Here is a 144,179-nt window from a genome sequence, read left to right as displayed (position 1 = left end):
TTGTACAGTTCCTGCTTCCTAGCAAAGTACATGAAAGCAGATATGTACTAAAGAAAGAAACAATAAAACTATAGTTTGGTACATGAGCCCTAGATTGTAGCAGTGGATGTTTAGCATAAAGGCAAATATCACTAAAATATTTTAGAGAACTTCAGTATATTACACTAGACAGTATTTCTAAAGAGGATCATGCTTAGATTTGAAGCACAAGAAGGACTGGGCATATCATTGTTGGCTTCAAGGAGAGGGCTAAGTATTAAAGAACGTGGGTATTGTCAAGTAGCTGAGTGTGACCACTGGCTTACAATGAGCAAAAAGCAGAAACTGTAGTTTACAACTACATGGAATTAAATTCTTCAAGCAATAATGAATAATTTTTCAAGCATGAAAAAGCAGTATATCCTCAGAACCTCAGACAACAATTCAGAACAGTAACATGTTGATTTTGATAGATACCCTGTATAAACACCTTTTAACACCCTAAGCAGGGAACCTAGCCAGGCCATGCCAGACTTCTGACCTACGGAACTGTGAGCTAAGAAATGGATGTTGTTTTAAGCGACTGTGTTTATAGTAATTTGTGAAGTAGCAATAGAGAACGAATACAACGCTGCTTTACGTTTCCATGTGAGTTTTTTAACTGGCTTGTCAATTTCTAAAAAAAAAATCTGCTAAATTTTTGAACGAAATTGTGAATAATCAAAAGATATATTTGGAGAATCACCATCTCAACAATACTGAATCTTCTGACTTATCGACAGAATATAGCTCTTCGTTTATGTCAGTCTTCGTTACTTCCTCTCAATAATATTTTGTAGTTTCAAGTAAACTTAGCAGTCCTTGACATCTTTTGTCAGATTTGTCCAAAGTATTTTATATTTAGATGTAATTTTAAATGGTATTTTAAAATTCCATTTTCAAATTACTCATTGCTAGGATATAAAAATACACGGATTCTGTATATTGATCTTATATTCCATAGCCTTGATAAACTCACTTAATTCTACAAGCATTTTTGTAGATTCTGTCAGATTTATTACATAGACAATTATGTCAACTGAAAATGACAGGTATACTTCTGCCATTTAAGTCTGAAGGCCTTGTCTTGTTTGTTTTGTTTTGCTGGAATGTACTGCATATCACCTCTAGTACAGCTGAATAGAAGTGGTAAGAACAGACCCTTCTTTTTGTTTCTTATTTTAGGCAAAAAGGATGCTGTATTTCACCATTAAGTATAATGTTAGCTGTAGGTTTTTCGAAAATTATCTTTTCAGATTAAAGTAGTTTACGTGAATCCCAAGTTTTTCAGTGTTTTATGAGGAATGAATGTTGAACTTTGTCAAATGCTTTTTCTGCATCTTTTGACATGATTTTTTTTTCTCTTTTAGCTTGTTAATGTGGTGAGTTATTTTATCACAAATTAATCAAAACCTCGGGGTTGTTCTCAAACTGCATTATTATTTTAGAGTCTTCAAAACTAAGAGTGGTATAAACTTGGATTAGAATCTCCTTTCCAGTTACAATTTCCTTGGGGAATTTTAAAGACATTCTCACAAGCTATTCTTTAGGCTCCATTAAGACCTTCTGAGTGTTTTCCACTCTGGCAAAGTGGCAATGGTGGGTAGTGAGGATATAGAAGTAACCAGTGGAGATTATGGAGAATGGTACTATTTTGAGTGTCATCTTCCTTAAGTTTTAAAGCACTATTATTGAATAAAACCAAACATATAATGCTAATAAGATTCACAATGAAGTTAGTGAAATAAGCAAAATAACTGAAGTAGTTTAACACATAATTTGTTTAATATCATCAACATGGTGCAGAATCATGTGCTGAGGTTTGGTTTCTCTGAAATGGATAAATGTTTTGATGCTGAATATAAGAGATTTTTAAAAGGAATGATCAGAGTGTGCAAGCTGCTTTATGATTGAGCTCGTTTTTCTGATGTGGTCTTGAGTAGTAAACTAACTATATATTGAAAATGTGAAACAAATAATCTTCCAGCATGGAAAATCACACACAGCAGTTATCATTGGTAAAGAAATGAATAAAAGATAAAATTAATTCAATGATATATTTTAACAGCCTCTCCCTCTCCAAATCAACAAATACAATGTGGTTTAAAAACTGAAATTAAAATTGACATCATAGAATTTCGGGGTTTTTTTTGTTGTTGTTGTTGTTGTTTTTTTGAGATGGAGTCTTGCTCTGTCACCCAGGCTGGAGTGCAGTGGCACAATCCCGGCTCACTACAACCTCTGCCTCCCAAGCTAAGTAATTCTCATGCTTCAGTGTCTCAAGCAGCTAGAATTACAGGCACGCACCACCAAGCCAGGCTAATTTTTGTTTTTTTTAGTAGAGATGGGGTTTCATCATATTGCCTAGATTGGTCTCGAACTTCTGGCCTCAAGTGATCTGCCCACCTTGGCCTCTCAAAGTGCTGGGATTACAGGTGTTAGCCACCCTGCCTGGCTATAATTTGGGTAGTTTTTATTCTAGTATCAATAAATAATTTTCATTTAAACAGTACATATCTAAGTCCACCCTAGAATCCATTTGATTACGTTTGCCTTTGTTGTTGTGTGTTTGAAAGAGTTCCAATGTTGTCTTAGTAGACTGATCATACCTTGTCTGTTCTCTTCAATCATAACAGACTGAATTTTCATTTCACGTGAAACTGCCAATCTGTTCTATCTGAAATGCATCTGTATTAGTTAGGGTTCTCTAAATGGACAGAACAAATAGGAAACATGTACACATGAAGGGGAGTTTGTTAGGAAAATTGACTCACATGACCACAGGGTGAAGTCCCCAATAGGCCATCTGCAAGCTGAGGAGCAAGGAAGCCAGTCCGAGTCCCAAAACCTCAAAGTAGGGAAGCTGACAGTGCAGCCTTCAATTTGTGGCCGAAGGCCTGAGAACCACTGGCAAACCACTCATGTAAGTCTAAGAGTCCAAAAGTTGAAGAACTTGGAGTCTGATGTTTGAGGGCAGGAAGCAGCCAGCACAAGAGAAAGATTAAGGCTGGAAGACTCAGCAAATCAAGTGTTATTCCACTTTCTTCTGCCTGCTTTATTCTAGTTGTGCTGGCTGTTGATTAGATGGGGTCCACCCAGACTGAGGGTGGGTCTGCCTCTCCCAGTCCACTGACTCAAATGTTAATCTTTTTTGGCAACACCCTCACAGACACACCCAGGAACAATACTTTGCATCCTTCAGTCCAATCAAGATGACACTCAGTATTAACCATCACAGCATCTAACTTACTATTATCCTACTCAGATTTTTTCAGTAAGCTCCTATTGGCCACAGAAGGAAGGCCAAATCAACTAGTTTTATACCCAAGGTTCTTTAGAAGCCGCTACTGAACTACCTTTCCTATTTTACTTTCCAAGTTTTTTTCATAAATAACCCAAAATGCAAGCCAGATTGGAAAACTTAATACATCTTTTAAGAACTTCACATTTTTCACAGCTTTGATTCTGTTCTCTTTTCCTGGATTTTATCTATTGTCCATCATTTTATGCTAAAAATATCCCTAGATTGCAGATAGTAGCTCAAATGAAACATCCTTCAAACTCTCCCTGATGATTTTTGAAGAGATTTATCAAAATGTTCTTTTGAACCACCTTGTCTTTGACCATTACAGGTGAAGTATCCGTTATCCAAAATGCTTGAAACCAGAAGTGTTTCAGATTTCCTTTTTTTTTTTTTTTTTTTTGGATTTTGCATATACTTACCTAAGTCTAAACATGAAATTCATTTATGTTTTATATACACCTTATAACCATGCTAAGATATTTTTATATGTTTTAAATAATTTTTTGCATGAAACAGAGTTTGTACACATTGAACCATCAGAAACCACAGGTGTCACCATCTCAGCCACACGTGTGGACAATCTGTGGTTGTCTGGCATCACAGTCTGTAGTTGTTTATATCAGCTCTTAAACAAAAGCAACAACAATCCACAGCAGACTTTCAATCTCTGTGTATAATGCTGTGTTTGATTAAAACTTTATATTTTATTTTTTAGAGAAGAATAAATACCAGAAACAGTTCAGGAACCAAGAAGTCCTGTAGGGATGAAGAAGCATTCTGCTGAATGGCTCTTTAAAATATTTCCCACAGTCATCTGCCTCATTAACAATGGTCTTTATCTTAGAAGTGTCTCTTTGATTTTACAAACTGACATGATTTCTTGTTATGTTATAATATATTGTATTCGTCTATTCTCATGCTGCTAATAAAGACATACTGGAAACTGGGTAATTTATAAAGGAAAAAAAGGTTTAATGGACTCACAGTTCCACATAGCTGGTGAGGACTCACAATCATAACAAAAGGCAAATGAGGAGCAAAGTCACATCTTACATGGTGGCCCGCAAGAGCATGTGCAGGGGAACTCTCATTTATAAAACCATTAGATTTCATGAGACTTATTCACTATCACAAGAATAGTATTGGGAAAACCACCCCATGATTCAACTATTATAATCTGGCCCCACCCTTGACATGTGGGGATTATTACAATTCAAGGTGAGATTTGGGTGGGGACACAGCCAAACCATATTGTATACGCTGCTTCTGTCCTTCAATAAGTCAAGCACATATTTTCACTATGTCATCTATAGGCATTTTTTTTCTGCAGTGTTAACATCATCTTTGTCATCACTATTATCACGATTACCTTTATTCAGAATCATTTCTCCACTTTCACTGTCAGTAAATGAAAACCTGGAGCCTTATCATCAATATTAAAAACTTCTTTAATATATACTTCTTCCATCTTACAGACAGGCTATGCAGGTCAGACGGCATTTTTTTTCTCACTTGACATATGGAGTCCTTGAAAGTCACCACTTGTTCATCATGCATCTCTGAACATCGTCACAGGCCAGAGGATGTGCCAGGCATGCACAGCTGTGTCTTTAGCCATGTGTTCCAAGCACTGACAACAGCATCTTTTATGCTAAACTCCTCTTGAAAACATTCACACCCATGCCTCTGTTCATACTCCTAATACAAGTTCAAAAAAGTTACTTTTTAGTATTTGCTCTTTATTTATCTAAGAATACCCTTGTCACATGTTTGAATTAATGAAGTCTTATATAGGAAAAAGTACATGGCATAAACATTTTTGATGAAAACTTCAGCTACAGGATGAACAGAACTGTTGTGAAGGACTAACAAAGTCTTGCAGTTGTCATATAGTCCAGCTTCCCTGCAGTAAGCATGAGTCACTGGTACAAAATCTTTGTTAAACCAATCAGAAAAAAATGTCCCCGGTTATTTATGCCTTTCTGGTACTGTAACAGTGAACTTGTATGAAATTTGCTGCTTGAAAACAGCAAGGGCCCCAACTTTTGTCCATCATGAAAAGTTTATACTAACGCATGCCTGCTACCTAGCACATCTCAGCACAGTTATTCTGTCCTTGGCATCCTTAATTCCTATAGGGGCTGTCTTACCAGTTGTAGTCAATATCTTTCTGGGACAATAATGTCAAAACAGTTATGTTTTGTCAGCATTATAGAGTTGGTCTGGTATCAGATTTTCATCAGCAATGACCTTTGCAAACTCCTCAGTGATTTTCTCCACTACTTCATGATCAACAGATGTTTTATAAATAGAAATCTTGAAAAATGTAATGCCACATCTTTTCTGAAATTTCTGCAACCACATACACACACACACATACACACGCACAAAGGAAGTGACTAGACTAACCATGCAAACATATATTATGTTTATATCTAAAATTAAAAATTTACTAAAATATATTTCAGTATCAACACTTCTAGATCAAATTTTTTCTGTCAAACATGATGATAAAGATTGAATATAGATGCAAATCTTTATCATGCTTTCTCATTTTTCACTATTTCTCTAATTTCCACTTAATTGTATTTAGTTTCTTATTTTTATCATCCATTGTTTACTCCAGTGTCTCTAATACTTAGTAGTCTTTCTAATTTCATCACTGCCAATTACCTCCTTTATTCTTTAGTTCAAGTATTTCCTATATAATATCCTTCTAGTGCTCTGGCTTCTCTTTCCTAAGGGTTTTGTTGTTGTTGTTGTTGTTGCTGTTGTTGTTGTTGTTGTTTTCATTTCTTCTTTATACCTTTCCAACATGGAATTTATTAACTCATTCATTTTATTATTTTCATTCATGTAGTTGATCATGCTTTTCAACTACTCCATGGTGTCCCTATTCTGGTATTTTTCATCTATTGGCATGTTATAATGCTCATTTTCTTCTTTTTTCTTATGGTATCTTTGTATGAATTCTATTTTTTCTTTTTAAAAATTTATTATTTTTGAATTAGTTGGATTTTCCGGATCAATTATTTGCAAGAGTTTCCATTGAAGGCAAGGATAGGATGGGCCTGGTTATATTGTGTGTGTGTGTGTGTGTGTGTGTGTTTGTGTGTGTGTGTGTGTGTGTATGTATGTGTGTGGATGTGTGTATGTGTTTACTGTAATCATACCTCTCCATCTCCCCTTTCCCAGATAAACAAAGCCTCCTTCCATCAACCTTAATCTTATTAGTTCCCATGCTTATTGTAAAAAAGTGACTAGCCAGGGTTATATTTAAGGTATTTAACAAATAGTATAGAAAGGAAGGGAGCAGAGAAAGCCAAAGCACCTGAAAGGTGGTTGGTGAATGTACTCAGGGTGCATGAAACACCAACTATTTACAAATCTACTCTGAATTATTGCAGGATTTTAATAATTAACACTATTATGTGCACTGAATAATATCAATGCTGAATGTGGTTTTTGCATTTTATGGCACTCCCCTAAGCTTCACAAGAACAATTTTGCTGGGATTTTTTTTTTTTTTTTTTTTTTTTTTTTTTTTTTTGAGGCACTCTGTTGCCCAGGCTGGAGTGCAGTGGCGTGATCTTGGCTCACTGAAATCTCCATCTCCCAGGTTCAAGTGATTCTTCTGCCTTTCTGCCTCAGCACCTCCAGTAGCTGGGATTAAAGACATGCACCACCAAACCCAGCTAATTACTGTATTTTTAGTAGAGACAGGGTTTCGCCATGTTGGCCAGGCTTGTCTAAATCTTAACCTCAGGTGATCGGCCCGCCTCAGCCTCCCAAAGTGCTGGGATTACAGGAGTGAGCCACCATACCCAGCCTTTGCTGGGGCTCTCTGACTGCTAGTGGGACCTTCTTGGTCTTCTGCTCTTAATCTCAAATATATATTCATAATATAATTTTCTCCTATATTCGTCAAGATGAAGTTTATACAGGCATTTTTTTTCTTGTTGCTTTTTAAGTGTGCCTGGAAGAAGAGGAAAAATACTCTGACTTACATTTTTCCAAGAGGAAAAATACTCTAATTCATATTTTTCCATTTATACCAAAAGTCTTGATATAGAAGTTCACTGTTAAATGTTTTGATACAAGACACTGTTATTGGTCATTTTGTTATTTATTTCCAATTTTGTCACTGAATAATAAAAAATGTAACCTAAATTAAAAAGTATTGTTTTATATACCATATACACCTGTTATATACCTTAATAATCCTTTTAAAATAATATGTGGTCACATGCACTCTCTAATTTAAGGGCGCATTATATACGTGCCCAAATTAGCAAGCTTTTTTATGTGTTGTTCAAATTTTCAAAATCAATATTATTTTTAATCTCCCTGCCTTATCAAATATTAAAAGAATGGGGCTATGCATCATGATTGTGTATTGGTCAATTTCTTCTTGAAATTGTTTCAATTTTTCTTATGCATAAGAAGACTGTTTTGATAGTTGTGCACATGTTCAGAATTGTTACATCTTTCTGATTACTATTTTTATATATGCTTAGCAAAGTTTTCTCTCTGTAATATATTTTGCCTCAAAGTCTATTCTGTTCAATAATTATAAAGCTGCACAAATTTCCTCTTAGGATGTATTTACCAAGTGTGTTTTTCCCATTTTTGTTTTTAATTTTTCTGTTCCACCAGAGATGCAATGTAGTGCAGTGAGTAAGACAGCAAGTCTGGAGCAAGACTCCTGGGTTTAAGTCCCTGCTCTGTCACTTTATAACAGTATTATCCAGGGGAAGTTTTCTAACATCTCCATGCCCCTATGTTCTCATTTTTAAAACAGAGATATTAATGTAGTATATATCTGCCTTAATGTTATATTAATTATCATGCAAATTTTCCAATAAATATGTATAATTCCAATAAATGTAAATGGATGTACAATAAATGTAAGTGTATGTTTGCTGAAAGGACTCAAATAGTGTATGCTCACAAAATAACTTTATTATGGGTAAAGGATACAATGTAACAATGACAAAACAAAGGTATTCATTGAAAGGGGTCTGGAAATATCGGATACAGGCTTGTCTTCTTACTATGGATTGCACTGGATGGACTTGTTCTCCTAGTTTTGAATCACTATCAAAATGTATGCAAAGCACCTTGGTACCAAGAAGCTCAGTGTCTGCTCATGATGGGTGCCGTTATAGAGAGGTGGTCACAGAGCCACATTTCAGCTATATGATCATCATTAACCATAAAATTACCTAGGTTCCACCAAAAACAGGTGCTAATCATCAATTACAAAACAGTGTTGACAAATTGGTGCATCCTTCCCTAGACAGGATGTACAGCTTATGAACCCATGGTTATAGAACATAATATATCACTGATTAAAATATATCATAACATTGGCCAAGGGTGACTACTCCAGATAATTCTGGATGTAAGCATGAGGTCAATCCAACTGAATACTATGTCAAAAAGGCTTTTGTGAGGTTTCAAGATGTTATCATTCTAAGTAAAGCACTATGAAATGTACTTATTCCTAGGTAAATACTAGCTATTTTTTGTTATACTTAAGGTGTGATTCTCATAAATATAATTGGATTTATTCTTGGTGTTGTAACTGAGATTATTTACCTTTAAATAAAGTGCTCTTGGCTGGGCATGTTGGCTCATACTTGTATTCCCAGCACTTTAGGAGGCCAAGGAGGGCAGAAGTGTTTGAGACCAGCTTGGCCAGCATGGTGAAACCTCATCTCTATTAAAAATACAAATACTAGTTGGGCATGATGGCATGTGCTTGTAATCCCTGCTACTTGGGCAGCTGAGGAAGGAGAATTGTTTGAACCCAGGAGGCAGAGGTTGCAGCGAGCCAAGATTGCACCAGGGTGACAGTGCAAGACTTCATCTCAAGAAATAAAAGAGTTTACTCCATTTACATTTATTGGAATTTTTTTTTAATTTGGTTTACTTTTAGCATGGTTATCTTCTTTATTTGCTAGTTATCTTATCCAACCTAATATTGCTCATACTAGCTATACGTTTTTGTTTCACGTTTATGCTTAAAAAAATTCTTCTAGTGGCTACATTTAATTTTTAATATAAACAAATTTGCTTTAACAATGTCTGTTATTAATAACTGTACTGTAGACATAGAAAATTGTAAATCTAAATTTTGTGATTCAGCTTTAGTTGAGATTGTAGTTGTAACCCAGTCCCAAACCACATTGAGATTTACTGCAAAAATAACAGAATTTTGGAGAATATTTACATACCATTTCTCATAAAAGTGATAAACTAAAAAGCATTTGCCAAGTGATACAAAGATTGTACTTTCATGAAATCATTGCATGTTCTGTAACTTAACATCATAATTTTACATTTCTGAGTACTTTGTTAAATGAGAAGAGCAAGAAAACTTACTGTGTTATTTGTTATTAACTGCAAAGATTTTATCATTTTTATAGAATTAAGCCATGATTATAAAAGATTTGCTTTACTTATTTACTGAAGGAAATGTATATATCACAATGTTATTTTTACAGTTGTATTTGTTAGAATATACTTATTTTAAGAAACCAAATTTGCTCATTTGTTACAAACACACCAGCATTAATTATCTATTCCCTTGCTAATTTTCTTTTCTCAACCCATCACTACATAAACTAGGAAGTATTAAAAACATTTATTTGTCTTTCTTCCTGTCAGTGAGTTTGATGAATAAAAAAATAAATCTTCTTATAACATATTCCTCCCAAACAATATAAGAATTTTGTTGTGCTTTAATTTTAATTATTTTTTTTCTAAACTTACATGATATTTTTATTTTACATTTATTATATCTTTCCTTGGCACCTTTCTTTGGTATCTGTAAAATTACTCATTAGAATTTTTATTTTAATGAACTAATGATTGCTTAAATTTATCTCTAGATTCAAAAATCCAATTGCATATCATGCCTTCTTGCACTGAATTTATTCCAAGTTCAATTTTCTTCTTCCTAAGATACATTTTTAAAGAAATTTTAATGAAAATCTCTGAATGGAGAAAGTCATTCTTATTTATTTGAAAATTATCTTTGTGTTGTCATTATATATAAATGATAGCTGGGCATGTAATTTCAAGTGAAAAGTTAACTTTCCTCAGTATTCTGAAGCTGTAATATGTTCCATTGTTGTCTGTTGTTATCAATTTGCTAGGACTGCTACAGCAATCCACCACAAATAAGGTGGCTTAAAAAAACAGAAATTTGTCATTATACAGTTTTCAAAGTTAGAAGTCCAAAATCAAAGTGTCAGCAGGGTTGATTCCTTTGGAGAAATATGAGGGAAGAATTTGTTCCAGGCTTCTTTCCTCGACTTGTAAAAAATAACCACTTTCTCGCTCTCTCTCTTCAAGTCACCTTTCCTTTGTGCTCATCTGTCTCCCGATTTTCCTTTTTATAGGAACACTAGTAATGTTGGATTAGGGGAACATGCAATTCTAGGGTTACTTCATCTTAACTAATTATGTCTTTAATTATCCTATATCAAATAAAGTCATATTCTGAAGAACTGAGAGTTAGGACTTCAACATATAAATTTGGGGGAGACACAATTTTATCTGTAACTTATGGTCTTTCCCTGCTTTGAGAAATTTAGTTGTTTTATAGGTAATATATTTTTTATCTTTAGTTGCCTTGAAGAATTCTTTTAATCTTTCGTGATTCTGCAGTTCATTACAGTTTTCATAGGTGCAGATTTTTCTTTGTGTGTGTACGTGTGAGACGGAGTCTTGCTCTGTCACCAGGCTGGAGTATAGCGTGGTCTCGGCTCACTGCAACCCCCGCCTTACAGGTTTAAGCGATTCCTCTGCCTCAGCCTCCTGAGTAGCTGGACTGCAGATGCGTGCCGCTACACCCAACTAATTTTTGTATTTTCAGTAAAGATGGGATTCACCATGTTGGCCAGGATGGTCTCCAGCTCTTGACCTTGGATTCACCTGCTTCGGCCTCTCAAAGTGCTGGGATTACAGGCATGAAGATTTAGTCTTATATGTCCTGCTTGAAACTCAATGAGTTATTATTATTGTTTTAATATAAGTGATCCTGTCTTTCATCACTTCTGAGAAATCCTCTTTGTACATTGGGTCTACCACACTGTTTAACAAATGCTGGATCTCCTCACTCTCACTCTAGTACCTATGTGTCTAGTCTGTACTTCATGTTTTTAGTGTTTTTCTGTTTATGTGCTGCGTTCTGGGTAGTTCCTCAGATCTATATTCCAGTTCAGAGATTCTCTTTAGCAGCACCTAATCTGCTTTCAAGTGGTCTTTAAAAAACGATTGCATTGTTTTCTCTGGAAATTATATTTGGTTATTTTTTAAAGATGCCTATTATGTTTTCATAACACATTGTACTTTTCAATTTATTTAGTGTTGATATGATCAATTTAAACATTTTTCTTTGTAATCCATAACTTCTTATTCTGTATCCTAAAGTTCTGTGTGCCTAATTTTTCTTTGTTATATCTTTACATACTAGATTTTTTTCCTCATCTCACTGGTAACTTTTTATTGTGAGCTCATCTTATTGGAAGTCATTTTCTCTATTGGTAATTGCATGTGGCCAGTAGTATGAACGTGTTCTCTCAGTTACTTCTACCAGATAAATTAAAAGTATTACTGATTCAAGATCATTTATTTCATTAATTTTATAGCTGGGAGCACTTCTGAAACTTATAGATAATGCAAAGTAGCATCATAAATCAATGCAGTTGTCTTTGTTTTTCAGAGTCTAGCCTGGAAAGAAAACTGTACATTATCCTTGGGCAAAGAGGTGTTTTAGTCTACATTTTCATTTAGGTATACTTCTAATTATCTCCTGAAGTTTTTTTTCTGCAACTGTTGACCCAGTAATTTTTTTCAAAACACCATGCACACAAGAAAAAGCATTGTTTTATAATTTTTACAATTAGGCAGGAATAGTAGAGAAGTAAATGTAGTGATGATAATATAACAGCACAGTAGGTGACATAAATTAGACATTTTAAAAAGTATTCAGTCTCTACCCATTGCAGCCTCCTTAAGAAATAGAAAAGTCTAATTTATTTAGACTCTTTCTTTCTATTCATTTATTTATTCATTTATTGTGCCGACAAAAATGTAAAATTCTTTCATTTTTATTATGCAAATTGCTTATATCCTTCCATCTTCTCCACTAATTAAATTCTGGGTCTACCTTGGCACAATCAAAACCTCACTGAGTTGCTCAATGAGCCAGCTCTGCTAGCTTTGAAATTGCAGGCTTTTTTTCTTTATCATGAATAAATACAACTTGTTGAATCAAAGTCTGATTTGAGAAATAAATTACTTCACCTTAAGAGCAGTAGGTTAATTTTCATGTACATTAGTAGATATTTAATCATTCTGTGTTGTTGCTATTTTTTTGAGATTTTGCTTTTGCTACAGCATGCTTTGTAGTGAGAGATACTGAACTTTTTTCAAGAAGTTTCCAGACATATTTTCAAATACAATGATAGAGGTAGAATGAAAATTTAAATTTTCTTATTTAAGTAGATCACTTAATAATTAAGAAAAATTTCTAGTTTCCTTGACCTACATGACTTTACATGATATTCAATTGCCTATTTTTAAAAATACTATTCAGTTTCATTCTTTTACAGTATTTACATGGGAATGCCCATGTCTGGTTTTCTACTATAAATACTCTGACTGTCATGTGTATAGGTGAGTGGTCTAGATATTCTTGAACTCAACATTAGAGATTTCAAGCAACAGGAAAGGGCAAATCTCACTCTAACTACTCCCAGTGGGCCTCTGGCAAGTGGGTTAACCATGCATGGATGTTCTCCAATGCTACTGGGTTCAGAGCCCAACTCAGGATTCTGCTTTCTCATGTTGGCCAATATGGGTGGTAATATCAACCCTGGTATTTTTCTTAGCCACAAGCATGAAACAGATCTTAACATTAATTGGCATAATAAGTACAAAAACTGTATCTGACCTCAGAAAATTCAGCTTCCCAAATGTAGGCTTTCAAAAAACACAAAAATGACAAGTTGAGAAAAATCAAGTTTATTCAAGCTTGAAATTCAAAATCTTTTGTTGTTGATATCTTTGGCTAACAGACACACACACACACACACACACATGCACACACACGTATATACACAAAACAAAGACTATCAGTCCATTTTTATTTATATAACATATAGTTTGCTTCATTCTATTTATTACTAAACAGTTATAATAACAGTAGTTATATCCGCTGACCAGAACCTCTAATTAGAAGATTGATGTCTTTTGTTTGTATAAGTATAGAATTGATCATTATTTTAAAATAATAAGTGCATAAAATCTCCAAATATATACAGTTCCAGAGTGACAGTGATCAGATATAACCAATTATAATTTGAGTCATTGCCATTAAAAGTAAAGGAACTATACACAATTCATACTCTGATAGTATAATTATCTTTGATAGAGCCCTGTTTTGTTCTATAAATGCTGCTGCATCCTGTTGCATAGTGGCAAAATCTTTATTCTAGATCTTGGTCTCTTCATTCCTGAACTTCCTGTAATCTTTCTTTGACTATACATGTAGATGTGCACATACAAACACCTCATTTTGCAGTATTTCTCTTCAATGTTACGTCTGGCATAGGTGTCTATTTAGCCAATCACCATACTGATATATAACCCTGGTTAGGTGATTATATCTCTCCCCCTACTCTGTTCCTTATCTTTATGTTTCCAGCGTCTATCCCAGTGTCTGGAGCACAATGGACACTCAATAAGTACGTTAAGAATGAGAAAATCTGTCCCTTCAACATTAATTTTTCTTTTTAAAAATAATTAGCTATTTCACCACTATACAAAAAGAGTACCTAGTTTGACCACCGAAAACTGCAAACATTTTATCCTTTTCTACCCTGTCCATATAGAGAAACACTCATGAGTTGATAGTATTAACCACCACCTAGTGGCTAGGATGGGAACTATATGATTTGATATATGCTACTTGCAACCTTCAAGGGACCTAGAAGATTGAAACCATTAGAAATAAGGTTTATCAATGACAGCAGGAGCAATAAATAAACTCCAGCAGAATCTAATCTTAGCTCTAATAGTCACACACCTGAACTGTCTTATTTTGGGTTTGGACCATTTAATGCTCCTTTAGGATACCTGCATACAGCAGTGAGGACCCCAATATCTGACTTCTTAAGTCCAAATCTCTCATCTCCGACTTAGTATCTGAATGACTCTATACAAATTATTTAACATTTCTCTATCACAGAGTTTTCTCATCTCTAAAATTGGAATGCACTATATGGCCATTAATCATCATAATATCCACATTGAGGTTCTCGTGAAGAATAGATACAATAACCCACATGAAGACTGTCGCAATATCTGTTCTTAATAAGAACTCAGTTACTGAGTATTGTTTCTGCATTGATCTAGTCTGTCTAGCTTAGTAGTCTAGCTTCCTGGATAGTCTGTCTTCCTTTGTATTCAAGGTTGTGAAATGATCCCTGATTATACCCCTTACTCATGCAGTTTTTCCCAGGTCGAATCTTCATTTTCATTTTCTTCTTTTGTCTGAACTAGTGTCTGCTCTGGCCTTTCTGGCCCTGTCCTCTTTAAGTCCAATGCCTGGTTCAGCATCTCTTCTCCACAACCTACTTCTTTTCCTGCAAAGGTTTGTGTCTGCCATAATCTTCTTACATTTTGTATTTCTAGCACAACAGAGATAATTTAATCTTGGGTACTAACCCTTGTCTATAAATATACCACTCTGACCACTTACTCCTTCTCATGTATCTCCTATTGCATGTTAGATTTATTCAGAAACACTTACCATACCTTCGGCATACACATTCCTTCTGTTCTAAGGTATGGCTGACAACACAGGTGTAGGTCTGTGGAACATTGCCTGTATAAGAAAAGAGAAAGGTTAAACACTTAAGGTTAGCCACAAATTCTATGAATGCTATCAGTCTTTGAAGACCTTGAAAATGCCAATGTAACGCCTTAAAAACCCACACAAACTTGCCATTTTTGAACTCCCTAATTAAAGTGTACTTTTACTTCAAGCACCAATCTATGGGGAACTATTATTCAATCTTTCTCATATAATTCAACTGTGAAAAACAAAACATGTTCTGTACACATTTATACTGCAGGCGTGTTTTCTTGAATAAAGTAGATATTTGTATCAATCTTGGAAAGCTAACCACCACCTAAAATATTGTTATTATAGGACAGTGTTGGCCAAGTGAACTTATAGAGGACAACTTTCTTTTAAGTAAAGAACTGGATATAAGATGAAGAATATGATACGATATTTGAGCTGAATTATTTGGGCCTAGTTCTGTCAGGTATGTCTTCTTGTTTTCCAAGTTAGAGAGTAATTCACTCTTACTCTGGTTTAGTTTAGTTGTCTCCTCCATGGTGAAATGACAATGCTTTGAAACGTACAATGATCAGAACAGCACAATCAGATACTTTTTACTCAGATTCAATTAATCATATTCTAAACATATTACTTTAGTGATGACAGTCTTTGGTTCATTGTGATATTCATGTGTTTTGGGCACTTGAAACATCACTTGTGGAGGTATTACATATCTCAATAACAGATCAGACTACAGAATTTCTTAGTTTTCTGCCCTCAATCAGTAAGATAATTTGTTCTTATACATTTGGATGAAGGTGAAGTCACGCTCACTGATAACTGCAGCTGTACCAACACAAGGTTTCATTCCACTGATTTCGTTATCAAGACGGACATTCTTCTATTCATCATGAACCAAAGTCTAAAACTGTGAGAGGATAGAAATTAGTTACATTTCCTTCTGAGTTTGTTCTGCTGTGGCTTGCTGGTCTTCCCTTGGTCTTCTTAGAATGCACCGGCAGAGGCTCCAGAACCAGGCCTAAAGCAACCAGCCAGAGATCCGCACAGATCATAACAGATACTATTCCAGAATTTACAGCAGGAACTTCTTGGCTTGCAGCTTCTGCTTTGAAATAAATATGAAGTTTAGGAAGAGGTTTATTTTGTGATTCTAGATAAATGATTAAAATCATAAAAGGAAAGAAATCATCAATGGTGGAAATAGAATCTTTGTGCTACATATGAGATTATTTGAAATGAATTTAGTCATAAGGTTTTGTAGTCTTAAACTCTAAGTATCTGAATTTTGCACCCAAGATTTCGTAATGCAGACATGAAAGAAGGAAACTGGAAAAAAACCTTTCATGATACTTTCATTACTATTCCTGGCCAGAGGCCTCTTCTGAGGTACTTGTACTTGGTCCTTCAGGTCCTATTAGTCCACTGCCTACAATTTGAAGACTTTTTAAAAATGACTCTCCTAAAATCACACAATGGGTACATTTACCTGGAGACCTCTCATTATTTGGGGCAAAAGTAATCCCTTAAATTAAACCTACTTTAAAATGTTCAAATTTATGCACTCATGACATATATATTCCAAATGTTGGGCAAACAATGCATGTTTAAAAAGTAACCTGAATTTTACTCTCAAGAAGGGAGATAATACACAAACATGTGATAGAACCAGAAAACAATTATAAATCCTTGCAGACATAAGAATAAGATAATATGGTAGGGTAGATCAGTAATCTGAATATTCATTTTCAGAAAACAAACTGTAGAATGACAGTTAAGTGGTATCCATGTCAATATTAGAATTTATGAGAATTTAAGCACTGTAGAAAAGGGACACTATGTCCTGTACGTCAGTGCAACCAGGGGATAAAATTCAGAGCAAGATGTTACATTCAAGGAAAGAGTGAAAAAGTGCTTAAGATAAATATTCCATCAGTTGATATGAAATTCCCCCCCCCATCGTTTTTAAACAAGGAAAATTACCGTTAGTTTCACCAGTTACCATTAGTAACTAGAGATAATTTCATTATAAATCAAGAGAGAAAATATTTCACATTGCTGTGTTGTAGGCTACTCAATACAATGTGATATATAAAGAAATTTTAATCTAATGAATGTTCTTAAAGATTTAGGTAGGTTGGCGTTCTTGGCTATGTTAAAATCTAATACTAGAAATAACTTAGATGTGAATATTTAATCTTGGAAGTTATGTATTAAAAGACATTAAAGATAAGGGAAATATGCCAGGACATTTTGAAAGTTAGACAAGCAATTGAATTTTTTGGCCAATGATGAGCAATATTAATCAAATAAACAGAATCTCTACTAAGATAAATCACAGCTGCTATCACTTCTGTTAGCATAGCAATGGAGAATGATTAACCTAGCAACAAAGTTCTAAATAGCAAAGAAGGAGATATTGACTGATAAAAAAAAATTACTTGGTATTCAAAGAGTTTACTGGAAGGCAGCAAGTAAAATCTCCATTTCAATAGAGAGAGAGATAAAGATCTGGAGGAGACATCTCACTAGAGCTCAGGGAAAGGCAATGTATCATAGAAAAGTTCACTAGTTCTGATTTTGACTCATTCTGTTTAAGGTGCTAATATTTAAAACATTGACTTCTCAAATCCTACAAAAATTATTGCTCCCACATTCCTCTTAGTAGGAGGCTTCTTTGAGGGCTCTCTACCCCAATCCCCATCACCAACACTCAAAAAATGACTGCTTTATCTTTGCTTCACCTTAAATCCATCTCTGTCATAACAGTATTGCACATTATTATATATTAACAATGAATACATGATTCTTGTAATACATTGGGAATAATTTCCTGGGGCCAATGTTTATTATATTTTCATTGCCTTAAGCAGTGCCTGGCATCCACTAGGGTAGGAAAGAGAAAGTTTAAAGTTGCTCTTGAACTGGTATTAGCAGTTAGATGTGGTTTAGTATATACCTTCATACATCTTGGGTTTTTTCTTCTTACCCCTTAACTTTTTTTATTAAATAATTGTCATTGTAAATATTTAATGATAATGAGTGTCTTCCCCACATATCAAGATGAATGAGAGCAGGAATGCTCTGTCCTGCTCACCTGTGTGAATCTACAGTTTCTAGGACAACTTAATAGAAGCTCAATAAACAATTGAGTGGACAAATGAATAAATAAATGAATTGATAACTTGAATTCCTATGATCCTTTTTATATACCTCTGGTTTTTCTTTCTTGACATATTTCATATATATATGTGTATACACATAGGTATATATAGAGAGAAAGAGAGTAAATTTTGCAGCTTAGGCCAACTAAATATATTATGGGGCTCAGTGCAAAATGAAGATACAAAGTCCCTTGTTCATAAAGCAGAAAAAAGTAGTATTAAAAGTTATCAAAATATATAACTTTTTCTTTTATTTTGTGCTTTCTCTCTTAAACTGTCATAAGTGTTTTTATTTGCTATTTAATGTAATTATATGTAAAGAACAATTACAATTTTAAATTATTAGTATAAATTTTACTGTTTATTTTTATATTGTGCAACACCAGTTTTAAATGCAAATATAAAAACATCCAATTGAAAGCAGAATCATTGAAATTATGCCATCCCCATTTTGTAGTTTATACATGCATGTGCACTTGGTTTTTACTAGAACAATGTAAACTCTGCACAAAACAAACTCGATTGTTTTCACTTCACTTCTTGATATGCACACATCGTACCAACACTCTCTACCTTCAGCTTACCCATGAGTAAGGAAGGAATGAAAGAAAAAGGAACTATGGGTTTGTACTATCTCTCTCTTTCCTCCTATAACACAAAAGCTTCCATGACACACTTAACCTTATATTTACTTTGAGTCTTGCTGAAACCCCATGCCTCATGGGTTCATTGCAACTCTGTGTTGATGAGGCATCAAAAAGGCTCTTTACAAATGGATGGCAAGGAATTGTGAACACACATATTGCTCGTACCTTCTCTGCTCATAGGCATGCTCCATTAGCCCATCAAACATCAGTTACAAATCACAAGTTTTAAAATAAAATTATTAAGAATTTTAAGATGGTAACAACAGAGCATTAAACCAAGTACAGGGCCTTTCTGAGGACAGAAACTTGTGTGACCTAAACAGATTCTATATCCATGAAGCCAGTCCTGCAAGGGGCCCTCTGTTGCATTTTAAACAACTATATCAATCTAAACAAGCTAAGTGGTCAACACAATTGTCTTGGAGAAGTTATTAATATCAGAGAGCAGGTGACTTAAGTTTTGCCTTAGGTTGAAGACTGTTGATTAGTTCGTGTCCAAAAATAATATTACCTTTCAGTCTGCAAAAAGAAATGCTAATGAGGTGATTGCCAAGAATCTTGTAAATTAAAACTTATAAAGATATTCTTTGTGATAATACAATCAGAAAAAAAGGCTTTGTTAACAGATATATTCATATCTGAAGTAAAGAAAGGTTTTCAAGTTATGTGATTGCTTCATTAGTGGATTCTTTAATCCATTAGTGGATCTTGAAATCAAATTATTAAGTTGTAACCAGTACTTTTTAAATAGTGAAACAGAAAAAAAGAAGAGTAGAAGTGATCAGAGACTTTCACATATAGCAACGATATACGTAACTTCCAAGAGACTTTCATATATAGCAAAGATATTATAATCTTATGAAATGCCTGTTTCAAATATATATATACACACACACATAGTATATACATGTACACATACATAAATGAATGTGCAGAGTTGCAATATTAAGATGTATTTCATACTGTGGGTCATCATTACAAATACCATTGTCATAAAAATCTGTGTCCTCAGACAAAGCCTACTGTTTTTAAACTCAGGAACCATCTTTCCACAGTGTAACACAGCTTAATCTCAGGACAACCACATCACCTAAGTAATTCTGACATTTTATCCACAAGTATTGCCTTATACATTTAGATTCATGTGGAAGATTATGTTCTCCAAGATTTGTGGAAAATATACCCAGCATTTTCAGCAACCACCCAAAGACTGAACATTTAGAAGCAAAGAAAGGAAAAACATATTTATTCATTTCTGATTTAATCATCATAATTTTTAAGATGGATAGTATCAGCCCATTTTTATACATAAAGAAGTTGAAACTCAAAGAATTTAAGTAATTTGCCAAAAGTCACATATCTCATTCATAGCAAAATAAGACTTAAAACTTAGGTTGCCTGTATTGAAGTCCAGCATTTAAGTCTTCTGAGGTGTTATAATTTTATTTAAAATGCTGAAAGGATTAAAATAAAATACAGAAACAACGTAACTGATGTACAAAAATCAAGGTTTGATTGTGTTACAGTCTAGTGAAATATAATTTAATTTTAGACTCCATTTTCCCACTGAACCATACCGTAACTAATAGGCAATATTCTTTTGTGAATCAGAGCCTCAACATTTGCATTTTCTTGTGGTTACATTATAAGAAATAATGTGCAATGTTTTGATTTCTTTGTACCCACAATCCAAGCCATTCAAAAACAATAACATTCCACAAAGGAGGAGGAAAAAATAAATCTTAGAGAATTTGGAAAGAACAGTATCAACTTTTTATAGCAATCATAAGAAAATCATCTACATTGGTATCAAATATCAGGTTTCCAGCACAGGAAAAGAAAACTGCAGTACCTGCCATTTTAAATTACTCCCTGTCATGTTTTTATTCCTCCTTTTCCCCTGGGATGTTAACGTCTTGAAGAAATATGTGTGTGCTCTGAAAATATTTCCTGAAGTCAGTGGATTCCATATGTTCCTGGGGAAACAAATTATTCACTCCGTGGGTCACTCCTGACGACATTTAGATCTTCTAATCACTACATTTAGGCCCTATGCACTTTGTATTTTCAGAGCTTTCTTACATAGACCTAGATAGGACTCATGAAATTTTTTCACCAATTCAAACCCTCCTTTTATCTAAAAGATCACACAGGAACACACATATATACACTCTTTCATACATATTACACACAGAGAAACACACAAATGCATATTCTTTATTGTTTAACTACATTGGACATTGATATAAGAAAATTAAGATCATTTTTCTAAACTAAGTAAATAATAGTTCCAAATCCGAAAAAAAAACTAGAAATGTACAGGAAAATACACTCAATACTATAGTTCACAGAGTTAATCAGAAGGGGAAGGGCAAAAATAATAAATGACTAGAGATGGGTTTTATTTGATTTGTGTTTGTTTTATTTTTCTACAAAAATAAATACTGAGAATTAGAGTTTGACTTTTGCTTTTCTTTGAAAAAAAAAAAAGTGTAGGGCTTGAAACACTTTCTTCATTTGGTTTAAGGAATTGCTATCTTTTTGTTATTTAAAATCACCTTAATGATTACTCTCTTATTTTTTTTACTTTGATGTTGAAATGTTCTCAGATTATTTCACTGGCCCTCTTCATTGTTAACCTTAGAAATTTCATTTATATCTTGGGCTTCTATTGCCAGTAAGGTGCTATGAATTCACAAATGTATATCTCATTAATTTATTGTACACAGATTTGTTGATCACTGTGCCCCAGACATTTATGTTAGTCAGCTGAAATAAGATCATGGTTATCACCATCTTGAAACCTAAAGTGGAGTACTATAGCCATACACTAAATATGTAAATGCACCAAACAGTAAGTAAATAAATAAATAAGAAGAATTAAGTGGTATAGAGCCAAGAAGAAAACGACACAAAGAGAATAAGGTAGGAGAAAGGAAAGTCACTAAGGAAGTGACATTTAAGCTGAGATCCAGGAAGAAAAAGAGATCTGATATGGCAATAATCTGGGAGAAAATTGGTCCAGGATTTCTGGCATGGAATCTCTCCCTTCCTAATAGCCTCCTGAGCTCTGAACATACTCCAACAATTGCCTACTAGACAGTTTATCTGAGTAGTCTACAATTTTCTTGATTTTAAGAGGAAAAAATGTAACTCTTTAATTTCCTACACAAACCCAGTTGCCTTGCTACTCCTTGCTGCTATTTCCATCTTGGTTAAAAGACACTACCCAAGCTAAACACCTCAGGAGTCTTGGCAAGAATCTTCCTTCTCCCTCACACCTTACATTATTCCACGCCAAGTGCTGTCCATCCTATTCCTTCTAGAAGGTACTTAATGAGTATTTCCAGTTAAGGAATGAACGACTCAGTCAGGAATTGAATGAATGGAAATGTCACTGGGCTTCTGACTCCTGATGAGTAAATTTCTAAGTATCTTCAACAAATCTGTCTCAATAGTATTAGCATATGATTTTTCTTCATTTAGGATGCATATCCTGCCTTTCAAAGGAGCTTAATCTACTTTTTGTTGAACTCATCACAATCTTGAAAACCCGGAGGAAGAAACTAGATTTCAGCATGCCACCAGCTCTCACCTAGTCTGAAATCAAATCTTGATGAATACAATTTAAACCTACATTTTTATTTTAAGAAGCTCTGTTTCTGGGAAGAACATCAGAAAAAGAGAAAATGATGCCCATCTTTTCCTCATCTTTTACTACCTACAGACAGTCAATTCATGGATACATACTCCTGCCCAAACATCTTCCCTGAAGTACTTGTCCACAGACTTGTAAATCCAACTAATCAATCAGCATTTCCATTTAGATGTCAATTTAACTTCTAAACATAAAACTCCAAAATGAATTTCTGATATTCTTCCCGAAACCCTGCTCTTCAAACAGTCTTTATCACCTATGTTAATAACAAGCTCTTCCTTCTAGTTACTCAGGACAAAACTTTCAAATCACGCTTAATTCCTCTTTTTTTTCTTATATTCCATATCTAATCCTTCAGAAAATCTTGTTGGCTCTACTTTCTAAATGATTCCAGAATCCGACCCATTATAGCCATGCCCATCTCTACCACCTTGTCCTAAATCAACACTGTCTCTCCCTTGGATTATTGCAAAAATTTCCTAAATGGTCTCTGTTTCACACGGTTCCTTTACATCCTTTCTCAAAAGAGGCTAGAGAAAGTCTTTCTGTTCAAAACACTCCAGGCTCTGAATCACCTGGAGTACTAACCTAAGCCCGTACAGTAGCGTAACAGGCCCTCTCTGACCTGCCCAATTACTCACTATCAACTGAACTTGCACCCCACGTCTTGTCAACTCTTTCACAGTACTCCTTGAAACTCATGAGTTTGTTATCTCGGCAAATAAAATATTCTCAGCCTCTTCTCCACGGGTCCCTTCGCCACATTAGATCTAGCATAACTTGCACGCCCCTCAGTTGATGCTTTTTCTCCCACTCACCAAGATGAGCTACATATTCTTTCTGCCCTTTATGGCTACTTCTGTCTTCCCCACAAAAACCCACGTATTTTTAAGTGCATGGTTTCAGAATCTCTTATGTGATAACCTCACCTTGTTGCAGTTGTTTGTCATTCTCCAGGTCATTCCCTCTCATTCACCGAATATTTTATTTTCCAGAGAGCATCTTTCTTTTTACCGTTAGCCCTGTAATATGTTTGGTGATATCAATATCCATTCAATACCTGATTACATGATTCATTGACCTCTCACTGATTCTATGCTATTCGTGTGCCATGCTGTTAAAACATGCTGAACTAGGTAACGATTTCCAAATAGAATCTGTGTTTTCCATCCTTCAAATATTTGCTTAAGCTCTTTTTTCCATTCCGGAAGTTTGTCCTTTTTCATCTCTGTCTAGCAAATTTCACTCACCATATATTGCCTCCACAAATGTCGTTCTCCTAATGCAGCCTCTCTTTTTTATTTTTAATTGACACGCTGTAATTGTACACATATGTGGGGTACAAATTGATGTCTTAATGCACATATATATTGCATAATAATCAAATTGGAGTATTTAGCATGACCATCATTTCATGCATTTGTCATTTCTTTGTGATGAGGTTGCCCAAAAGCCTCTCTTCTAGCATATTTTAATATAGAATACCTTATTGTTAACCATTGTTACCCTACTGTGCAGTAGAACGCTACAACTGACTCCTCCAGTTGTAGCTGTGTATCTATCCATTGACCAACCTCTCCCCTTTCTTTTCTCCCCCTTCCCTCTCTAGTCTCTAATAACTACAGTTCTGCTTTCCTTGCAAGCAATCTTGACTGGCTAATTTTGCTGTGAACTCTTCTCCCAATATTTTGTGCCATTCTTATAATTTAGTCTTAAATTATATTGCTTTGTACTCTTTTCTTATCTCCTATATCTCATAGAGATGTATGTTGTTATTATGGTAAGCCCTTAGAGGGCAATGGCTAATTTTTACCCATGGTGACATTATTTGGTCAGTCTAATATAGCCCTCTTCCGAAGTAAACGCTCAACAATTATTGTAAAATTAAAGAATTACAATTTCTTTGAGTTTGATACTTTTAAGATTATTTGAATCTTGACAGACTGCTGGGTCTAGTAAAGAATATAGAGTTGAACAAAGGGCTAGAGTAGTAACTTTTTTTGAATTCTTGGTATTTAAATAATTTCATTGAATGAATGAATTCTATTCTGTCTTTTTAGGTCAGAGTTTTCTACATCTAACTCACTTGAAGCAAAACATGCCTAAGCAAGTGACAAACAACCTACAAAAGTATTGCAAGAGAAAAATAATCCAGAGTAAAAGTGGTGGCCATTCTCTAAAATGGCAATTCAAAACCTTGACTGGTCATAAGAATCATCTGAAGAGTATTGTAAATATATTTAGAGAGAGAAAGATGCCTGAGCTTCATCCCAGACATACTAATTATAACCCCTGGAAGTAGAACCCATCATCTGCATAATTTAATATTTCAGATGAAGCAATTTTAGAAACCCCTCTTGTAGGAGACATGGTTGAGAACTGGTTCCATTTCTTACCAGTAGATAAAATCTCTATACTCCATCTTCAGTGAGAGCTATATTTCTGTATCTGATTGTTTGTGATCTTCTAACTGAATGAGAATTTAGGAAATATGATTCAGGCAGTACAATCTGACAAGTCTGAAAATCAGTAACAATTATAAATAAATATTTTTAAAATATATCATTCGATGTGGAATTATTTTACTTAAAATAAGTATATGTAACACATAATACAGTTTTGGTATATGAAAGATTTTCCAATCTATTATTTTTTGCCAAGATTGTTGAATACAAAAAGACTAGGAAATGTTAGTATGCATTTGATATTGTTTGTTCTTGGCTTGTCATGTGTAATTGTATCATATGAATAGGTCCAAGCCAAGTAGAGATAACTTAGCAGCATAAAAGCAGCATGACAGCTAAGAAAGATTATTTAAGGTCACATAAGATGGCCAACTGAAATTTTTTGTTTGTCAATCTTGGGGTTAATCATGGTGGAATAACACTGATTTTACTCAGCAAATCCACATCTCTTCCATTTTCAGAGAAAACTAAGCAGCCACATCTTGTTCTCATAAAATATTTAATAACTGAGAATTAATGTGAGATTGAAATGTCAAGTAACATTTCTCATAATAAAAATAAATCATTGGGGATGGTTCATGCCTGTAATCCCGTCACTTAGGGAGGCAGAGGTGAGTGAATCACATGAGACCAGGAGTATGAGACCAGCATAGCCAGCATAGTGAAACCCTGTCTCTACTGAAAATACTAAAATTAGTCAGGCTTGTCAGTGTGTGTCTGTAATTCCCACTATTTGGGAGGCTGAGACATGAGAATTGCTTGAACCTGGAAGGTGGAGTTTGCAAGGTTGCAGTGAGCAGAGATCACACCACTGAACTCCAGCCTGAGTGACAGAGTAATAAGAATCTGTCTCAAAAAAAAAAAAAAAAAAAAAAAAAAAAAAAAAAACTAAAATCAAAAAAGCATTTGGACACAAGGCCAAAACAATACCGGATACTTTTGAGTCAACTTATTTAAGTTATTATATGAATTCTAGCATTAAAATGCTGTAAGAAAAACAAAAGCTGTCCTTTTAAATTTGACTGTTTTGAATTCTAATGATATTTTAAATCTAGATAGTAATTTAAAATAATAATTGAAGATAAGAATAAATCTTTCATTTGAATATGTTAGGCATAGAAAACTCTGACCTATATAGACAAAACAGAATTGACTCATTCAACCAAAATAATTTAATTTGAGTATCAAAACACAACAGTAAGCACTCAGAACTACCCCATCCCTGCCTACGTCAAAATGACACTCTAGTTCTTTAGATTCAGAATATTAAGAGATGAAAGTGAATATATTTATTTAAAATCTATTGTGTAGCTATCTAATGTTAGATGAGGTCTCTGTGGGCTTTTGGAGCCATAAGACCACTTAAGAAAGAGAAATAATTTAATTAATAAACAGAAAGCTAATGAGGCCTGGGGAAGTATTCTAAGAAGTCTTCTGCTGTGGTAAATACAGTTCTTTCAAAATCACTGGGTGCACTGAAGATCATATGATTTTTGCAAGCCTGTTAACCTTTCTGAACTTTCTCATGTGACTAATAGGGAAAAATAATCCCGCCTATCTCTTAAGATTACAAGGAGGATCAAATGAAGTAATGCCTGCAGAAGCGCTTTGGGAACTGCAAAGTGCCACGAATATGCTCCAGCTGCTTTTGGTGGGAGAAATGATGTGAATCAAGACCAAGAGGCCCCCATGAGCCTGGTATAGGGAAGGGGATTAGGCAGACAGTAAGAAAGCTAACTGGGTTGGAATCGAAGTCTTCTTGGGAGTGATGTAAAATCCAGTTAGATAAGTTTAATTAGGGTCAAATTATTTCGTTTTCAATCTTAAAAAGATGTTCAAAGTACCTTTAGTAAGCAACATAAAAGCACCTCCAAGCTCATGTAGTTGGGAAAACGGGTCATATCAAACCACAATATTGTTTAGGCCAAACCATGTAGATGAATTGAAAGAGTAAGAACAGATCAAACAGTAAATACCTATGACATTTCAGAAATTATTTGATAACAATCTATGCTAGAATATTGTCTAAAGGTTAGGTCTGAAATGCCTTATGAAGACTGAATAAAGTTGGCGAGCAGCTGAATTGCTAAAGTTCGATATTCCTACAGTTCCATCCATGTTACTGCAAATGACAGGATTTCCTTTTCTGTGGCCAAATAGTATTTCATTGTGTATATATGCAATATTTATTATCCATTCATTCATTGATGGGCCTTCACATTGATTCTACATCGTGGCTATTGTGAATAGTGCTGCAATACACATGGGAGTGCAGCTATCTCTTCAATATACTGATTTTTTCTTCTGAATGTCTACCCAGCAGTGTAATTTCTGGATTTTCAGGTTTTTAAGGATGAAAAGGAATTGGTAAATGGGGACAAAAATCCAATTAGATAGAAGGTATAAGTTCCAATGTTAGATACCACAATAGGGTGACTAAAAATAATTTATTGTATTTTCCAAAATAGCTAAAAGAGAAGATTTGAAATGTTTCCAACACAGAGAAATAATAAATGTTTGAGTTGATAGATATCCCAGTGGATTGTTTCACACTGTATTACTTGCATCAAAATATCACATGTACCCTATATATATGTACAACTATTATGTATCAATGCATAAATAAAATCAGATGTTCCAAGAGAATACTTAAGATTACATATTGTTTTTATGCAGATGAACAGAAATGGACTATAGGAAAATAAAATTATTTGAAATGCTTAAGAAATTGGAGAATCCAAGAGATAGGGAGTAAGAACTGGTGAGATAGTAAGATTTATTTTATCACATTGAGATATTTGGAGAAATAAATATAAAGTTTAGATAAAATAGAAATATTGACTTGATGAGTATAGAGTTGATAATGGGAATGTTAAGAAAGTTTGACTCATTTGTATGAGACAGAGAGACATAGGATATGCCTATGCATGTTTTAGAGAGTTTCCTAACGCTTAAGAAATAAATGAAAGATGGGAAAGAGAAGACAGTAAGTAAAATTACTACCACTATTTTTTCAGTTATTTTAGTAAGTTTAAATATTGTAACATATTAAAATAGTTTAAATATTTTATGGTATTAAAATAGTTTAAATATTTTATGGTATTAAAATATTTAATAATAATTACTAATTAAATAAAGGCTGTGAATGATTCTTTAAAGATATTGAAACAAATTATAATATCATTGTATAGTGTGATATTACAAGTTGTAATATCATTATATTACATTTAATATCACTGTTTAGTGTGTTTGTAGGTAAACAGAAGGAATCGGAGAAAACAACAAATTGAAGAAAAAAGTTACCAAGAGGAACTGACTGAAAGAATAAGATCAAATAATTTTTTTTTTTTTTTAGGATACCATTTTTTAGATTAAAGTTTTCTATTTCTTTCTCTTTTTCCTACTAAATAATGCTAACGCCTTTTTTTTTTTTTTTTTTTTTTTTTTTTCCACAACAGCAGCTTAAGGTGGAAGGATGTAATCGAGGAAGAAAAGCAAGCACTGCAATCCTTAGCAGAGTGGGACAAATCTCCAGCAAGACTACTGCTGATTGTGGGAGTTAGAGGACCTTACGTACCTTGGTGAGGTTGCCTTTGGGACTCTTTCACAAAGGATAAGATATTTAAGTGAGAGGAGGACTATTTGTGTTGAATGCTTATTAGACACCCAGAATTATTCTAGCTGCCTTACATACATTTGAGCGAGAGAGTTAGCAGTATTACTCTTCGAAGAGCCTCGCAGAAATTAACAATTGGCCAAAGGTAGAATAGCAACCAGCAATACAGGAATTTAAATGTGGCTATGGGTAAATCCAGTCTGTGATCTTTCCCTACTACACTCTTTTCCTATCTGTAAAATGAACACATGGGACTAGACGTTCCCTAAGATTCCTTCCAACTCTCATGTTCTCTCCATCTCCATTGTGTTAGTACCCTATCAGGCAAGACGTCCTACTCTTTCATTGTCAATGAAGCAGGTTTCTAAAATGAGCCCTTTGACTAGTACTAACAATGCAGGCTCTTCCCCAACTTTCTCTCTTCTTGAACTCCTAAATTCACCCATTCTAATGCTTCTCTAATTTAAAAGAGCATTCTTAATTTAGTAAATATGTCATATTTAGTTTTGAAAAAAAAATCCATGTCTGAATCTTTGCCTATTCTCTGAAAAGTATTAGCAGAGTTTAGATGTGAAACAAGAAATAAGGCCGGGCGCGGTGGCTCAAGCCTGTAATCCCAACACTTTGGGAGGCCGAGGCGGGTGGATCACGAGGTCGAGAGATCGAGACCATCCTGGTCAACATGGTGAAACCCCGTCTCTACTAAAAATACAAAAAATTAGCTGGGCATGGTGGCACATGCCTGTAATCCCAGCTACTCAGGAGGCTGAGGCAGGAGAATTGCCTGAACCCAGGAGGCGGAGGTTGCGGTGAGCCAAGATCGTGCCATTGCACTCCAGCCTGGGTAACAAGAGCGAAACTCCATCTCAAAAAAAAAAAAAAAAAAAAAAAAGAAATAAACCAGACAGCAATGAAGATGTGTTGGGAAACAGGTGGTACTATTTCGTCTTCTACTTCATAGGTATAGAACACCTGAAGAACAGCTTTAGAAATTCTGTATTGCTCAAGAGAGTTTTTTTAATGTTTCTTACCTACAAAATGATAGCAGGTTTAAAGAGCCTTATATGAGAATCTATGCGAACCTTTGCATTTTACGGATGAAATAACCGAGGCACAGAAACGGTAAGGCAATCGAGTATTCAGTAAATGCTTGGGTTTGGAAATGGGACTGTCAGGACTAAATCTTGGCTCTTAGTAGCAATGATTTCTAGGTCTAATTCTCAATCACCTCATCTGTAACATGTGGATAATTATGGCACAGAGTTGTTGAAAGGATTCAATAATTTACTATTTATAAAGCATTTGGCATAGTGCCTAGCCCAAAGTATTACTCAATAAAAGTTGCTGTTTTTACTGTTATTATTGCTATCATCTTCTTTATCATCAGCATTATCCACATCATCATTTGCTTCCTTGTTATTCAGTGCTAGTCAAAGGCAACACTGGAACTCAGGCCTCACGAGTCCTATCTCATTATTCTTTCACTTTAGTTTCAAGGCACACTGCAGAATTTCAAGTTAATGATTCTGAACAGGACCACAGCTTGAAAAATGCTTTTTTCTTGGGGACCTCTTTCAATACCAGAATTCTGTTTCAGCAAACACTGCCATGTACGTACTTTCCACAACCCCACCCTTAGCACAGTCGATTAGGATAAATGCCCTGATAAAAATGCACTCATAACCCTTCATCACAGATAATGATGTCACAAAGCTGAGACAATTAAATACACAATCATTTGGAGGCAAATTGAAGTTGATATTTTTCATCAGTCTGACTGTTTGCAACATAGCTATTCTTTAATCCTTTCACATTTCTCAGTTAGTAATAATGATAACCTCCATTTGCACATCACTCTATCATTTATAGAAAAGCCTTCACTTGTATTTTTCCATTGATTCCCACACATTGCTATCCAGTAGACAGCGTAGGTATTATTACTCTAATTTTATAGGTGAGCACATGGAAGCTAAGATATGATTTTCTTAGGGCCACTAGGCCACTGGTAAGTAGCTGGGCCTGCTCTCAAATCCCTAAATTCTGATTCTCAGTATGTATGTGCTCTTCCTACTACAGAAAGCACAGTCCCTTGAGCTGGACATATATAAGTATATATATCATATATATGAGTCTGACATATATAAACAATTATTTTCAAGGTAGTCAAAAAGTGATTCTTATTTTTATCAAGTTCATTTAGGAAAGAATTGCTAAGTGAATCCTAGGGTGATTGAAATGCACTAGCATCCTGTGAAGTAAGTCATAAACCTACAGAAATGATCAGTCTGGCCTTCAGGGGGGTCAGTAGCTGCTTTCTGGCCAGGGAGAATGTGATACCTGTGAAGATAGAGCTAAAAAAAATCTTCATTTCAATTTTGGAAATACCCATCATAAACTTTCTAGTTAAAGAAAAAAAAAAAAAGACGAAAGAAAACCTGACAGAACAAGCAAGCAAGGAACGATCATCTTTCTAAGTTGTTATCAAGACTTCTGTGCAACATCTGATTCTGCAATATGTCATTACTCAAAGCCAAGAAATGAAGAGACAGTGGGAGTCAAATCCCTTGAAGAAAGCAACGGAGTTGTTGGGGGCTTTGTTCCCTTCTTTGTGCCAAATGGGATGGGACTCTGGCAGCAACACTGAATAAATTGTGAAAACAGTCCTAAGCGCCAAGAAATTACTTCATAAGGGAAAGGGAGGGAGAAAGAAAAGGAGGTGCGAGGTCCTCCGGGCAATCAATTTCTGCGCTGTGGTTTGAGATTTGATAATCTTTATCTGATTTGTGAAACTTCAAATGCTCTTGGTCACAAAATACTCTGAGTTTTTAAGACCTTCGACTCACTTTCTAACCTGGGGACCTGTCTCTACATACTGGTTGTGGGTTCAATTTCCTCAAGTAATTCACTATGAATTAGCTACATATTCCCTAAGAGTATTATCTTGTCTTTTAAGTAGCATTCATTTTCATTTTTGAATTGTGCAATTGTAATTCATTTCTCAATATCAAGCTAAAATAATAACACAGGTTATAGTAAAAACAAATGTTGAATTTGATATAGTGAGATTTGCACTGAGGCCCTGGTTTTGCCATTAACTAATTGTATGACATTGATCATGTTATTTTCACCCCCAAGGAGTTCAGTTTTCTCCTTTGTTCAGAAAAAAAAAAAAAAAAAAAAAAAAAGCTATTTTTTATTTCTAAGGCTTTAATACATCCTAAAATTTTATGAATTTTTGACTTCCAAACAATCTGCAGGAATTCCTGAGGTGCCAAACATTGAGGTAGTATTTCTAAGTAGAGCACATTCTCCTTGCACTCTGATAGGATGTGAAAAAATCTAGAATCTACAGGAAATTTAGCTAAAGCCATGTTTCATTCTGAACTTTTCCAAGAATTAAACAAAACCAAACCAGTGAAGATTTTATGTGTTTGTTCATACCTTGCTTTAATTTGTAACATATAAGACTATATAAAATATAGAAAAATTAAAATGTCAAAAAATTAAAATAAGGAAATGTTGAGTAGAAAAGAACATGAAGATCTTAAAGGAAGACAGAACAAAGACATTGTATAGGTTGAAAGGTCTTATGCAGTTGTTAACGTCATCCTTCCTATGAGTACTCAGACTATCTTTTCTACATGCTTAAGTATCACAAACTGTTGTATGGAGTAGTAAAGTTATATTTTCAAGGTCATCTGTTTTCAAATATTTGTGACCTTTTTCTGCAAAATATCTATTTCATCTGGAAAAAGTCCTGTCACATATCTTCAAGTTTCCTAGGACTCAGATACATTTGAAGGATTGAAACTTCTTTTTTAACTGTTTGCATTTTAATAGATAATTTTCAATCTGTTTTTACGTTATATATTGCTTCCTAAGAAACAACCCCAGAAACTAGTGGTTTAAAATAATAACCATTTTCGTGATATCTAACAAGTTTATGAGAACTGGGCAATTCTACACATATGAAAAGAATATATCCCATATACTTTTTAATGCATATGTTTGACTCATACTGACATAGGTTCCAAATCCAAGGTCTGAATCTTTACTGAAATAGTTTTCAAAATATACATCCCAAGTGTATATTACTTTTTGATTCTTGTGACTCTACTGCCAACCCAAAAGATACAAATCAGGTAAAAGCTTGATGGTTATCTGGTGGGTATTTTAAAGAGCACATTCATGCTTTGGGTAGTCATGCCTCTTTCATAAAAGCTAGAGAAAACTGGGTGGGACTTCAACTCTGTGGACCAGCTTTCAGACATGAAATAGAATCCAGCAGCCTGGATGGATCAAATTTGTTTTGCAGAGCGCTGGACAGCAAATGTAAGCCAAAGAGCCTGCATTATTATAATCCCAGAGATTACCAGTGACTATCAGAGGAATATTATTGAACAGAAGATATAGGAAGCAAATGTTAAGACATAGACAGGAAATGAGGCAAAAGGTCAGGAGCTAAAGAGATTATGACACAACTGGATCTGAAATCAGAGTGAGAGGTGGCATGCAGTGAAATGTTTACGATAGTGCTATACTGGCTGTGAATGAATGAAGTAAGGCTGCCAGAATCTTTATCTTTTTGAATGGCGGGTAGATTGGTCAGATTAAAGGAATATTAGGCTGGATATTTCCCACCATAGCTATCCAGTACAGAAGGAATGTAGACAGAATCTTGCACCAAGAGAAAAATTCCAAACCCTCTTCAAATGTCCCAGGCCCTTTTGAGGCCATCTTAGCACCACTGCTCTGGAAGAATATGTAACAGCCTTCTGAGATCACTGAGTAAAGCAAGGGTAAGCTATCTAAAGGAAAAGGATTTTTGTAGATGTTATTTTAATTTTTTTCTCATATTAAACTCATGGACTCAGTGGTGTGCTAGAGCCGGATCACACTGGCTCATGACAATCATTGTGTACACCTCTTCCAGCTTCACCGTCAATGATACCACATTAGCTGCTTGATATTGACTGTGTTGGAAGTATTAGCATAAAAATTACCAAAGGCCAAAAATCAGGGCTTTTTATTTTTTGACTCAGAGGGTTTTTTTTTTTTAAATGTTTCAGATTTGGTGAAGCAATTGTTAAATATTTCTTAGAAAAACACTACTGAAAGGTAAAGTCATTTCTTTATGGCCTTTTATTGGTATTTTAGACCATTAATATGGTCTAAATATGGAAGAAATATGGCTTCCAGCTATATATGGTGGATAGAATACATTAATTTATCTTTCCTCCTTTCTGAAATCTCTCTCTCTCTCTCTCTCTCTCTCACACACACACACACACACACACACACACACACACACACATTTTCTAAAAACAGACAGCAAATAAATGGTAGTAACTTCCCTAACTGAGTAGAGATGGCAAACCCTATAGATTGGGCTCATTCTGCTGCCTGGAATCCTATTGATAGTACACTTAATTAAATGCTTTATGAGTCAAATAAACAGATTTGATCCTAGACTCTGTTGGTCATATTAATCAGAGTGGCTGGTCAAATTGTCTACTCATGGGAAAATTCAACAGAAACTAAAATGGTGCAGAAGAGGAGGTGGATATTATTGGAGACAATTCTCCATGGGTCTCTTCCATTTTTCCATCATCTGTCAGCAGTGACACTTTCTGTCACTTTTCCAGACTATCTTTTGAAGGATGCTTGTAACACAAAAAGCCTTGGAAGATAGAGATGATGTTTCCCACCAAAGGAAAGGGAAGGTTTGCTTACTGTCTTATATGATAGAAATTATGTCTATCTTCAGAGTAAAGGACATAAATGGTTATTTCCTGTGATAAAAGATTCAGGTTCTCTAATTTCAGGACCCATTGCCTTTAGTAGGTATGTGCAGGCATTACCTAAATCTTGGTACTGCTGGGCATGGGAAAGCAGCACAAAAAGTGCAGAGAATTTGCCTACTGCTATTGCTAATAATAAGGTCCTTTTTCTCTGAAACAGGAGCCTCATGCTTTTCACCAGCATCCAGGAAACTTGGCAAACTAACTTGTCAGCTTGCAAGCAGTGTAAAGTATCAAATGAGATTTTAAAAATAATTAAGAATAACTTGCTTGTAAAAACTATCTTAACAGACTCATCTCTGTTAGTTGTCTTCAAGTGATAAATGATACTTAGATTTATTACAGGCTTGGAACTTAAAAGCATGGACTAACCAATATATACCTTTCATGCATTAGTTTTCTATTATATTTTAGATACCAAAAATATTAGCTTCATATAAGTTCGCTTTAAAAAGCCTATACATACTTACTAAAAGTAAACTCATTCATACCTAAAGATATATAGAATGCATTATTTCTCCTAAACCAGATATCCTCTTAGTTGATAAAATTTAAGTTTAGAAATCCTATGAATTTGACTCTAAGTTTCACTTAAGTTATCCTTGATTTCTGCTTCAATGCATACCTAATTTTTATTTATGTCTTCAGGATGTTGCAAACCTCAAATGCTACTAAAATTTTAAAATTAAATTATATTGGCGTATTGTTTTTTAGTTATCTCATCTACAACATTTCATTTATTTGTCCAGGTCAGTACTGCAAGTTTTTCATTAAAAGTGCCGGGGAACATGAATTATGTTTACACGATATTGTTTATAGAAGTTCCTTGTAATTTTTAGAGAAATCCCCTTTTAAAATACTATCCGAATTATATGTAAATTGGGGTAGTCATGCTGGAATATAGTTTTGGCAAGATGCAGGCAGAGGCAATGAAGGATCAAAATACATAAGTATTAGAGAAGAAACAAAATGTAGAAACTCAAGTATCAGGCAAAGAGGAAAAGAGGTCAGTAAATTCCAGAGAAGTCCATGATGGGAAGAGACAAATGTGGCAAAGGTAGAGGTGACACTGCAGGTGAGGCTCTGAGGTAAAAGTGCTTGCATACACCAGGCTTAGATTGTTCTGTTTTATCGCTTTAACATTCTGAACAACTCAATCAATGCAAATACGGCATCCTAGTTCCTTCAGCAAATCATTGCAAATGCTCAGTAAGGTTTCATTGAAATATATCACATAGATGTTTACATTCAGTAGAGAAATTTGAGAATTTTCTTCAGGATATACAAAAATCGAGTTTGGAAGTCTGCGGTCTAACAAGTCCTCCTACTCAAAAGCAAAGGCTTCATCATGAGAAACGCTGTTCCAAAAGGGACAAAGAGACAGAGAGATTTCAGAGACAATGGGAAATCGTGTACCCACCCAAACTTATCTATGCTAGTTTTCTGGCCACACCTAATTGAACAAGACCAGAGTTATGTGCTTATTCAACTTGGTGTCACATAAAAGAGGAATTGTTTATTTCAATAACAACACATTGGAATTCATGGTTTTGCTGTTTTTCAGAACTTTGAGATAGGCCCCTGGGTAAGCAGGGTTCTTATTTCTGTCAATGGAATTTCTCCTTAGAGTTTATGATGTTTTAAACCATAATATTTTCCTTTCAGTTTATACTTTTTCACTCTCTGCTATTTATGCAATAAAAGTCATTGATCATATACTATATTTAAAGCATTGTGCTCAGCATGGGTAGAAAGGGATGAATAAAATAAAATCCCTGCCCTAAAGGAACTTAAAGTGGGCAGTTATCTTTGGAAACAGACCATCACAGAAGCAAACACATATTGCCACTCCAACAAAAATATTTAGGTTGTTAGGTGGTTCAGCTTGCCACATTTATTAAGTGATTTGGCCTATCAGAATAAATTTTAAAGACATTTTATAAATATCATATAGAGACATACACATGGATAGTATAGAAAATTGTTACTATACTTTTGCAAAGTTAAAATTAAAGCAAAATTACAAGTGGCTAGGCTGATTCTTGTCATTCATTTTTATTAAATTTTAAGGTACTAGAAACATAAAAACCAGCCTGGGATTAAAAATTAACAATAATAATAATAATTTGTGGTTTTTCTATAACCACTATAATTCCCATTCTCCAGTCATGAATCAACAAGGAGCTGCTAAGTCAATCTAACTTCCTTGTGAAATTCACTACCATCATGACGTTTATATATATATAGATATTCATTTATTTTTGCTTAAGTTCTGAGATACGTGTGCAGAATGTGCAGGTTTGTGACATAGGTATACACGTGCCATGGTGGTTTGCTGCACCTATCAACCCATCTTCTAGGTTTTAAGCCCTGCATGCACTAGGTATTTGTCCTAATGCTTTCCCTCCCCGTACCCCAACCCTCGATGGGCCCCGATGTGTGATGTTCCCCTCCATGTGTCCATGTGTTCTCATTGTTCAACTCCCACTTATGAGTGAGAATATGCAGTGTTTGGTTTTTTTTTAAGTGAATCTAAAGAAAGCTTCAAACAGCATGGCCAGGATAAAAGGTATAATTGATGTTGAAGATTCATCCTGCTATCTCCAAACAATATCTGACAGTCATCTTATCTGTATTTTTTTGGGGTCCCTCCCAATGGTATCCACTTCCATTGTCACACACAGGATAATTATTAAACTGAGATATCAGGCCATAGACAAGTGGCAACTAACAAATCTGCCTCAGATCTATGCAGGTAATCTTAGACCATATGGACAAAAATGGAAAGCTCGTGTTCTAGAGTGTATTGTCCTCTGCTTCAGATAGTAAAGCCACTTTAGGTTCATTCCTGTGTGATATGTGCTTAATACCTAGAGCAGCCTGAGATAGGAAGAGGATAAGTAAATGAAATCTAAATACATGCACCTAATTTTAACCATTTGCTGCAACTCAAACCTCTTCCAAACTTATTTTACAAAAGCTAAGATACCCAATCTTCAACCAAATTGAAGTGTCTGGTCCCTTTACCCAGCTTTTCTCTCCTAGAATATTAACTATCCCACCTCATATGCATTGTTTTAGTTGCTTCTGTGCACAACATATACCCCCATAACACTTTTATTATGTTTTTACCAGTTCACAGTACATGATCCTTTTGCAGTGCCCATTTGGAAAGCTTCCAAATTTGTTTCAGTGCAAGAAATCTAGCTTTTTGCTTTGTACACTCAGGAAATAAGGACAACAGCACTCGTTGCGAAAACTGTTGCTTCTACAAATTTATGGTTTCTGGCCTCAGCTGGACCTGTGATGTTTCACTTCACCCTGGTGTCTTCCCCATCATTCCTGTTTGCTCATATTAGCCCTTCCGAAGTTTCACAACTTTTCTTAGGCTCTATGTTCTATTCCACTTGCCACAGCCCGGCAGATTATTTCTTCCTACGTCCCTACCTTTTTTCTTTTCTTGACTGTGCATTTACAGTAAGCTTTCTGAAATGTGACTGATCCTTCCCTCCATTTGCTTTGTTATTGTTTTGGAAGAGTCAGTTATCATTTATTTCCTGGATTATTGCAATTTTCTAATTGACCTCCCCCCCTATAGTCTTGCCTTTTCCGGGCATCTGTTCCTTCCTCTGCAGCATATTCATTCACTCTAATCCTCCTTCCATATGCTGGTAACCCTCAAAACCATATCTCCTACCCTGACTGATCTCCTGAAGTACAGATCCATAGTTACAACCACCTCCTGGATATCTCCAAATGGACATTCTGCAGACTTCAAATGTCTAATTTCTCAAAAAATAAATTTTAAAAATTCCTGCCCTGTAGCCTACTCCCCCTTTGCACTAAGCTATTGAATTAATAGTGCAAGTTAGCATCTGTTAGTCACCATGAGCTCATTCCTCTTACTCAACAGTCTCCCCCAGACATCAAGTATAATTACTAAGCATTGCTATTGCGCTTCCCAAATCTCTCTTGAACATCATATTCTCTTCTCTGTAATCTTCTCTTACCAATGTTCAAGCGTTCATCATTTTTGGTTAGGAGCATGAATATAGCCAATAAACAATTTATGCTTCCTCAAAGTCACTTCCCATTGGTGCATCTTCCCTAGGAACATAATAACAAAATTTTTTTAATGCAGAAATAATTCATTATAAAAAGGCTGAAAGTCTCTGATAAATCTTCCCACTACTTACCATCAAAAACATGAAAAGATTGTTTTAAAAAACTGATCATTAAGACAGACAGTAAACTATGCTAGAATTCAGAAAGCATTTAGAAATAATAAGTCAAGGACACTGCCAGAGTCTAAGTATGCCTGCCCACCAGAAAGGAGAAAGGAATATACATTTATTGAGTACCTACTGTGTGTCAAGGAATCTAGTAGATACTTTAGATAGGAAATTAATTCATCACAACTAAATGGATTAAAAATACACTCTTCAGAGGGGAGCACACGCTATCCCTAGTGGTAGGTATAGGTTTGGGAAGTCGGTAGAGGCTCCTTCCCACCTCCATCTCCTAACCTCACCATTAAGACCTCCCTGTTCACCTCTGGTCTAAGCCTCCAAGCTTAGAACTGTGTAGGCAATATAGTGTGGGTGTAATATTTATGGCACATTTAATTCTAGAAGGTGTACTTTAATTCTAGAAGGCATACAAGTAAATCATTACAGGTATAGGAAGTGAGAAGCTTCAAGTGATTCTCCTGCCTCAGACTCCCCAGTGGCTGGGACAGGTGCATGCCACCATGCTCAGCTAATTTTTGTATTTTTAGTGGAGATGGGGTTTCACCATGTTGACCAGGCTGGTCTCAAACTCCTAACTTCAAGTGATCTGCCCACCTGGGTCTACCAAAGTGCAGGGATTACCAGGCATGAGCTGGCTTTAAACTGTATATATTTCTTAACTTAATTAGAACACCAGAAGTCACAACATTTATGAAATGGAAAAGGGAGTCATAAGGGTGAGATTAAAAACCAGCAGAATCATGTAAGATAATGAAATAAGGAATGATTGCCTTCTTAAGTTAAAATACAGTAACAGATAAAATCTACACTGGAAGGCAAAAATGACACCACTGTGGGAACTCAAACTGGTGATGAAGTAAACATGTTAAAATATTCTCCTGAAATATTGTAGAAAAAGAAGAAAACTAAAAGATAGATATGTAGGAGAGGATGAATATCTAAATAAGCAACAACGGTTCACATCTTTCATAGCATCAGAACATCTCTCAAAGCGTTTCTCACACACACACACACACACACACACACACACGCATACATGTGGCACATTTAATTTGCCAACAACTCATTCCTGTATTTTTAGATATAAAAACTGTCTTAGAAAAGGGTAAAATGACTATCCAAGGTCACAAAGTTTGTATGGAGAGAGGATTTATAACCAAGGTCATTTGACCCCAAAGTCTGCTGTTAGTTACTATGATATAATGACCCTCAATAAGAACATCTAGGGGGAAAAAAAGTCAAAAGGAAAAAGGAGATTTTAGCACATAGACAACTTGAAAAGTTACATCGAACATCAGAATAAATCCATAAAAATAAATACAAACTACCCAAAAATTTTACATGATGAAAATAAAAAAACAGAACAGCTTACATAGCTTTTTTCTGCAATAAAAATTGGCAAAAGCAGTTGAGAGAAAACTTTTTGAGTCAGTAATTTAATACTCAGCCAAGTTATTATTCATCTATGAAGGCAACTGAAGAACATTCTTAGATACTCAAAGGTTCAGAAATATACCACCCTTATAACATTTATTTTTTAAAGATGCATACTCAAAAAATGTTTGCATTACATGTTTAAGTAGAAAAAGAAGTTATAAAACAATAGCTACTAAAATATCATATTGTACCCCATAAATACATACAATTATTATTTGTCAATTAGGATTTTACAAAAAATAAAAGAATACATATAATTTAAGCAGTTTAAAATAAATTTACATATCTTTACAAATATGTAATATGCACAAAAAATCTTAAAAGTTATACAGCCACAGGTAAATATATTTTTTAAGTTTTGGGTTTTGATTATTTGTTTTGAGTTAGTTTTGTTTTCTTGGTTTTTTGGTTTGGGCTTTTTTGGCAATCAATGAATTAATTAAAATTAGAAACTTAAGAATGAACAATTATAATGTTAAAATTATGGTAAGTGCTGAGCTATAATAAACATAGAATCAAGTTGAAATATTCACTTGATAGTAAAACTAAATAGGAAAACACAAGAAAAAATAATTATATGCTAATAATAAAGTATAAAATCCATATTTTTTAAAAGTACCCCAATACAAAGGGCCAAAGAGAGTAAAATAATCCCATATATTTTATCATATGTGTGGCACACATGCTACCAAAGGAAAATAATAAAAATAGAATATTTTAGAAGAAGAAATGCCAGTGTCCAGTAAAAAAACAGAAAGTGATTCGTTCTCCTGAATTAAGAGCACACAAATTTAAAAAACAATGAAATGTTATTTTTCACATGAACTTGACATAAAGTATAAATTTATAACATCCAGTGCTGTTGAAAATATAGGTAAAATAAATCACAGTAAAAATTTGTGCATGATGAGGGATGTAGGACTCAGGAATATCTAATACAATTTGCAATGTGCATAACATTCACACCCAGCAATCTCACTCATAGTACTTCGTTATCCCAAAGAAATATATGAACATGAGCATACAGAAGCACTTGTAAAAATATTTTGGGGGAGCATTATTTGTAACAGCAAAAAAGGTAAAGCTTGGCTCTTACTGTTTCATTGGGGAGAATGGGCAGGCTGGGTAGAGGGTATGCAATCTCAGGGCAGCAAGAGTGAAAGAAATAGGAAACTGAGGCAGGGAAGCCAGAAAGGCAAAAACAGTGTGGGTCAATATGAAGCCGACGTAGCCTCACAGGATACATAGCAGGCCATATGGAGCACCTCCATTTTGGAGCAGTTGGGAGCTGGATGGGAAGTGGACTATGGGAAGTGAATGGAAGAACCAGCCCTCACTTCGGCTATTCTTCATTGGTCAACTCTTCCTCACAAGCCCCTGAACTTCCGGCTTGTATTAGTCACTCCCTTTGACTAGTCAGATCTCACACCCAGTGCTCAGTGCTCATGTGAATGCAGAACCGGTGGAAAGAGACAGAATTATCAGGCATTTAGTGAAGCTGAGCCCAGTTTAGATGCTGCTGCAGGTCCCCCTTCTTCAGGTACAACAAACTTGACTTCTTACCAGGGCAACCTGAAACAGCAAATGATATTTGCAGTGAGGTGACTCCTCAGTGACATAGCCAAAGATCTCTACTGAGAAAGTGGCTAAGATCCTGGGAAGCAAGTGCGGCCAAGTGAATCTGGGAAGGTGCATAAATGTTTAATTTTATTCTGTGTTTATTAAATTATGTGAATACACCAAGTTTAGAATAAAACTGAATAACAAACCAAAGTTACTAATATATTTTCATCTTCAATAGTAAGGGAAACAATAAAACTAAAATGTTTTTTAAAATGAACATTTATCACTAGTAGAATTTAAAAATGGGATATTACTTTCCAAATTTCTAAAGAAGTGAAAACTAAAATATAGTTTATAACAGAAATAAAAAGGGCCTGCTAGGAAGCATAAAATTAGGAAGCATTAGTTTATAACAGAAATTTTTAAAAAGACTGCAAGAGAGTATAAAATTAAGAAGCATTAAACAAACATCAAAAAGAAAGATCACACAGTTCAATTAGGCTAAATGATTAACACCCCATCAGGAGGCAAGGCAGCATAGATAATATTAAAGAAAACAAACAAACCAATATCCAAGTATTTATTGGCAAAACACTCCTCATCAGTTCCTTGACCTTTCAATGCACAAACAAAGATATTGCTTTTATCTAATAATGCAAAGCATTGCTAGCTGTCAATGGAAAGAGAGCCCCAAAATGCATAGATAAATATAAGTAAACATTATTAGAGTATATGCAGAAAATCTGATGGCCAGGGCTAAGCAATCTGGAAATCTGAGTCTAAATGCTTCATTAAATTATTTGTCACAGCATCCAAGCTATCGATAGCAGTAAAAATACTAGTCTACTTCATTGGGTTTTAGTATTGGGGAAAACAATCACTTTAGTATTGGGGAAAAAGTATCACTTTCTTAATCACAGAAACCACGGTAATGGGGATTTTTCAGTGGAGTGGAGAGAGGAAGAATGGTAGAAGAGTGTGGATCCTTGTGCTGTTGAAGAAGATCCATTGGGAGCTTTGCTTTTCCGTATTTTTTATTTTTAAAAGTCTTGACACAGCACTCAACACAAGTGTAAGGACAACTGGAGATATTCATCAATAATAATTCAAATAAGACTTATAAGAGAGTTTACTATGATTAAGATAAGTTATTTATTTTTTTTAATTTTTGTGGGTACACAGTAGTTGTATATATAAGTTCCTTATTTCTCTGTCTCTGCATCTGCACCAACATAGCCTTTTTTCTCCAAATCTTTTTTTATTTGTCCTAGATCATTGTAAATAAAACTTACCTTGTTCTTCCCTATTTCAAGAATCTTTAGTAAATTTTCCAAAATCACTATCTACATGTTTGAGATAATTATTGCAGTTTAGAAATGTACATCCTCCTTCAAAATTCATATGATTCATCTTTAGAAAAATGTTCACTTACAATGAAAGATACTTATTTAATATTTTTCTGTTTCTTTATTCCTCTCTTTGGTATGAACTTCACCCAGAAACATATAAAGTATGAGGAACAAAAACATACACCCAGAATAAAAGCAGCAAAGACTACTACCAGAAACTTTTTCATGGCTTTAAGTATTCCACAGATTATATGGAGAATATTCTTATGGCACTATTTTTTTTTCCCAGAGAATGATCTTGACGCCAGCCTTATATGACTTTGTAGATAAACATAATAGCTATGATATGTTCAGTTTTAGGTTGTGAAAATAACCTTAGGCATTAGTGTCTCTTTATTTCAAGATACCAGTCATGAAATACCAACTCGTCAGTTCCAGACTTTAAAATGAAAAGAAAGGGAGGGAAGGAAAAAGAGGATATGATGATGCACAAGGCCCTCCTTTCCAAAAGTTTCCACCGCACCACTTGACATTTATCATCAGAGATTTAAGCTTTTGCAATTACCAAGCAAAGGGATTCCACCATATAAGCTAATACTCAAAAGAAATAAAACGACAGCTGCTTGAAGAAAGAAATACAGAAAAGCTAAAGTAGAAGATGAAGAGGATAAACTCCACGTGTTACTCTTTTCCCTGGATAAAATTCCATGTGTTGATTAAGGAAAAAGAGCAGTGAGGCTTAAACCAAATAAATTATGCATTGTGCACCTACTATATAAACTCCTTGTATGACTGTGGGCTGAAAAAAAGAAACAAAAAGTAGAAATGAAAGTAGAAAGATAGGAAGAAGGCATAATAAAAATAAAAACTACACGATAATTAAGACTATTAAGGAAAATCTAATACATACTTGTACTAAATGTGAAAATTTCTGATTGCATTTCCAACTCTATTTGGAGATTTGCTTCTTTTGTAATATAGAAAGAAACTGGTACCTGATGAGAAAAATACTGGCTGCTTCTCATCGTCAAAGGCTATGGAAGATTAACTGTGTAAAAATGTATGCAAATATTTAAAAAAATTCATTCAAGCTCTGTTTTGGGTAGATGCCAACATATCGCCAGAGGAACATAACTGAAGCTGCATGAGTTCTTAAAATTACTATGTATGTACAAGTTAGAAAGAAATGTTATTTTTCCTCCCTCCCTTCCTAAAAAGAAAATTTCCTGAAAGTGTCTCCTCACAAACCTAAGAGCTACAAAGTCTGAAGGACTGCAATTGATGGTCTCACTAAAACAGACTCCATGTCTATTTAAATAATTTTTCAAAAACTAGATGGTTATTTTAAGCAGCATTCTTTTGTTGATTTTGTCAGCAGATTTGGGTTGAATATTTACTATTAGCAAACCCCATTGCTTAAAATGAAGAATGTAAAGTTTAGGTCCCTTGATCTCTACACCTACTTAAGTTGTTTGAAGTTTCATTGAAGAGTAAGACGCGTTCCAAAAACAACTATTAAGCAAGGCAGAAAGTGATAGTGCCAAAAGAAAATTAACAGCAAAATTTCTGTGAAGTTCAGAGAAAGTAGAAATCATTCCTATAGCATTAAGGAGGGACAAGAGGTTTTTCATGGGGTTCATATCAGCTGAGATGGGTCTAAAGAACATGTAAGATTTCTATAACTGAATAAGTTTTTATAAATAATTTATAAGTTGAATAAATTTCAAGTGAAAGAAATAGTGTAATAAAAGAAACAAATGTTTTAAAAAGTACAGGAGCTATATGGCAGAAGTACGTGTAATCCAGTTGTGCATGATACAAGGCTATTTAGAACAAAAGTATATTACAAGCAAAATACTAGACTTCCAAGATTTTTCTTTGTTTTTCTTTTCCTTTCTTTTTTTTTTTTTTTGAGGCAGAGTTTTGCTCTTGTTGCCCAGGCTGGAGTGCAATGGCGCCATCTCGGCTCACCACCACTTCTGCCTCCTGAATTAAAGCAATTCTCCTGCCTGAGCCTCCCGAGTAGCTGGGATTATATGCATGCATCACCACACCCGGCTAATATTGTATTTTTAGTTAGATATGGGGTTCCTTCATGTTGGTCAGGCTGGTCTTGAACTCCCGATCTCAGGTGATCTGCCTGCCTCAACATCCCAAAGTGCTGGGATGTGAGTTACCCCATCTGGCCCTGACTTCCAAGCTTTTTCTAAGGCACTACTGGCTCATACCCAGATCTTCAAGATACACTTTTATACATACCATAAACTTCCTTCTATAGAAATAATATCATAAAACTTAGACCTGGGACCTTCTAGCTCAAACTTCCCTTTTAGCAGTATTGAAAAATTGAATTTCAAAGAGGGTAAGAGGTGTTTCCAAGTTCACAAAGCTAATTAATGGCATCCTTGAGACCCATATTTGTAGTTTATTATTCCAGTCTGGAAGGAGTAATTTTTCCTGGCCCATAAATAGTCTTTACTCCACACCCTACCTTCCACTCTCTCCCTATTCCTGCCTAAGTATGCATTGGTTCACACGCTGACCCAAGCAGTCTGTGATCAAGGGAAGGAATATTTTCTCTGTAAGATGCTACATGATTCACATATGGAGTCAGTCTCTATCTTGGCCTCATTAGATGCCAGTTCTAACCAATTCCTGGACTGTGTCTTTATTAACTGAAAGAGCCAAAACAGACAGATTGTCACCAAGAAAAGGAATTTATTAAAAAAAAAAAACAGCAGTTGAAATGCATTAAACATAACTTTCTTAGATTTGACTCCCTCTAGAGTATGTTGAAGGGAAAGACTTGATCCAATAAATTCTTTCTCAATACACACTTTAAAATATGGAACATTCATGCTGCAAAACTATGTATCCCAACCTCCAAAAAAAAAAAAAAAATCTACAAGTTTTCTTAAAAAGAAAAACAAAATAACAATGTTCGGTCTTTTTTACTGGACACAGCCAAAATGTTTCTGTTGAGTAAACTACTGATTTGTAACTTCAACTCATTCATCTACTGGTGCCAGGACCAGAGATCTCTAAAAAAAAAAAAGTAATTAAATACTGGTTCTGTGATGTAAAGTATAAAAATTCCAAATTTGCAGTAAGAGTTTTCATAGAAGCCTGGCGCGGTGGCTCAAGCCTGTAATCCCAGCACTTTGGGAGGCCGAGGTGGGTGGATCACGAGGTCAAGAGATCGAGACCATCCTGATCAACTTAGTGAAACCCCGTCTCTACTAAAATTACAAAAAAATAGCTGGGCATGGTGGTGCGTGCCTGTAATCCCAGCTACTCAGGAGGCGAGGCAGGAGAATTGCCTGAACCCAGGAGGCGGAGGTTGCGGTGAGCCGAGATCGCGCCATTGCACTCCAGCCTGGGTAACAAGAGCGAAACTCCGTCTCAAAAAAAAAAAAAAAAAAAAGAGTTTTCATAGAATAAGTCAGATGATGTTTCTAATAAACTAGACTTTAATACATGTCATCAAATCAAATAAACCTGCCATGAAACATTTATGTCTGTAATTTAAAGTTTAGCAACCAAATTCAATGAAATTTGGCTTCTCGTGTCTCTGATGAACACATATTCACTTGTAAATGTGCAAGTTACTTTTTTTATGACCAGACATACATGCATTAATTTCATATTGCAAAAAAACATGCAAAATCAGAGAGTTGCTTAATTCTTCTAAACTCTTCAAACTTGAATACATTTAAGAGTTGTTTTACATGGTTTGCATTTTTAACCTCAGTCAGACTTATTCAGCATAACACAAATGTTCTCAATGTCGCACTGAGGCATTCTGTACCATACATCAATTATAAAAAAAGTGTTTATGAAATCCCTCACAGGAATAATATGCTGGGATAATCAAGTTACATCAGATCTTTTTTTGTCCTTTCCCATTCTTGCAGGGAAACTACATTTTTAAAAAGCACACACATACACAAACACACACATATAACATTTACCTATAGATACATTTGTGAGTTCTGATGATTTTCCACTATCTTATATTGATAGATGCTATTACAGTGCCTAGTACCTACCACTCCAAAATTTAAATAGTTACATAAAGAAACTTGGAAATGATATGGGAAAGAAACAATAAAATATTAAGTTGAACAATATGTTAACACTTATCTGCATTTATGCAGGAATTCTTCTACTCCATAGGAAAAACACATTTCATTCACGTTTCACTTTAGGCAAAATGACCATTTATACCATTTTCTGTCTGTAATGCTCCTCCCAGTAAAGAAAGCTCTTGCTTGGCCTTGGGTTCCCAGCTATTAGTTGATTAGTAAAGTACTTTGACTTGTCTACTAATATTAATAATTAACTTGATTGATTAATGCACATTAAAGGGGTAGAGGAAAGTCATGCTGATGAGAACCTGTGGCGAATTGGTTATTTATTTGAACACTATGGTGCATTAAGGGTTCATTTTGATTTCCGTGAATTCTGCAAGGCAGATAATTGCTCACCTTCTACAGAACTGAGAAAAAAACTTCTAGTTATTCAAAGTTGCAAAATATGGTGACTAATCCTTATAATATTGTATTACACAGTTGCGTGGTGACTCCTGATGTCAATTGACCATTTCCCATTCCACAGACTGGACTCACTTGACTTTCTGTTTATTTAAGTGACACTTGTTTGAAATGGTGGGTGCTTCTTATCCCTTTGAGTCACACACTATGTCTGGGAGCCTCTGGCACTTTTATCACCTAATTAATTACTAACTCTAGCAAAGTCCTGCTGTTTTGCAACTCCCTGCCTTTGTTGGGAAATCACAACCCCTTGCTAGGATGAGAAGGCAAGAAAATAGTTATCAACCAAATATCTACTGGGTGCATATTACAATCTTAGGATCTCATAATTCCTCTACATATTCAAACTAGATAGGATAACTCATTGTGTCTCTAAATCTCGTTTAAGTTTAGCACCAAAGGAAATTCAGAAAATAAGTTTTTTTAATTGCATTTGCGCTCAGCTATTACTCAGAGAAGTTCAATAATCATTAAAGTTTTACAGTGAGAAATAGTAATGAAATGAAAAATTCACCTCTTAGTTCACACTGGCAAATTTTCTAGGGAGAGCACAAAACACAATGTCTATAGGCATGACAGAGCTCTTAGCTCCTTTAACATTTACGGTCCAAATCTCCCATTTGTTTGTCGGCATATGCACTGCTCCATTATTACTTACTTTTTGTGCCTAGAAGCTCTGACACCTCTGACTCCAAATAAATTTCAAGCACTTCAGAAGCAGAGGCTCTATCCTCTAATATTTTCTATCTGCAGCACCTAGTGGAGTACTGCACATATTTTTGTAAGTAGATGTTTAAAATACATAGTATTTTTCCTACTGCCAAATATAAATACAACTATAAATAATTCTATAAATCAATGCATGGTCTCAAAAAATTCTTGAAAGACAAATTCCATAATTTTATGAAAAGTAACTTCTCAAATCAACCTGGTACTCTATGTCAAGACAGCAGATACACTGAACAGATGAAACGAGTATGTATTATAATATAATATAATCAATATCAGTATTAGAAATGTGTTATTGCCCTTTGTATTACATTTACAAGTAGAGAGATTACATATTCTTGAAATCGATATTCCCCAAACTGAGAGTCACATAAGCAAAATCAGAATCCAAAGGACAGCTTCCCACAGTCCTACAGAATACCGATTCCTTTCCTTTGTAATGAACCAAAAGACTCTCAGTCAAGCTAACCATTCTGATTTGATCTCTCTTTCCCCAAACCATGGTTATCTTCTCTGAAACATGCCCTTTCAACACCAGTCCTTTCACAAACAAAGAGATTTAGAGTTGTTGAGAATCATTCACTGATCTAAGTGCAGCAGTGGCTTTGATTGTGACAAAGGGATTCAGGCTGATTTGAGTCCTACCTCTTCCCCCATCCTATTGGATATTTTGGAATCTCTTTCTCTTCCCACATTCTTTCCTTTCCATGTTTGTCTCTCTACTTTGCGAGTTCACTGCCTTGTCCCTTGGTGAAGGATGTAAGGACACAGAAAAAAGAAATGAGTTCCCACGAGGTCACCAGATGAAAGAAATAGAGCCTGAGTTGCTTGTTAAATATACAGATGAACAGCTTTCTCTTCTGGAAATTATGATTTCTGATTCTGTAGGTCCTGAATCTAAACTCTGAAATCTACTTTGTTTACACGGGATTTGTGGAATTTTTATCTATAGGTCATTTTGGGAAAGAGCAGAGCAGTGTGTCCCAACCTTGGGTACAGACTATAGTCTCCTGGAGAGTGTTCAAACCACACAGATACCCCAGTCACTGGAGCTTCTGACTTACCTGTGTGGAAATTGAGCCTATTTAGCAGTCCTGCTAAAAGCTCCTTCAGATGATTATATTATGAAAGGTTCTCAAACTTTAATGTGTATTCAGTCACCCAGATAAATGGTTAAAATGATTTAGTAGATTGTGATTAGCAGGTCCGAGGTGGGGCCTGATGTTCTGCGTTTCTAACAAGCTCCCAGTTGATCTCTGTGTTCCTGCTCTCTGGACTACCTATAAGCAGCAAGTCCTGTTAAGCTGAATATTTTGGGCTAACTGAGACAGAGCTGAAGCTACTGATCACTCACTCACCCTCTCTTCCCACCACCACACATACACATTATTTATATATTTTAGATTCCAGGGGTGAATAAGATGCACATGGAAGAAAAGGTTGAGAATAACCTGCCAACCTATCTAGAGGGAAGAACTACTAGTTAAACAAATGTGATGACACACCATAGTGCCTTGCACAGGGCCTAGAACATGAAGTCTCAGGAAATGCTGCTGAATGTGAAGCTGAACCTTCTGAAGGAACCCATGCAGAGAGTGGATGATTCAATTGAGAGAGGTCACTCAAAAGAGAAAGGAAGACTTCTTACCCAAGCCTTCTCTTAAATAGTAATGTCTCTATATATTAATTGCCCTTTCCCTATATCTCCATTAGATTTAGACTTGCTTCAAAACCTGGCTTACTACTCAAGTCTTCAAAGACTGGTATTTTAACTAAACTGACCTAGTTCTTCTCTTTTCTTGGTAGTATAAGAGTGATTTCTTTTTGGTAAGAAAGGCATAAATAAAAGAGCATTTTTATTATTAATGTATTTCTTTAGGTCTTCTTCATGACTTAGTTATGTGCTCCTGGAGACCTATGTCCTTCATTTCTTTGGTGTTATTCTCACTACATTTAACATATTTATGTTTATTGCCCACGTAGTAGGTACTCAGCCTGCTCACTGATAGCAGTGTTGGAGTAGAATCAAAGGGATTTTTATACATTGCATCAATCTGGAAATAAATAAATAAATTTCATCAGTGCCAATATAGGATAATATATAAATGCATTGCCTTATTACTTTAAGAAGGCTATTTTTTCCTTAAGTATGACTGGGAAAAAACAAAGCAAAACAAAACAAAACAAAAAAACCTAAGGTCAGTTTGTATAACAAATACAAAAAAAAAAAAAAAAAAAAAAAAAAAAAAAAAAAGGTTTTCTAATTATAATAACAAAATTGGTGTTTTAATCAAAATAAATGCAGAAATATTAGGTCTTCTTTCTATTGTAGTCAGAACTTACTTGACCCTAAACTTTGCAATAAGAAGTATATGAAAGTCAATGAAGAATTATTAAAAGAACTAGAATTAAAGTATTTAATCCTAGGAAATTATTAAATTCATAATTGTTTTAAACTTTATAAAGTGGTCTTAGTCTGAAATGATAATGAGGATTAAAGGTAATGCCCAAAGAAAGTAGACACTAAGGGAATGTTAAATTAATGTGAGTAAATGAATGAAATGAATGAACCGGTGAATAAATGAGTTGTTCTTAGATTGCATCGTTATGAAACATGATATGGATTTTTAAAGCAGAATGGATCATTAAACACTGCATGCTGAATGAAACAGCATTCAGAATCACAGTGCAACAAAATGTATTCTAGTAATGAGGAAGAGTGGGTTTTAGGCTCAGCACTGCCAGTAGGGCCTTGGGCATGTCATTTAATCTTTCAGGTCTCAGTCAAAACAAAATAATGTATACTAATGATTTCTGAGAGTAATTCCAGTTCTAGAATTCTATGAATTTCATAAGCCAAATTCAACTAGATTTTTTTCCTAAAAATCTAAAGTTTTTCCAGTGCCTAGGCAAAGATTCCAGTTTGCTTTTGAAATTTTACTTCGGTACAGAAAACTTATGTTGGCATAACCTGCCAACAGAAGGAAAGAAAATATTTTTTGAAATAAAATTTTTTCCTCACTTTTGAAAGCTTCTAAAAAAAGAGGGGAAATTCTTTCCCTAAAAAGTCTTTATAAACAGTATACACCTTTGTCTTTCAAGGTTGCTTTAAATGTTCTCCTACCTCAGGTTTGGGTGGCAAACAGGTTTCTCTTCTGTATTCCAGCTCCCATCCATTGCCAATGACTGCATGCACCCCTTTACATAAAGGATTCTGAAACCCCTTAGAGCCAGTAGTCCGGAGTGCCAAGATCACATCAATAAATTGCAATTCGGAGAGAAGGAGTTGAGGCCTCAGACTGAAATATTTGCCGAAAGTGAAAGATTAGATTAACCAGTCTGTCAAGGACCCTTCCAGTTCTATAAAATACGTGTTTCCCAACTTGGTATTAAAGATAATAATTCTTCAACAATGGACATAAAAATAATTCATTTTGTATTTAAGTTTTAAATATCTATGAATTCAGCAACAGCAAATAGATCTTATTCCAGTGGACTCAGCTGCTCCATTTTTCAGTTGTTCTTGCCCACCATCCGTAAAGACCTATTGAATTTACTCTGTAAATTATCCATTATTTCCTGCTTTGGTATTTTGGGGGAAATTGTTTATTTGTCTCTTCTTTATTCCCCATCTGCACACATGTCCTAATTTATACAGACAAGGAACTATTCTGACTGAAATATATGGAAGCTGACTTAAGGGAAATCTCAGTGGCCCGATATAACTATAAAGTTGTGTTTCTCATTCATGCTGTGTCCAGCATAGGTCAGCAATGGGCAGAAAGTGAGGGGGCTGTTCATAGTCACTCAAGGACCTTGTCTGACAGAGGGTTCACTCTGTCTTATGCTTCCATGATCACGGTAGCAGTAGAAAGAGAATGTGGCAAGCTCAACCATGGCTCTTCAAACCTTTATCTTGAAGTGATTAACGTCATTTCTGTCTCATTTCTTTCCATTTATACATCCCATGCCTAACATTAAAAGTGACAGGGAGAGGCAGGGAAATGCAATCTCTACATGTGTCCCAAAAACAGAGTGAGGAGAGATAGAACTATTTGCTGAACAGTCCCATGGCTACCACACAATTCCATGCCAGGGTCAGCACTGCAAGGAAAACATTTTGCGTATTTTTCACCTGTGCTTCAGGGCAGCACAAGACATCTCTGGCCCCTATAAGATCTGCCTTTGAACAATTATATTAGCTTCTGCCAGTACAGAGATAATTTTAGTTCATCTTCTATGTTTGATTATTAGTTCTCTATGAACACTTTACACAAGGTCCTGAAGGTGCATAGTAATTCTATTCCTATATAAAAAGAGATTTGAATGATCAACTGTCAAGAGGAGACTAGAGTCTGATTTATTTGCCCGATGCTCCCACTCTTTCCTCCAGTTCCAGGAAGGTTCTTCACTTCCTCTCCCTTCTGACAAGGACACTTTTTAAAGTCCTGATTCCTCACAATACTGTGGCTTTCAGTAAAACTGCATATTTGGAACCAAAACTTTGCTGGTATCTATAAAAGAAACTTGGAGTTTAGAAATTTTTTCTTCTCACCAAATCCACGGCAAGACTAACTACTAGGGATTCAAGGAAAGCATCTCTGAGACGCAAAGTGCAATAATGAAATTGCGGTCTAGGGGTTATCTCCCCTTACTCCCAAACAATAATGACCTTGATTTAATGGGTAGAGAATAACTGTAAGGCAAAATGATTTTCAGTGATTGAAAAATATGCCCACTTAACATTTTAAAAACGAATGCTTACAAGTTAGTGTTGAATATTAAACTTCAGTGCTATATATTAAACAGAACATTTTTATTAGGTGGGGCATTCTTTAAAAAAGATATAACTACTAGTATTGAAACATGTCTATGTTGTCACTGAAGTTTCTCTCAAAGAAGCATTTATAAGTTGGTCATGCAGAGAAAATACTTTCATACAGTCCTCATTCACAGGTATGAATAATAGCAGCACTTTTGAAAACGGTTAATTTAAAAAAGAAAGTGAGTAAAAATAAACTATATGCATTTTGCTCCATGTCCTTGCTTTCAATGATCTATACTCACCCACTTTCCATCTTTAGTGCGTGTTTTGGGTAATTTTCTTCTTTCCTATCTGATGCCAAACATCAGGTGAATGTATGTCATTGTTTTGAGAACATTTTATGTATAATATTTTATGTGATCTCCTCTTATATTTAGGAGATTGCCATAAGGTGTCAAATTTAGAGTTTTCTTCATGCTTCATAAAACTATCTCTAGAAAACTAAGTTCATCCTTTTACAAAGTTCATTCTTGGCACACTCACACCACTCCTTTTGCTGCTGCTTTTTCTGGCAACTTCTGCTTCTCTGCTCACTTTTCTACCTCCCTTAGTTACTCGGTGTCCTTATCAGACCCAGGTCTCCCTCATACTCATACTTCATAATGCCCCTCAACAGGTCAGACCCTCTCTCCTTGACAAATTTCAGAGATATGTTCAGAAGAAAACATCTAATAAAAGTAATTCACCCATTCTTAACTTTCTTGGGAATGTTTGCATTTAAAATAAATTTCTAATTGTGATTATTTCAAGTAGTATACATAACGATGTGAATAATTTTAACAATGCTAACTAATAAATAGAGGGAAAATACAAATAAATATACATGAACAGTGAGAAAGCAAGCTATACATACAAAAACAATTATTTGGAGGAGAAATCCTCAAGGCATTAGTTGTCTATTAGAAACCAGGCCGTCCTTGAATATATATTATACCATGTGCCTTAGTTCATTTGGGTGCCACAACAAAATACCTTAGACTGAGTAATTTATAAAACAACATAAATGTAATTGTTACAGTTCTGGAGGCTGGGAAGTCCAAGATCAAGGTGTCAGTAGGGTCATTGTCTACTGAGAGCTTGCTCTCTCTTTGAAGATGGCACCTTTTTGCTGTGTTTTCACATGGGGTAATGGGCAAAAGGTTATCCCTGGAGCCACTTTTATAAGGGCATGAATCCAATTTATGAGAGTGGAGCCTTCATGACTTCCCCAAAAACCCTACCTCTGAATACAATCACATTAGAGATTAAGTTTCAATATACAAATTTGGGGGAGTGCACATTCAAACCGTAGTACTACATATCTTTAAAAAAAGACAAAAGATGCCATATTGTATATAATTTACAATGTTACTTTAATAAAGTATTGGTTCTTATGGTCACAAATGGTGAAAATTCACCAAAAACTCATGAAAACCCAATATATCCTTCCTAACTAAATCAGAGAATTGAGTCACAGTGAGGAAGTAAATCCATTAGTTAAATTGCCTCCTTTCCTAAGCACTTAAGGTAAATCTATGTTGTGGGGCAAAATGATTGTACCTCATGTCATTAAATCGTAGAATTACGGAATTTAATGAGGTAGTGTTTCATGTTCTTATGCACTAAAATGATAAGTTCTGCTGCCAATTTTAATAGACAAAAGGAAGGCCTCTTGGCAAGGGGGCATTTTCACAGGGATTCTTTTCAACGAGAAGCTGTCTATATTATATTCATAAACCTTAAGTAATACTATCCTAGCTCTTAAGACAAGAGAAAAAGGAAGGAAATAGCAGGCTGAAGAAAAACACTTGTGACTTTTCCCAAGATGAGAACATTGCAAAGATTTTTCTCTATGAGTTCCAAACCATAATTGCTTCTTATTTATGTACCCAAAGCTGAAAATCTGTCCCAGCAATGGCCTGGACCTTTGTACTGCTTTGATATTGTGAGGCTTCAAGTCTAAAATTAAAACTCAATCCAGAGAAAGAACTAATGTAGAACCAGACACTCTGTATAGGTGGTCAGATAGGGTATATGGTAAACCTCAGTTTTGGTTTCTTACTTTAATTGGGTATCAACTTTCTGACTGGTCAAAGACTGCCAGACTTGGCTTCATACAGAGGTTAATAACCTGCTCATTAGCTCTAGGGTGGATTTAAAATAGCCTACAATGCTTTGCAGTTCCTTCTATGAAAACATAAAATCTATTGGGTAAATTCTGGAATCTAGACTGGTCTTTTGACTTGCTTTGGCCAATAAAATGCCATATAAGTGACACTTGTAGGACTTCCAAGAGGCCTTGCAGCTTCCTCTATCACACTTCAGGAACCCAGAGAGTTCCATGCTCTGGGGATGAAATACCTGGGAAGATAGGCCTGCTATCTCTACCGTATCAGCTAACCTGACAGCTGGATATGGCACGTGAGAGACCCTAGAGGAGACCAGCAGGAGAACCAGTCAACCTAGAAAATTGTGAGCAGCCACAAATAGTTGATAGTTTAAGCCACTAAGTTTAGAAGTGGTTCCTTACACAACAATACATAACTGATACAGGTTTCCTGGAAAAAAAAAGTCCTTTGTTCTCCTCTATCTTGTTGCAGAATACTTTTCAGTGAGTCAGTCTTATCTACAAATATAGAATACCACCTGCCAAATTGGAAAAATATCAGGATCAGCAGTCACCAGAGCTTTTTCATAGTGGCTTGAAATCCCCCACAACTGTGACACACCCTACAGGCCAAAGGGAAATTGAAACATGTTTCTGGGAAGAAAAGATTATATGGAGAGAAGAGAAGGAGAGAAGGGTGGAGCTAAACCCGCCCTTTATCACTAGTAAGCAAGGATTAGATTTTAGAAGAAGAAACTTCTAGGGTGGGGAGAGCTGGAAAGCAGAAGAGATGAGCCTCAGCAGGGGACTTTTGATAAGGGTGGGTGCACAAAACACTGTCTGGGGAGAACAAGTTCCAAAGGAATACTAGAAAGTATGGAGAGTGCTTAGACATGGAGCTGGGGCAAGAGAATGGGAACAGCCAGGCATTTACAAAGGCCAACCCTCATTTCTTTGGTAGTTACTCTAAACATTCTCAAACATTTGTGGAAATGGGAAAAATGAAATGTCATCTTTCTCACATGAGAGGAATCTGCCCACATTCTCACTACAGTAAACCGGTCAAATCATTAACCCACACAAACCCCCACACAGGTATCAGCCATGAACAACACTCCCACAGGATCAGCACTGAGCCACAAGGAATTACTGGAGGAGGAGGAGGAGGTCTGATGCCGCCCTTGGAGTCTGGCTGCCTCCCTAGCAAGCATGTAGCCAACCATGACCACTGACCTCCTCAAAGCAATGCAGAAAAGGAGCTTTCTCCCCCCGACCCCAAATTAGGGCCAGTCTAAAGTGAAAGAAGGGATCCTTCCTATCCCCATTAACATTCACCATCGTCCTGGAGCGATGGCTCACACCTGTATTCTCTCAGCACTTTGGGAGGCCGAGGCGGGCGGATCACAAGGTCAGGAGATCATGACCGTCCTGGCCAATGTGGTAAAACCCCGTCTCTACTAAAATACAAAATATTAGCCAGGTGTTGTGGTACACACCTGTAGTCCCATCTACTCAGGAGGCTGAGGCAGGGGAATCACTTAAACCTGGGAGGTGGAGGTTGCAGTGAGCCAAGATTATGCCACTGTACTCCAGCCTGGCATCAGAGTAAGACTCTGTCTCAAAAAAAAAAAAAAAAAAAAAAAAAAAAAAAAAAAAAAAATTCACCATCAGTCCTTTAAAAGTTGCATATCTTAGACAAGGAATGTATCTCTTTCCTCACCACCATCACCCCCCACTCCAAGTATTGTTCCTCTTCCCGTCTCCACAACACATGCAGAGCCCTTACGGCTCAGCACTTATCACATGAAGGGAAGCCTTAGTAGTTTATGCACCTGCCTCCCTCACTGAGGGTATTCGCCTTAAGGGCAGGGCCCTTTGGCCGGGCGCGGTGGCTCACCCTTGTAATCCCAGCACTTTGGGAGGCCGAGGCGAGTGGATCACAAGGTCAAGAGATCGAGACCATCCTGGTCAACATGGTGAAACCCCGTCTCTACTAAAAATACAAAAAATTAGCTGGGCATGGTGGTGCGTGCCTGTAATCCTAGCTACTCAGGAGGCTGAGGCAGGAGAATTGCCTGAACCCAGGAGGTGGAGGTTGCAGTGAGCCGAGATCGCACCATTGCACTCCAGCCTGGGTAACAAGAGCGAAACTCCGCCTCAATTAAAAAAAAAAAAAAAAAAAAAAAAAAAAAAAAAAAAAAAAGCAGGGCCCTAGTGTCCCCAGTTTTATATCTCTTGGGCCTAGGATGGTGCTTACCACATGCTCAGTGAGTGCTGAAATAAAAGTAGCCAGATGGCCAAAAGTAGCAGCAGCAGTAGTAACAAATATAAACCATAAATGATAGTACGTGTACAAGTGGAGAGAGGTTTTCCTTCTGCTTTGTTTATGAAGATGGCAGCTTTGAAGACATATTTTTCTAAAGCTTGCTGCTGCATATGTCCTTAGGTGACATTATATGCCAGTTTACTTCTGTCGTAAATCATAGCATTGCTTTTCAACTGAGCACCTAATGTAATTCCTTCACTATTCTTGCCTTAAAGGCCATGCACAAAACCCTGCTTCAGTGTCTAGTTTGGAATTACCCATGGTAGGCACCATCAACAAATAGTCATGGGATGAGTGGATGGCACATTGACGTTAGCTGCCATCTTCCACTGTGCTTTCCAATAAAGTACCCCTACTCACTGTGGATTGTGTAAGACTCATTTTGGACATAGCAGGAAAAAAATCAGTAAAAAGTGATTTCGTCAAACCATGCTTTAAAATCAGTGTCAGTTCTTGCTGCTGCTGTTTCTTGACTGCCTTGCTCTTTCTTTTCCTGTGACTTCTTGTTTCTGATTGCCCGGGTATAATTTTGAACATGAACTCTGTCTTGCTCTTTGCCATTCTGATTCTAGTTATTCATGCTGATTTAGCCCATGACCTTGCTCTGATGTTTGTTGTGTGCCCACTTCCTTACTTTATAAGCATTCCTGGCTTATAAGATACCTTGATCCTCTCTCTTCATCCAACTTAGTGTTAATCAGAGTACATTCCTCTGGAAAGCCAGGACTGCACAGTAAGAAGAGCACTGGCATTAAATCAGACAACCAGGTTACACGTCCAAGCGCTGACACTTCCGTGTCACTTAGGGACCCAACAAGAATTTTTGAAAGACACTTTCAAAAAAATGGCTGTTTTCTATACTGCAAGATAGGGTTGAAGAAACCAAGAAGAGGTGTTGAGGCACCAAGGAACTAAGAAGAGAAAGAAGCCATTTCTACCCCTAAGCCTGAGGAGTCAGGGAGGGTAAATGGTGGTACTGAAACCTACTTGAGTGTTAAAGACACGGAAAAAGGACTGCATGACACAGCTATAGGCTCCTGAAGGATACGGCAAATGAGGCCAAAGCAGGGAAAGAGTAGCATCGCTTTTCCTCCCCACCATCTGATCACCCACAGGTACCCCCACTGAGGCCTGAACTCAACCAGAAAACGGGAAATGAGCTCCGGTGATTTAGTTTATGGAAGTCAACTTCTTGAGGAACAGGGAGGGCAGAGCAAATAGATTTTGGGGTAATATGAAATATCCAGAATGTGATCCTATAAGCTTAAGCAAGTGACCTCATCTTTCTGGATTCAGTTGTCTCATCTATGAGACAATGTTTTGAGGCAGTTTTGAGATAATACATGTAAAAGTAACTGCAAAAATTACTCATTGATATTATTTCTCATCTAGCACTCTACATCTTATACTTTTATGCCTTTGATAGTCACCCTTCAGCCTAAATCTGTGACCACAACCGCTCAACCTTCACTGTTGACCTTCAGAAGAGGTTCCTGGGATGAAGGGTACATGGATATAAATCCTCATCCAAAGACGTGAATAGGAAAAATAAAATGTGACTTTTATTTCCAACTTTTTATTCCAAAAAAGAAAGTCATAACACAAAATTTTAAAATGGCACTTAGTGAGATCCACATTCCTTTCTCATGTGATTCCCACAAACAGGTCTAAATGAGTGCTATCTCTATGAGATGCAGAGTCCTTTTCCCCACTCTCTGTAGGACTCTGCCTAGAATCTTGGGTTTGTAATTTGTTCTTTCTTGTCCCAAAGTCTACAGACATCTAGACAGATTGAACTCGTCCTGAATTTATCTTTTCTGGGCCAGAGTCATCTAGGATTCTTGTAATGGGTTAGGCATTTCCAGAAAATCAACAAGTCTGAAAGCAGATTTCTAAATCTGGGCCTATTCAATTAAACACAATTCCGTAAGTAAATGCTGTGATGTCACACAACTAGAAATAGCTCTGACATTTGCAATTACAAGTCTGTCTTTCTTTCTTAGAAATGGTTCCATTATTATCAGAGCTAAAAGGGACTTTGGAAATGGTTTAGTTGAATTTCCTCGTTTTTCAGATGAAGAAACCTGACACACAACAATATAAGTACACAACAAGGACTCACCTTGATCCTCAAACTCCCAATCTAGTGCCCTCTTACTACAACATACAGCCTCTTTGCATTAAAGCTCCATGATCATGCAAAATTTTCTGAGCTGTTAACTTCTTTATGTTGAGTTCTATTGGATATTCACATTTTAAGTGAGCCCAGCAATCAACTGATTTGTGAAAGAAGTTTTAAGCATAGGCATACTAGATGATGCCTGCCACAATTACATAAATGTCCCATAACTTCATCTGGGAGGAAGAACATTCTTTCTTGTTGACAGAAAGTAATCCATCATGAGTCTTGATTTTCTCATTTTTTTAATGCTGTATAACCATAAAACCACTTTTAAAATTGCTACAATAATTCTGTCTCCTTTCTTTCTCTCTCTAAAGATAGTAGTTTTCCTTCACCTACTAATTTCAGTGGTGTTTAAATGCTGCTGCCCGCTCTGTATTTCAGGAATGACTTCTAGCTGCATCAGTTACACACGCCCCTGTTTGACTTACTGACTCAGATGCCTCCCAATCTGAGCAACTGGAGAGTTGCACATTTTCAGAATCTGCATATTCGCTCTGTGGTATAATGACTGATGTCAGCCCCAAACTTTGCCAAACATCTCTCATCGCTACTAGTTATATCCCTTTCCAAACTATTGGGCTTGCTCTCTTTTTCTGGAGCACACCCCCTTTCACATATTTGCAGTATGGATTCAACAATATGATAATCATTTTCTTTCCTTAAAGTGCCACTGCTGCAATGGATAAAAATAACTTGTTACTGTTGTCACTGCCTGGTTGGAATAAGTGGAAGGAGAGATGAGAAGCTGCAGTAACTAGTCTGGATATGGTTAGCCTCCTATCTTTGTTCAAAACTATTCTGTTCTCCAGGACCAAGTCTCCCAGTCTCCTGGTTATCCAAAACTCCCTAGACCTGATGTGCTTTGGAGAAAAATAAGCAAATGTTGACCTCTATGCTGAGCCTATGCTTTTTAACTTTCTTTAGGCTTGAGCTCTGAAATTCACTGGCAGCCACAGGCTTCTGCGAGTGTTGTTTTCTTGCCTGAAGGGGGAAAAAAAAAGGTACTATATTGCAGAAAATATGCCATGGCATGCTTTCCATAAGCCTCTAAGACAGTTGAGGGAATGTAAAACTCAGCCAAGCAAGTAAACACACATTTAATACTACAGTAATATAGATCAAGAAAAAGTTATTCTAAAGCACAGCATCAAGAGAGAAAGAATACTCTCCCCATATATTTAATGTTTTCCTTATGTTTCCTCTGAGCAGAGCTTATTCCTTAAAAAGCTTTCCCTTCCCACTGCATCTAGCACTTCTTTTCTGGGATGGCTCAAGAACTGTAGCTTCTCATTGGGTTTGTTTATTTACTTACACCGCCATTCCTGTTCTCATCCAAACTAACATATGTCTGCACAAGGCACAGTGAAAAGTAAATGTCTTTCTTCATGTTTATTTCCCTGAAGTTGTTCATCAAATTGCTTTTTCACATCCCTTTTGCAATTTCATCTCATCCAGCTCAAGTATCCCGGATTAGAAAGGCTGTCTCTGGAGTCCTTTTCAAAGGGAGCCTCCCATAGTCTTTAAATCCCCCATGTTTTATGGTGCAGATATTCAGGATTTGTGGTATTAAGGAAGAAGGAAAGCAAAGCAGATGGGGACGGGCACAGTAAAATAGAGTGGCTTCTTCTGTGGATAATCATTATTGGAATTGTCCTGTTATCTGTAACTCTGCTGGTTCAAAGTGATAAACTCAGTCATTTATAACTAGACATTTTGCAACATATAAAGAGTCGAAAGGCTGTGTGTATGGGGGTGGGGGGTGCGCACACATGTGCATACAATGTACAGAAAAAGTTCCACCACTGAAAGAGAGATGTTGTAAATGAACTCCTTAAAAAAAGGCAAAAATCGTAAACTTGGGGGTGTTGCCTTCCTCATAATATCAAACCTAAAGAAAACGCCTACTTTCAAAATTCCAACACTAGCGTGCAAAATAATAAAGGGTATTTCATTAAAGAATTGGCACCAAAAGGCCATCTCTCAGATTCTAATTTTTAGCATCTTGAAAATAACGCATATTTCAAGTTCCCTCCCTTTTGCGTCCAAGCCACTTTACCTCCTCTATCCTACTTTTGGGATATATAACAAATACACCACTGAAGTACTCCAGAGACACAATTCGTAGCATCGCAAACTTACAAAATGCTCTAATTTATGTACATTTATCTAATTTACATAAATTGAAGGCAATCCAATAATAGGGATTGCAAATGGTGGAGAGAGAAGTACAAGTGTCATTTGTTTCCCTGCAAGGCTTTAGCAATTTACTTAGACTGAATTATCTGAGCACAAAAATTAGCAAGGCACCTATGAATCAAGGACGCTTTCAAAGTGACCTCCCAGAAGTGTTAGCCTGTAGTGCTAGTGTAGTCCTTCAGATAGTCTGTTAAATATAATACACAGGGCAGGCTTATGTTAAAATCACTTGAGGCTTGTGACCTTCAACTAAATACTTCTTCAGTTAACTACTGAAAGTTCGTCATCTACTGCTACCGGAGAGAAGAGGCGGAAAGCTCACCGTTTACTAAAAACAGCCAGGGTGTACACCACTCAGGGATGCCGGACCTGTTCGCCCACCCCTGGGTGGGCCAGGGAATCTTACTCTCTGCCGCCTTGGGCCTCCACTTGCTCTGGGAAGATAAGAAAGAGGTGGACCTTCCGCCTCCTTCCCCAAGACTGGGGAAAATCTTTCCACATCTTATTCTCACTCTTCCAGATGAGAGCTCAAAATGTACAACAGATCCTCTCAAGAACACTGGGAGACCGAGGGTAGGAGAGAAAGCTCCAAGCGAGGTCGAGCTGACTACAGAGGGAATTGCCTGAGGGGGAAAGGAATCTTCCAGAGCCACAGAAAAGGCTTGGTTTGAAAGAAAGCCGTAGCACAACTGCATTTCCAATGGGAAGATCCTAAGCGCACACACTTCTGGGTCCTCCCCGCTCAAAGCAGGTAAACCTCAGAGTAGCAGATCGGCAGCACCCACAGGGTTTCCTCCCGACCACCCGCCTGGCGACCAGCTGCAACCACTTTTTTATTAAAAGAAAGAAAGGGAGAAAGGCAACAGGGGAGAAGGTCAGGAAAGCCGGGAAGAAGTCAGCAGCCAGAAACTCTCCAGCGATCTGCCAAGGAGGAGAGAGGAGAGCTGCCCTGGGACCAGTAGTTGCGAGCCGGCGCTGGGGGTTGGGTGGGGGCACAGGGGCGCACGGCCACCGACAGCCGGGTGCACCTAGCTTGAGGATGCGGAGAGGAGCCAAACTTGGATGGGTGGGGGTCTTCGCTCTCAACACTGCCTGCCAGCCCCAGGGCGCCCAAGTATCCCCGCCGGAGCTGCCCTTCTGAGGGGCTCTTCGCACGCACTGTTTTCCCCATTCTTCCGGCTCGGGTTCTCCCGCCGTCACTGCCGTGTCCAGAGATGCTCCGCGGTAGACACGGGACCCCTTAGGCGCCTCTTCCCGTCCCTCTGCCAAATCGCAACGCCTGTACTTTTCCAGCTCCCTCTTTCCCTCTTGAAATTGAAAGTTATTGAGGTCGCTCAGGGTTGTTGCTCCAGCAGTTTCCTTCCCCGCCCCCGAGCTCCCCCCGCCCCCCACAGCCATCCCCCCTCCCCCTCTCTGCCCTCCTCCCCCTCCCCCCTCCCTGCCCTCCTCCTCCTCCCCTATGGGGTGCTCCCGGGAGCCCAGCCCAACACTGGAGCGTCTCCTGCTCGCGCACGCCAGAAGCAGCTCGGGGTCTCTCAGCCGCACCTTGGCCATGGCCGCAGTGCCGACCGCGCCCGCTCCCCTGCTCTCCCGGGGCTCCCGCCGCTGCAGCCGCAGCTGCCGCAGTTTCTGAGCCCAAGGGGCCGCCGCTGCCGCCGCCGCTCGCCCGGATCCCGCCTGCAGCAGCTGCCGCGCAACATGCTACCTGCGGCCGCCCAGGCGGCTCCTGGAACTCCGGTTCGCGGCGATGCCAGCCACCCCAGCGAAGCCGCCGCAGTTCAGTGCTTGGATAATTTGAAAGTACAATAGTTGGTTTCCCCGTCCACCCTCCCCGCTTCGCTTGCCATCAGCACGCCTATCGGATGTGAGAGGAGAAGTCCCGCTGCTCGGGCACTCTCTATATACGCCTAACACCTACATATACTTTTAAAAACATTAAATATAATTAACAATCAAAAGAAAAAGGAGAAAAGAAAGGGAAGCATTACTGGGTTACTATGCACTTGCGACTGATTTCTTGTTTTTTTATCATTTTGAACTTTATGGAATACATCGGCAGCCAAAACGCCTCCCGGGGAAGGCGCCAGCGAAGAAGTAAGTGCAGGGGTTTTTATGCGTTTGCTCCCTCCCGCCGCGTTCACCTGTCGGGTCTCTTTGCCTGTCCGGAACCGGCTCCCAACGGCGGCGGTCCTCCCGCCCTGCGCCCTGCGCCTCGCAGAGGAGATGCCGGTTCGGGCTCTAGGGGTATGGACGGCGTCTTTCACGCCTGCCAGTCCGCGCCCCTGCCTTCCGCAGCATCTCATCCGGTGCGGGGGACAGGCGGACGCGGCGCTAAGGTGGCTCCCGCCCCCTGGTAAGTTCAGGTTCGCTGGAAAGTTCGGTCCTGGGTTAGACGAGCACCCGGGATTTGTGCTTTCCTTTTGAGGATGGGACAGGGGCACCCAGCCCTAGGCAGTTGGGACGCCCAGACACAGGATGCCTCTGAAAGTGAGTAAATGCCTGGGGAGGCGCGGCCGCGGCACCCTCTCACCTAGCGCCACCGCCTCGCGCGGGGAGACCTCGGCTGGGCCCTTAGGCTGCACTCCTGTAGCCGCGCGCCCGCTACCCGGCCAGGACGCCAGGGAGCCAGCGCCTGCGCGGCCGCATCCCCGACACGCACCAGCGGAGCCAAAGGGCGCGCAAGGCGCTGAGGGTTCGCGTGTCTGCGCTTTGCAGAGCTGCCCGACGTCCCACGCCCGAGGGGTGAAGACAGCAGCACCCCAACTGTGGGAGCGGAGCTGTAGGTGCAGAGTTTCCAGGTTTTCTCTTGGCTGTCACACGTGAGTGTCTGTACCATCTCTGGCCCTTTCAAGTGTGTCCCCTGAGACACACACGTACGGAAGGTGGGGTTTCCCCTAAAGATTTTCTTCCTCGCTGCCCTTAATGCTGTTATTTGGAAGGTTGGCTTGTGATGACTTCTTAAGACAGTGCCCTAGCTGGGGTTAAGCGGACACTACCAAGGCAGCTTCAACCCGGGCTGCTCTGTCTGAAAGGTGGAATCTTCCCGAGATGAAGGGACAGCTGCGAAAGTGTCACCTCTCCTCGGTCCAGGATAGCCTGGCGCGCTCGTTGCTCTAATGTATGTGTTCCTATTGGGAGTCCCTTCGCAGACAGCAGAGAATGGGCCACCCTGGCTCTCGATGGGGGCGCTGGTGGGGAGAGGGAGGAGGAAACCTCTCCTGGAGCTCTCGAGGGCAGGGAGCGATGCTGCTGCTCTAGCCCCCCGCACTTCCGCGGCGTGCAGCCCGCGGCCAGCGGCCCCACCTGATTCTCCAAGGGGATCCGTCTCCCAGCGTCCCGCCCGGGAAGCCTTTCGGGGCAGGCGTCGGAGCAGCGAGGAAGACACAACACAGGCTTGTGTGAGATGGAAATTTAATAATCGCTTCTCTGCTGCTGTTTGTCCCTGCCCTGCCCCTGAGCATGAGGGTCCCCTGAAAGCTCCCTTTGTGTTGCTGGCCTCCGCCAGACAAGGTTTGATTCACCTGAAAATTGCGTTTAAAAAAGGTGGCAGGGCCAGAGCGACAGGGGCCCTGGCCCGGTTTCACCACCTTTAGGTTCGCCTAGCAGGGGGCAGGAGAGCCCAAACTAAATATCTCAGGGCATCCGATTTATTATTCTTGGCCTCCGAATGGTGTGTACTCTGGTAACTCCCCACCCACTCTTTCGTTCAGGCCTGGACGCGGAAGGGGCGGCCTGGGGTTCAGCGGTGTCCTCACGCCTGGAGGTCCCCGCCTCCTCTTCTCCCAGGGTCTGGCCTGGGGAATTGATTCTCGGGCTCCGTGGGCACAGGGAGGCCGGGCTGAAGTGAACTCCACTCTGCTTTCCATCCGCTCCTTCCTTTACCCCAACAGAGGACCCCCGGGCTGGGAGCCACACACTTGTCCAGGCGGGGCAGGGTACTGAGTGTCAGAGGCGTGTCGCTTTGCAGCGTTGGGACCCCTGGTTATGAAGGAAGACACAGGAAGGAAAGCTGGCGGCCCATTTGCTCCCACCTCCCCCAGCGAGGACCACGGCGCAGGAAGCTGTCCCCGGGAGCTGCCTCAGGGCTTGGGGGAGCTGTAGGATGGTGCATCTCTGGGTTAGGCCAGAGAGGAGTCAAAAGGCAAACTGCTTTTCCACTTGCCTTAATCGTCTCAAGGCCAAGTCAAAGGAGACCTCTGTTTAGGTTGCGGGGATGAAAGGGGATGGGTGGAATTGGGTTGCAATTCCAATTATTCTGTGGGAGTGGGACTTGGAGACAGCTCCTGCAGCGATGCTCTTGCTCCGCACTTTTGAGTCTGCGCTTGCAGCTTGGTTCGCTGGTGCAATCCTGGGAGAGGGGCGACCCCTTGCGTCCTCGGAGGAGACAGACTAGACTTTTGGCAGGTGCAGTATGACTTAATGAGGAAGGCGTGGAGGGTAGAGAGGTCCTCTTTAAATGCCCAGAAACTCAAGGTCAAACTGCCTGTGCACAAACTCATATATAGTATTTGTTTGGAAATCTCTGGGGGGAAAAAAAAAACGAATAAAAGGACTCAATTCACAGTTCCTGTTCCTCTAGTAAGGATTAGGAAAAGTTTTTTAAATGAAAACATGTAGTGGTCAAACGTGTTTTCAAGAAAAGCCTGTCTTTCCTAATTTTTTTCTTCAAGAGACAATTAAGTGAATATTTACGGAATCTTCTACCCTGTAGGTAAATAGTTTCAATTTCCTAAACTTAAAATCATCAGTGTAAACACAACAGGTAGAAAATTAAAGTGTTAAAAATTGTTTTAGAAAAATTTTAATGGTCTCTCTTGATTGTTTTGGTAGGAAAGTTTTTTTTTAAACAAGAACATTCATTTGTAGTGTTAAATATTGTCATGTCTAAAGAAGCATGCCTTATCCTCAGGAATAGCAAATAAATCCACAACAGTATTGTCCTGTTTCCCTAAAACAACTGTAATCCCATTTGTCTCTACTCTGATATAAACTAGTGATCCTAGTTATTACACGCTAGTCTTTCTTCTCATAAAAGAAACAATGTTTTAAAACAAGAGTCTTGCACTTTAAAATATCTATTTAGTTATGGGTGAATAAATACACAATACATTTTTATCTATTTGAATTGCTATACAGCTCCTAAAAATGACTCAACCTGTGAATTCCAGATTGTGTGCCAATAACATTAAGAAGCAATTTTTCCATAATGATAGACATAATATGTTAGTGGGGCATCACATTTTTGCTTCCATTAGTCATCTGGGCCCTGAAATAACCACTGAAATGTAGAGGCAGGTACTTTCCATCTTACAAAGAAAAGACCTGAGAAAAAGAGGCTTAGTAACCTACATAATGCCATACATCTATAAAATGGAACTTGTCTCCTGCCATGTATCTCACAGTTATGCACACATTTATTTTATATACTGGTCATAGAGAACATATCAGGTTTGTTAAGTAATAAATTAGATGGTATGCAGACCATCATTTATTCAATAGGTTTAGGGAATAAACTGTTCTCCTTGACTGGAAATGTTTGAACTGATATTATTATTTATTATACAGTGGTGATCAATGTCAAAGAATGAAATACCTAATAATAAAGCTTCCTAAATCAAATATATTATTTGATTATCTAGAAAATGCTGTAGGATTATATTATGCCAGAAGGTTATTGTTGGAAACATCAGATGGCATTTAATATCCTTTTTATTTGATGCCATCTAGTAACTGAGTTTTAATTGTTCAGATTCTAGATAAATACAAGTTTTTAAAAGTCATTATATGCATAATAATTTAAAAGTACCCATTGCACAATCTCTAAAACTTCTCCAGTCCTTCACAAGGAAGTCTAAAGAAAGAGAGAAAAAATACAAAGGAAATAATGTTAACGGTAATAAAATATAAACAGACTATTGGAATGTACTGGGCATTGCTCATGACATTGTTTCAGATGTTGAACCATGCTTTGAAATTATGATACACTCTTTGTGGTTATATTGTGTATCCTTGATAATAACAAGTTAATTGATAAAATAGAAAAAATCTTTAATTCTATTATACATTTTGTAGTATTAATTTCAAATGAAAGTTTTGTTTGGATATTGACTACAATACATCTTTCTCACTTGTCGACATTTGTCATCAATCTACCTTATTTTTGAGAGTAACAGTGTTTTAAAGATGAGACATGAATAGAATTTGCTGAAGAAAGTATATTCTTTGACATGTTGTGTAATAGCTGTATAAATGAAAGCAAATGCAAATTTATACCCAGTAGTGGTAACATGTAAATGCAAGGAAAAACATCTTCATGAATTCAAATTTAAACATTACATTATCAGGATTGTTTCTCAAAATATCCCATGGTGGTACTATTTTAAATCTCTTTATTACTTTAACAGAAGAATTTAACAAGGAAATTAGAAATGGTAATTTAAAAATACTGTCTTTTTAGTCCCAAGTTACTCAAGTAATGAGAATATAAGAATGAGTATGAAACTGATTTAACGTTGTTATTTCAATATTCCTTTAAGCATAAAATATGAAGAGTATTTGAACTTGTAAGTAGATAAGCTTTACTAAAACATTTCTCCATTAAATAATTCCCTGGTATTTAATATTGTACAAATTAGGTCCCCAGAAAGCAATGAATGGAAATTACAATGCGCAGTAAAATTTTATTTTCAAGTTATTATGGGAAAACCCTTGCTACATTGCTACAAAATGAATTTATTAGTCATCTGATAATTTTAGATGATTTGAATCTGGACAGAGATATCCAAATTGCTACTAAATGTCTAAAATATTTTCTAGTTAAATGGTTAATCTTTTTTTAGTTGCAATAATTCCTTTGAATCCTGTGCAATGTTGACAGAGTACTATGTACAGTTGTCAGAGCCCTATGCAGAGTTAAGACCAAAAAACAACTCTGCAACTATAAAAATGAACTATCAAAAAATAAAGCTATTCTTGATATACTGATTTACCAAATTGCATTTCCCCATTATCTCCATCCAAATGTTTTATATTGGACATTGTCTTGATCTCTCGCTTCCTACTTCTTCACTATTCATTCACACATCCCATCCCCACCCCAAAAAATTCTTTCCCAAGTAATGAATTCTTGAAATGCCATCAGAGTGGATATTGTGTTTCACGAAATGTAAGAAAGAACTTTGGTTACCATTAGGAAAACATCATTAAGTTTTGAGAGCATGGTAAGGATCATGCAAGACAGTGTGTTGAAACTATGCGTTTGACTTGTTTAGGACTATTTCTTGTAACAGTGCATTCTGTGATGGGATTTTTTTTTTTTTTTTTGAGAATGAGAATTTGAAAAAATGTTGCATCATAAATTGCGTAGATTTTTTTTTTTTTTTTTTTGGCTTGGCCTTTGATCTTAAGAGAAAACATAGATTGCTTTCTTAATTAGATATTTTTCTCAGGGTTTCACATGATTGAATTATCTTAAATTTATATCTGTTTGACATCTAGCAAATTTGAAATGCTTTGCAACTATACCTTAACAAAATACATGAGGGATAGCATATGCATCTGCAAAAGGTGCTAGCCATCTTTTCCGTTTATCCAATTCTGCCCATCAGGTCTTTCCATTTAGGAATATTATTGGCATTCTGGTTAAAGTAGTCATCCACCAGTACTGAAAAGAAAGGAGTGTTCCATTCTCAAAGATTGTGGGGGTGCTGAGAATGCTAAATATCTAAATGTCATCGATTTCTATGAATCCCATTTTCTGTTATAAAGAATCAGTAACATGGCACTTTTAAGCAAAACACCTGAATTCTTTTCACATTTAAACCGTTAGAATAATTTTCAGATTTTATTTTTAAAAAGCAGGGTTGCAGGTGCCTCTTATCTGATAAGAGCATTTCTGCTTTATTTGTAATCTCGGCAAGGGACCTAGGTGCTCTCTGCTGTAGCTAAAATGTTTTTTGAAATTTTTTAGAGAAAATTCATTGGTACTAAGGAATATGATTGTTCAATAAATAAATATTTAATGACTTTTAACTGTCCTTACGTTTTATGCAAGCATCTAATCTATTCTTCAAAACATCACCTTATTAATGTTTCATCTGACCCTTAGAATTTAATGAACTGCAAATATCATAAGCTTGTGGTAGAGTCTGAGACCTGAGAAGGAAGGCTCCTCAGTGTATGTCGAGAAAAGGTAGAGTGAGAAGTTGAAGACCTGGGTTCTATATCCAGCATTGCTGCTAAAGCCTGAATAACCCAAGAAAGTCCTTTTACTACACCAGGCTGAAGTTCTTCGTCTGCAAAATGAGGAGGTTGATAAAAAACTTAGATCTCAGTGACCCCTATAGTCTCTTCAACATTTAATCTTTTGGTACACAAATATAAGTCACAACTAGGGAGTTAAATAATAACTTACTTGTCTTCTTTCAACTGAATATAACAGCTAAAGCTTAAGGGTACACACAAACATAAACATTCATTTATTAGAAGTAAATTCATCACATACAGGTTAATTGATGAGTAGTAACTGATCAAAGTGGAGAATGAATTAATTGTTATATATCCCATCATCCACATCTTTTATTGTCCAAAAACCATAGTCACAGCAACAATCAGCATACTCAGTCTATAGCAGGGTCCAAGGTCTTGCCCTTATGCTCAGGTTTAGGGAGCTGGCTCCGAATACTGACTCAAGGTTCACTTCAGAGTTTCCCTGGCATGGCGGGTTTTCAGAGGTGGCTGGTGATGATGAGGAAAAGATGATTTACAGTAGTCCAGGTTTAAGAAGATAAGGCCCTATGCTACAACAGTGAATGATTGCACAAGAGAGTATCTATAGCAGATAATTTCTTTTGATCAAACCAGTAGTTCTTGGCAGTTAATTGGATATGAAAGGGAAAGAGATGGAGGCTCATATTTGGCAATGAGCTTTGGAGTATAAAGACTTGGGTCTGGGTGAATGGAAAAATGATGGAGACAAAAAGAAAAAAAAAAGAAAAGTAGGAGAAGCAGGTCTTGTTGGAAATCTGTTTCTCTTTTACGAGGCAGTAGGAAATTTAGAAACTCAAAACTTGAAACACCTGGGATTAGAGTATCAGGGCTGAACACAAGTACTTTAGAGTCAGTCGCATAAAATGATGTTTATTATTATAAAAGTGTGTGCTCTCCTACTGATATGGGGGTGTAAAAAGATGTGTGCTGTGCTGACATTGAGACTGACTCTTCTTGGTAATATCAACATAAGATTAATTACATTAAGGTACCTTGTCTGTTTTAAGTAGTTTAATATATCATTTTCAACTGTGGTTTTTTATGGTTTTTATAATACTCTCTGTGTTACTTAAGAGGATGGTCACTGGTATCATGAGCTATAGTTGTTAGCTGCCAGATCTTGCAGCTGAAAACTGTACTTAGAAGTCTTATTACCTGTGGAACTTTGCCACAGAGCATAAGGAGACCTGAAAAACTATGATAAGAAAAGGCAAGTTTCCATAAGGTGTAAAAATAAAATTTTGAACTATTGAATTTGGTTCCTGTATCTGTTCATAACAGTAAAGTGTTCTACTTTTAAGTAGATTTCTCTACAAAGTGTGCTCTCTTAATATAAGAGAATCTCAGGAAGGGATACGACTTAAAAGAATTCAGTCCTTGAAAGACACACAGTGTGGGGATCACTGCTACAACATCCTCACTGAGTAATTATGGAGCCTCAGTAACAGCCAGCCTCCTAAACTCTCTCCCTTTTTTCTCCTATTTTTAGGGCTTCTGTATCAGAAGCAGTTTATTCTTCTCGTCCTCTTCTGAGCACTTGGCATGGGCATGGGATCAGATCCAGTTACCTTAAAACACCTTTCTAAAGTGAACACACAGTAATGCAATGTGCTATATTCACTCGCAAAAAATGTCCTTAGAAAACTAGCTGGTAAGCATATTTATAATTATACCCCAATACAAAGCACATTCCTGAGAGTAAGTGGTAAAGCAGCCCCCATTTTATAACCACATAATACAAACCACTACCGCACAATATAAAATAACAGAATTTGTGAGCTGCTTATTTTAGAACACTGTTTTCTTAACATATGCTCAATAATTTGGTAAGAAAATGGGCAGTCCTTTCTCATTGTTTTGTTCCCCTATTCTACAAAGAGACTGTAAAGGTAATAACACTGTCATCTCAACAAAGGCTGTCATATAAGCAAAAGAAGTATCAATCACATTTTGCCAACAAGAAATAATATGCCAAAGTATGTGTAAATGCCACATGGCAAACAACAGCTTTTTAGCTCTCAGAGCCCATATATATCTGTATCTATATCTATATCTATCTATCTATATATATATATCTTAATATGCATGTGTACTTATTAAAGTACTATGATAATAATTATTACTCAATAGATCCCATGTTGTAATCACTAGTAAATGCCAGATTCTTTCCTTGATGCTTTTGCAAAAATCATCTCACTTGATCTTCATGCATACCTATAAGGAATGTGCCAACAGTCTCACTTTAGTTGATCACTCAAGGAAGTGGGGTGAACCTCAGATTTCAGTCTATTCTTGACTCCAAAGTCAAGATACTTCTTTGATTCATCACCCCACCTTAACTATTAGGATTGGAGGCAGTCATGGCTGCATTTTCTAAATTCCGCCTCACTTTTTCTTTCTCTTATTTTGTCTTCTTTCCTCCTCCTCTCCTCCTCCTCATTTAACGAACCGTAAGTCTTTTTTTCAAATATTTACTCTAAAGTTTGCTTCTGGTATTCAATACCCTCCTCTACAATGCTTTCTTTTCTTGATCCTTTGTCCTCTCTTTCCTTAAACCTGTCTCATTGATGGCTTTTAAACATCAAAATTTGCTAATTTTTCTTCATTAAAAGCAATAGGATTGCACAGTTTATGTGAAAGACTCTATGATTATTATTTCCATCTACAGTGTGCGTAACCAAGAAAAGATTAATGTATGCATGAGGATGTGCACAAAGTCTATAATTTTGCAGTTAAAAATCAGAATCCGGCTGGGCACAGTGGCTCATGCCTATAATCTCAGGACTTTGGGAGGCAGAGGAGGTAGATCACAAGGTCGAGAGATCGAGATCAACCTGGTCAACATGGTGTAACCCTGTCTCTACTAAAAATACAATAGTTAGCTAGGTGTGGTGGCCCGTGCCTTTAATCCTAGCTGCTGGGGGTGCTGAGGCAGGAGAATCACTTGAACCTGGGAGTCTGAGGTTGCTGTGAACTGAGATGGTACCACTGCACTCCACCCAGCGACAGATTAAGACTCTGTCTCAAAAAAAACAAAAAATTGAATCCTTCTATGTAATTTACAACCACAATAGATATTTTACTGGCTAGTTTTTGTTATCCAGAACAAGTTATCTCTATGGCACTTCATAAAGTCTGTTATTTATATTACTTTTACCATGAGCATTAACAATAACCTCCACTCTGAATTCTTGCTTTATGGGTTTTGGTACAATGATTTTCAGCCCTGAGTTCACATTAGAATCTCCTGGGAATCTTTTAAAAAGATGCTAATGCCCAGACTTCACCCTAGAACAAATGGAACATCTTTGGGGATGGGACCTGAATATCCATATTTTTTAAGTAGTTCTGGTGATTCTTATGTGCAGCCAAGACTAAGAAATAGTGTAAGACCCTGAATGCAAGAATGACTATTGCAGCTAAGCAACCACTGAAAATCATGCCAGTTTTGGGAAGGCTAGATGTGTGTGAAGTGTGATTAGAAATGAGATGGGTGTCATTTGAACAAACAGTAGTGTAAAACATGAAGTAATCTGACATTATGGATCAGTACCCTATTGATCTGTATTGTTGATCGGTCTAGAGTATTGTTAAACTTGTAGCACTGGCTGGTAGAAAATTATCTTAGTCAAAAGAACAGAGAGCAAAATGCACACAGTAGGACACACTAGTGAATGTAACAGATTCTTGCTTCATAGAATAAGAACACAGCTACTAGGAGAGGTACATACCATGGGCGAGTGTGTTTGCTGCTGAGCTATACCGTGCAGAGGAGGGAATACGTTGGACAGTTGTAGAAGATGGGCGTTAGCCATACTCAACTTCTTTTCAAAGCTACTTAATAATAAACTGTTTTAAATTTCTTACTAGATGATTGGTAATGTGCCCTAGAGTCCTTGTTTTTAGGGAAAACTTAATGGTTAGGAAATGCCTAATGAGAAATAAATGTCCTTTTCTTTTATAGTTTCTACAATTCCTGACTCACTTTAGAGACTCGCTTTAGATTGACTACTGGTGACCAGTAAAACTACTATAAATAGCGCAGTTTTAACTCTACCTTAATGGATTCAGTTTTGCAGTGGGTCATTTATTCATGACCTTATCATTTCTACTTCACTCTTAATGTGCTCTTCTTTGGGTAGTTATCTCTATTAAATCTTGTTTATGAGTCTTTTTTAGTCCATGAAGGATTTTCAAATATTGCCATAAACTGGGGAATTCTCCATGTAAAAGTGAGGTGGAAGTCTGGGCTTCCTGACAGACTTAATTCTGCTAGTTAAGGGGGCTCTTTGGGACAATACGGGTTTCAGTGAGTCACTAGGCCAAATCCCAATAACCGCAATTGCCAAAAGTAATTAGACTGAAGAAAGCCAGGCTCTTTGGGAGGAAGGTCATCACAGTGAGCTTTAGCCATTGCTCCATCGTCAGACCTAGTTACTGGTCCCTAAGGATGGGGAGCAATCATAAGTTCCCAGAGAGTAGGAAATATACCAGAAAACAATGCTTTTCCACTCATTTGTTTTCTCAGTAGGTTATTTACCCTAAGCATGCAGGAGATGGAAATACGTCATCCGTATGTGCACAGCTTATGTCATTATCCTCATAAACCACCTTGTCTGCCTGTGTGAATGTACATGCCCACATAGAGAATTCTTGCTTGATCGCTACAAGTTCTCCTCCCTTCCTGAGTAGATAAAAAGAACTCAAGGAATTTAATCTAAGTTCATTTTTAAAAAGGTGTCTGACTAGCATGGAAATGGAAGAAAGGAATTCTTATAAACATCCTTAGGTCAACTTAAATACTACATTATTGAAGTAACATCTGGCAATAAGAAAATGGCAGTACACTGTATCAGGCCAGCAGTTCTAAAATCTCTGGAGCTAGAACAAACTTATGATTTCTTGCATTGAAAACAATTCAGTTTAGAAACATGGTGCTGTAAGTATCTAAGTAGAAATTATCAACAAGTAAGTGCTGCTATAATTTTAAGCTTTTAATAATTTGAGAAATTAAAAGATTGTTAAACCTTTCCCTAAGAAAATATTCAAGTAGCACAAATGTATTCTTGCTCAATAGCCAAAGTAAAAGTTTGCCTTTGAAATCATTGGCTGGGATACCCAGAGAAGATACTCTATCACTTCATATGACGGATCTTTAATTGAACAAAGATACTGTCCTTGTAATGGTAAGTTGCAAATTCAAAGACACTGTCCTTATAATGGTAAGTCTTTATGGTTCAGAATGACTTCAATGTATTCCAATACTCATTTCAACTTAGACTACCAGTTCTCTGTTTAAATATGTGGATGAGTGATACCGATTATTTTAAATCTACAGGCAGGAAGTCAAACTCCTTATCTGGCTAGCTTTGTTTGGCAACTGGAAATCTCCAGGTATCATTTGGCAGGCAAATAAACCCTATCCTTGCACACTGGGCACACCTAATAGTTAAAATGACCTGATTGTCACTATGGCCAATATAGTGGAACAATATGTTTGGTTTTCTTTAGTCTTATACTGACAGCAAGATAACCAAAGAATAGAAGAATCTTAATTTTTGAAACACTTAGCAGCAAAACTTTTCTGTTGTGTTTACTTGTCATGTAGTTTCTGCCATAAAATACAAAAGGTATAAACAAATACTGCTTGGCCACAAACTGAGGACATACTGAGAAGCTACATATTTTTTTCTTATAGAGTTTAATTTTGTTTTTCAATTTATGATGAGTTTTTTTGATCTAGGTCCAAAAAGCCCCTCATCACATGTTTGGTAACAAGGAACAAGGTCCAAACATGTTATCCTTAGCCCCTCTGACTTGAATTTACGCACTCTTATTTCATGCCATCCTCAATACAGCAACTCTCAGCCCCCTCTATAAAGACTGAATATAATTTAAAAGGGACAGCCTGTCTGTTGGATAGCACATTTCTAAGACATCCAGCCAACTTTCCAATTCTTTCCAGAGTTTGATGTAGATCCGAGCTTTTAACATAGATCAGTGGGATTTCTTTGGAGGCCAATTAGGCTTGCAGTATCGCATAGATGCATACTTAGCCTTAGTATAATCAATAACATTTGCTATCATAACCAGCCTGTGTTTTTAAACCTGTGGGCATTGTGTGACCATACTCCAAAGTTTAGTTTCTAATAGAATAAGGAAGAGTTGCAGCAAGAGAAGCTCCAAACCATTTCATGCTATAACTACCATCTTCAGTATCCATGTGGACTTTCCATTGACATTCCAGGAATTCATTTTAAACTGTTTGCCTCTGAGCTTAATATGTACTCTAAGGAGAGCTTACAATCCCAGAAACCTCTTTGTAATAGTTTTTAGCCAAACTACTTAATTCACAAGCTGTTGGGCTGAAGTGCTATAGTTCATCACATAAGAACACATTCAAATTAAAATTGCCAAGATTTTCCAGTGTAGGATATTTTTGTCACCCTTCCTAACTCAAACACTTCCTCATCCACTCTCCAAATTCTAAACTGCTAAGATGAGTTGAACAGTCTTAATTTTAGAATCTTCCAAAGAAAAAATAAAGACACAGACAGCCGAGTTAATTTATGAAACAGTGCTGCATTTATCTTGGCATTTACCTTGGCAGATTTCAGTTCTCCCCAACTAACTCTTATGTTGACTACTTAGCAACTCAGAGGAGGAACAAGTCATCTCTATGTATTAAGCACCCACCTTGAGAACCATTGCACAGAGTAAGTTTGGTGTGTTTCTTCACACTTCTTGTACAAATTTCTTTCCTCATAGATGATTTATTTACTGGGTCTCTGAAACCTAAATAATCCCTTTACTTTAAACCTGAAGCAAATGGAGAGTCATTTTTACAAGAGCAATAAACTAAAGTGGCTGTTCAAATACTTTACTTGAATTACTCTGTGCACTGAAGCACCTTTTTGTTAATGCAAACCCTTCATATTCTAGCAGGAGGACCCCTGAAATCTAGGATTGCTTAAAATTATATAACCAGGAATCTCCCCTCTCCCCCAGCACCAGTCCCCAATCCTGGAAGTATACCAGCAATTTTGCAGGATTCATTCGGACAACTGTTCTGATATAAATATTTATAAAACTCCTTTCCATTAGAGATTAAATGAAGTTTAAGTAACTGTTCCTAAATGATAGATCTTAGTAGTGTTTGCAACAGCAGGTCTGATGCTATCTGATGCATAAATTCTGACATGGTATACTAGAGAAAAGGCTAAAGGAAAAAGAATCAAGAGAGGAATTAGTATGAACTATAGGTAATTTGAACTGCAAAATATTATTTTAAGTTATCACTATACAGATGACTTTTTTTATGTGCACAGGATACAAGGGAAATGAGTTCATTTAAACTGAAAAATAGTAAAAACTGGCTACTGGTGCTTTAATGGCATTAAAAAAGGTGGGGGCAATTATAAATCATATCATCATGCCAGTTCAAATGCAATTCTTGGATAGTTCTCCAAATTCTCATCAAAATGAAGTAACATATCTGAGATCTGATCTGATGTAAGCTCTGGTATCCATATTATTATTCAAGAACTACTAAAAAGGATAACGGCTGAGCTCCAAGCCTTATATCAAATATCATTTATTAAAACAGGGCAGCACCCTAGGCCTCAAGAGTTGAAAGCAAACCAGTGTTCCTTTTCTGAGCTTTCCTGTTTGTACAGCATTTTCAACTGTTTATTATATCCTAGAGGATTACACAGCTAAGCAACTAAAAACCTCAACAACTTCATTGACTGGATTTCAAATTAATACTACAGCATTAATTTGATACTTGACTAGGAAAGGCATATGTCTTTTAGAGTAGTTAATGTTTCCTACTTCCCTTGATGATTTAAGGCCTACATTAAGATATAAAAACCCATGAATCTTAATTTCATTTCTTTGTTGATAAGCCACAATATGAGATTTCTTCTTAATATCTAGAGTTTTTTTCTTCATTACAGACATGGGACTTTTTAAATTTTAAGATTTTTGTGAAAAATCATTTTAGAAAAAGTTGAGTGTAAATAATGTTAAAACATATGCAATGGAATTTTACTCCTTTTGTTTTGCTTCAAACATAATGGCAGCCATTCACTGCTAAGTTTCCAACTAAATCCTACTTGAATACTGTATTTGCTATGAATGAGCAAGAAAATAATAAAAAGGGATCTATAGAATATGAAATAGATACTTTATAAACTTAACTGTAAGAGAATCATGTCTTTCTAATCACCTTCTTAGAATCTATATGTTCTCGATTTGACTGTAGTGAAAAAAATCCTACCTTAGAAGGCAGGGACATTGATTTTAATTTGTATACTGCTCTATAATTTAGACAAATCACTTAGTCTGTGATTTGATTACATCCACTATACCAGTGAATTCATAATCTTTCATATATGTGAAAGCAGAAAACTGATCTTGAAGTCCATCCCTCCAACACTAAGATCAATGAGCTTTCTCTTTCCATTTTTGTAGTATGCTCTAACCTTAGATAGTTGTCCGTCAAAATGTCTAGAATGCTGAGTTAGGGTCTGAATTCCAAACCTGTAGTTCATTTTTACATGTTCATGAAATTTTTAGACCGTATTTTTTAAAAGCTAACAAGGCAAAAAAGAAATCTTGGGGGGAAAAATGGAAAAATCAAAATTGAACTTAGCACTAACTACAATATCAAGCATTCATTTATTTATTTAATAGCTCTTTATTAAACATTTATTATGCACTAAAATTACAAAAATGAGCAAAACACACCTGAAACTGGCCCTTGTAGTATTTTGCAGTGGTTAAGGAAAGAAAATATGAATTCAGAATCAAAAAACAATATTTGGCTAAAGATGAATTAGAGCACTTTAGATATCATTTCTAAGCTGTATAGTATTTCTTTTTTAGATTTGTTTAAATAGCATTGGAAATTACTTTACAATAAACCTAATACATACCCAGATTTTTCTCTGGGAAATAGAGCCAAAGCTGAACTAGACAGCATATAGGGATCAAGCAGGAAGGTGGAAGGAAGATTAACTGAAAACATGGGAATTTATTAGGCCTTCTGGTATTTTCTTGTCTTAAAATATATGAGCAATGAACAGGAGTCATTACTTAGCATGATTTGTGACAATCATAGGAAGTATGCTATCGTCCACTTTAAATGTAGTTAGCATCATTAAGTAAGCCTTGGAATGGAGTGGCATAGCTTGGCTGAGTGAATTTCCGTTTCTGGCACATTGACTAATTTCTATAGCTGAACTTTCACACTAGTTCATTAACTAGAATTACTTTTACCAAACACTAACATATTGTACATTTTAAAATAGTGCATTTTTGTCCATATCTCTGAAGCATTTCAAAACTTTTATGGTAACCCCATAACCACCACAGAAAACATAGAAGTCAGTCTACTTAAAGCACCAGTTTGGCAAACACATGTCAACAAGTTATTTGGATTCTTACGTAACTCTGTTGATTACCTTTTCTAACATTAGTTGATAACTTTAAAGATATCAGTTAGCAAAATTCAGAGTCTTGAAAATAACTTGACTCAATTCTTTGCTGTATGTGATTGCTAACTCGTTAAGGGCTTTGAGTAAAGAAAGACAACTACCAGCTACTTCCACATGTTTATCTCATACCACCTTCCCAACAATTTCATGATATATTATTCTATATTTATAAACAAAGAAGCTGAAAATAACCAAGGAACAGATCAAAATGATGGAGCCAGAGATGGTAAACCTAAAATGTACATCTAAATCTTCTGACCTAATGAATAGCTTTCCCCATTACACTCTGCTTTTCATGAAGTCTGTAAAAGAGAATGCCATAGGGGGTTTAAATGAGAAATAGCTCTCTTTGCAACTGAGATGGAACTACTAATTCCTCAGGAGATAAAACCTAAGGGTGTGAGAAAATAAACCAGACTAGTTGACAGAGTGGTTACTTGGGAAGTGCCAGCCAGGCCATGCATTTAAACTGATTTTAAATCGAAGGCCCAATAAGATCACAACTATTGTTCTTAAAAGATCCCTCTGATTGGTAATGGTAGCAGTGCTGGTAGTAGGAAATGGAAAGATGTGAACTCTATTAATTAGGGAAGTAGAATCTGTAGGAAAAGTGACTGGAGATGAGGATGAGAAGGACCCCTAGATTCCTGATTGTAGCATCTTCATGGTGCCATTTACTGCCATAGAAAAAGCACGTCTACTAATCATGGTGGCTCTCGCTGGTAATCCCAGCATTTTGAGAGGCCGAGGAGGGCAAATCTCTTGAGTCCAGGAGTTGGAGACCAACCTGGGCAACATGGTGAAACGATATCTATACAAAAAGTACAAACATTAGCCGGGCATGGTGGTTCACGCCTGTGGTCTCAGCTACTGTGGGGCTGAAATAAGAGAATCACTTGAACCCTGGATTTCGAGGTTGGAGTGAACTGTAATCATGCCTCTGCCCTGCAGCCTGAGCAACAGACTGACACATTGTCCCACTCCTCACCCCCTGCCAAAATAAAAATAAAAAATAAAAAGCACATGTAAATAAGTGCACAATAGTTTTAACAGCTAGGAAGATTTTTGTGAATTATATATGCATCGTAAACCACTCGTGTTACTGAAGAAGATAGCAACCAGAGAAGTAAGAGACTTCGTTGAAGTCACTTTGCACTGGAGCCAAGAGTAGAAATAACTCCTGTGGCCATTCTGTAATACCAAATGTTACACAGCAGATGGTCCAAGAGTTGGCATTCTGCAGAAGGGCTCTGTGGATCTGCTGCCAATCTGATTTCTTATTTGTTTAATAATGGTCTTTTTGGAGATAAATATCTGTTCATTGACTGAGGAGTTGCTTCACAATCTCTTTATTTCCTTACTTCAAGAAATGCCAAACTTTAAAAAGTTACAATAACCCGTTGCCCTAAACTAATATGGCTCATGATAAGGCACAATTTTAAAAACCAAACCAATTACACATACCATACTCTTATCAAACACAGTTATGTTTTCTCATCAAACATATTCTTATTCTATTCCTAGGAATGAGGAAGGTTCAAATCTGGTCCTGAGCTGGAAAAGTATCATTTTGACCATGATTAGCAATAACTTATATTAATATGATTTTGTACAGCACATAGATACTTTCTCATCATCTTATTTGATTTTTTGACACCCTTTTGGAATAGGCAGAGCAGGTTTTATCATACTCTTTACAGTAAAAGTTCAAAGATGGTAAGTTACTTGCATGGTATCACAAGGCTAGTAAGTTGCAGAACATAGCCTCAAGGTTCTAGTAGGGGGATGGTTGTTTTGGTTTTCTATAATCTCTGACCTTTCCTGCACTACCACAGTTCTCATGTATCTACCCTGAAGTTCCTACTGTTAGTATAATTCCTTTGGGTTTGACAAGAAAGGCATGTAGATTAGAGGAAATCATTATTACAGACGTGATTCTTACTAACTGACAATGTGAACTGGCAGATCTTTAACGTCCTGTGCCACTTGAATACCCATGAATGAGCTTACTGTGGGGAGAAGGAGATACAGAAGCAAGAGCATCCAGCATTGTTTGAAAAACTATCTTCAGGAAAAAGCATAAAACTTACTGGGTGTTCTCTATGGTAGTAGAACTTTCTGAGAGAAATGGTTGAGTTTTGATGTGATGGGATGTTTATTAATAAATGTTGTTATAGGCCTGGCATGGTGACTGACGCCTGTAAACCCAGCACTTCGGGAAGCTGAGGTGGGAGGATCACTTGAGGTCAGGAGTTCAAGACCAGACTGGCCAAATGGTGAAACCCTGTCTCTGTCTCTACTAAAAATATAAAAATTGGACAAGGGTGCTGGTGCAAACTTGTAGTCCCAGCTATTTGGGAGGCTGAGGCAGGAGAATCACTTGAACTGGGAGGCAGAGGTTGCAGTGAGCAGAGTTGGTGCCACTGCACTCCAGCCTGGGTGACAGAGAGAGGCTCAGTCTCAATCAATTAATCAATCAATATCATTATAACACAATTGTATGGGCTTTCCCCAAATGTCATGATATTTGCTTTACTAGACATAATCAAATAGACTGTTGTGGGGAAGCAGTTTGAACTAGATACTTCTAAAATTCCCAAAGTTTATGATTCTATCCACTGGAAGCTGACTATATGGATCTCAGCATTCTCATCTGCAAATTTAAAGGAGAAGGAAGAGCTTCAAGAGCCTTTTAAATTCCACAGGTAAATTCATCATCCTCTCAAATGTTGTGTATGTATTTCTACATAAAACATTTTTGTTCAAAACATTTTCCCTCTTTCCCCCTTTCCATTTGTCTCAATTTTTCTGTTCCTTCCAGTTCCGTAACCATTCCTAACTGCTCTCCTGTAGTGTTTCGATATCTCCATTATCAATAATTGCTCCTGTGTTTTAATTTGTTGCATTAAATTTCTAGTCCATACATTTATGGTTTTCAGAATATAAAAATACTATTTTATTAATTCTATTCTAGGCTTCTTGAGTCAGAGATTAAGTTTTATCTCTCAGTATGAGCAGTACCTAGAAGACTGCTTCCAGGAATCATTGGGTAAACAATTATTTGTGAAGATAATAATAATGGATACTGAAAGTGTGGTATTTATATCACCTTTGTCAGATTCACCTGGGATGCTTCTTATCAATGCAGCTACCTAAATCCACTGGATACACTTCCAACTCAAAATCTATAGAAGTTGCATCTGTACCTCTTCATTGTAAACAAGTAATCCAGGCCATTTGTACACCACAGTAAAGTTTAGAATCTTTAGACCTTTGGTTTCTCTGTGCCACACAGACCTTTGATTTCTCAGCACCATACGACTATCATTTCTCTGCCAAATCTTACCTTTTTCAGTCTGTTTAAGTAGGTGCATCTCTTCACTGAGCTGCTAGTGCCTAGAGGTTTTCTTGCCCAGAATGTTCGTGACTCCTATTAAAATCTGTGTCTATGGTCCTTAAAAAGTAGTCACTGTTTATGACTGTTGGTGAGTTTATGGCTGTATTAGAAGCCTGCATTAGAACCTTCTAATACTGCCTGTATTAGAAGCTCAGTATGTGCCCTCTTTGCAGCCTCCTTGTTTAGAGGTTTCTAAGAGTTATTATTGGATAAAGCTACCAGCTGCTTCAAATATAGATGATGATAATAACACAGGATGGGTTTAGTGCCTCTTGAGTTAAACAAAGTGTCTTATACCTATGATTTTGATGATTGCCCATGAGAGTGCTAGGTGCTTTACACAGCATCACAAGAAAATATTCCCACATTACAGATGAGGAAGCCTAGGCTCAAAGAGATTAAACAACTTTTGTCTAAATAAATAATCAGAATGGAAATTTGTTGACACAGATAATTGGTTATATTCATCTTCCTATGCTTACTAATTAGAACAGTGTGTGGATGTTGAATAATTTAATTTTTAAATGAATAACTGGATAAAAAATAAATATTGGTAATTCAGCTAGAAAACATGAGAACCAGGGTTCAAAACCAGAATCTCGATGAGTGCAGAGCCAGTATCTCTTCACCCTGTCCCTGTGCTCTTCTAGGAAATGAGCGGGACCCATTTCTGAATGAGGTCACAATGCAGGGAGCCATGAACATAAATATAAAGATGCATTATGCTTACAAAGGTGCATGTATATTCCTCTTCAATTACGTTAGCAATTTTGTGAATCTAGGAAAAATGCACTTATTTTCTTTGCTCAGGATTTTATATGAGCAAAAATTTTATAAAAATCTGGATTTTTAAAAAATAGTATATTCACTATTTGTACATCTTCTAGTGCCTGTTAAAATACCACAAGTCTCTCACTTGCTGTTTGCTTATGCTAAGGCTTCAGCCATCAGATATGCTACTTTAGCATGCTATGTAGCAAGAATATCCAAGTTTATTCATAATATAACAAAGTGGAGTTTGTTTTTAGCACAAACTGAAGTTTGTTTCATTCAAGAATGTGAAGTTAGTAGTTACGGACTCAGACTCATGCAGATTCATTACCATTAAACTATCATATTTTCTGTTTATGTTTATTTCTAATTATTTCTTCCCTAAAAAAAAAAAAAAAAAAAAAAAAAAAAAAAAAAAAAAGGAATGCCTCTCTCAGCCAGACCACAGCACATAATGATTCCCACTGTTGGATGAACACTGTTGGATCTGTCTCATGAAAAATGCTGTTATTACCACCCACTAACTCATCAACAGGTCCTGGCTCTCTACAGAATCTGGGTCTCATCACCCCCATCCACCCCCTCTTGTCCTCTATTCACCTCCACTTGGGAACATGGCCACTTGGAGAAGGGGAAGCTTTCCCTCTCTTAGCAACAGCTGGGGATGTTGATTCAGTACCTTACATTTTACACTCGTAGCAGAGTGCATTCACTTTACCATGAATTTTTCTACTTGTGGTTAAGGAAAAAAATACCTCTTTATTTTTAGTTCTGTGAGTAGTTTGTAACAGTTTCAATAGCAGTATCAACTGTAACTAGTCAGTTTGTCACAGGAAAGCTCATATGGTTTTTACTACTTTTGAAGTATCAAATTTGCTATTAGTCTACAGATTTTTAATTCATTTAAAATGACTAAAAGAACATAATATTAAGATACTAAAAGAAAGATTAAATTAGAAGTAAAAGCACAGCGTTGTTACTCTAAATTATTTAGACTGTTTCAATTCTTACTAATGGTAAGAATTTAGAAAAATACAAGAAAAGAGTATATGCAAAATGTAAATTTTTGGCTTTTTATTCTTTCTTTGTTCTTATGAGCTTTTATGTATTTGATAACTTCTTTACTTCTCCCCACTTATTCCCACACATACACATACACACTTTAGTAAAAGAGAAAGAAAATTAAAACCCCAAAGCAAACTAAAATTACTGCTAGAGAAAGATGGGGAGGAACAGAGGAGAAACGAGATAGTCCCAAGAGCAAAACACATGTAGATTAATGCACAGCCTCTTCAAAGATTGGATTCTGCATGTAAATTTCCAAGTTTGTTGCCAGTTAGAACATTCTCCTCTAATATAAAAGTTAATAAGAACATATTTTCATGGAATACAAGATGCTCGTTCTGTTCCAAGGTCCTTAAAATTAACACAAATTAAAGTAACCATATCAGGCAAAATGTGTTCTTTCCTTTCCTTCTGATATTTACTTAGAAATGCAGAGGCTGCACGTACATACGTAGGCTCTTTACTTTGGCCCTTAAGGGATGGGAGGAACTGGCTCCAACCGCCCTTTGTAACCCATTTCATAGCACTCACAGCACTGTAGCCTCATTGGTTCCTGTCGTGTTGCTCCTGGTGCCCAGCTTCTCTCATCGCATTATACTGTTTGCAGTGCTGATGCTCTACCTGAAATACTCTTCCTGGGTTTACGTGACAGCTCCTCCTTATTCTCCAGGCCTCAGCTAAGGAGTAGCCTTAAAGGGCCTTCCCTGACATGTATTTAACGTAGCTTCCCAAAGTTATTCTCTGCCTTATCCACCCGTTTGGTGCCTTAACAACACTCATTACAATCTTTAATCATTTGATTCCTTGTTTACTTGCTTATTAACTGATGAACATCATGTCTTCAGGAACTGGATTTCTCTTTCCCTCCTGCCTTTTCTGCATCCCATGAAATGTTCAGCACACTGGGTGAAATTTTTGTTGAAAACCTTAATCATAGTTTCCACAATGTATCCATATACAGTGAAGCCTACTTAGATCTATCTTTCATTTCTAGTCCTGATTTTGGACTAGATGTGGTTAGGCAAAGCACAGACCTCGGTTAGCAGGTTGGCATCAAGCTCCCAAATATTCATCATATCTTAGATTTCATGAATTCTACAGCTACCATCATTTGCTAGCCATTTTTTTTTAATATTTGGGGCTGACTTGATTTTAGTGGAAAGCCTGGCTATTTGCTGTTTAATGTTAGGTTTGTCTTATTGCTGTGGTTTTATTTTAAAGTATTTATAGAATATAAATATTAGACTCCCTTCAGAAATTATTATTCAGGAAAAGAAAAAAAAAGATTTTCCAAGTTCTCAAAGAAATCATTTCCATTAAAAACAGTATGTTTCCCCACATAATAATAATGGTGGCACACCAGCTGGGCTGCATTCAGCAGCTGGTGAGTACATTCCTCTCTGAGACTCTTAGGAATTCTGTCAACCTTTGGTGTAGGCACAAACTTTCAGATTAGATGTTGGCTTAGTAGGGCAAAAGATACAGCAGACTCTATTATCCTAACTGTTACAGTTCAGTTAATGTCTATACTTTTGAGTTTGATGAAAGACCAATAGAATTTGCATGTAGGTGTGTGTATGCATGTATGGGCATGCATGTATGTGTATATGGATATACAAACACATATATGTGTGTATATATGTATACATACATGCACACATACATATGAACACATGTGCACATATTCAAGTATGTATATTTAAATAGCATAGGTGAATTTTAACTTACTTAATGGTTAAAACATTGATATATTAAAACACTGAAACCATCAGATGATAAACAGTATTTCAAAAGTGGCAAAGTCTGTATATATTTGGACATGTAGACCTATGGTTCTTTCAATAAGCTATTAATAAAAAATAATGACTAAACCTGTATTCACCCAAATATCATAATTTGATACTCCAAAAGAGTGTTATATCCCAACAAGTAATTATACTTATTCAAAATATCCTTTGTACATATTTTACTATCTATGCCTAGCTTTCTCAAGTTGCCTAAATTGTTGTAGAGACCTAGCCATAGTCAGCTCTACTTTGGAAGCTTTAACATATGAACAAATAAGAAACATTGACTATGAATATTTTCTTGGATTGACTGAGCAGAATTTGACAGAGAAAGCCAAATAATTCAAATTTTTAACATTAGACTTTTGTTAAAGTGAACATTGCCAGATATTCCAGAGGAATTCTGAAACACATCGTAATTTTCAACAAGTGTATTTTTACTCTGAACTTCAATGTGGCTCAACAGTAGTCAAGTCCCAAGATATGGTAGAAATGTGTTGTCCTAACTCAGGCAAGAAAAAAAACCCATATTTTCTCTAAGGGAATGAACTACTGAAGTAAATAACACATTATTGCTTCACTTTGAATGATTTATTTTATAATTAATCATTCAAAGTTTGTGTAATTTGGAACTTGATTTCTTTACCAGATATTCATAGGCATAGGCCACTTAAATTATTATAGATACTTTCTGTTGAATATTTACTACTTCAACATATTTATTATTTTTATTAATCTTTCTGTTGTTTGTGTTTTGTTTTGTTTTAGACAAGATCTCACTCTGTCATCCAGGCTGGAGTGCAGTGGTGCAATCTTGGCTCACCGGAGCCTGGACCTTCTGGGCTCAAGGCATCCTCTTACCTCTCAGCCTCCTGAGTAGCTGGGACCACAGGCTTGTGTCACCATGCCCAGCTAATTTTTTTTTTCTTTTTTTGGTAGAAACAGGTGTTTGCTATGTTGCCCAGGCTGGTCTCAAACTCCTGGACTCAAGGAAAGTGCTGGGATTACAGGTGTGAGCCATGCACCTAGCAACATATTTATTATTATTTTTTAAATAGCTTTTTAATATGTATTGCTTTCATTTGTTCAATAATCAAAAACACTTTATTGAGAATCTTTTCAATAAGTGGCCGCCTTATACAGAAGGTGGTAATTATCCCAAGTTCCTGAGTCTATAGAGGAAAAAAAGAAGAAATTATTGAACCATGAGACCTCTTCTCTTAGGAAGTGTACAGTCAATGTGAACACACTTCTGAAAAGAGGAGGCACGGAGGAAAGGACAGATGTAAAAATAGCTTTGATTATGGAATTCAGTTAGTCTCTTCTCTCTGCCCTGTCTCTTACGGCCACTGCATACAGAAAATCAGGCAGTGAATGTTGTACAGACAAGTATGCTTTGGGGAGATTTTGTATATGATTTTTGTTGTTGTTAAAAATAACATCAAATTTGTGAATTTATAAATTTTTAATTAGATTACAAAATTAGTGTTACTTTTGTGTATCTTGCACTTCTTTTCAACTCAGTCAAACCTATTTTATTAGTCTAAAGTCTACTAAAATTTGCATTTCTGGAAATTAGCTACCAATAAATGATCATCAGCGGTAATTGGCAGCATGCAATAATGGATTTTTTTTATATAACAACTTACAATAGATCTTAGTACATTTGCAATTGAGCTTCAGAAGTAGATTAAAGTGAAGCAAATGCTTGAAGCTTACACTTAAATTGTCACAGAAACAGAATTTAGTTATTGAAAACAAGTCTCTGAAGGTTGTATATTTATCAAATGTTCTGGTTCCATTTAAAATTCTGTATTCTGGATGTTTCAAAGTTGAATTAACTCTTATAACAGTAGCAAGTCTCCTAGGAATGATTGCATCAGTTATGTATCACAAGTTAAAGGTTATCAAATAGTACGAAGCCTCATCTAATAGATAGTGAAATTGAAGTTTCTTACTCAGGGAGTGTACACAGTTCAGACACTGAAAGTAGGTTTAAGTTATGCCTCAGTTTACACCCTTTTTTACAACTAACCTTCATAAACAAGTTAAGAAATAACACTTCCTTCTTTCTTAATTTTAAGGATAGACATACTACTTTCACTGTGTATGTGACACATCTTTAGTAGAAAGTCCCAATTTTAAGTTTCCACGAATTCTGCTCATTTCTCACTCATATGTACCCCTATTACACATCTGAAGTTTACTTATATATAAAGAGATAGTTAAGAGATATAAAGATCTAGATCTTAACCTTTGATCTAAACTCATTATTTTTCAGCATTCCTTTGAGTCCAAGTTTGAAGTTTCAAAATAAATGATTATGATAGTTTCTACTGACTTATACCATAAGGCAATTACCACAGCTAATTTAGCTTTTGAGCATGCTTTGTAAGCAGCAGTGGCCTGGAAATTCAAAGTATTGTTTAAAGCTGCTAATAATATATTTCATTCTCTTACCTATTTTGAACAATGTCTCCTCTTTCTAAAATTGTCAAAAAAATTGTCTCCTAATTTTTCTGTAGCTTCCCTTTTCTTTCTTTCTTTTTTTTTTTTTTTTTTTTTTTTTGAGACAGGGTCTCACTCTGTCGCCAGGCTAGATTGCAATGGTGAGATCTGTGTTCACTGCAACTTCCAACTCCCATGCTCAAACAATTATAGTAGCTGAGATTACAGACATGCACCACCACACTGAGCTAATTTTTGTATTTCTAGTAGAGATGGGATTTCGCTGTGTTAGCCAGGCTGGTCTCAAACTCCTGGCCTCTTGTAATCTGCCCACCTCAGCCTCCCAAAGTGCTGGGATTACAGGCATGAGCCACTGTGCCAGGCCCAGTAGCTCCCCCTTTCAAGATGCCTTTTCTAATGAAGTAGCCACCATCAGAGACTCATGTACATCTCCAACAGCCACTCCAAAGTAAGCTCCATCTGGTAAGCGTCACTCTCTGGGTATTTCATGCAAAATTAGTGATTCCAAGCCAGGTTTATATCTTTACCAATCTGCATTCTATGCACCATTCCCTACTCTCCAACTGCAAGTACTCCTCTGGTAGATCCTCCCCTCTCTATTCACTGGCTGGACCTAGAAACACACCTTTTCAAATCCTCTTTTTTGTTCAGCCTACATTTTATTGGCCACTATATTTGGTTGATACCACCTCCTGAATATCCTTGAAACTACATTATATTGCCTCTGCCATATTTTAAGTTATGATAAGCCTCCTATCTTGACCACTACATTATTCTTCTCCTGGTTTCCATGCCTGCCACATTGCCAGGGAAATTTCCTTCCCAATTCAAATCTGATCATATCAGTCACCAGTGTGATTAAAACCCACCCCCACCCCCGCCATGTTTAAAGAAGAATCTCATTGGCCTATCCCCCAAAAGTTTCTGTAATCTAGGTCTATTTTATGCTTCCAATCTTCTTGATAGTCCTCATCTCTTCATTTTGCACTACTTATGCTCTAGTTGCATCAAACTCATGCCAGCCTCCTTCCCAGCTGGGGTCATCGTAGTGTTTCCTTCTATAGCCACACATGACACTTAACGACTGATAAACTCCAACTCATTTTCTAAGATTAAGTTCAAACACTGAGATTCTGTGAAATGTTCCCTACCTCTCCACCAACAACTTCAAAGAACAGTAGGAAAATAGTGTTCGAAAAAGGTGATTTAGAAATGCGAAGTTAATATTGAATGGGGGAAAAAAAAGAATGACACAGGAGAAAGTAAAATTCTATTTTCTGTTTCAGAATCACAAGATTTTATGGCTGAAACTGTTGTTACAGTCAATCTAGACCAAAGTTTTTTGTGGTTTCCATATAAAAAGTAAAAGCTCTTGCCTTAAAATGAAGTTTGGGAAATTTGTATCTAGTTGTGTAATACTGACTGTGTAATTTGTGTGATCCTTATATGGCATTCAAGAAAGTTGTCACTACACTACATAACCATAAAAAAAACTAGACTCATTGAATCTGAGCTTCATAGTTGCCATTTCTCTCACTTCCCACAGCCAGCATTTAAACCTTCCTGAAGAAATAAAGTTTGCCATCATTTGATATGCAAAATTCATCGGCCATATTCAAAATTCACTGATTAAAACAAACATAAAATTTTTTTACAAGTTGGGACAACTAGGAATTTCTTGCATTTTCAAAAATCAAATTTTAAAAAAACCTTTGCCTAGGAAGTCAAAATTTTTTTTAAAAAAAAAGCAAAAATAATTATTATAACACAACGTTGACTGTGCTGCATTTCATATGTAAAAGTTTTAGAGATGGGGAATCAAGCAAGGTATTTTGGCACATCCCATAATTTCAGTGGATACTGTCACAATCATGAGACATATTCAGAGCTGTCTCCTAGAGAACATTCCAAACATTCAAAACCTAATTTTTTAAATAAAATTTATCTTAAGGAATGTCAGTTTTTGAAGTTCTGAATATGTAAATCATGTTTATATTAATAATTGATATATTTAAAATTATGTCATAATTGGCAAAAGTTTCCGAACTCGTAAAATTAGAATTGCGTGTTTTCTTTCTGCGCCACATTTCAGAAATAGGGATGGATTGGCATGGACCAATACGATCCATCTTCCTTAAACCCAGAGGCGCTTAGTGCCCTTAACTTGAAGCACTTTTCTTTCAAGTTGAGGTCTACTCTTCCATAGACAATTCTATGAAAAGGTCTTACAAGTTTTATCTACACCTCTCGCTTCTTGAAATGGATAATGCTAGATTCTGAACACATGGAAATCTCTTGTCCCTTTTCCCTTTTAGGGTCTTTGCAAGCTTACAATATGTGCACATTTTCTGTAAGTCACCAATGCTGTTACTGGCATGAAAAATGACCCTGTTACTTGGAAAGTAGTTTCACTTACAAGTCCTCCAGGCCCTGTAATGTCTAAACCTCCTGTGCCACTTTATGTGAGTGCCCCACCCCCACAGAGGAGCATGTACAGGAAAAGCAGACTTCCCTTCCCCCACACATTTCCTTAGTTTATTTACAAAACGTCTTGGAATGAGAATGAGCTGTTTGTGGTTCCTGTGGCTGATTTGGGGATGGTTTCCTACAGGCAGAGGATGCTGGTCAACTGAATGACCTCTCTGTAGCTAACCCGTGCACCCCTGTGGTAAGGCTGTTTGGTATTATGGGTACCTCTTCTAACTAAGCCTGGAGGGATTTGTTTTTGTGGTAAAGAACTTAGTAATAACCAAACATCACTGTAAAGACAGATTTAATAATGCTAAAGCCCACCAGAGCCTACCCCTTCTAGTACCAGCAAAAAAAGTCAGAAATACACTGAGATGTCTTTAGATTCTTGTGTATCAATCTTTCTTTCTCAAAGGATTATGATTTTTTTTTTCCTCTGGCATCTTCAAAGGACAATAAAGCTATTTGCAATATATTTGAGTAGAGGTGACATTAGGAAAAGAAATCATCCTAAACACCAGCTGTATGAGAAACACCCCTTAGTCAGCAGTTTTTACCAGCTCATACAGAGATGATGTTGACTAGTTAATAGTCAAAAGAAGATTTAAAATTGTGATGATCTTAAATAAAGGTGAATGTTCCAAGTATTTGTTTCTGTTTGTTCAGACTTGTTAATGAACACTCTTACCTACATTGGTAACTCTTGGAAACCCTGGTATATGCATGCCAGTGGTTCTTAAGGTAGACTGGCCCATCCTCACCAAATATACATTTCTCTTGAGTAAGTAGATGAGGGCACAGAAACTGTAAGACTCCAGTCCCAAAAGAGAAAATATTAAACATAAATTACCATAGCGGTCACATACAATCCATATGGAAACACTGATGAGATAAGTATCACATTTTCACCATTATATCTTATTAACTGGCAGTCACTAAGCTCATGTGAGAAGAAATATTTCATGAAGGCATTGAGGAGTGCCCAACAGCTAACACAGTTTTAGCATCAGTTTTCATTGGATCAAAAAGTAAAATTGTGTTCTTTAGTACACCATAGTTCAAAACAGATATTATAAAACCTAGTGTCCTTACTCAAGTTAAGCCCTAGTGTACATTAGTTTACTTACTGAAGAAATTAGAAACATATGCTTATCCTCCGCTACATAAATGAAAAGCAAAACAAATGTGTATTAATTTCATTGTGTAAATGAGCACAAAATTACCAGTGCCCATTCTCCCAGGGTGCTAGTCCAGTGAGGACATTATATCTATAAAGAGAATATATATTATATCTATATATAGTTATACATAATCATACTATATATATTATATATAAAGAGAATATGTAAGTTTTTTGAGGCAGTATATTCTTATTTTTCAAATGCTCAATTTTAAGAACTTTGAAATTAAAAACAATGCATGTGCTAAAGGGAAATAAAAGATCACCAAAAAAAAAAAAAAAAAAAAAAGATAGGAAAAAAAAATCCCACCTCATTTACCCATTACCAACAAATTGAAAGCTAATGAAAGAAAATGTATATCCTGCCCAGAAAATGTCATTTAATTTCTGTATCTGTAATTTAACCTTTGTAATGTCTTTCTACATTTGTCTCTGCAGCGCATCCTAACGTCAGTCAAGGCTGCCAAGGAGGCTGTGCAACGTGTTCAGATTACAATGGATGTTTGTCATGTAAGCCCAGACTATTTTTTGTTCTGGAAAGAATTGGCATGAAGCAGATTGGAGTGTGTCTCTCTTCATGTCCAAGTGGATATTATGGAACTCGATATCCAGATATAAATAAGTGTACAAGTAAGTGCCTACATGAAATTGTATTTTTATCTCATCCTTGGTGACTTTTCCAGTTTGAAATGAACTCTAATATATTTGTGATAGTCAATGTTAAGTAAATGACGTGTATCTCTTAGTTAGGCTAAACCATACTTGGACTTAGCTCTCAGAACCAGAAAATTTTGATCACTAACTTACAAAAAACACTCTTGTTTTGGTTTTCTTTTTAATTATTAAACCAAAGGCTGGAAATATGATTATTGCTCATTGAACCTATAGAAAAGTACTGCAAGGCTCAATTCCATCTGAGTTCCCATTATCAACACAAAATCCAAGAATTGACTAACTTCCTGAATCATTTCAGCTATTTTGACTTCAAGAGTGATTCCAGAGCAACTGAAACATTTATTTATCAATTAGAAATAAATATTGGGAGCACTGTCATCTGGACCCTGAAAGTCTGCTTTCCACACTGCAGATTAAGGGACTTTTCTCAAAACTGTCAGTTAGGAAATACCACTCTATTCAAATATCATGTGTAATTCTGTCAGTCTCTCCAAACTCATCTCTACAACTCCTCCTCAACCATTTTGTGTCAGCCTCACTTGCCTTCTCATAAGATCTTCCCACCTCAAGCCTTTGGGGTTCTTGTTCTACACTGGCTGCTGTAGCAGTTGGAAAGCTTTTTGCCCACATCTTTGCATGGCTGGCTGTCTTATTTCATTGCCAATTTTGCTCATCTGTCATCTTCTCAGAGAGACATTCCATGACCATCTTATCCAAAATAATCAGCCTGTTCCCCTTGTCAACCATTCTCTGTCTCTTTTTCCCACCTTTTGCTGTAGTTTTGTTTTGTTTTGTTTTGTTTTTTTCTTTTCCCCCCAGACCACTTATCACTCTGGAGCTAGATTGCCTGGTTTCAAAAAGCAGTCTGATCCGTTGTCCTGGGTTAGTTTCATAACTTTGTGAGCCTCAGTTTCTTCATGTGTAAAATGAAATTATACCAATGACCAATGACTATCTCATTGGGTTGCTATAAACCTTAAATGACTTAATACCATTATAAAACATTATAGCAGTCCTGGCTTACCATAATCACCTTATAAGGTCAACTATTGTTATCATTTACTGTATCTCCTCTCCTAGGATGTAAACTTTCTGAAGCCTGACTCTTAACTCCTCTTGTACATTGTTGTTAACCAATATAAAGAACAATGCCTAGCACATAGTAGGCAATCAAATATTTGTTGTAAGAATGAATAGCCAGCTGGGTGCGGTGGCTCAAGCCTGTAATCCAGCACTTTTGGAGGCCAAGGCAGGTGGATCACCTGAGGTCAGGAGTTCAAGACCAGCCTGGCCAACATGGTAAAACCCCTTCTCTACTAAAAATATAAAACCTAGCCTGGTGCTGTGGCGGGTGCCTGTAAAATTCCAACTACTAGGAAGACTGAGGCAGGAGAATCGCTTGAACCGAGGAGGTGGAGGTTGCAGTGAGCCAAGATCATGCTGCTGCACTTCAGCCTGGGAGACAGAGTAAGACTTTGTCTCAAAGAAAAAAAAAATGAATAGCTCTCAAGAACTACACAAAGGCAATGTCCTTCATATATTTTCTTAAGGTTCTGATGGAACATTTTCACTATCACTTAATATAAACAGATACTCTATCTTATAAATATTCTTGGCTATGTATATATATTCCAAATTTTTTTTCATAGGGCAATCAGTACAATGTTTTTAAAAATCAATAACCGATGTACATCAACTAAATCACTGTGGAGGAATCCTGTATTCAGTCTGGCAAAATAATTTTGGACCCCATGTGTTTATTTGACACTAAAGGTGCACATGCCTGTGCTGAAAACAGGCCGAACTGGACCAAGAGTTAAGAGGACATAAAGCAAGCGTATTTCTCTTTCTCTTTTCTCTTTCAGAATGCAAAGCTGACTGTGATACCTGTTTCAACAAAAATTTCTGCACAAAATGTAAAAGTGGATTTTACTTACACCTTGGAAAGTGCCTTGATCATTGCCCAGAAGGGCTGGAAGCCAGCAACCATACCATGGAGTGTGTCAATATTGGTAAGGAGAACCTCTAATAATTGGAATAAATGACAATGTCAGTCTCCATGGAGGTGCTTTTCAAAGTCCTTTGTCAAAAGAACTTGAAGCTTCTTGGGCTGAGATCTCTTAAAGGCCGTATCCATCCTTCTTTACGAAGATACTCTCTTAAAGGTCTTTTTCGTAACCTTATCTAGTCTGTATTACAGTAAGTTTAATACAGTAGGTGCTTCCTTATTTCTTAGGGACTGTCGATATTTGTTTCAACTGTCTGTTCATGATAGATTCATTTTTTATTATTATTTGATGAATTTTTGCTTAAGTAAAAATTCAGTCAAGACATATATGTGTGTGTGCATATACATATATATATGTGTGTGTGTGTGTGTGTGTGTGTGTGTGTCTTGACAGTGATCTGTTATGTGACATACATTTATGTCTTGAATTGAATTTTTACCTTAGAGCAACGGTTTCATAAAACACCTAGGTCTAATCTCAACTAATGACCAAACGTATTTTCTAAGGGGGGAACATATATTCTCTTGACACAGCCCATTAATGCTCAGTAAATGGATCAAAGACCCAGAGAACTGGAATTGATTTAGTTAAAATCTCACTTTTTTTCTCTCACACTGCTATGCTGAAATGTTCTGCTTGTACAGGTATTGATACATAAGAAAGAGGATAGTGGACTTACTCAAACTGACAGAACGAGACAGTCCCTGGGTCTGATTAATTGCAGGCCAAATTTCCTGAAAGGGAGGGAGGTCCCTCAGACAAGTTGTTTGTCTAAATAACAGATCACCGTCCGGATGTATTTTCCCTCTTTTAAACGTTGTACAGCTACTACAGCTACAACTTTGATGAACACTTGGGAAGCAGATGCTAAACCAAATGGGAAAATAGCCTAGGAAATCTCAAAATCCCCTGGGCAAGAACTACAAGAACCTTTGATGCTGCGCCGATGGCATATCCACACAACTGCTGTCCTGATTCAGTAGAAGACAGTCTTGGGGACTCCTGGGGTGCCCATCTTAGGGATCCCTTAGAATCTAAAGTGCTGGAGTAATAAATCTAAAGTCGTGGTTTAACCATTTCAGGTCTGCCGCAGCACTTTTATTTCTAAACAATGTTTTTGATAGAATAAAATAAATAGATATTTGAAAGATAATTTTAGAAGCATCTGGAAAACAATGGTCTTGAAATAGTTTGTGGCTCACAATGGTTAAGTTTTTTCTTCTCTAGTTGTAGAAACACAGGGGAAAAAAATCAACAATCAGGAATAGGGTTAAAAAGTACAAAAGAAAGCACTTCACGTTCTTTTTCTTGTTGGTCCTGAGGGCTGATGATTAGAGGTTATAAGTTCCAAACAGTGGGAAAAAATAGAAAACACGTTTGTGCAACATTCAAGAGTGGAAATTCAGGGCGAGGTGCAGGATGTTTGTGACATTTCTCTACCCAGAAAAAAAAAGACACATATTTAATATTTTTTCAGTTGTTGAAGGTGTAGCATTCAGTACTGGAAAGGCTATTTACCTTAAATTTATTAATGCTTTTCTATTAAGGAGATCATTTCACACTTGGCACTACTGGATTTGCCTTTAAAGCTTACTGGTAATTTATACTACTATTAAGATTAAGACTGCTTATTTCTTAACACAATTACATTTAAATTTATACATTTTGGAAGAGAGGTTAGCAGTCCAAAAGCCAGTTACTGAATTTGGCTCATTTAACAAGTGCAAATGACCTAGGACACTGTAGTAACACAAATCAACAACTTCGGTTCAAGGCTGGCTCCTGTTGTTTGATCAATAAGAGATATCTGGTATCATATGGTACCTAGCCTACCTGTACTACACCTGGCATGCCTAGGATGACCTGCTTCCACATTGCAAGGGAATATTACAGCCTATTCCTTTAACAAATACGAAAACTAGGATCCGGAGAGGCAAAATGATGGCCCCAAAGAAACATTAGTTATTTTCAGTGCTGTAATTAGTAGCTTGACTTTAGCTTCCTGCTGCTCACCCAACAGAAAGAATGCGTCTTTCTCGTTGCTAAAATCGACACCATAATTCTGGTTTTCTATCTAGATTTTAAATTGAGAGGAAAGGTCACAAACAGAGGAAATGCTAACCTGATATACAGCTGGAATGGAAGAGATATGTCACAACATATCCACTCTCTGTGCTTTGCAGGTCAAATGAAAGAGAAACATCCACTGAACTAAATTTTATAAAAGAACGCATTCTTTTCACTTTGTGCTCCAGATATTTGCTTCCTTTCTGCACTGTCATTTTGTCACCCCTATTGCTTCTCTTAGAGATTTGGACTTGTTCAAGTAATCACAGAAAGAGTATATCTCACTCCAAGCACTGAGTAGCAAGTAGAGTATATCTCACTCCAAGCCCTGACATACCATTGCTATGTTCTCTATGTAATCATGCATCTAGTCAACAAGAATTAGAGCAAAATGACCAGTAAAGTCATTACTGGTAGGACATCTTGTTCAACTTTCTTTCCAATTCGGGAATCCCTTTTACAGCATTTCACACTGATGATCAACCACAGCACAATGATTCCCAGGGACCGGAGCTCATTACCTTTTATGAGACATGTGCTTCATTAGCTTCATTAGTGAATAAAGATTTCCAGTGTTAAGATTGTTCTTAATATAGAAGCTAGAAGGAACACAGAATGTGAAGAGTCGGTTTTTTCTTGACTACCTCTTCACCAAGGAGTGCCTGAATTCTACATTGTTCATGAAATGATCCGAATGGAACTTAAATCACCTTTTGTGTTGTCTTTAGCACTTGTTTTCAGTTTTCGTTTTTTTTTTCTGGAAATATTATTTGGATGCTAACATTATAGGTTTAGTCTACATTATTTCTCTAAGATAAATTCACCTCGTCTCATGGTGTTTGGCTATCTGGTCTCATTACAGCTTTTAACTACCTAAACTCATTTGTTTTGAATATTTTCCCTCCTCCAATGAAATTATCTAAGCTTGTTATTAAAATTTAATTTTTAAAACCATTTATCTTCTGACTATAAACTAATAATTACCTAAGCTGTAATTTTTAAAATCCATTTTTTGAAGTTCAAGTAAAAATCCATTTTTTGAAGATCTAGGTCTTTGCCTAGACCACTTCTGCTATTATGAAAGAGTACCAAAGTTTTGGTTACTTGCACATCAGATAATTTTTTTCTAATTTAGTCCTCTTAATTCTGGAATTAAATGAATACTGGAAAAAGTGACAGGTTAAAAACACTGATTTTCCTCTTTTAATTTGCTTTTTTGGAGGTGCTTTTATTTGTAATGCTAAGGATCCACTACTTTGTAATGATTAATATCCGAATGGGATGCTGGAAGATAATATCCATAAAGAGCAAGATATTATAATATTACCAATTGAATTAGTTACTCTATTATTGAACAAAAAAATGTAATGGTATAACTGAGCATGAAGACTATTTTAAAGTAGTTCAATCAAGTTCATTTTATTTCAAGAAACCTAAAGTCATGTATTTAATCAATTCTGTTTAATTCCATCTTGTACTTGGGGACCTAAAAGTGTCTGAAAAGGCCTGTGAAAAATGTATAAGTGGATTTAAATTTCTGAAATATTTAGGTTATCTTTCTTGAGATTGTTATGAGAGATCACATTCTGCTCTCAAGTAAGGAATCATTAAATCAGAAGACAGTAAGGGAGATTACTGGAAGCTTGTTTTTGTGGAAAGTCTTAAGTCATCTGAAAGTGTTACTGTTGCTAGTCGTCGTTATACATTAGAACGTTTTAGGGACATATATATAATAGCACCTTGTAGATGCTTCTTTTCTTTTAGAAGTGCAAAAATCTATTAATAACCTGAGAAAGACATTATTGAAAAAAAAAGAAACAAATACAGAAAAAGGAAACAAATCTCCAAAAGAAGCTTCAGAAAAAGTACATCGGGTCGTCTTAAGAATCACTTGGTCAGGTTTATTTTAGAAGCAGGTTATTAGCTATAATTGACCCAGAATTCACATGTAATAGATGCTGCTGTGCATGAACCATAGTCAGTAACAGATATCAATATTTAAACATTCAACAGCACATGAAGTAGAAAAGGCAGTAAATTGTAGGCCAAAGACCTGGATTCATTTTCTGCTCAAGCATTCTCTAACACAGAGGTTCCCAAAGGGTGTTCCCATTACTGGCAAATCAGCATTACCTGTATTGTTAGGCAAATTCACAGCCCTATCCCAGATAACTGAATCAGAAACTTTGGTGGGGGATGGGGTGGGGGAAGGTCCGGCAATTTTTTAGCAAGCCCTCCAAGTGATTTCTGCTTGGACACATGCTAAAGATTGAGAATCAATTCTCTAGCACTCAGTATAACAACTGCTCTTCAAATTCTGGTCAGGTTCAATCAACAATTGCGGCAGTGCTCTGGAAATTATGAAGAATTGATAGATTTCAGTGATTATATTAATATGAGTGCCTGGGTTAATCTAGAGAAAAAGGAAATCCAATACAAAAATTGGTTTACCTTATAATGAGTATTAAACCGAAAAGATTTAAATATCCATTTTTGCCTTTCCCTTTCTTTGGTTTTATATGTAAGTCATCTTGCCCAACCTTGGTCTTACAATTTCTGCTCAAATTTGGGCAAATTCTGATGGAAGCAAATCTTTCTTTAACTCAACAATAATGAAAGTGGTTGTGAGCCATCTGAGGCTGTTTCTTCTGTTTTGTTTCAGTGCACTGTGAGGTCAGTGAATGGAATCCTTGGAGTCCATGCACAAAGAAGGGAAAAACATGTGGCTTCAAGAGAGGGACTGAAACACGGGTCCGAGAAATAATACAGCATCCTTCAGCAAAGGGTAACCTGTGTCCCCCAACAAATGAGACAAGAAAGTGTACAGTGCAAAGGAAGAAGTGTCAGAAGGGAGAACGAGGTACAATCATAACAACAAAATGTGCCGGTTTGACTCCTAAATTCTTGCATTTTTCATTTTATTTCTTACGAAATGTTTGGCATTATCTTTCATGCCTAATATCCTCAAATGTGTACCAAACAAAAATATGTTGCATGTAAATTACAGGATATAGATGTGGTGATTCCAAAATGTGGAGCCTGATGTCAGAACTTTAAACTACTATAGAAGTGTGCTAATTGAATTATGATGAACTAGGCTGTATTGTAAGCATTTGGGGCATTATCTTTAATATAATCCACCTTCCTAGTACTTAGAAAACTTTTGGGAAGTCTCACAAATACAAAGTCTAATAATATTGTATGCAAGAACGAGACAAAGAGACACTGCCATCAGACATTCCTTTCCCTTATTGCCTGCAAATCAAAGTAGTGAAATTTAGTGGTAAGCTTTTATAGCTAAACGTTCATATTTTTAAAGACAGATTATCACTCTGTCATCCAGGCTGTGGTGCAGTCATGCCATCATAGTTCACTGCAACCTCAAACTTCCATGCTAAAGCAATTATCCCACCTCAGTCTCCCAAAATGCTGGAATTATAAGCGTAAGCTGCCATACTTGGCCAGTATATTTAATACTGACTTTATTTTGAATTAAATGACCAAGGCCACATTTTATGAATATAGCAAAATCATTAATGACGTTTGCCTCCAGATTTCTTTTCATATTGCACTAATTTTATAGACTAGATTACAGAACCTATGCGATCAATATTAACAATTAGAGTTTGCTGTGAAATTGGCAAGGAGAAAGATACCATTTAATATGACGCTTTGGGGTAAATAAACTTCCAGCTAGAAGACCCTCAGTTGTTGACCTTTAAAATATAATTTTTCTGTCTTTCTCACTAATGTCTTCAACACCACTTCATACAAATATGTTGTGCGGTTTTATATAACTATTGGTAGTTATCTGGTGAGTCTTTAATGATCTCAATTAACTCCAAAGGAATTTGATTGCCTCTGTAGTTGACTTTTCTTAGCTTATTTCTCCAAAGCTGAACTTTCTTAGGTAATTTTATTCATTTACCAGCTTGTTTCATTCATATATTCATTCAACATAGCTTTGTTATATTCTTACTTTATGGCCATGCACAGTACTAGGGCCTAAGGATTCACAACCGAATGGGACACTATCTCTCTATTGCAAAGGTACACCTGAGTCCAGTGAAAGGTTGAGCTGTTTAAACAGATAATCACAACATCATAGAGTAAGGGAGATTATAGATGTGTAAACTAGTTTGAAGGAAACACAGAAGACACTGCAAACTTGAACATTGCTTATACAAAAGAGAATTTGGGTCAACTGTACTTTTCGAAGACAGTTCCATTGTGCCAAAAGAACTGGCCATCATCAAAAGTTATAAAACCTGTTTCTGCCATTCTAATCAAGTAGTTAATGTGATAAAATTCTTGAAGACGTGGGTTATTTTAAAGAGAACTTCAAACTTTTGTAAATTTGTAAGAGGTTTTGATTAAAATTTAGTTTAAGGAATGAAAGCTGGCTAGTGAAAAAGGCTTTTCTGACATTTGCTACCAATTAATTTAAAACATCTTAGATTTTAAAAGTTGGATTTGGAAGTCAAATATTTCATCACTCCACTTGTTGGTATGCTCCCATTGCCATACATTTACTTATGTTTATTAAATTTTAAAGAAATTTAATAACTACAGGTGGTCTTTGCTCATATCATTCTTTTCACAAAGATTGTACATTATTCATTGGTATTCAGTATATATTCCTTTTAAAATATAAGTGAATTTGGAGGCCAAGGCAGGCAGATCACCTGAGGTCAGGAGTTCAAGACCAGCCTGACCAACACGGTGAAACCCCTTCTTGAAAAAAAAAAAAAAAATATATATATATATATATATATATATATATATATATGAAGAGAGGTTATCCAGTAGCAAAATTAAATCATGATTCTAATTACATTTTCTTTTACTTGAGAATGTGATATTTTAATAGAGTATATTTTGGTAGCAATAGACTTAAGCATTAACATTGAAAATGTCAGCTTTTAAAACTGGTGTTTATCTTATCTAGAAACAGATAAAATGAATAATACCACAAAAAGTTTGAAATAGTAAACTGACATAAGATTTGGCTTAAAAATGTCTTTCTGATCTGTTTTCTTCCCCTCTGAGGATACAGTGACATTTTACATTTGCAAAGAGAAGTTTATATAACTAGAAAAATGTAGGTGTTTTCTTTTTTCAAATTTCATAAAATAGAGACTAACAAGTGTCAAATATGAATCACATTTACAATTAATTTCCAGATTTAGTCCTACTTATACTTTTCTTCATTTATTTTTCAATGTGTTTGTCAAAACCTTTTCCTAAGGAGTCTGGAAACTTAGGAAGAAAACCACTTCTCTCTTCATTGTTTCTCTAATCCTCCAGTTTTCTTACCTTCTCTTAAGGTTGAGTTATCAAATATCCTATCTAAACACAAATAAACCAAATAGAAAAGTAATAATCACCTCTGGAAATCCCACCATATCCTCTCTATCAAGCATTATATCAAAATAATAACATTATCCAGAGTCTTCATTTAGGCTCTACTATATATTTTTATAACATATATAATATATAATAAAATGTCTTGAAAATTACTCATTGTCTTGAATTTATAAACTAAATAAAAAGAATCCCACATATACATAGAGAGAAGCATATCAACAGAGCAAATTTAGTAGAGGACTACAATTTATGTTTACATTTTTCTATATAAGCTGTCATTTCTTATTTTAAGTAGGGTAAGCATTTAAGCAACTTTAAAGATTAAACACAATAAAGTGGTACAGACATTACTTCCTCTAACACTTAGGATAGATATTATTTGAGATACTTTCAGGTGCTTATAGATTAATAAAATAAGATTCTTTTGGGTTCACAGCTTGAGCATTTCTAGATGAGTGTCCTAAAAGATAAGGCTTTTCTTATAAAATTAAAGCTTTAATTTAAAGTTAGGTCTATGATCCCTGCCTAAGAGCTTAACAATAGACAGAGGTAGATAACTCATATTTGGAAAAGGTAGGGAGCATGCGTTCAGGATTTTTTTCGCCTCTGTTGAAATTGCCAAAGGAAAGATCTCCAGGGAAGAGTGATAAGATCCAGAAATGACTTTTCAAAATGTACACAAAGAAGAAGTTGAATAAAAGAAAATAGTTCGTAGCTACAGAGTGAATTCCTCTAGTCGGGAGATGCTTTTTAATATGCATGGGTTGCAAAATCTTACACACACACATTTTCCTTTACTACCATTTTCTCCTGCTTTGAGTAAGTTAACCCAAGGAGATAAATTTAATTATTGTATCCTTACATTTAAATTGTTATCGGATATATTTGTTTATACTATTTCAGATTATTTCCCTTTACTTTACATGATACTTTTTAATCAGCCTTATCTTCTCTATCAATTACTAACTTTAATGAGAGGTTATTACCAACACAATTCTTTCTGGCTTGAACTTCACTAAATTATATATTTGAAATGTCAAAGATATAGATTTTAAGAGATTGTACAGACTAATATATAGACTATTATCACATGTATTGAAACATCATATTTAAGTAAACAAGAGGAAAATGCACTTCCAGCAGTTGCCAGTTTTTATTTATTGACTTTTTTGACATACAATTTGTAACTATCTCAGATAAGGAAAACTAAAACAGCTTAAGAAGATGTTTGTGCACCTGCATTTGATGCAAAAGGGTACTTCTGTATATGTGGTGGTGGAAGCAGAATCAACAAACACATTTTTCATTCATTTGTACCTTCCTCTAATTAACTAAAGAGAATTTCCTATAGAAGGTTTTTAAGGCAACTCATCAAGAATAAAGATATTTTGTTCTTTGGTTAATTTTATGAAAAAGATTCATATTAATTACAGATAGTATATGATCTTGGGATAGACCGGAGAGAGATGAGCTGTTGCTGGAAGAAATGAGGTGCAGGTCTACCTTCCTAACACAAAGATAAGCTAGCATTTATTGCAGAGAAATAGAAAAGGAACACTTTAAAATAGAAAGAAATAAAAAAATTAGAAGAAGTAAAATGTTCAGGGACACTCCAGAGAATAAACAAATGTGGGAACACCTGTATTATTGTACTATTTGAATATACTGTAGGTTGCCTTATGTACTTTCTCAAAATTAAGTATAGTCAAAGTCTACCAGGCATTACATAAAGGAATCTTACATGTTAACTTATAAATTGTCATGAATCATGCCCTCGAATACCAATAATATAAATACACATTATGCTTATTGTGAGTACTATATTTAAATTACAATAAGGTCAGTTTTTAAAAATCTAAGCCAAATAGCAGTGAGTCTGCTATGTGCTCCTCTGTTCTTTAGTTTACTCCTTAAAACCTTTATACCTACTCCACTGCTGTATCATTGAGTTCTATAGAAAAAATTTTTTATATCGAATATTAATTCAGTTTTAAAACAAGATATTTAGCCAAGATTCCCAGTACAATTCATCAAAATCCAAATAGATGGATTTATTAGCTCAAAATTATGGATGCCAGCTGGCTTCGGGTATTTGTGTCGTGTCTTCTCCCCACTTTCACCTCATGAAGACAAGCTGACCTGAAGACAGTCATCCTGGTTAAGCACTGGGAAGTGGGAGCTTTCTACTCTTTCCCTACACCTGTTAGTGCACTAGCCTCCTGACATAGTACAGAGAAAACATTAACAAAGTACAGAGCTGAGAGAATAATGGCAGTAGAGAATGTAGTTCTCAAATATTGGCAACTTTGCTCCCCAAGACATTGTTATTTGCTGATAGGATCAAGGATGAGAAACCTTGGTATAAACTCAACAATCTCTCTTTGTTTTCCTTCTTGGGGCCTAGCCACTCTCTACCCAAATGGGTTGCTTGTTCAGATTCTGGGGAGGATACATTGCTACCAGTGAAAATTGTTGGTATATTTTGCTCCCCAATATAAATTAACATCAGTTTTACTAAAAGTTAATCTTCTTTTAATTTAAAATATTCCAGAGCCACACAAAAATATTCTGCTGTGTTTAAAACCTCCAAGAAAGATAGTCTATTGTAGTAAATGACAACCTTTGTTTATAGAGAGATATTTCTTAATGTAAATGAGTATATATATATAAATATATATATATATATATATATATATATATATTTTTTTTTTTTTTTTTTTGAGACAGAATCTTGCTGTGTCGCCCAGGCTGGAGTGCAGTGGCACGATCTTGGCTCACTGCACCTCCCAAGTTCAAGCGATTCTCCTGTCTCAGCCTCCCGAGTAGCTGGGATTACAGGTGCATGCCACCACAGCCAGCTAATTTGTTGTATTTTCATAGACATGGATTTTCACTGTGTTGGCCAGGATGGTCTGAAACTCTTGAGCTCAGGCAATCCACCAGCCTTGGTCTCGCAAAGTGCTGGGATTAGACATGAGCCACTGCACCTAGCTGAATGTACTCTCTCTTAAAGGCTAAGCCACACTTTCAATTTAATGTCTTCAGTGGACAGGCCTTCCAGTTGCTGAATTATTATTTAGCTTTCCCTCCACTAAAATTAATTATATGACTATAATCATTTCTTGTCTCATGATACTCTCTTATCTATTCAATTGAACTGTATGCAGCTGCCTTTTTTGTAGGTCATAAATGGTCAAATGTTAGGGTTCAACCTGATACTTAAAAATTTCATCTCTCTAAATTGGTTAAGTATTAGAACCAGACCTAGAGTATGGTTGTGGAGGATTGACAGTTTACAATTTGTATACACTCACAACCTGTTTTAAATATTAAGCTTTTAATAATAGTGAACTGTACAATTGTCCTTGAAAGAATATAGGCACTACCGATGAGAGCAAAGGAGCCTGAAAAGTAGGGCTTAGCCTGGGAGACTTCTTGGCTTAGCTCAGAATAGAATACAAGGGCAAGCCAGCGGTGTTCAACGGCAACTTTTGCTGAAGCAGCAGTGTCCAGCAGCAGCAGAGGTACTGCTCCTTGTGGGGCAGGGCTGCCCCGTAGGCAGTGTGCCCTGAGGACCATCTCAGAGGCAGTTCTGCAGTCACATTTGTACCCACTTTTAATCAGATGCAAATTAAGGGGCAGATTATGCAGAACTTTCTAAAAAAAAGGGTGGAAACTTCTAGGTCATTGGGTTGCTGCCATGGAAAGCGGTGATAACGTCTGTGTGTTGCCATGGCAATGGAAAACTGACATGGCACATTGGTGGGTGTGTCTTTTAGAAAGGTGCTTCCACTCCAGGCCTGTTTTGATTAGTTGTCAATTTGGTCTGGTGTATGAACCCTGCCTGCAGAGTCAAGTCTCACCTCCTGAGTCAAGTCCTACCTCCTACCTCACTACTAATCTTTAAAGTCTCTCATAAAAACATGTTTCATCTTCAGATTCTCTTTAATCATGGTCACACATGATCTATTCTCTTTTTTATTTGATTGTGTTTTTTTCTACTTAGCTATATTACTCAACCCTTACCCGTTTTTTTCTTTCCCACCATCTCCAATTTAATCACTGAAACGTCAAATCACCTTGTAAATTCAATATACAAGTATCAGAATTTATTATCTATATAGATTAAAACACTGTATAGCCTCAGTGATATTCCCCATGTCTTATTGTTTCCTCTGGCATTGACATTATAATAGCAGGATCTTTGTGAGGATTCTCTGTTGCCTAGGTTTGTGGGTTGAAGACTGAACTGAGAGCCTTTATATGTACAGTTTTATATGTACAGTTGACTCCCTTGTATCATAATGAAGCAGAAGAATCACAGCCAATACCTGGATAGATGTAGAAAAAAAAGAAAATGGTAGTTATTAAGTTTCTTGGCTCTAACTCATCTTACATCCTATTGTGTGTTCTTAAACTTCTCAACATTAAAGAATAAGCTCTGCAGGAAATAAGAAGCCTTTATTTCATGCCTTGAAATCCTTGGTATGATATCATTTTTTAGAACTCAACCAGCAGTTTCTACCTCTTTATAATTCAGACCAAGCTTGCTCCATATCATTTTTGTAGGCTCTCTAAGATTTGGGGAATTTTATTAACAGTGGTCAAAAATCATGGTAGACAGTATTCATGGTGGAAAATACTGGTTACTATTATCCATGTACAGGTAATCCCTTCATTCCTATGATAGCATAAAAATTATTTGTAGGCTTCACTGCTAATTGGTGTGTACCTCAGCATCCTTATTCTAAAATATACTTTATAATAAATGATCCTTGAAAATGCCTATATTCTCTGAGATTTCATTTAGTGGTATGTATAAATATCTAGTGTTTTGTGACCCATTGGAGAGTGTGACATAACACACAGTGGTCAGGTTATTGAATAGAGTGGTAGCATTCTTCAGCTCCTAAGCAAACAATGGTCTTGCCATTGTTTAGATGTGGGGCATGAGGATTGTTTCTGCTAGCTTTTGCTGAATAACAAATAACCTCAAAACATAGAGGCTTAAAACAGCAACCATTTACTTAACAATTTGTGGCTGGGCAATTGAGGCTGAGACCTACTGGGCAATTTTGATCTTGGCTAAGCTCCGTCACGTTGTAGATGGCTGGAGAAAGAAAACTGCCATGTTTCTATTATCAAGATGGCAAGAGGTTCTACAGTTTCCAAAGTGGAAACGGTGAAGACATTCCTCCTGAGGCTAGGCTCAGAATCTAGCATAGTTTTTACTTTCACCATGTTCTATCAGCCTATACTAGTCACAAGCCTAGTCCTGATTCAAGAGTTGAAAAAACAGATCTTATCTCTTGGCAGAAGAAGGTGCAAACTTACTTTGCAAGGTGGCATGCATATACAGGGTGAGAGAGGAGAATTATAACAATTTTTGCAATCTACCCTAGAGATCATTCTCTTGTTTATAGTTAGATTAGTGTGATTGCTCATTCATTTAACAATCTCTTACAGTCTGAAATACTGTCCCTTCCTTTGTAAAAACACAATCAACTACCGATACAGGAGATGTTGTGTTGGATATCATTTCTATTGTACTTTCCAATTTGTAAAGGGCAGAACAGGAAGAATAAACAAAATATGAGGCCAAGATACCTTCATATGTTCAACAAATATTTATTAAACTTCCACCGTGTGCTGGGCATTCTTAGGGGTGCTAAGAATAAAGCAATACACAAAAAAGGCCAAATTCATTTCATCATAGATCTTATATTCTAAATTGTTTATATCAGTCCACAAGGTAATGACCATAGAGGATCAGTCCTTTTGTAAGCATATACCTTTGTTGAAAGTTTTCACCTTCATGATTTGCACCACAAGTAGCTGCTGTCTTCATTAGAGTTTGCTAACACATTACAAAGACATGTGTTTATTCTGGCAAAAATGAAATTTCTCTGCTTACATTTCATTTTGGTCTCAATGTGAATACATGTGTTTTTTCTGTGACCAACATATTGATGTGCTAATATGTGTTTGTAAGATGGCTAACTAGGGTTAAAGGTACAGCTTGTGGTTGTGGAACAGTGCTGAGTTAACCGGCCCTTTGGAGAAATGACCCCAAGGCCTTGGCTTCCTTTACAGCCTGTCCTAGCCAACTGAGATCCCTGCCAATTAGGAGGGTTCCCTAGAGAGAGACTCGAAGAGCATCAGCGTAAGTTTAAATTCTGGACCCCCAAATATAGTTTCCAAAAGAGGCTTCTTATCCTTTGCTAATTGCAAAGTAAACATTTCTCCAGCAAAAAGACACTCCCTCCTTTCATGCTCCTGTTCTCCTTCCAGTCTCCCTAATACAGTTACTCTTAAAACTGCTGGTGTTGCTGAAACCTCTTTGGTATAGGAGAAACCCCACATTTGAAGGCATGAAAGAATGGTTCTTTCCATAGATCATTATCTTGCTCTCTTTTTATTTTCTCCAGCAACTTCTTCATAGAAGTTTTACAGACTAACTTCGTAGATGTCATGGTCTTCAGAAAGGAGTAAATGCCTTGTCCTTGGGCCTCTCAAGAGATGTGACTAACTAGGCTATTATAAGCATGACAAAATAGATCAAAATGGAAAATTCTTCTAAACCTCTTAATCCACTTTGTTCTCACTCTCTTCCACATGCCCTACTCTTTCTACTTAATTTCCTACTCAGTTCCTCTTACCTTTCATTTAAAACATCCCATTTCTCAGGTCCCAAATTAGAAATACTTTTCTAAAATTTTCCTGTTTTTCAGTTTCTCTAAAAACATATTTACATGACATACTTATTACTTAAATAGCAAAACAATATATTAGCAAGTATCTCTCAACGATAGTCCTTTTTCACCAAGCTCACCGTTAACGCCCTCTGTATTGTGAAGGACATTTTAGTTGAAAATGAAAGATCTCAGATTATCTTAGGCAAAAAGAAAATCATTGGCTTAAGCACAGACTGCTGAAAATGCTCAAACAATATCACTGGGTTTATCTCCTTCCGTCTCTCCCTTTCTCACCATTTCACACTGCCTTCATTCCTCATTGTTTATTGGCCTTATTCCTCTCTGCTGCAGAGTCTTTCTCCATTTAGGAGGAAAACTGGCTCTGGTCAGCTCCAAGTCTATATATCCACATTGCTCCAAATAAAAAAGGATAGCGCTCTCCCTCTCTTTCAGTATCTTTGCATCCAATCTTATGAAAGGGTTCCGGTGGACCCTGCTTTGAATCACTGTGGCAGAGGAATTAGGGTCCTGAGATTGGTCTGTCTGCCTAAGTTAAATACCTGCAGTTGAAGCCAGGGTCAAGTGAGCCATTTTGATTGGTGGCTCTATGTAGAAATAAGGGTACTGACAAAAACAACAGATGTAAATGATCCCCTTCTCTCCCCACCAAACAGGAAACAAATTTTCCAAATCTAAAAACGTATCTTCTTCTACAAGATAATCCCTTTTTGATACTGTTTTTGAAAATAATTTTAAGTGAGGAAGAATAACCAACTTTTTTTTTTCTGTCTATTTCAGACTAAACACACGTTCAGGATAACATTAAGAATATTTTAACTATTTTTTTCTAGTTTCTCTGCCTTTGCTAGAAACATTTTTATGGAAGTAACCCGGCTTTAAATGAACAGAAAAAAAATAATCTAAGCATATGAATGGTTTCTGGAATTGAACTGTGCAGGCTTAACTAAAGACATTTCCATGTCCATCTCTAGCTGCTGAGCATTCTGTGTGAAATGTACCAGTGTGGGCAATGACCTTTTGCTTGATTGTGCACAAGGCCACTGAAACTTTAAAATTAACTCAAACCTAATTACTGAACTCTGGTGTTTATATTGTGTATACACCACCAGGTCATAACTCTAGCCTCCGTGAGCCCCAGCTGCCATAATTGAGAAATATGCCTTGCAAATGGTTGTTTTGTTTATTTGCTGTTTCAGCTGGAAAAGCCTGATTTTCCTATTATAGCAAAGAATCAGATGTAGGGAAGAGTTTCTGAATAAAGTTTAATTACATTTTACATCTCAGTGCAAAACATGTACATTTTTAAGTGAGATATTCCTTTTATTTTTGCATTACATAAAATGTAATATCTGAAAGCACAATGTCACTTACTATTTACTTTTTTGAGTAATAGCACATGTTAGATAAGGAAATATCAATATACTAAATTCACATGCAGAAAATATAAGTAGTTGCTAATTCCAAAAATACAAGATATAGAAAATACGTGCATACTCAGGATCATCAGTTAATATCCAATTAATTATCCTTCATGAACAAAAAGTATTATCCTAATTAACAGAAATAAGAACCTAAGTTTTCATAATGTAATTAGTAGGATACTAATTAGATGGCTAAATATTTTTGATGGAACATGTACATATGATAGTAAAATATTCCTCAGAATAATAAGTACACATTGTAAACATCTGCTATGCTGCTTATCTGTTTTCCAGCCAACAGCAAAATCATGAAGGGATTTTGTTTTATTTCAAATTTGGTTTGTTTTAACAGCTAAGATACAGTTACTAAAGTATCCCATTGGCGAACCTTTAGTGGCTTCACATTTGTCTAGTTTGTCAAGGTCTTGAAATGTATCAGACAAGGGAGTTCTTAAATTTAATTTCTCCCCATCAGCCCACTGGCTTTCTACCACGTTATATCCCTTTATGCCCTTCCTCCCACCTCGTCACCCTGTTCTCCCATCCCAGCAGATTTCTTTAATTTTGAATTAAAAATTCTCTGCTCATAAAATAACTGTTTCTTCTCATGTTCATAATCTTCAAAAACTAATCTTTAATATTTGCAATGTCAGCCTAGTGAACTAAAAAAGTACTGAAATCGTTTAAAAACCAGAACCATCTCAGTTAAGCTACAGGTTTGTTATTTGTTTCATTCATTTCCTTGTCTGGTTTACACAAAAGCTGTATTTTTAACATCAATAATGATGTGCATGCTCTTGTAAAAACACAAAAGCCTAAAAGATACGTAAATAAAAAATTTGTAGTCTCATTCTCCCTCAGTCCAGTCCTTCCCCTGAGAAAAACCATGTGGGAGTAAGTTGTATATTCTTTCATATTATTCTTCCACTTATGGAAATATACATATAAAAGAAGTCCACAGAGAATTTGCATATTATTTTCTTCATAGAAAGCACTTGGCTTTTCTTTCTGTGTCAACAGAAAAAGAGGTAATTGTGCACCTTGGTAGCTCAATAGTGTGTTTATTTGTGTCATTTTAAAATTTGCTTATCAAGGATGTCTTTCTAATTCATCTTTTTAATAGCTGCAAAATGTTACATTCTATGAATATCACATAATGTATACAACCATTTTGCTATTGATGGACAGTACAATTGTTTCCCTTTGTTTTTGCTCTTCTTACTGTAACAAAAATCTCTATCGTGTTAATGAACTGATGATACGTTCACTTTCTATCAGAGGAAAGGAGGTAATGCAACATGGTATTTAGAACACAGGCTTTGGAACCATGTGGTTTCAAATTTCAGTTGTGCTTTTAACTAGCTCTATGACTTTAAACAAATTCTTTAGCCTTTATATATCCCAATTTCCTCAACTGTACAATGGGAATAATAGCAGTAACTACATTAAAAAGTTGTAGTGAGGAGTTATGAGTATGTATAAAACTCTCAGACTTGTGCTTGGCATAGAGTAAGCACTCAATAATTGTTGATCTAATATTAAATGTAGTCCCAAACATTGGATGGATAAACCAAAGGATGTGAACATTTTAAATATTAATATATTCTGCCAGATTATTATTCAAAAAGATGTTATAGTTCATACATGGAATATATCAAAAATACCTGTTTCTTCATATCCTGACTGTAGCTGGGTGTTATTAGTCCTTTAAACTCTTGCCAATCTGATAGATTGACAAATGGTATTCTATTGTTTTATTGACATTTTACTATTAGTAAGGCTAATCTCAGGTTTAGAGGCTATTTGAACTTCCACTGGATGCATATTTATATATTTTGTCCAATTTTCTAATTTTTCCATTGGGTATTAGAAATTAACTTTTTGTCATGTGCATAGCAAATATTTTTCTTATTCTACTATTTATTTGACTATAATGAGTTTTTCTTATCTTTTTTTATATTGCTGATATACTTGAATTAATTTATTTTTTTCCCTCAACTTTTATTTTAAGTTCAGGGGTACATGTGCAGAATGTGCAGGTTTGTTACATAGGTAAATGTATCCAATGGTGGTTGCTGCACAGATCATCCTATCACTTGATATTAAACCCAGCATCCATTAGCTATTCTTCCTGATGCTCTCCCTCTGTCTAGCCCAAACAGGTCTCACTGTGTGTTGTTTCCCCCATGTGTCCATGCATTGTCATCATTCAGCTCCCATTTGTAAGTGAGAGTCTTTGGTTTTCTGCTCCTGTGTTAGTTTGCTGAGGATAATGGCTTCCAGCACCATTCATATCCCTGCAAAGAACATGATCTGATTCCTTTTTATGGCTGCATAGTATTTCATGGTGCATATGTGCCACCTTTTCTTTATCCAGTCTATCATTGATGGGCATTTGGTTTGATTTCATGTCATTACTATTGTGAATAATGCTTCAGTGAACATATGAATGCACGTATCTTTATAATAGAATAATTAATTTTCCTTTGGTATATCATACAATCCAGCAATTTCATGTCTGAGTATACACCCAAAAGAATTGAAAATAGAATCTCAAAGAGATAGTTTTACACCCATGTTTATAGCAGCATTATTTACAATAGCTAAAAGTTGGGATGACAGCAGCTAAAGTGTTCACTAATGGATGAATAGATTAAACAAAATGTGATATATACATACAATGAGATATTATTCCCTTTAAGAAGGAAGCAAATTCTAACTCATGCCACTGCATAAAGACATTATACTAAGTAATTTAAGCCAGTTACAAAATGACAAATACTGTATTATTTTACTTATATGAAGTACCTAAAGTAGCAAGTTAATAGAATAAAAAATGGAAAGTTAGTTGCCAGAAGGTAGGGAAGATTAAATGGTGAGTGATTGTTTAATGGATACAGACTTCATATTTTGCAAGATGAAAAGAGTTCTGAAGATGTATGATGGTGATAGTTATACAACGGTGTGAATGTACTTAATGCCACTGAACTGTACACTTAAAAATAGTTAAGATAGGCCAGGCATGAGGCTCACACCTGTAATCCCAGAACTTTGGGAGGCCAAGGCAGGCAGATCACCTGAGGTCGGGAGTTTGAGACCAGCCTGACCAACATGGAGAAACCCTATTTCTACTAAAAACACAAAATTAGCCAGGTGTGGCAGTGCATGCCTGTAATCCTAGCTACATGTGAGGCTGAGGCAGAAGAATGGCTTGAACCCGAGAGGTAGAGGTTGCAGTGAGCCTAGATTGAGCCATTACACCCCAGCCTGGGCAACAAGAGCAAAACTCTGTCTCAAAAAAAAAAAAAAAAAAAAAAGGTTAAGATAGTTATGTGTTTCCGACCCCAATTTAAAGTAAAATAAAAATAAACTAAGTGCTTCTATTGAAGTAAGACCTAGTCAACCAGCAGCTCTGTACTAAAGTACAGTATTTTAAAACTGTTAAACAAGATGTTTTCTAACTTTTATATTTTTCAGTTATAATCATGGTAAAATCTTTATTTGACATTCCTGTGGACCTTTTGCTACAGAAAAGCACAATATTTTTTTCTTAGGAAAATTGCTTGACTCTCAGAAGGAAAAATATATCAGTGTGCTCCCCAAGGCATTGTGCAGAAGTTATGTCAGATGTCTTAGAGTCCATTATTCTGTAGTTATAGGATGTTGTAGGGTAGCAAGAAATAAATAGCTGTGAGAAGTGGATCTCTCAAGATATACTAACATGCTGGCCTTTCTATTTCTTTCTTTCTAGGTTTTCTCCTCAAGTTTGCATTCATTTATACTAACTTACAGAAACATCCCTTCCATCTTTGTCCTTATGACTACAGTAAAACTATGGAAAACAAAAATGAAACTGTAACATTCTATACTGTACACATAACCTTTAACTTGTAGTGCTGGTTAACACATGATATTCTATCACTTTAAACAACATCTCTTCCTCTTATTTGTCCAATCTAATCCCTTGGCATTATGTTTTTTTTCAGGATTTCTGTCATTTATCCTTCCTCTTTTTGATTGCTTAATACATAATCTAAAACATTAGGTTGCAAACTAGCCTCAAATTGGCTAGGAGCTTGGGAGAACTAGTCTGAACACTTTTTATACAAACTCCAAGGAGGTCAAATTTAGAAACATCTCAGCTGCTGGACTTGGATCCCATTTACCACTGATCATTTATAATTAATATTAATAAATGGCAGAGACACATGTATATTGCTTAATTAAAAATTTGTGTGTAATATTGAATTTTGTTAAGTTACTTTAAGGCCCAAAGGACTTGAATATATGTGTTGGAATAATGAAAAGAATAAAACTACCAACCTGTTATCTAGTGTCTTCTGACTACAAGCACCTAAAGTTCCAGAGGAAATAGTATTTTTAATTCATCATTTAAACATTGTATTGCCATGAAACTCTATACTTTTACACTAAAATGCCTATTTCACAAGGCTATATTAATCTGGTCAATAGGCTAATGAATTATTATAGACATACAGATATAGATATATATACATACATACACTCACACATACACACACCTAATGCTATCTCCTAATCTAAAACCAAATTGTTTAATATATACAGTTTTTATAATCAGAAATAAAAAAATAATATTCAAATGCTGAGTTGCTTTAAATCCTAATGTTCCATAGAGTCCCACTAAATAATATAACAGCTGGCAGGGATTTATTCATCTCTGGACACTAAGAAGTTAGGGCACAGTAGTTCAGTTACCTGGTTATATAATTCTGGGAATCTGTATGATGATTAAAATGGAAATGAGACTTCCAGTTATTACAAGGGAAGTAAAATGGTTTTACAGGGGAATTATACTTGCACTCAAAATCACCTTACAAAAAGCCAAAAGACAGAAAACTTTATTTGTTGGGGTTGTATGTCCTTATGCAACCATATTCATTACCATAACCTTATTAACATAGATTCTTTCCAATTGGACTGTGATTTAATAATATTTGTTTAAATGTTGGCAATTTTACATAATTATCTCATTTAATTCTTTATTCCAGGCATATATACATTGTTGTTATCAACTGGATTTTAAAGATGAGGAAATTGTGGCTTTAAGTGTGAGTAGTGGATTTCACACTCAAAGACCAGGACTCACACCCAGACCTAATTCTGAGTCCAGTGATATTTCAAGTATTTGAGGCTGAAAAGAGTATGTAACTACCTTAAGAATGCCAGTTAATAAGTAAGTTAGTCAGTACTAGAACCTAAATCTTTTGTCAATCTAATCTTTCCATTCTGTCTTTTCAACACTTTTGCTCCACGTTCAAAATGATCATTTATTTCTAATCATCTGCTCTTTTCTAATTATACTTACCACACATGAGGCTTAGCATCAACCATTATTTTATTACAGACATTGTCATTGATGAAAAAATTGAAAACCTCTTTTTACCACCAAATCTGCTTAGTCTTTCCGTTTGCAATCATTTTGTTATTCAAAGCGCAAACTTAACTGTAATAAGCAAATTGGCCAGTGATTCCCCCTTTTGCCTCAAATCATACTGATGTTTTAAAGCCAAATAGTTTTCACAAATTGCCAACATTGTACTCAAATGCAGTAAATGGTTATGTTAGTACTATCATGTTATCTAAACAAAGATGCTGTCAGTCAGTAGAGTCAGTGACCTTCAGGCTGTTAAGCGGTTTATGCAATTTTCACAGGGTTATGTTTAAATATAAACCCCAATAAAGAATATCATTTGGCTTTTTAAAAGATTGTGAAAATTAATACCTAATCCAATTACTATAAAATAACATTGAAAACACAAAGTAAAATATGCTAAAAAATGTATTTCAAAGTTTTGGATTTTCTACTCAATTTGTGAAGCATATATGTTCTCCTAAATGCTGTGTGAATCATTGGACATGCCAGACATGAAGCAAACCTCCCACCCCAGGAGGCTTCTCAGCCCGAAGCAAGCTGTAAGTGGGTAGAGTTCCAAGAGGGAACACAGTGTGCATGTGCGAGTAAAGCAGATGCAGCATGACTTTTGGTTTGTTCTTTGGGAACACACAACTATATGGAAAAATACATGCTGCTCTCAGTTGCTGTAGACATCTGCTGAAGGCACGTGAGATTTAAACTAGGGAATGGTGCAGAATTTCTCCTAGAATATTGCAGTTTAACTTCAGAAGCAAGGGGAACTGGCTGTTAACAGAATAAGAGTTTCATTCTCACATGAAAATTGCACAGCACACTCATTCATGTAGGCACACAGAGGGCGTTAAGCTATTTCTTTATAAAATATGAGGCACTGATTTCCTTTAGCAGTATTATTTGATATCTATTTACAGTTTAATTGGGTTGTCAAACATCAGTCCATTTCTAATAGCATGTATATTTGTGATACCCTGCTCTTGGCAAAGCCTTAAAAATTTAAAGAGGCTTTTAAATACTTTTTAGGCATGAAATTGAGCTGGCAAAATCAGCTTGATGGCAAATTAGTCAGGAACACAGGGATATGTTTCCTTTAAATCATATACAGATTTTCAGAATTAAGATGTAGTAAAACCTACTAGCAGTCTATTAAGCCTTCTAAGGCGCTTGCAACATAATTAGAGATTTGCAAATTCCAGATTGGCCTAACAGAAAAAGGAAGAAATTTGTGTTTGCATTTTAGCATTGCCTGAGTATTTTTACAAATACTTCATTTAGCATGATTTTGAAATGGTGTATATGATCATATCCGAAGACTAAGAATTATGAAGAGAGCAAAAGAAACTTGTTTAAAAAATCAGGGTAATAGATATACTAAGAAACTGCTTCTATGCTAACTTTTCTTTTGTTACCATTGTCCTATGGGATGATGAGGACTGTAACTTTTCAAATTGACCTCCCTGCCACCATATTCTCTAAAGCCACTAGAACGGGACTAGTCTTACACTGTTTTCCTCAAAGATTTCAGTATGTGTGTGCTACACAATTACTAATCATGTCAGTAATAAAATAATTGAAAGTAATTGTATGGAGTCATAGAACTGAAAATAGTCACCAACACATTTTTTTAGAAACCATTTTATGGTCTATTTATTTCTTCTCAGTGATATGAGATTTTCATTTGAAGTACCCAGGAAAGTTTTCTTAGGTCAGTTCAAAGGGATGTCTGACAGAAACAGTGTTTAGGTTGATGGAGAAGCTTTCTACCCTTAGGCAGCTTTAAACTAAACCTAACCATGGAATCGTATGAGTAAGGAACTCTTAGACTTTTTAAATTTATATCCCTGACTTTAAGCATAGATGCAAGAAAATTTATTGGATTTTAAGACTTCTTAGTGAGTAGATTTTCAACCTTACTTCAATGCAAAAAGGGGATTTTCCCCAGCTTATCCAAAGCTTTCAATGCTCATTCTCTTTACAGTCAATAATGCATTTGTCTCCTAATGTTTACATTTTCCCAAGTTAAAAGTAATTTATTCATTTATATTTTTTCCTATATTTGCCTTTTTGTCTGTCATAAGTTTGCCCATTTGTTTTATTTTGGTTATTTGTCTAACTTAGAAAACAGAATTCCTTTATTGGATAGAAAGTCCCAAAGCATATTATTTAGTTTGTGTTTGGGGGAAGAAATTATGCATCTTCCTGAATATTGAAAACCAGTAAGAGTAATGTTGAAAACCAGTAAGTAAGAGCTTTGCTAGTTTCACTAGTTTCAATTACAGAATATGTCTGAAAATCATGCAGTTGTGTTACCTTAAGACTGGTTCACCAAATTTTCTAATACCAGTAAATGTAGACACATTGTATTGAATAAGGGTATTGTTAGCCAAATTCTAAGATTCATCTTAAATTGTTTTTTTTTACAAGAATCCTGTATTTATCATTTTAAAAATCACTATTATTTTAAAACATTTAGAAAGTGACCATCTGAAAATGATATGCCTTTGGATGCTCTGTAATATTAAACAGATCCAGACATAAAGACAAAAGTAAATTCCAGAGTATTTTTGTAACCATAAAATCACCATAAAAAGGGGTTTTTGACCCCAGTGTTACCTTAACATTGTCTTCAGAATTTCATATTTAATTAAAGTAAATTACTCACCAATATAATAAGTGTAGATTTATGAGATACTTTAATGTTCTTAAAACAAATGAAAACCACCCAAGAGGAGCCTCACCAAACCTGAGGTTGTCCAGATTGCATTGACTAAGATTAAGTAAAAGATCATTCATCTCCAAAGGTCATGCAATTAATCTCAGACTGGGAGTTAAAGCAATGACTAAGCAGAAAAGGACGCCAAATACAAGCCTGTAAGAAAAGGAGCTGGGGCTCCAACATCAAGAAACTTGTTATTTCCTTTTTATTTTTTGAATAGACCTAAGACACTCATTTTTTACTACTGGTTTCCTTGGGTCCTAAAATTCCATTTGGTTAGGTCAGCTATTTTCCATGACTACTTTTGAGATGGTCAAACATATACAAAGAATAAGCTTTTTAAAAAACTACAGCAGGTTTTAATGCCTAGGAGAAAAACATGTCACTTCATTTTATGTGTCAACAGAAAGTAACTTAGGGTGAATTTATAATAATCCAGGGTTTGGACAATGAAAAAGCTCAAGATACACTCTAAGGAAGACATATTCTGCTCCAGGGTTTTTATAACTATTTAAATTCAAATAAAAGTCAAAGTTCATCTTCATTTAACTCAGGTGACACCTGTTGCAAAATATTGAGGAAAATGTTTGGTTATCATTCCTTGAAGCTGAATCTTTATACCTTTGCTTGATAATCTCTACAATTCCCTGTGCCAGCAAATTTTTATTTCTAGCAAACTCTACTTGTTTTTTCCTTCACCTTATTGAGATTCCTAAACCTTATATTTTAAACCAAGAATAATTTTGAACTTAGTCTGTCCTTATTCCAACGCCTTCCTCTAAGTAGGGTGAATTTTGACCCAAGATTAGCCTGCCTTTGGGGTTTATGATGTGACATGCCACGGCTGATGGCCCATGAAAGGGACTGCTAAATCTATTGCTCACATCAATATTCCCACTGGATATTTTGCTCATTCCTTGGGAATTTCAAAGAATAACAAATAACCAACAAATCATCAAAAACTATAACATGTTACCCAATTCTTGGGAATAAGCCAGTGAGACGAAAATCTGCTTAAGTATCACAAATGTGAATTCCCAACATTTCAGGATTGTAAACTGTATCCAGCACTCACCAATGTCTATTCCATATCTCAGCTGTACAGAAGGGGCATATTCATCTGGTAACTGTCAACAATGAGGTTCCTTCCTTCTTGAACCCAGCTGGCCATACAAGCAGGCAGGAGTTGCATGTTTGACCCTGAGACAGCAGAGGATATTTTGCCCTGCTGGAAAGACAACAGGGATGCAATTGTAATCTGGAATCCATTTGAGGTTAGCAGCAGATGCTCCAAGCCAGTAATAAGTGCTGATCATAAGAGCTTAATTTTTTATGGTATGAGAATTAATCATAAGGTATGAGCATAGTATGTTACAAACTATAGGAATAAATAAGAGCAGAGTGAAATACTAAAATGGTAAAACAAGATTAGAAGTTTTTTTAAAAAAAGGTAAATTGGAGATACTTTCTTTTTATAACTTGAGCAAAAGAGTTGGAAGACAAAGGAGAAAAGGACTTGCAAGAAGCCAATTTTTTTTTTTATGAATGTGTTTGTTTTTCCTCAAAAGTCAATTGTAAATGCTCTTCAGGGAGTCAGAGAGAGCCAAATAGTGGTCTTGAAGTTTTGTTTGTGTTATTATAGTTTTGTTGTCATTTTTTAAAAAGAGAATGATGAAATAACTTTTGTAACATTAGTATTAGTCTCATAATCAATGAAACACAGTCCTTTTTTGAATCATTCCTGAAATAGAAATGAGCATGAAATGAGCCTGATATTCATTGAATATTAATAGGTTCACTTAGTTGCATGTCTAAGACTGTGCAGTCTATGAGGGATCCTTTACTAGTTATCTTGAATTTAAATATTGAAATGCTAACTAATTATATTTCGCCATGTAGATATTTAAATAGTAGATTATACAGTTGGCAAGGGGAAACATATTGTACTATTTTGCTGGACAAAAGCTAATAGTATTACAGACAACTTTTTGAGATTCTCTAAGTTCTACACATAAGCTTCTTAATTACTAAAGTTATAGCAGATTCTGTGTCTTGAAGCAGCTTTAACATGAGTCCAATTTCTTATATAATTATAAAAATAAAAGGTAAAAATGATTAATTTTGGTGCAAAATGGCTTTAGGTATCCCTTCAAAGATTTTCCTAAAATGATTGGAAATCTGGCAAATAAAATATTCCCCATGCTATAAATATGCTCAGTAATAAGTCAAAAGTAGAATATCAATTTCTGTGAATTTTCAAAGAAAAGCATGCTAGGTTAAGGGCCAACATGACATAACATTTATTGTTTTGTATTACATTACATACACACACACACGTTTAGTGAACTTTTATAAATGGAATCGATATAGATATCTGTATAGATAAAATATTGTTCTAGATCTCAACTACATTTTTTATATTATACTTCAAAAATATGAAAATAGTGCTGAGAAAGGACCATCTGTGTCTTCTCACATATAACTTTTCTTGATTATTTCTAGGAAAGCAGACTAAACATACAGTTCTGACATAATACAGCATCCCATTTTGATTTCTGGTTAGCTCAGAAGGCTTTACCAGCCGAAAAAAGTCTCTGAAAAGGGCAAAACTTTCTGACCTCAGGAGGTTCTGATAGGAAGAACGAAAGCAGTGAACACCCAGAGGAGAGAAAACATGGGAATAAATTCCCCAGAGTTCTATAACCACAGTGATATGGGTGCATGGAGAAAGGCGTAATTTCATTCTTAAAGAATTTTTCTGTTTTCATATTCTTTCGTCTTTTTTTTTCTTTCATTTGCCTTAAAGCTGATCTTGCAGATGATATATAGTCCAGATGAATTTCTGCTTAATAGGAATTCTTGTTCACAAATTGACAGAAAAATATAACAACTATTTATGTAAAAATAAAGTGGAGACTATCCAAGCATACTATAATGCCTTTCCCATAATTCAGCTAATAATCTATCAGATCATTTTTAGAAAAAGGAAATTTTTGCTTCTTATAAGAATTAGATTGAGTGTAGAGGTATAAACTTGTAATAAAAAAATTAGAATGTTGTTTCTTTCTGATCCTCCACTTCCTTTGATTTTTTTGCATCTTATCAGTAAATTCAATTTCTCCAAATTTGCTGGAACAAAGTTTTCAGAAAGGAAATTAAGGTTCTTATGTGCTGATATTCTGTGTAGACAAATTAGATGCTGGTCATAACCAAAATGATCTCATTCAGTTTACCCTAGAACATTTGAGTAGTGGCATGAGGGTCTTTAAAACTGTTTTGGGCATAGGTGAACTGAAATATAAGAAAACCATTACAAAGTTGGGTTTATATTAGGTTTCTGTTGCTGTCATCATTCCGTTGCTGTCATCAAAAACTTAAGTGTCCTAAACAACACAAATTTATTATCTTACAAGTCTGTAGGTGAGACGGCTGACACAATTTGTACCATGCTAAAATCAAGGCATCAGCAAGGCTGTGTTCCTTTTTGGCGACTCTAGGGGAGAATCCACTTGTCTTTTCCAGGTTTTAGAGGCTGCTCACAACCCTCGGTTCATGGACCCTTTCTCTACCTTCAAAGCCTCAAGTGGCAGGTTAAGCCCTTTTCACATAGCATCTCCCTGACACACACTTTTGCCTCTTCTTCCACTTTCCACTTTAAGGAATCATGCAATTAAATGGACCAATCTGGATAATTCCAGATCATCTGTGCATCTCAAGGTCAGCTCATTAGCTAGATACTAGAAGTGAAAATAACAAAGATAGCAAATATGCATGAGACTCCTTTGGAACTTTATAATTTCATGGGAGACTTGGTTGTCAACAAATAAATGCAAAATTGACAGATGTGTCCTTTGGAAATAGAGGTGGTAAATTATTATTGGCTCTTAAAGGCCAAGTAGAATTTTCCAGCTAAAGAGAAGGAGAGGAACTTTCCATTGAGAAGCAGCATCAACAGTATCACCAAAGCAAGAAAGAGCATGATGTAATAAAATTGAAGTGAGCTATGTAGTTTGATTGAAGCTAAGGCAAATTAGGGAAGGAGGTGCTGCTCAATAACATAACCAAGAGTGAGATTTGGAAGGGCCTTCTAAGCCATGCTGAGAACTTTGGGAGTACAGGCACCAGGGAGATTTAAAAACAAACCAAAAACCAATAGGAATAAAAGACAAGCCCTCTGCACTGTAAGTAGGTAACCTAACAGCAAAGTGGAAAATATCTGAGAGAAAAAAAAAACGAACAAAACAAACAAACAGAAAAACCCTGATATTTGCAAAAATACATTCTAGAGGTAACAGGGGCTTGAACTGAATGAGGATAAAGAAGGAATGACACATTTAAGGGATATGCAAGAGGTAAGGCAGATGGACTTGAGTGGGTTAAGGACTTTCACCAAACATCTTAAAAGAATTAAGTGCTCCTGAGATTTTACCCAAACCAGATTAAGGCTGTTCTATTTTTAAAGGTGGCTTGATTCACTCAGCTGTTTTATAGTTTCCTAGAGACCATTTATTATCACTACTAATTATTTTTCTTTTAGGGATTAAAATTTTAGAATTATTTTCATTTTCAGCTACTTATATATCATTTGTTTCTCATACCTACCTCAAATAGTGAGAATAGGAGGAATTATTGATTCTATTTTATAAATGAGGCAAACGCAGCACAGAAAGTGCTTTACTTAAGGTCACATTCCTGATGAGTAATTTGCTCAAGTTTAAAATGCACATTTCCTGATACCAATTTCAGATTTTTAAAATTTAATGCCCCACTTTTTTTAAGCACACATTTTAAAAGATGAGGTCTTGAGAGTTTACGTAACATCCCCAAAGGATAGACAATGACTAAATAGCTTGGCAGAAAGTCAAAGTCAGAGCTTTCTGACTTCAAAGCCCAAGGTCATAACAGCTATACATTACTGCATCCCTCCTCACCTGCTGGAGAAGATCAGGGAAGAATTCATAGAGAAGTAGCCTTTAAAATGTATCTTGAAGGACATATATAGGTAAGGGGTGATCCTCAAGATACTTAACAACTAGTACAGTAAAATATATAAATATAGTAGCCCATATATAAATGTGTTAAATATATTAACATACATAGATAATACCACTGCTTACCAGGTGTTGTTAGTAACAGTGCAAATCATCTATGAGGTTATTCAGTGATGCCTGAAAATAGTCGCTAATTTTTAGAAATCACCTGGTATTGTTTCCTCTTTGTTAGGGTAGATTCACACACCCACACCTAGACCCATTCATACTCAAAGAAGGCTTCCCCAGAGACATTTTATGCTTAACTCCTTGAATCCTCTCTAGTTTAAAAGTTTCAACAGAGTTTTCACGGTCCAAAAGTGTTCTTGACTAAGGGGGCCAAGATGTAAAGGACAGAAAAAAAAAAGGGTTCACCCTCCTCTCCTCCCAAATTCTGGCATAACGGATTACTTTTGCTTTCCTTTAGTACTTTCACTCCCCGATATATGTAGTCCCTTCCTGACTACTACTTTTTCTCCTAAATATTCTCTGGAGATAAGGGAATGGCTTATATAAGTCACTGATCACATATCCGGTTTTCTTTTTCTTTCTTTTTTTTTTTTTTTTTTTTTTTTTTTTTGAGACAGAGTCTTGCTTTGTCGCCAGGTGCCAGGCTGGAGTGCAGTGGCGCAATCTCGGCTCACTGCAACCTCCGCCTCCTGGGTTCAAGCAATTCTCCTGTCTCAGCCTCCCGAGTAGCTGGGACTACAGGCACGCACCACCACACCCAGCTAATTTTTGTATTTTTTAGTAGAGATGGAGTTTCACCATGTTGGCCAGGATGATCTTGATTTCTTGACCTCGTGATCCGCCTGCCTCGGCCTCCCAAAGTGCTGGGATTATAGGCTTGAGCCACCGCGCCCAGCCACATATCCATTTTTCTACCTTAGTCCATTTTGGTGTTGCTGTAACAGAATACCTAAGGCTGCGTAATTCACTAAAAAAAAAAAAAAAAAAAAAAAAAAAAGGTATATTTGGCTAACAGTTCTGCAGGCTGTGCAAGAAGCATAGCATCAGCATCTGATTCTGGTGAGGGCCTGAGGGGAACTCGCATGTGCAGATCATACGACTTGAGAAGAAAAGAGAGAGAGTGTATGAGACAGCAGAGAGAGAGAGAGAGAGAGAGAGAGAGAAGTGCCAGGCTCTTTTTAACAAGTAGCTCTCTGGGGAACTCTGTAGGAACTCACATAGAGTGAGAACTCACTTATTTACTGTGAGAATAGCACCAAGTCATTCATGATGGACCCACGTCCATGACTCCCAAGCACCTCCCATTTGGCCCCACTGCAAACATTTGGGCTCACATTTCAACATTAAGTTTGCCGGGTCAAATATCTAAACTTTAGCATTACCTTAACTAGGTCTTAAGGTACATGAGAAGTTTACTTTGCTCAGAAAATAAAAACCAAAAATAAAGGATATTTCAAGCTCTTTACCCCTTTATAACTTTTTTTTTTTTCTGTTTCATCTAGCCTTCTTATTTCCAGGGTCATTTTATTTGATTCTTAAATACTTCAATTAAATGAGAAATACCTGTTTTCTTAGAGTTTGAGTAAGACAGTGTTCATTCTTTGAGGAATTGTCATATTTCCCTTAATTTTCAGCTTATTTGCTTAAGCCTTTCCTAAGACTTTCTCTTCCCATTAATTGCATTGCACATAACATCTGCTGCCCTTGCTACACCCTCTTAAATTGAAAGTTTCATCATACTACCCATTGGTCCTTCATTTTGGTGGTATTCCACTAAAAGCAAAACTTAATGGATTACAACAAAAGCCACAGTTATTCAACATTCAAGGGGAAGTCAGGCTTCTGAGACTGTGTAGTGCCACTTCAGGAGAGGGTACAAAAGCCTCAAGATCAGGCAAGATGGGCTAGCATCATATTTCATGACTTTAAAGTAAGACTACGTTCTCAACTCCACCAAGTAAGCATCATTTATGCCTGATATAGAAGCTACTTTAACGAAGAAAATCTTGTTTTGTCATCTTTCAACTTCTGACAATCATTCCAAGTTCCTTCTTCTCCTTCTCTTTTTTTTTTTTTTTTTTTTTTTTTTTTTTTTTTTTGGTTGTGGGGGGTGGGGGGCCTCTTCCAGACCAACTCTTTTTCTCTAATCTCAATAACTTTTTATTAGCCAACTGTTTTCCAGCCTTGGGCTAAGAGATGGACTCCAGTCCACACTTCCAACCTCAGGGAAACTTGGAAGCCCTCAAATCACTAAAATTGTTCTAGAATTCAAATGCTTTCTGGAAAAAAGAGAAGAGAGTGGAATTCGTTCTAACTTCTCTGTTGCAACCTGAACTTCCTAATGCCATTTCTTCAAACAATCTTAGGCATACTTTAGCTATTGATCATTGACTTGGTCCCCAAGTCAAAATGATTTTCCTGAGAACGTGATATAGCTCTCTGGAGTTCACTGTAATCTCCTGAAGCTGATACTGGAATAGAAGTATTCAACTGGCTGAGTACTCCATAATAAGTGGGACTTATTAAGACAGGTTGTTTGGGACACTGGGTAATCACAGCATGCCTGCATATGAGAGAGTAACACCAAAAGCATCTCTGTCTATGCCTGTCCTTCTACAACTCTAACTCAATTAAGTCCTGGCCATGAAATCAAGAAAAAGGAACATTATTTATCTTTTTCACTTGAATCATTCAACGAATACTTACAGATGCACTACAGTTCTCAGGCTCTTGCCAAAGAGAAAGGAGGCACTACCACAGTCTTTAGAGCAATAGTAGCAGTGCTTATTAATGTACCAGGAACACGGGCCTCATATGTCTCCCTTGGGCACAAAATTATGCAAATAGATCAGAGCATCACTGCTAGAATCTCCCACTAGTATCCACCCTATCTGCATTAGTGCATTCTCATCCTGCTAATAAAGACATATCTGAGACTGAGTAATTCATGAAAGAAACAGGTTTAATTGACTCATAGTTCAGCATGGCCTCAAGAAACTTACCATCATGGCAGAGGGGGAAGCAAATGTATCCTTCTTTATATGGTGGCAAGAAGAAAAATGCCAAGCAAAAGGGGGAAATCCCCTTATAAAACCATCAGATTTTGTGAGAACTCACTCACTACGAGAACAGCATGAGGGTAACCAACTCCAAGATTCAATTATCGCCCGCTGGGTCTATCCTACCACACATGGGGATTGTAGGAATTGTAATTCAAGGTGAATTTGGGTAGGGAAGCAGCCAAACCATATAACCAGCCTACTCCAAAATAACCGGTCCTATGAATTGCATTTCCTTTTCCATACTTTAGTAGATAAATAAAAATTAAGGTTGAATTTTTATAAAGAGTAAGTTCTTCATATTTGCAGTTGTTACTACATTAATTGTTCTTCCTAATATTATGAAAACTGGAAATTAAGTTCAATTTCACCTTGACAAATTGCAAAAGGGCCTAGAAATATCACTTAAAATTAGTAGATAATATAGTAGGATGTACATAGGGACCCACTCAAACAATAGAAGGAAACACACTAGTTAGTAGCAAAGAAAGAGGAGTAAAATCTACTAATGATAATGTGACAGTTGGGAGGGAAAGTCTTTGCATAGGAGATTGACTGTCCAAAGAAGGAAAGTAATTCTGCATTAATCAGATGCTTACTATAAAGACATATTCTATTTTCCTCAGGACATTCTGAAAGTTTGTGAAGAGAAAAAGTAGATAGGGTACAAGTCTTCATATGATATATGGAAAATATGGTTGATAAGAAAAACTTAAAAGTCATATAACTGATTGAAATCCCTAAATTTAAAGATTCAAATTTCTTTTGTATCTGTTATAGGTAAAATATGCCCCTTATCATATATTATGAGTAAAATTTATCACAAATTTTAATGTAGTAGAGGCTGGGTGGTATTTTCCATGTTTTTCAAACTAGTTAAGAAACCAGTAGTTTGAAGCAAGATCTGCAACAAAAGAAGAATGAGTAAAATCCTAAAGTATAGTCAAACCATTTAAGAATGCATTTGAAGATGCATGAAAATCATCTTTACATATGTAGTTAATAAATAGCTGAAAACATTAAACTATCACTATAAACGTGTATATTATCTGCAGCTAAAATTTCATAAAGTAGGACACATGATGCATGGAGTAGCACAAATAAGAAACTGGGCAGTCATTTTCCCCCATGTGATGCAATTCCAGATTAAAGGTACATTCTTCCCCATAGACCAATAAAAAACTTCAGAGAAAGACAGAGTGGGCTATGTTAGAATGAGAATTAGACATCACAGTCAACTAGTGCATAACATGATGAAAGAGTGGAATAATATCAAGATTTCTTGTACAATCAATCACTGCAAACATGTCAGCAAGTATGAGGCCATCCGCTCCTGTCCATACAACCGAGTAGACAATTTGGGTAAGGGAGTGAGTAAAGCAATGCCAAACATGGCTATCAACACTTCTTTTTCTGTCTCAAAACAGCAAAATTCTGAGACAAGTTCTTAGAACAAATGGAAATTTATCCAAATGAAAATCAAATGATAAATGCCCAGAGAATATTCTTTCTTTGGAATTCTTTCAATTCTTTAATTTAACCAGCTGGAATAAATTTTCAAGTAGCATTCTGCTCAGACTTTTGAAATGAAGGACTTTGCTGTTAATTGGAAAGTTATATTTCACCAAAGATGAAGACAATGCTTTTGGCTTAGTGATTCTTAGAAAAAATAGAAGGCATTTGGTGAATATTTATCATAAACTGATTCCAGAACATGTATTTTAAGCATGAACAAATGAGCTGTGAGCCTATTTAACTAAAGAAAAACGGAAAATTCAAATACAAGTTTTATTTTAAACTCTACATAAAAACTAACTTTTACTATGCTCAGGCATGAGTGCAATATGTAAAGAGAAAAAAGAAATAGAAGCCATTAACTTTTAGAATGAAAGACTGATAATACAACTGTGGTTTCTGATTTTCTGAAGCAAATGAATTAGATAAGCCAACACATTTAAGTGTTCTTTACTGTGTTACTGGAATATGTGTTATTGGGGCTGGGGAAACAGGAGAGTCAACTCAAAAAGATCTACAGCAAGAAAATTAAAATTCACTAGGAAAAAAATCTTTCAAATATTCATATTTTTAAAGCTACCTGTACCACAGGCAGTACTTTAAACTTAGTCATTGATTATTGACATATTAAATAACCTTGTTACCTTTAAATTCTAAATTGGCACACTAGGCAAACTAATATATCATAAAGAATGTGAAAAGTTGTTTGAAAATTAATTATAGTCAAGTACTAAAGAAATAGTTTTTCCAGATTTCTTAAAGGAGTCACTGGATAGATGGTCTGAATTTTAATTGCATATTCTGATCTAAAATAATTTTATAGGACAACTTGTATGTAATACTATTTATAGTACAAATTATTCAAAGAGGCTGTTTCACTTTTTAATATTTAAATTTCTGAGAAAACTTTTTAAAGGGTGATACGAGAGAAATATTTAACATTAATAAGTTCTATAGACTCACGCATGTTCTCTAGCTTGAGATGGAAGATGGTGGCCTGAAGCAGCAGGGGGTGCCCCCGGGTGTGGGAGGTAAGGGAACAGGGTAGAGTATGACTGTCACACAAAAAAGATGAACACATCAATTTATTTCTGAGATAGTCACAATACTTTAAGAGGACTAGGTCCAATTTGAAAATTTGGGATAGGACACGACAATGTTGCTAGGCAGGCTTTAATGGTCTTTGAAATATTAGCACTAGGACACCCTACTGACTCAATTTCTGAAGATAGGCAATAAAATTCGCATATTATAAGCTCATAAACAGTATATAAAACAACCGAAATATCCTATTCCGGGTCATTTTTTTCCTTAAGAGAACAATAATATTAATCTCACAAGCAACTCATGAATTTCACAGCAAAAGGAATGAATAAAATTTGACCATATTCAATAGATGCAATTTACCTACCCTTTGACATCAAGTAAGAATGAGAGTAAATTTACATGCTTATTTAATAGATACAATTGTTTAAAACCCAAGATCTAATTCAAAATGTGTTATGCAAATATACTTAGATCAAGAAATTGTCTACACGTAAGTTATTGTATCTGATTTAGTTTCCAAGAGTTTTATGATGTAACATAAGGTGATTAGATAGAATTTCAAAGTCAAGTTAAGAACTTCTATACTGAAAAAAATTTACTTATTGCAAATGAACTTTTAACCAAAAAGCAGTTGATTTAAGAGAAATAAACCTACATAAAAGAATACAAATTTTAAAATATTTAATATAAACTATAATACCAAATTATAATGCTATGCTTTAAAAATATTATACAATAAAATAGAGACTATACTTTTGCTTTTATAATGAGTAAAATTTGTAAACATTGCCAATAGTTTAAAAAATCTTTTGAGTACTTTCTACCCTGATCACTTTGAACTGTACTTTTAATATAGAACAGGAAGGCATCCTCAGTATGCAATACCCAAAACCTTTAATAGTTTCTTTTGGACTTCAGCTGATGGCCCTTTTAAATGGAAGCAAGGATTCCAGGCTGGGGTTCAGGGAAGCAGATGCAATGAGGTGGAATGGAGTTAGCTTGAATGAAAGGGTCATGGAAACTTCTGTCAGGACATTGAGCCAAAATTCAAAATTTCAGATTATGAATCTTTAGTGGATAATAAAATTACTTAAACAATGGAGAAAAAAATCTGTAAAGGCCTATTGGCAATGGTCCATTTGTAAGGAAGGTATTTAATTTGGTAAAAGAGAGTTTATTATGCTTAAAGCAGACTTTGAAAAGATATATTCTAAAAAATTGTGATTATTGATATTTATGATGTCTGCTTTAAGGTGAAAGGATTTATAATAGGACTACATTCAAACCTCAGTAGAATTTTAAATTCTTAAAGCTATATAATTATTCTTTCTCTTTTTCAGTATTAATTATAACAAAATACAAAAATATGTGATTATTTTATTAAAATTTCAAAAATATAATGAGAGTAGTCTAATGGAAAATTATTTCTAAATTAGATATAAAGTATAATTTTCAAGTTACATATATGTCTCATACCTCTATATGTTGGGGGAGTAGAAATACTAAAATATAGGCTTGTAGCAAAAATAAAAAGAGAGAGAATAGAGAATGAAATGGTGCTAAACGATTCTGACTCAAAAAAATTTATTCCAAATGCTGTGAAGTTCTGAGTTAATTTCTGATAAGCAGCTTTTTGCTGCCCAGCAAATTCAAATTTCAAGAGGTTAAGAAAGCACACTCCAAATCTTGATGTTTATAAAACTCCTCTGTTTTAAAAAGTTAGTCCACAGCTAGGCTCTTTCCTTGCCTCAGTAGCTAAAGTGAAACAAACAAGGATGACATGTCACATTGTGCTGTATTGAGAAATAATATGGAGGTAGAGGGCCGCTGTGGTTAAGAACTTTCTTTGTCCTCATCCATAGAACAGGGATTGAATAGAGCTTCTAGTACAGTACTCTTACTTAGAAGTGTATCTGAGTAGATATTAAAAGTAATAACACAAACCGCAATTATTTTACACCAACCTAATAGAAGTGTGTGTTCAATTTTACTTATAATTATTCATACTATTTTTAAAAACAAACCTTCCAGGTCATCTTCACCTTGATTATTGCAGCAGGGTCATAATGGGGAGCTGAGAACACAGAGAGGAGACATGTAAATAACCTAGCCTAGGAAGAGGTTAGGAGAGTGAGGAAGGTTAACCTAAAGGGCCAGAGAATTCAACAGTAAGTCTGAGTTAGGGCAAGGGATCTAGAAAGCACATTCTAGATAAATGTATCCAATATATGGGATCAGTAAACATTATGGTGGGACAAGTGCAGGGGAAACTAAAAAGACAAGTATGAGGCCAGCAAAGTAGATAAGTAAGCAAGGGTCATATCACAGTGGATAAGGACCCTGAGGGCCATGTTAGGAAGCTTGGGTTTATCTGCTTTCACCTCCTAAAGTTTATAATTGATGCCTTCCAATCATTACATTCTTGTTTCCGAAGTCCCAAAACATCATGATACAAACAGATTACATCTCTTAAATTGGTCCTTTGAAATTGATGATAAAATGTTATTTCAATCTCAATATATTTTAATGATCAGAGCTATCTTTGCAAAAATGGGCTCAAGGAAATATCCCAAATTAATAGCATTTAGTAGAGTATGTAATGACATATTAAATTATTTTTCTTTGAATAATTAATCAAAAGCATCTTGAAAATTAAATAGAAAGGCAATATAATTCATGTGTAACCTACAGCACAGGTAAATCAGATAGCTTTAAATTTCAGTTTGGAACAATTAAATGTCTGCCTATTTATCAAAAAGCAAAAGAAATTCATTCTTTGATACATTTACTGTGTTTGTTGTAAATTCCTAGGTTAAATTTATAGCAAGAAGAATAAGTTTTCTATTTTATTAAAACAAACAAAAGACAAAGGTTTTGATGCATTTCTCAGTTTACTTGGTAATAATAGTGGTCCTAAGTATGTATCTACACAATACATTATAATTGCCCCCCAAAAAGAAAAAAGTCATACTATAGCAATCTCCCTTCCATGCAGATTTTCCCGGTGATATCTTAACTTAAAACAACAGGCTGGCCACAGTGGCTCATGCCTGTACTCCCAGCACTTTGGGAGGCGGAGGCCAGTGGATCACTTGATGTCAGGAGTTCAAGACCAGCCTGATCAACATGGTGAAACCAAACCCCATCTGTACTAAAAATACAAAATTAACCAGGTGTAGTGACACATGCCTGTAATCCCAGCTACTCAGGAGGCTGAGGCAGGAGAATCACTTGAACCTGGGAGGTGGAGGTTGGAGTAAGCCAGGACTACTGCACCATTGCAGTCCAGCCTGGGCAAAAACTCCATCTCAAAGCAAAAAAAAAAAAAAAAAAAAAAAGAACAAAAGCTGGAATTTTCATTCTCTATACATAAAAATCAGGTCCAACTCTAGATTCAAAAATGGTAAGATCAGCCCCCTATTCACACCATGTGTGCTTTTTAAAAGGTTTAACGCCATGGGCTTCCAGTTTCATTCCACATCAAATAAAAGGAAAAGAAAAACATAATACTTACTTAGTTGGTTTGAGCCATAGAATTCGTGATATTTAGTCCTCAGTCTATACTGTGGAATACATTTTTAGCATTTGGGTAAAAATTATAACCTATTTTATCTTGGGAAGTGAACTACTTACAGCTCAATGGCTCCCCTTAGTGACATTTTGCAAGAAATTCACAAAGAAGCAGCTCTTACAAAGACCTATGGGCAGATTTTATCCAAACATCAAGAAAATAGCCGATATTCATAATTTAGGTGGTTCTCAATAAATGAGTTACAGTTCTGATTCTAGGGAAAGCAACTCTTTTATTCATAACCTCATTATGTTGAAAGGAAATTGAACGTGTTCTATGGTTTGCATTTTCACTTGGAATATAAATATATACTATATCAGTTAGGAAGAATAATTCAGGATCATTTTTGTCTCTTTGTCATTTTTTGCATGTTTACATTTTCTAGTTCATATTTGTACTTGAATAGATTTTTAAAAGACAGCCTGCAACTTATTCAATTTATATCTGGGTACCCATTCCAAATGTATCTAATAAGAAAACTTGCCTTAAAATTAGTAGCTACAGTAAGTCAAAAACATACTTGATATTCATAAGGAAAAAGAAAAGAAACAAATGAGCAACCATACAATTTGAAGTAAATTTTGGGAGTCTGTATTTAAAGAAATTGGGTCTTCTATTGCTCTACAGCTTTGGCTCTTAAATGTGGTTGCACGTCAAAATAAACTGGGTTTGGGGGTAAACTTGTTATTGACTACAGGTTCTTGGGCTCCCTATAAGAACCACTGAATCATAATCTCCAGGGGTGGGATCTAGGAATCTGAATTTTAAAAAAAAATTTTGGGAACTTTGTAGAAGGCCATAGGAAATGCTTATGTAAAAGACTGTATGTGTTTACACTAACAGAAAATAATTTCAGAATCTTAAAAATATCAATTAAATATTCAATTAGGTGATACTAGTATGCAACAAAATCTTAAATAAATATGGCTTTTTGGACTACATGGAGATTTTAGCTACTCTTTCAAAAATTAAGACTCAAAAATAAGTATGAAACACGACTATATTCCCTCTGTGTTGTCTTATTACTTAACAGCAATTTTCTGAAATAGGAAATAAGGTCACATGTCAGAATATCCTATTGGCCTTTTCTAAACTCATCACAGAAACATCCAAACTCTGGCCTGCTATCCGAATCCGATACTTGCCCTTCTCTAGTTTTCAGTACACTGGTCTTCAGGACAAATTCCCAACATGGCAATTGAATCCCGTCTATCGTTCCAGCTTCTCTTGGTAATAGTCTATATATAGACTCTGATCAAACCAAGGAAGTCGACTTTCAGTGCCCCAGATTCACCATGTCCTTGCATGCCTTCAGACGGTGAACATATTGTTCACTGCCTGTCAGGTCCTTCTTCCCTTATCAGCCTAGCAAACTCTCAGTCATTCTTTCAGGCTCACCTCAAACATCCTTACATCAGGGGAATCATTTTTAGGCTCTGAAATCATTTTCAGTCTCTCTTCACGGAGTTCAGTGCTTTCCCACTGTACCCCAACAGTACCTCGTACATGCCTCTCTCTATTTTAGTGTTAGCATGTAACTATAACTATTGGCCTCTCTGTATCTCACTTGAGTCCCCAATTCTATCACACACCTTTGGCATGGAGTAGGGGCATTTTTCATGTTTGGGCAAGGGGTTAATACAATAGCTTTCATTTGTCCCGTGAGTAACATATGCCAGGCACCATGCTAAGTGCTCTGCAAACATCTCATTTAATCCTTATAAAGTTTAGCAAGAGGTAAGGATTATTAATATTTTAAATATATCAGAGAGTTAATCCTGAGAAATATCAACAACTTGCCAAAGGTCACACAACTAGCTGGTGGCAGACATAAAATTTGAACACAGTATTTTTCTGACCCTAAGGACAGTGATGTTTTGTATTTTGGGTTTTTTGTTTGTGTGTTGTTTTTTTGAGGCCTCTTGCTGTGTTGCCAGGCTGGATTGCAGTGGTGGGATCTCGGCTCAATGCAACCTCTGCCTCCCGGGTTCAAGCGATCCTCCTCAGCCTCCCAAGTAGCAGGGACTACAAGTGTGCCCCACCATGCCCAGATAATTTTTGTATTTTTAGTAGAGACAGGGTTTCACCATGTTGGCCAGGATGGTCTCAATCTCTTGGCCTCGTGATCCACCCGCCTCAGCCTCCCAAAGTGCTGGGATTACAGGCGTGAGCCACCACGCCTGACAAGGACAGTGTTCTTAAATGTTACACCATAGTGCTTTCCTGCAAGGGCTCAGATTGTACTTGACTGATAATAGCAAATTCTCTTTGATGTTTTCTACCCAAACACCCTCCTCAAAGCTAGAACATGAAGGGGAGATGAACACTGTTTTAATAATGGGAATGTTCTAAAACCCAGTTCAGGCACATATGTGCATGTGCACATGCACACATACATGAATATTCAATGAATGGCAAAGCGCACATGTGTATTATATATAGAGATACACACACACACACACATACACACACACACACACACACACACGTCAGATTGTCATAACTGGAATGCTTAGTTTGCAAACTTGCCAAAAAATAGTTTGAAAAAATATTAACCACATCAATGAAAAGTCACTATAATAAAAAAGGAAGTCCCCTTTAATGAAAACCGTACAAAGTTATCCCAAATTACATGTGATTTTTTTAATGGACTACAGCCACTCTTCTGTATTTCTATTTTATTTCTTAGACAAGAGGAAAATATATTTATGCAAAGGATAGTTAGCATTTCCAACCACTAACACATGGCCTGTAAAAAAATAATAACCCCACTTTTCTGTTGTGCAATAGCCCTCTGTTGAGCAGCAATAATGTACAATGTGTTAATGTCCTGTTACTTTACTAGAGCCTTCCCTTTCACTCAATGCCCAGACTAGTTATTCCTTGGATATAAAGTTATAATACTGAGTTTCAATCTACTTCCAAAAATGTTTAGCCCTGTCTTAAGAAATAATCATATAGGTTTGCTAAAAAGCAGAAATACACTGCCAGTTGAGTATGTTGTCACAAGTGACTAAAAAACATATAAATCAATCTGTGAGCAAGGAAGAAACAATACATTTCTTATGTGTCCAAAACATTATGGTTCGGATCACAGCTGTAAGATGTTGGACCATCATCAAGAGAACAATGTCAAACACTGAACTTCTGGATGATTTCCATAAAAATAACATTTTGCTCGGGGTCAGTAGTTTTTATGGAACTTTGGAAGGATTTTCGCTGACAATTTTTTATAGTTGAACTCAAACACCTCCAAAATGCTCCTCAGTGTGGAAATATTATGTAATCCAGCCTTTGCAGCCATCTCCTTCTGAAAACTAAACGCATAGCATGAAAACTTGTATTTTTCCCCTTCAGTTTTTCAGTTTTATAAAATTTAAATTATGCTACATATTCAGAAAGGTAAACTTACTCTTCAGTTTTCTTGTTTGATTATTATTATTATATGATTATATTCGAGTCAGCACATCAAATGTGTACTCATTAAATCCAGCATGGAAAGAAGGTCCTGATTCCTTCTGTAGAAATCTTATCAACCCAGCAAAATTATTTCAAGTGAAAAGAACAATGGAATCAAGTAATCAGTATATAAGTAGTTCAGCTTAGGCATAATAATTGACTATAATATTGTTTGTTCCTCCCTGTACATCCCAAACAATTTGCCTCACCCTTGGCTGAATTCTGAGTTTTGTTAATTGTCTCCTCCAATTCCAAAATTTGAAGGTATGTTGCGCTGAGCCCAACAAGGAAAGCTTTTATAAGGTAAATGGAAGGTTTTAAAAATACAGTCTCATGACAAAGCGAGATGTGGCATAAAATCATTAATTCAATGAGACTGTATTGGCGTAGCATACCTATGCAGTATTAAGAATACCACTCCCTAGGATTCTGTAACCAGAGCTCAAGAAAAGGAAAGCCAAACCACTGAATTCAATATTTGCAGCCTACTTCAGGACATGAAAATATTTTGGTTCTCCCGTGCAAACAATTTCTCCAAAATATTTTTGTCAAAAGGGACTTAATTTAGACAGCCTAATTTCAAATTTTAAATGGCCCAGTATATGGCCCTAATTTCAAATTTTAAATGGCTCAGTATGCCCAAATTTTAAATGGCCCAGTAAATATACACATTCAGAATTTGTCATACCTCATGGAATAGTTGGTTCCTAGTTTTTGTTTACTGTAATATTGATTTGAATCTAAGTAATCTCCCATTGGGATATATGTGTTAATGGATGTTACTAAAACCACACCCTCAGACATTGTAGACTGCATATGTAAAATGTGTACACGATAATAAAACATCTAGTTAATTCACTATTTAGAAATAACTAAAAATAATTCATCCAATTTGGTGCCAGTTTTATCCACTTTGATCAAATTATTCTCTTCTTCTACAACTCTCAGCAGTTCTCCAATGCCAACGAAATAAAATTCAGTTTCAAGTGGCTCCCTGTTGACTACAATTTACCTTCTCACATCCAAACCTTTAAAGTCATGTTGATTCCACTTTTAAAAATTCCTCCTCTCATAATGTGAGTCTGAGTTAAATCTATGCTCCAAACTCAGCTCCAGGTCAGGGGCCTGAATGAAATCCAGTATACATGTGATAAGTATCTATCTACTCATTTGCTGGATAGAGACTCAAAGTTCCTGTCCTGGTAGCTTATACTAGAGGGTTACTGATCAGTTATAGCCACGACCCTGCATGTAGAGAAATTACAGTGCAAACTAATTTCAGCATGGAAGTATTTGTGTTAAAATACAATTATCTTGTTATTCATCTTGAATTATTATTTCTGCATTTATTATGCAAATCAGTTCTCTTAGATAACAGGCAAATATCTTGATGAATTCTAACTACGTAACTGCTACTTGGAAAAAATCGAATACAAAATGGTGCCTTAAAAAGAGGAGCCAGATATCTCCCCACCTCCCTTTTTTGGGGGCAGATAGAATCTCCCTCTTTTGCTCAGGCTGGAGTGCAGTGGTGCTATCAGGGCTCACTGAAGCCTTGATTTCCCAGGCTCAAGTTATCTTCCTACCTACCTCGGCCTTCTGTGTAGCTGGGACAGAGGCATGCACCACCATGCCCCATTGATTTTTTTATTTTTATTTTTGGTAGAGACAAAGTCTCAATATGTTACCCCCACTGGTTTGAACTTTTGGGGTCAAGCAACCCCCCCCCCGCCCGCCACTTCAGCCTTCCAAAGAGCTGGGATTACAGGCGTGAACCACCATGCTTGGCCAAAATATGCATTTTAATAAATGTTTTCAATAGCAAGAAATCTATCTAAAACTTTCCACGAAACATGCGTAAATAACTATCATGTAAAATAAGTTTCAAACTTATAAGAACCAAACTATTTGGATTTCAAACTTTCATATATTAGTTGCTTTATTATATCATTTATGTGTTTCACATTTACATTGTTTGGAATATGCCATGGACTTAATAATAGTTGAATGAATTATTTAAATAGATTTTTAGCATCTATAACTATGATATATAAGAGAAATTTAAGTCTTTTTTAAAACTTAGAATAACCAAATAGAACATAATTGAAAGTAATTTTTAAAAGATTTTATCCTTTCATTTCAGGAAAAAAAGGAAGGGAGAGGAAAAGAAAAAAAGTTAATAAAGGAGAAAGTAAAGAAGCAATACCTGACAGCAAAGATCTGGAAGCCAGCAAAGAAACTCCAGAGCAACGAGAAAACAAACAGCAGCAGAAGAAGCGAAAAGTTCAAGATAAACAACAGAAATCGGTATCAGTCAGCACTGTACACTAGAGGGTCCCATGAGATTATTGTAGACTCATGATGCTGCTATCTCAACCAGATGCCCAGGACAGGTGCTCTAGCCATTAGGACCACAAATGGACGTGTCAGTTATTGCTCTGTCTAAACAACATTCCCAGTAGTTGCTATATTCTTCATACAAGCATAGTTAGCAACAAAGAGCCAAAAGTTCAAAGAAGGGATACTTTCAGATGGTTGTCTTATGTGCTTCTCTGCATTTTTAAAAGACAAGAAATTTTTGTACATATTATCAATAGGTTACAAGAGGTAACAACATAATGATGACATCTGGAGAAGAAACATCTTTTCCTTATAAAAATGTGTTTTCAAGCTGTTGTTTTAAGAAGCAAAAGATAATTCTGCAAATTCAAAGATACAGTATTCCTTCAAAACAAACAGGAGATCAGGGAAGAGAAACATCCGTCAAAGGACAGTGTTGTTTTGACCAGGAGATCTAGAGAGTGCTCAGAATTAGGGCCTGGCATTTGGAATTATAAGATTTATCATCACAGAAAAAAACTGTTTTAAGATTAGTTCCATCACACTCATCCTGTATTTTTGTGAGAAACACAAGAGTGCATACCAGAGTTGAATATACCATATGGGATTGCAGAAAGACAAAAGGTGGAAGAAATCATAGAGCTGGAGGCTACTTTTGTGCTTTAGAAAACTGTGAAGGGTTGTGGTCACCTGGAACAGGTCTCTAATCTATGTTAGCACTATGTGGTTCAGCCTCTGTTACCCCTTGGGTTATATAATATCAGTCTGTAAACATGTGCCTGTAACTTACTTCCCCAAACAAAATCATACTTATTAGAAGAAAATTCTGATTTTATAGAAAACAAAAAATAGAGCAAGGAGAATATAACATGTTTGCAAAGTCATTTGTTTTCCTTCTCAACGAGGGAAAAACAATTTTATAACCTGCTTAATGATCCACCTGGAACTAAAATGGATACTACTTTCTAACAAGGTATATCTAGTAGGGGAGAAAGCCACCACAATAAATATATTTGTTAATAGTTTTTAAAGTTTTTGTTCACTTTGTTTTATTGTCTGTTTTATTGAGAATTTCTTACTCTTTGAGACTCATGAATTAAGAAAGAGAATTCTGCTAACTCAGAGAACCTGTGTCTCATATAATACAGAATATTACGTTTCTCAGTAATATTTGCTTTTAGAATTCACCTTTACCTGAGCCAATGGAGATTTACTAATAGGGTATTAGGAGATATTTATTTCATGTTCTTATTTTAATCAACATTCTAATTATAGACACATAAGCCTCCCTAACTGATTACACTGCTCCCCCTTCATTGTTTAGAAATGGGGGTCATTTCTTGTATGTCAGATCCTCCTGCATCTTCAACATTCGGTCTTTTCTTCTCTGTATTTTCTCAGTCTGTGGATCTTTTTAGGGGACTGAAGTCACCCTAGCTTAAGGCCTCCCCAGTGTTTCACAGAGGACACAGCCCACCCCGTGCTGGAGGAGGTACCTTTGAGTGTGCAGCACAATCTCATGACCCACCTTAATCTTCCTGTTGTCATAGAAGGATGCACGGCTGCTCTGTCCACCATGATTTCTAGTCCTCTCAAGATCACTGCTTTCTGAAGTATTTGCAATGACTCTGGCTTCTGGCTGTCTATCTCTGTGCACCCTTCCCTCACCAACTGTACAGTTCCTGTAGTCTGCTTGGCTTAATTGATTTTCCACTTCTCTCTTCCTCTTCCAAGATATAAACATTTTAAATGATTTATTCCTGTTTCTTATTCTGGTGTTTCTTTCCTTGTCCCTATGAGATAAGTGTTCAACTCACTAGATCTATTTTCCAATGCATAAACTAATTCTAATTCCATTTTCAGCTAGAACATATATTACCAAGGAGAAACAAACGTTACCCTACAGAATGATGTTAGGTAGAATTATATCCCCAGCTTTGAGACCTTTCGGGTGATTTCATATGCCATCTTCTGAGTGTTACCCAGTCAAGTATAAGTAGCCATATTATTTTTGCACATGTTTCTTTGTTTCTCATGTCTTCATTTATTCAACAAGTACTTACTGGGAAGGTTTACACCTGCATAGGCAATGCTGGGAAAGGGTTAAGTAAACCAGGACACAACAATGGTGGCAAATGTCCATCAGGTCTTCCCATGTGTTTGACTCAAAGTTATTACCTTGTGGTCCTTCCAACAATGGCAAAGGGTCTAAATCCTTGATGAAAAATTTACATAAAGGTAGAGCTATTACAAAAAATGAAATATAAATTTAAAAAAACATTAATTTTAACAGCAGTTCTTCACCCACCAGTAACAGATCCTTAAGACAATAAAATCATACAGAATTCAAACGAGCAGCCTTCTCAAATTTTGAGCAAAAACTCTTTTTCAACGTCTGGTAAAGTTCCTACACTTGTCACAGAAGGTGTTAACTTTTTACTCTGAGTCCATCTCCGTAATGGGGTAAACTGTTGCTGGTGAAAGATGGTCAGTACATTCTTGATTTGAAGAATCAAGAGAGTGCAGCAACATAAATCTGTTCATGTCTGACCCAAGCTCCTGTCCTGTCTTCCAAATTCTGCTTCATAATTAAGGGAAGGCCTCTTTTGTATCCTCAGATTTAGGTTCTAGTACCAGCTGTGTAACCATTAGTGAGTCACTTAGCTCCCCTGGGTCTCCATTTCTCACGTGCAACAAGAAAGAGGGGAACTGGAGATGATCACTGTAGTTCCAGACAAGGGAACATTTCACAGTTTGTTTACTTTAGGGTGATGTCCCTGAGTCCTCATTAGTGACAGTCCTTTGGAAGTTATCCCTACCCTGCTTTTCTCAAAAGTGAAAATGTATAGACTCCTAGTGGAGATAGATTTAACTCCGATTCTCTAATGTTATTGAATTAAAAACTGTTCACATTAGTGGTTATTAAAATATTGAAATAAATAACACTGGGAAGAAAAAGAATACATAAATACCACTAATAACAAGAATAAAGACTCATCCTCACCAAGGGAGACAGTAAAGAAAAGAGAAAGTGCACTGGTGCTAGAGTTAGACAGCTTGTGTTAATGTCTCAATTCTGCTACTAACTGGTTGCAGCTTGTGTGACCTTGGGCAAATTGTGTGATCTCGCAGAGCCTCCATCCCACATCTGCAAAGTGGAAGTGGCAACATCTCTTTTGCAAGGTTGTTATGAGAATTAAAAGGTTCTTGACTCAAAATAATAATGAATATTTTGTATATAAATGTCAATTAAAAGTTATGACTAATTCCACAAGTCAGACACATAAATAAATTTTATTTCTTGATTCATGTTATGTGATAATGTCCATAAAAATGTACATACATAATAATTTCAAGGAATAAGTATATATGTGAGAATCATGGAAATGAAATGAATATTAACTAGTAACTAAAATATAATTTTGTCTGGAGTCTTCTTAAAGTTAAGAAATTACTTATTCTTAAAAGTACATATTTTATAAATGGGCATAAATAAAGACAGTATATCTTTTCCATGGATATATTTTCATAGCAGAGAAACTAACTAGATTCTTTCTCAATACAACTGCAACTATTTCTGGGAAAATTATGGGGGAAATGCCTCTTTGTGGTTGATCTGTTACAAACAGGGTATAACTTCTTGTAATGCAAAGATAATTTGTCTGGAATTCATCCTCCACTGAAAAAATAAGATTAAACAAGGAAGGTGGTCAAATCAATTGAGATTTTTCCAAATTTAAGCAGTATCATTTCATGTTACTAACACAATAGATTATTGTAATTTTATCTCAAATGTTCCTAGAAAAAGAAAGGCAAAACAAAACAACTGGCTGTACCTCCTTTATACTAGCCCCTTACCTTTGACTATATTATGTTATGTAATTATCCCAAAAGCCCTGTGAGAGAGTCATTGATGTCCTTGTTTTACAAAAGAGGAAACTGAGGCACAGAGAAGTGTCCAAAGTCACACAACTAGCAACATGTGAGTTTGGAAGTCAACTCAGCTCTAGCTGACTCTAAAACCCACTTTCCTTCTCTTCATCATAACCTCTAAAGTCATATTTATTATTAGTTCCAATACAATAGCGAAGTATTTCCCATGATCTAAAATAATTATTCCCCATGAAGAAGTCTGAGAAGTCAAGCTGCAGAGGTTTCAATGCAGGATAAGACTTAACTGTGAATCTGAACTCAAAATGTGACGGTATGTGGGGTATGTGTGTGTGAGAGAGAGAGAGAGGGAGAGAGGAGAGAGAGAGAGAGAGAGAGAGAGAGACAGAGAGAGAGAGAGAGACAGAGAGAGAGAGAGAGAGACAGAGAAAGAACACTGCAGGAAGCCTATGGGCTGGCTGGATGTGGGATTTGGGGGTAGTGGATTGGGGGAGGCAAGTACATTGGTAGGCAAGAGGAATAAAAAGGAGAAATGGGAAATATGTGCTATCAGAAAAGGACCAAAGTTCAGAAAGAGAACAGCAAGTCTGGCTCCTTGGGAAGCCCGCGATTGCTATAGTCCTTTATGACTGTGGAGTAGCTCTCAATTCAGTTATTTTCTGGTATAAGCGGGGTATCTACCAGCACTGTTATCTTTCCCCTGAGTCTTTGTTCAGAATTGAATGATCCAGGAAGAAACATCAACAGATCTTCACTGTTGGAACTACTGAAACAACTCTATTCAGAGGTTACTTCATTTTCTCCCAGCTACTTTCAGACGTTCAATATCAGGATTTGAATTGTCACACACCTTTTCTTCCCCATACTGACTCTCAAGTTCTGAGGCTAACATATCCATCACATACACAGGTACAAAAAAATGAAGGAAGAAAGAAAGAAAGGGAGGAAGGAAGA

The 144,179-nt window shown here is 36.2% G+C and overlaps 1 protein-coding gene across 1 annotated transcript; it reads left to right on the top strand.

Annotated features, from left to right (window-relative positions):
- Nucleotides 1-63,776: 63,776 nt before the first annotated feature.
- RSPO3 (R-spondin 3) lies at nucleotides 63,777-140,365 on the top strand. Its single transcript, XM_003932396.4, has 5 exons — nucleotides 63,777-64,147; nucleotides 93,398-93,589; nucleotides 95,500-95,646; nucleotides 100,373-100,570; nucleotides 139,138-140,365. The coding sequence occupies exons 1-5, from the start codon at nucleotides 64,051-64,053 to the stop codon at nucleotides 139,323-139,325; spliced, it is 822 nt and encodes a 273-aa protein (XP_003932445.1). The 5' UTR covers nucleotides 63,777-64,050; the 3' UTR covers nucleotides 139,326-140,365.
- The last annotated feature ends 3,814 nt before the right edge of the window (nucleotides 140,366-144,179 follow it).

This window comes from Saimiri boliviensis, chromosome 4, assembly GCF_048565385.1.
Source record: "Saimiri boliviensis isolate mSaiBol1 chromosome 4, mSaiBol1.pri, whole genome shotgun sequence".
Taxonomy (NCBI): domain Eukaryota; kingdom Metazoa; phylum Chordata; class Mammalia; order Primates; family Cebidae; genus Saimiri; species Saimiri boliviensis.
This window is presented reverse-complemented; position numbering and strand designations above follow the sequence as displayed.

What these genes read in the sequence shown, in the direction of transcription:
- RSPO3 (XM_003932396.4), top strand. Translation starts at nt 64,051, where the DNA reads ATGCACTTGCGACTGATTTCTTGTTTTTTTATCATTTTGAACTTTATG. An exon ending in GGGAAGGCGCCAGCGAAGAA is followed by an intron (nt 64,148 to 93,397) that starts GTAAGTGCAGGG and finishes TTGTCTCTGCAG; the next exon opens with CGCATCCTAACGTCAGTCAA. An exon ending in GTGTCAGAAGGGAGAACGAG is followed by an intron (nt 100,571 to 139,137) that starts GTACAATCATAA and finishes CTTTCATTTCAG; the next exon opens with GAAAAAAAGGAAGGGAGAGG.